Genomic DNA, 144,179 nt, shown 5'->3' with positions numbered 1-144,179 from the left:
TCGCCATTCTGCTTTTACGCTTTATTATATGTCAAACAGTCCAAGTTAAACAAATTGTAGTGGAGGAAACACAAAGGGTCAAGACAGCCAATGAAACTTTACTGAAATAAACTCAGAAATAAAACTAGTTACAGAAATATAATATAACTATGACTACTACAAGCAACATGAAATGAAACTAGAAACTTTGAAAACTAAAGCATTCCATAGGCGTTGTTTGAACAATATTGAAGGAAAGTTGGACAGCACCTGAATATTGCAATTGTTTAGGAATGGAGGAAGAAGAGGAGAGGGTGGTTGTTGTTTTTTTGTTACCCAAGAACAAGTCATATGCACAAATGTTAATTAACCAAAAATAGAAAATACTAATTTGGATAGTAAATGTTTAGATGCATGGTGAAACATTTTACTATTTAATAACTAAATGCAGTAAAATCCAGACTGGTTACAAAAATAGGCATGATTGAGTTAGCAAGATATTGCATTAGCATTTACATAGAAAACCAACATTACTTTCATATTACTTGCAATATGAATTCATGGAAAGTCACTGAATATCATAGAGCAAAAATATTATGAGTTCTTACAACCCAGAGTGATTGGTACTTGGAATATAACACATTAACTTTACTGTCTCTGAAAAGAACTCTGATTGATTTTTCAATGAAGCCATTCCAAAAGACAGTTAAGTTGAAGACAAGGAATAGAAAACATTTTTAAAATACTGTTATTTATAAACAGCTTGCAAACATTTGGGAGACAGTTATTTGTTTTTGGGTCATTAGATGTAATACAACAAGGACTTAGAAAGAAATTGGACTGTCTAAATTTAGAAAAACTATGGTAATGATTAGCACATTTGGCACCTCAAAGATCGTCCTTTTTAGTGATGCAACCCTGGAAATTCCCAATTTCATCATTAAGCAGGATTACCGGTCATTAAGTGAATACCTGCCAACTTTCAACAAGCAAAGTCAAGCAGACTGATCTATCAGTAAACGCCTGCCTCAGCCCAATGCAAATACAAAACATAATGGCTGCTGGCGTAGGTAAGCTCCCATATGTTCTATTATCCAACTATCCTTCACTATCTTCTTTCTCCCGTTTCTGACAAGGCAAGGCAAAGCAAGCCTAGCTTAACCTTTTGTGAAGCCAAAATTATTTAGCACAGCACCATTGTCAAATCTGAATCCTGATCCTCCATCAGTGGAAAAGCTGCAAGTGCCCTAGATCCAGCCACCATTGCCATCCTGAAGTCTCTGTCAACAGGCTTGCAAAGACTCAGGAATAAAGGCTCATGCCCCCAGCCTGTACACCTCAACAGCAAGAGGAAAGAGTTGTCAAAAATCAGCTGCTGTTTCAATGAAAAAGAGCACAATCCTGTACAGGATTAGTGACTGAAGAGTACAGGAGCCAAAGGGCAGAGAAGGGGGAAGATAGCCAGTGATTGTTGAAGTACATTCTGTAGTCATGCAAAGGCTGCCAAGTGCCTGATATTTCATTAAGTGACCACAGGAGCACTCCAACAGTTATTACTTCAAGGATCAAGCATTAATATCCTTTGTTCAACACTGTTGTAAAGTCAAAAATTTAACAAACAAATGATTATTAAGCAAGGGATTACAGTTATAACTTTAAGCCTACTTCTAACTGAATAAAAAGCTATTTGGTATAAGGGACATCAACAGGCAAATTATTTTCAGCTAATTAGAAGATTTTTTTTAAAGAAAAAATTTATTTTAATCTTCATCGTTCTGACCTCTAATCACAAAGCTGCATTTGAGATTAAGCCTAAAGATGCAAAATTGCTTTAAGAAATATAGATGCTGTGAATAGTAGAGTAGCAGAGCACACTATATGGAAGCTGGACCAGTGCATAGAACAATTTGATGCCTGCCAGAATCCATCTTTCACCACTATTATTCCCACTGAATACGGAAAAAATATTTTAAACCACACAAGATTTCCCCAAATATGGGAAGCCAGATGTGGAAGGCAACCATGCAAACCCAGTAAAAGACACAGCTGCTTTATGTACTTGCAAACAGGTGGTAAATGCACTCTAATATTTTACTTTTTGAATATACATGTTCACACAGTACTGCTCTCCACATGTTATAAGATTTGATTTCCCATCCTCTCTGATCACTACTATACACTCAAACATACAGGACTGAATCCCAGGAACATCTGGGGTCCCACAGGATTCCCATCTCTGGCTTTTCTCCAAAAGGATATTGGCAAAGCAACAGAAAATGTTTCCTAAATTAGGGACATAAATTATTTCCACAGTCCTATATTCTTTCTTTGAAATAAAAAGGATATTACTTCAGATATAAAATATTTTTAAAACACATATTTATTAAGATTATGTCCCAAATCTATTCAATTGTTCTTATGCTTATGTTATACTAGTTCAGAAAATGAAAATTAACAATATTTTATGTTTATATATAAAACCTTGTGTGTGTGTGTGTGTGTGTGTGTTGTATTTGTGCTGATAAATAAATAAAGGGAGACTAGTATAGATCTATTTCAAGCTGTTTAGCTCTCATCAGTAGTCGTACCCTTACGGGGAGTAGTGAGTTCCCTCCCATATTTGGGCATAACACAAACACCCCCCCCCCCACACACATATATGTATATGCATATGCATATGTATATGTATATTTCTAGCATGTATCCTAAGAAAATTTCATTCCTTGTTCTTTTAGGAGGGAGGCACTGTTAAAGTAAGTTCTTCACAGTTTATGGCAAGTTTTATAATTTGTTCTTTCACAAAAAAAAGCATTCAGAACAATATACATGCATTTTATAGAAGGTTGTGTTTGTTTATTTTCTCTCATGTAAGTCTGATCATAAAATATGATCCTGTCCTGATTATGATATTTCTGGCTTAATGGCTTGTCTTTACCATTTCTTAAGGGTCAAAAGGATGGGACACAGCCTGATCTCAAGGGGCATGCTGTTTCAAGGAAGAAAAAAAATCTTTATCCAGTGTTCATTGCTGCACTTTTGTAGGGTAGCTAAGCCATATAAGATGGACTGATTTTACCTAAGCTATCTAACTTTTACTTAAATAAAAAGAAAGTGGCAACCATATGCATATGAAGATTACTAGATTACTGGTTTTTAGAGGGATATTGTTTTAAATTTAACTTGATATTTTAAACTTTTGTATTGATTTATTTATTAGCTGTACAGTTTGGCATATTTTACCCTCCTCTTATACATGTATTTATATAGTTATTTCTATGTTTTAATCTGTTGTATTTTAATACAGACTGTACACCGCCCCGAGTCCCTTTCGGGAGAGGGGGCGGTATATAAACGCTAATAATAAATAAATAAATAAATAAATAAATAAATAAATACTGCATAAAACCTGTCAAATCAAGAATCAATCAAAAAGTCAGGCATACTTTTTGTAAACCTGGCCATAATGGTACAGCTAAGTTTTGCTACAAAAATATTGTAAGTTCAAAACAGTTTAATAATATTATTGCCTACGCATACACAGGGGAAGCAAACAACGATATTGATAATGGTAGGTTATTGTTGTTGTGGATGATGACGATGACAATGATGGAGAATCTACATTCTCACAGATATATACAGTACCTTTCATCTGAGGATATCAATATTGGACCTTGAGACAAATGAAATTATTAAAGTGATATTCATTTCTAATATTTTCCTTCAATAAAATATTTATATTGTCATGAACAATTTTGAAGGATTTTGTCATATAACTTATTTGTGAATCAAAATAAGAAAAAAAGTAAACATTATGTTCGATTCAGCTGATTTGCTAAAAATATATTAAGTACCACAGCAGCCCAAATGTTATTTTCTTTCTAAGCCACTGTTTCATATTCTTCCAATGAGCGCAAAAAAGTTGAAACCACTGTTTCATATTCTTCCAATGAGCGCAATTTTTTTTTTATTCTATGCCTGGAACTCTGCTTTATCTACTAAGTAAATGTGTTAATGACAAATTTTCTAAGAATGTCACAAATTTCAACTGCTATCCTAAAAAAATGAGAATTAATCTTAGAGGAAGATACTATCAATAGCACGTTAATCTGGCCCTCAGCTGTTAATGATTTACACTGCCATGTCCCTTGGTACAACAAGTTCAACTGAAATATTATTTTAACAGTTTCTGCTGAGTTACCTGAGAATGGAGTTGCTGAAAGGCATTGATGGGAATAACTATTTGTATTTTGGAGGAACAAAACATATTTTAATTTTTAAATCTTCTTAGTTTTTTCCTATAGTTTATAATGAATTCAAGTGAATATTAATGTTTAATTATACTAACTAGAAAGAAATTAAAGAAACTTCTGAACCCAATTGCATAAACGTTTGAAGCATTGCAAAAGTTTATGCACTTAGGTACTAGTATATAAAGGCCCTATTTGTACATGAAGAGCAACAAACAGCCACGCTGCAAACAAAGTTATAACTCAACAGCTCACAAGAAATCAGACCACATCACACGCAGGCAATCTAATCAACCACCAGACCATGACATCATCAGAAAGCATCCGAACAACACCAGTACACAAACAGTGCTTGAAACCAAGCATTGTATGACTCAGCAACTACAGCCAGCCAATCACACAACCCGAAATCAGATCAGGACTCAGAAAGGTATTTAAAGGCCAGTGCTTCCCCAGGCAAGCACAATCCAAAGTGCATTGAAGGTGTCTCTTTGAATGAGGACGAAACGTTTACAACCACATCGCCAAGCTCGAAGCTCAAACCAACAACATAATTACCAAACCGAGCTACTTAAATACATTTCAACTGTTCTGTAGGGAGAACAAGGCAGGCAGGAACTGAGGCAGGTTGAAGCTGACACAACAAGGCAAAATGTAAGGCAAACTTTGAACTGGCAAACAGCAACATTTCACAGCTGACAGCCCTTCTTATACCAGAGCTGTCAGGCGCTGAACTAATAGAATGGCTGTATTCTCCCGCCAGCTGGCTGCTCATGTCTTAGCCAATCAGGAGCCGGCAATAATAGTCAATGGAGTCATAGCCTCGAGGACTTAACATCAACTATAATATTTGTACCAAAGTTGCTGCAAATATTTCTGCATCAATGTTTAACTAGGAAACTGTATGGTAATTTGCAGACTCAGCAGCAGCTTTATCAATATAATTATACAAGTTTCAATAAAAAGTGTGATTACAGATTTCTAATAGTATTGAAGCAGCAAACATATTTCATATTATTCAATAGACAACTTCTAAACCATAAACCTAATCATGCCTCTTATTTCATGTTCAGAGATGGATGAAACTAAATAGGCAGATAGAGCACACATATTTTAAGAACATAATAAATAAAATTGATTAAGTTTTTGAATATATATGTCTCAGTAATATCCAACTGAGAATTTTAAAAGTGCTGTTTTATTGAGTTAGCATCATTATATATTTTTAATATTTAGAAACCATATTGTACAATAATGGTTTGCCAGATTGCTTTAGTGAAATTTGTATAATGGTGTTGGTTAAAGTGGTAAAAACTTTACATTAATACAATGGTTGCAGTTTAGAGTCTAGTTATGTCTCACATCTTCTCCCTTTGTTTTATACCACTAAATGTGTGTCCTGTTCCAAATACTGTAACTAAGTTCTATAATTACCTGAATTACTTACTGTATTCAAAAGAACTTAATTCTGAATATATGCAGAAAAAAATGGCATTTTCAGCCCTTGCTTTACTTAAATCCTGCTAAATGCAATACTTTCTTCTGAGAAGGTTGTGTTGTAGTCTGCCAGCGGCCTGCAGAACTTGCAGCAGAGTCGGACAGCGAGGAGGTTGGGGAGGAACAGGGGCCAGTCCTGGAATCTGGGGAAGGCTCAGATGAGGGCACTGCATCGGAGGCAGAGAGGGGGCCATCTGGGAGTTATGTGCTGCCTCTGGAGCCTCCAGAGTCGGACAGCGGTGAGGCAGAGGAACAGGCGCTCCCTGTTCCCAGTGCATAGCTGCCAGAAGGCAAGAACAGTTAAAACAGAAGAGATGACTTGGGAGTAAGGTTTGGAGGTGACTGGCCTTTCCCATAGGACATAAAGGAGGAGCAAAGGCACATGAACCTTTGCAGGAAGCAATTTGGTTCATGCTGGTCAGTTTACCTTTTGAAACTCTGTTTGGACTCTTTGCTCTGTGTGGCCTTACCAAGGTAATTACGAATTAATTTGGCAGTGTTTTCAAAGAAGATAAAGGTGGATGCTTATCAGCCTCATTCCGAAGAACTTTGACAGTCTCCTGTAGAATTCTCTTCAACTATTTGGGACTCATTACTGGCTGTGAATGAATATAATTCACAGCCATTGAAATAAAAAGAGGGTTTTTCAACCTAATCATGTGCTTTTTACTGTATCAGGAAGCCTAGGTCAGAACAGGTTGCTTAGAACGAAGTTGTAAAGTTGTCATTCTTTTAAGGAAATAATGCTGGGCTACTTATCAAGCCATTAAGCAGAGAGATTAATCTCCAATATATCATAGAACTGCAAAGGATTTCCCAGTCAAAAGTCAGCTATCTACACTGCCTGCCAATGCAAATACTCTGGTGTAAAAGGATCAGTGATGAATGGTGCATGTCTTCACTTCATATTATTGGGGCCTACACACCTGTCTCCTGTATAATCCCAAGAGTAACCCAGCAAGGCATTGAATGTTTCTACTCATGAAGGTGCAAAAGAATATTTCGTTAATCAAATCATGTTTCTAACTATAATTATATTTTTAAAAAGTAATTATGTAGTCTTCTAAAAAAATCAACATTAAAATATATTTTGGAAACAAAACATTTTAAATGCTGGTCCACCAAGGCAACCAAAAAGTACAAGTAACATTACAGAGCAGTGATTGCTCATTCATCAGATCATCACTTTAAAAAAGCTTTTGGAACTATTGAATCCAAATCCTTCTTAATAAAGGAATCCAACTATCCTGACATAAGATTACAGGAAGTCCTTGACCTACAACCATTCGTTTAGTGACCATTCAAAGTTTCAACAGCACTGGAAAAAAATGACTAATGACCATTTTTCACACCAGGAAACTGTGGTGTTGTTGCCAAGATTCCCCTCCACTCCTTCTCTAGTTGCACATTCCTCAGATATATCATAGAACTGCAAAGGAACTGCAAAGGATTTCCTACTTCCTAGCCACCTGATAATTTTTCCTGCTTTTTGTTATACCTCACCCAGTTTGTCATTAGCAAACATTACAGTAATAATGAGCTGAAGTTTGTTTAAAGCAGAATATAAGAACTGCTTCTTGTTTAATTCACACACACACACACACACACACACTGATTGAGTGTGTGTGTTGAAGATTATATTAAACTGTTTCTATCTCTTAAATTATTAGAGTGAGAGCCAGTTTCCAAAAGGTGAGAATCAAAGAGTTAAACCAGATTACTCCATTATAAAAATTAAATGTGGAAACCAATCTTTTGTTCCAAAAGACAGTGTCGTCTGTCACACTGCATGACCAAGATGAAGAAATAAAAGAATTTGAAACTTTTCTTCACTATAAAAAAAATACTGTATTTTATGCAGAGCAGTTGCTGGAATTTCTTCATGGCTTCATGATATTTGGAAGTTTATTCATGTCAGTTTCTAGCAAGCCAATCGAGAGATTCTTTATCGCCCCTTTTTATCATTTGGTAAGAATTACATGTGTAGATATTTGGTCATCAAAATAATTAAAAATCAAAGTTTAGGAAAATCATTAAAAAAAATTAGGAATTTCCCCTACGTTTCCATTTCCCCTCTCTAAATCTGAGTCAACCAAGCTATACATCAGATTAAACTTACTCTGGAATTCTTGAGAAGATACCTGCAGAAAGAGATGCTATATCGTCACTGTGAAGGAATGAAAAATGTTTTTTCTGAGCCCACTTAATTATGACCTCCAGCAAAATCAGGGTAATGAAAAAGGGAGTTGCCTAAAATGAAAGGGAACAGACATACAAAAAATAAGCATATTATGTATCCTCTGCTTTTGCTTTCCAATAATGATCTAAACTTAAACACACATATTTTGGTATTACTTCCTCTACAGCACTGGTAGGTTCCTACCGGTTCGACCAAACTGGTAGTGATATGGTGGCCTGGGTTGATGAACCGGCAGCGATCCAGCCCTGCCACGACCCCAAAACGGTTCCCGGGCTCGTCTGCTGTCATTGGCATGTTTCTGCGGATGCGCAGAACAGTTTTCAGTCAACTGCGCATGTGCAGCAACACATGGCGCACAAAATGCCACCTCAGCAAACCAGTAGTAAACCAGTTAGGAACCCACCACTGCTGTATAGCATTATCTGTATATCTTAATGAGTGTATCACTGTAGATAAACTGAACATATATAGCCATAACATGTGATTACACTAATACAATGTTTTCCAGATTGCTCCGAGGATGTTCTGCACTTGGGAAGTGCACTGCACAAGTTCACTTTTAATACATATAGTTACCACATTTAGCTACGAATCATCAGCTAAGAAACCAAATGTTCCTTTGCTGATGGAATTGAATTATTACAATGCATTCTGTGACAATACCCTTGAAAAAAATTCAAAAAGATTGAAAACATTGAATTTGGATTAATAACCATTTGCACTAATATTAATAAAAAATTAACGCATTTTGAAGTAACATGACAAAAAGGGACACTTTCTCTTATGTCAGTGCAGTGCTTTAATTATAAATGATAATCCCTCTTTGCATTATATCTAATAGAGATAACACCAGATTCCATCCAGGAGGAGAAATTGAACATATGCTGAAAGGCAGAACTGGATTTCTACATTGTTCTAAGCCCGTGATGGTGAACTATGGAATGCGTGCCAGAGGTGGCACACACAGGCCTCTGTGGGCGCGCATGCTGCCCCCAGCTGCTTTTCTGGTTTCTAGAGCATGCATGCATGCTGCCCAGCTGATCTTCGCGCATCCTTAGGATGCACCAGGCATGCACATATCACCTGCTCTTGGGTTTCTGGCACTCCAGCACACACGAAGACCAACTGGCTGGAATGCATGCACATGCAGGAAACCAGAAGACCTGGCATGTGCACATCGGCCACTTGGCTTTTGAGTTTCTGGGGCTTCAGCACGCATGTGTTTTCTGGTTTTGGCACTGGGTGTTGAAAAGGTTCGCATCACTGTTCTAAGCCATTGTTTGGCTTAGAAATAATAAATAAATACAATAGCAGAGTTGGAAGGGACCTTGGAGGTCTAGTCCAACCTCCTATACCACCTCATACAAATGGCTATCCAACATCTTCTTAAAGACTTCCAATGTTGGACATTCACAACTTCTGGAAGCAAGCTGTTCCACTGATTAATTGCTCTGTCAGGAAATTTTTCCTCAGTTCTAAGTTGCTTCTCTCCTTGATTTGTTTCCACCCATTGCTTCTTGTTCTATACTTAGGTCCTTTGGACAATAGTTTTGACTCCCTCTTCTTTGTGGCAACCCCTGAGATATTGGAACACTGCTATCATGTCTCCCCTAGTCTTTCTTTTCATTAACTGGACATATCAGTTCTGCAACCATTCTTCATATGTTTTAGTCTCCAGTCCCCTAATCATCTTTGTTGCTTTTCTCTGCACTCTTTCTAGAGTCTCCACATCTTTTCTACATCGTGGTGACAAAAACTGAATGCAGTATTCCAAGTGTGGCCTTACCAAGGCATTATAAAGTGATATTAACACTTCAGGTGATCTTGATTCTATCCCTCTGTTTATGCAGCCTAGAACTGTGTTGGCTTTTTTGGCAGCTGCTGCACACTGCTGGCTCATATTTAATGTGGCATAGGAAAACATAAAAAACAATTAAGAAACTGGACCAGGGCAAAGTTCACATCCCATCAAGTCAGCGGTACAAAAATTCACATTGTGTCCCAGATTTATTTATTTTATTTGCTTGGGATACATCTCTTTTATTCAGAAGAAACAACAGATCACTTTGTACTGCTGCCAGTAACATATCATTTGTTTCTTTTTCATATTTTAAAGGATAGCTATAGCACTTAAACTTATACAATGTTTTACAGCCCTCTCTAAGTGGTTTACAGAGTCAGCATATTGCCTCCAACAATCTGGGTCCTCATTTTACCGACCTCAGAAGGATAGAAGGCTGAGTTGACCTTGAACTTGTGAAAATCAAACTACCATATTGCTGGCAGCCAGCAGACCTCAGAATTAGCCTGCAGTACTGCATTCTAAGCACTGCACCACCATGGCTCCTGTAGAATGTAATACATCATACAGAGAATCGCTCTTCCATTTCCCCCCCAAAATATTCTTAAATTGAGCTAAGAGATAGTGACTGGGCCAAAATATACAAGTGCAACCACCTTCTCCCCATTTATTTCTGTTGTGACTCAAAAAGCTAAGCAAAAAAGTTCACTAATCTAAGAAATGTATAAAAATAAAAATAAAATATGCTCTTCCTAACTAAAGGAGTAAAAAATAAGGACGCTATGTCTACCCAGCTGTACACTCATATCGTTCAAGGCAGGTTCAGAATATAGCATACTTTGCAGTAGTTGCCATCTCTTAACAGGAAAGATGTCAGGATCTTTTCTAAATGTATTGCTCTACTGTATAGCTTCCATCAACCTAATGGCAATGGGAGCTGCACCTCAAAAGATAAGATAAATCTCCTTTCAGTTCAGCTTGCTTGCTGGTGACTTCATTAAACATCTTCATGCAGTTTTCTTAACACTAGTTAAGAAACACAGGTTTTTTTCCTCCTGGGATATTATTTTTTAAGTACAGCCATGAACCGAATTTTCTTGCGTTCTGTCATTCAAACGCAGCTTCTTTGGGAATCAGCTAAGATTCGCTAAAGATTACAACCTAACTCCAAGATTCACAAAAGGCAGCGTCTTCTTTCAAGCGATTATGCGATTTCATAAATACCTCCCTCCACTCGCGGAGGCGGGTGAGTTGGGGTGGGCGGAAAGAATCTGGAGAAAACACTTCCTAAATCTGAAAAAAAAATTAGGAGGAACTTTTCCTTCCTTGCTGAGGATTCAAAAGTGAGTTTTCAAGGTCCTGTTTTCACCCCAGACATTTGCAAACGGGCTGCGTTCTCCAGGCGCAGCGGGCTACGCAACTGTAGCAGTTTGTTGCACAGAAAGAAGGGAGGGGGACCACTTAGGAAGGTGGGATTAGGAGCTCTCACCTTGTCCACGTAATCGGGAACTTCCTCGACGCTGCGGAAGGAGCTCTCGTTGGGACCAAGAATGTAAAACATGGCGCGGAACTCCTGAAAAACAGAGACAGCTTGTTTAGGGGTAGCAGCGGTGGCTGTCATGTTTGAGGGCCTTAAACGTTTGCACCTCGGCTTCTAGAAAGTGGCGCCTCCTCTTTGAAGCGAAGCTAGAATGAGAGAGACAATCCGATGTGGATACGGAGATATTTTAGCTCTGTCAACTGGAAGAAAGTTCAATTCACAGGCTAGAAAATAATTAGTTTCGGAATGCGATTAGTTTCGCAGGCGCGGCGTGTCATCTTATGTCATAGGGAGGATTAGATTCTCGGTATGTTCCTGCACGAGGAAAGCTTTGGGCTAAGATCAAAGAGATAACGTTAAGTAAATAGCAGTTTACTATCTGGACTGAATGTTGTCGGTTTGTGCCTTAATTTAATTTTAAACTGTACAAGGGAAGTATTTTAATATTTTTGCAATTATACATTGATTTCAAAGTGTTATTTTTTAAAAATATGCTTTGCACCACTGAGCACCTATAACTAGTAATTAATTAGTTGGGGTTAGAAGGTATCTTCTGTAAATAGCACCTGGAAACACAGCTAACATAGTACTGTATGGAAATTAAGACTGTCATATAAAATGCAAGGTTTCCCAATTCTCCAACATCATCCATTTTGGAGGTTTGAGGTGGAGTCCCTCATGAAAATGACCTAGGCTAGTGCCACAGGATGTGTCGGTAGTAATTCCCTAATGTCACATCCTTCCAAAAGGATATTAGCAGGATATTAGACATCTCACTGTGTTTCAGTAAATGGCTGAAGGATTTCTCTGTACTTGTATATTTACCATATGATCAGAGTTTGGCGTTCTATTATTGTGATCTCAAATATGGAATTTGCTAAAGAAGAGAAATCACAATGAATGATTGCATGAAAGTGCAATGCTAAATGAAACATTCTCATGATTGGAATACTCCTTTAAGCTTCCTTCCATTTTCTTGTTGGATTTCTTTTATGGTTTTTTTCTTTGCTTATTGAAGTTAATGATTGGGTATATATAGATAAACTCCAAATCTTAACATCACTGTTGGGATTATGTTATAACCCACTGTTTTTATTTCCTTGAATAAAAAATTGATCTATCTGATGATATAAATGCCAAAGCTGGGTTGACTGGAAATCGTATCTATTTGTGTGGTCTTGGAAAATTAGTTATATTGTCACTTTTCCTTAAAAAAGCTCCTTTACTTACTAGTCAAACTAGGATATTGGCATTAAATTTTTTTCCCAATAAAAAGAATTCTTTATTGGCAAAGTATGATTGGACATGCAAGGAATTTGTCTTTGGTGTATATGCTCTCATGTACATAAAAAGACAATATACATATCTAATAATACCTATTTGTATGTACAACCATGATTCACTAAAAATTGTGGCTAATCATAGAAAGCAGTGTTCCATATGAATGTTAATATTTGTTAAGATTCTTTGTGTTACAATTTTTTAAAAAAGAAATGCATCTCAAAGGCTGGGATTCCGTTATTGACTAAAAGATTATTGCAGTATCCAGGGAAATTAAATTCTTAGAGGATATTAAGGAACTGATCCAATGTGATCAGCAGGCAGCTCATGTTTTTGTTTTCGCTGAAGAACTCCACCCACTCTATAACAGAAAACACCCAGAGGCTTCCTGTTTGAGTCTTCAGAACACTGCATCAACATTAAATAAGATTGGATAGGGTTAGAATGGGTTGGGCAATACCATTTGTTTTGGCAGCAATTCACTGTAAAGTGAAATTGCATCCAGATATGAGCTGGGAGTAATTTGTATGAACAAGAATTTAAGTTACATTAAATATGGGAAATAGCTTTACATAATAAGAATGTTAGATCTTTAAAAATGGACCACATTTTGGTTTAGATTTTCACTTATGTAAGCACTGTAGCAATACTGCAACTTATTCCTATGTGTTGTTCATATGATAAGATTCTGTGTATTCATTATTCCCTATGCCCTAATCTGGTGCAATACCACGATAACTGTAATTGCAAAAGAGTTCCAAGTTCATCATTACATAATCATAAAGTTGTATATGTGCGTTGCTTAAAGATTTCATAACCCAGTATCTAACTTTAATCTTCACATGATTAATACTGTATCCAACAAAATATTTTGCAGATAGCGAATGACCTATATTGCCACCTAAATAAATGATTAATCCTCATAAATAAGACCTGAAAATGTCTAAATTACCATCCCTACAGTTGGGTATGCATAGTTTTGTGGAGAAAACTTTGTGCTAATTAATGCTTTAAATAAGCATACATATTCCTTGCAACCTGTTATCACAGATATAAAATTGGTAGGATTTGTATCTGACCATCTATCTATTAAGAAGATCTGTGTTTTTATGATTGTACAAATATTAAGCAATAAAAATATCTAGTGACACTAGTCAAAAAATATCTAATAATAAAAACTAAAATTTTATAATGTAATGTAATGTTTTTTATAATGTAAAAAAGATATGTAGAACTCCAATTTCTATCAGAACAGATGTAAACATTCATGCATGATGGGAAAATTACAGGCAGAAAATATTTTTTTCATCCCCAGCAAAGAAGATTTGTACTTGCACTAATAACGAGAATTCTTCACTGATAGGGTATATCAATTAGCCATTCCAGCCGAGATTATATATTTAGCCATGAACAAGTACAATCCTTACTGCTCTTTAGAAGACCAGATCCTGAAGATGAAACTCAAATACTTTGTCTGCCTAATGAGAAGAAAGGAGAAAAGCTTAATGCTGGGAAAGATTGAAGGCAATAGAAGGAAGGAATGACAGAGAACGAGGTGGATGGATGGAGTCACCAAAGCAGTAGGCATGACCTTAAATGGACCCCAAAGGATGGTAGAGGACAGGAAGGCATGGAGGAACGTTGTCCGTGGGGTTGCAATAGGTCAGATACAACTTCGCAACTAACAACAACAATAACGAAATTTCCTTGGCTATTAAACAAATTCAGCTTCCCCATTGACTCTGCTTCTCAGAAGCCCTCTGTGAAAGTTGTAAATGGCAATCCTGTGGAACCCCCTCCCCCCCCATACAACAGTTTTTGTAAGTCACTGAAAATGAGGGGGAGCCATATTAATTAATTTAGCCATTTTAAATACATGTCAAGCATCCAAAATTTGATCATATGATCACAACTGCGCTGGAATGGTCATAGGTTTGAGGATCAGTCATAAGTAACTTCAATGTTGCTATAATTTCAAATGGTCATTAAATGAATGGCCATAAGTTGAGAAGTGCCTATATAAACATAGTTTTTACATTCTAGTTTATGGCTTAGCATAAGCCCAGTGTTAGGCACACCATAACCTAATATGGAATTAAGTATTATCACAGAGTTACTACTTTAAACAAATTAAAATTATATAAAATTATTAAATGGGAACAAGAACAGTTCTTTTATTTCATTTTTGCAATTTATCAATCTGCTTTTTTGTGCATTTAATCCTTCTGCTATATTTCTTGATTGATTTTTCATAGGACTGGTACTCCTATTTCCTCCCTATGCAATACAAAGGGCCACAGTCAGAATTTGCTTTCCAGAGCATCGGATCCTGCCGACTCAGTTCCCATATCGAACAAGGAATTGGAGGAGAAAAGTGATAAAACATAACTGCATTACCATGAGCCAATATCATCTGGAAAGTTACAATACATTCAAATTCAGATGTGTAGGTGGCTAGATTCTCTTCATATCTCACAGCTTCATAGCCTATTTGTATTTTATGCTAAGCCATAGTTTGCTTAGCCACAGTTTATAGAACAAACCACATTTGGCTACAGGCTGCAGGCACCAATATGCTTAACCTAAATAGAATAAACTTCTTTATGCTTTAGTAAGATGTATTAAACCGCAAAAGGTAGCCGGCTGCAAAAGGTGTAAGATGCTAACCACTTTGTGTCATTTCATTTCTGTGTGTTTCAAGCAAATGCCTTAACAGACATAATGTGCAGGAAAGAATAATAAGAATTTCCCAGGATGGAAGTTCGGACTGCAATTCAGTTATAAAAATGCTTTGGATTACAGCCCTTTCAAGTATGGAAAACACATAATTCTTTCCTCTGTCATTCCTTCAGTAAGTAACAGGCTTCCACACAGTGGCTGTTTCCAAATCCATTGAGAAGAATATTACAAAGTTAGAAAGGAAAAGTCATAACTTTGGAATTTACCAAATTATATTTATTGGGAGGAATCCTTCCAAGCAGCAGAGTGTTTTGACAGCAACTGTGGTCAAAATGTGGATGGATTTTTTTTTTTGTGTGTGTGTGTTTTTATTTACTAATTTGAAAAAGTCTGAATATATGGGATTTCATTCAAGGCATATTGATGACAATGGCAGACTTTAATAAATATGTAGCCTATTACTCTATTTTAAAGGATGACGTACAGAGTTGAACCATATATCATGTGATAGGTAATCCATGTTATAGAAAAAACATTTGGTTAATTGATGATTTATGCATAAGGTCTTTAGATTGATTCACATTCCTAAATAAAATAATTATATAAAAATCATGAAGTAAATTGTTATGTTCCATTTATAAAAAGGGAGCCATACAAACCCTCCTTTGTTTTAAAACACCCCTTCACATGTCCAACAGAACAACCTGGTTCACATCTTGTGGTAAATCTTGTGGTAAATCCATGCAGCACACTAAGTCAAAAAATAATTATGACTTAGCACAAAATGCATGCTGTAAGTGAATTGTGATTTAAAACAAAAGTGAGGATTGGCTTGTACTTCTATATATTGCAGTGTCTGAAGCAATTTGTAGAAAAATTGGAGAAGGAACTGAAACAAGTTTTTGATCTCAAAAATGTTCTATATCTTAAGCTGCTTTTATATTCACTGAATTAAAAATACAGATGCTCTAATGATTAAGTAGAATTACCCACTCTACTTGTCCTACAGATGGATGGAATGAAGTAATACTGTAAAATAATTGTTTGTCTGTCTGTCTGTCTGTTTGTTTATCATATTTTTAAACCTCCCATCTCCCTCAGAGATGGGGATTCTCACATTGTTTTTTCACTGCCATGAGAACAGAAAAAATTTTTTTCAGAACAAACATTTAATCAGAATGTGATTAAACTTGATTTTGAAAAAGATTTGAAGGTGCCAGAGAAAACTGTTCTGTACATACAGAATGGAAGAAAAGAATCTTCAAGATCAGCATCCACTAAAAAGGTAGGAAGAAGATTCAGTGTGGAGACTAATATAAAGATCAGGATTCTTTTATATTATTAGAGCTTAGATTTTTTTCTGAAGATGCTCTGCAGTAAATGTACTTATATAACTTACACCTTGCTTGGAAATGTGGATAGGATGATCATCTAATTGTACCTAGCAGCAGCCTCACATTGCTTTATTACTGTGTGGGGGACCACTTGAAAATCCTAGGAAATATGCTAGATTTCCAAAGAGGTTATGACAAATCACTTTTGTTTGCTTGCCAAGAAGTTCATGTGGTCATCAGACTCAAGTTCAGTTCAAGATAATTTTACATTTTTATCTACAGGCTACAAATGCTGATCATCCACCACAGGCTTTCTTTTATAATTGCCAGTGCATTTTAGTGCCTGCTGACCAGTAAGTGCTGGTATAATAACTGGGTTAAAAGCAATATTGCTTCTGGCTATAGTACACTAGAATTTGGGTGCATTTGGTGAGGGTGAAGAAACATTTGGTGAAGAAAAGCAAAACAAAACATTTTGTTCTTCTTCACCAAATGTTTGTTTACCTTCACCAAATGCACCCAAATTCCACCATATTGTAGCCAGAAGCAATATTGCTTTTAACCAGTTATAAAATGTTTTGTTCTTCTTCCTCAAGAAAAAGAAAATAGTTCAGTTGCCTTTTTTTAAAGCACTTTTGAAACCTGGGACTTGGGAATCTTCACAGACATTTAGTAAGGGAGACTTTTACAGAAAACATCTCAGGATAGCTTAGCTTCTGCAAACTACCCTTTTCTTTTAATACAAAGGAAACCAGTTTCAAATTGCCAGTTCTAAAATACAGTCTTTGCTGCCTGCTACATGGACTGAACATGTAGCAGGCAGCAAATTAGAGGCATTAAATCCTATAAATTAGAGGCAAATCTTATCTACAGATATATTCTGAACTGCAGTAAATGCAGGAGGCAGAGTTGATGCTCTGTACAACTCATAAGATTTTATACTAACTTTGAAGTCTAATAATTGAGGCCCTTTGTGGGACCATGTACCTCAGCTGTCATAAATCATTTTTCCAGGTGCTCCACAGGTATGTAAGTTGCAAAGAGCCTGTTGTCAGCTTTGAAAAGAAAGCCAAATTTCTTTTCCCTCTCTTCACTCATCAAAGGGACTTTTGCCAAAAGATGAATATGTTCAGGTGTAGAATGGCATGGTTCCTCTAAGTTTGCCCAAACCCCATTATTCGTAATAATAATCCTGCTGATTTCAGCAAGAGCTGTTTAGTATTGTAGGAAATAAATACAGTCTTTGAGATATTTTTTTTCCTACAAAGTCTTTTTTCATAAATATCAATGAAAAGTATGAGGCTATTTCTAAAATATGGTACATAAATATGATTCAACACCTTAGAACATGGGTGTCAAACTTGTGGCATCACATTGCCATCACATGATATTTTGTGGCTATTTCCCCTTTGTGGAGCTGGTGTGGCCATGGCTTAAGTATGACACATCTGGCCTGCAGGCCACCAGTTTGACATCCCTGCCTTAGAAGAAGAATAAGTGTTGGCCCTGCCATAATTCACTCAGAATAAAGGTGATATAGATGCCATAATAGGTTTTTCCAGAAATCAAATGTTTAGCTCTTACAAATGTTTTATTTCATAAATCTGTAAATATAACTAAGAATATTACAAAAAAAGATTTGCACATTTGTAGTGTATAATACACATTTATTGTGTGGTGTATTACATGTATTGCGTTTTCCACAAATAAACTCTACATCCAATATTTCATGTGAAATTACTAAACTAATTGCACCAAGTGGTCAGTATGTGTTTATATTTGGACTTTTTAATCTTAATCTTCTGAGCATCAATGATATTATATAATCTGATTGGGAGAAGGAGGTCAGGAAATGTCAGAAATAAACTGGCATGGAATTAAGGGGAAAAGCTAGGTGGCTGATTTGAGGACTCAAAAGCTGACACTTTTCTCCTTGAATCAATATTGATCTAATATCCTGGACAAGAAGAAAATGTTTGTTGGAGGTGCAGTGAAAGAAAGAGGCATAAGAAAGAGTAAAAAAAAAACAAGGCTTGATAATATATGGCTTTTAAAGGTTTTAGGGGAATAAACATTCTCACACCTTTTTTTTAAAGTGGAGAAGCACCATTAGCAAAGGCTGTAACATAGTGTTTTTTACAGACAGTTATTTGTGTATTCTGCTGAAGCAACAATTGTGTTGACCTCTTGTGGAATCAGTTTGCAAATTCTACAATGTCCTCAACCTGTAATAATTCTGTGATATTGTAGCAGGACTCCAGTAATATATTTCCTTTAAAAATAATAAGGGAAGTAAATTCTACAAACTTGTTTTGTTCCTGATAGATCTTACAGAAAACAATAGAAGCCTCTTCACAGAAAAGTATTTGGCACACTTGCAAATATCTTGCCCAATGCTCAGCTTAGTTTCCTATTATTCTTTTTCTGTTGATTGAATTCCTTAAACTGTTTACATCTGTGACCAATTTCATTTATGAATCCAAAAGCCTTAATTGCAGTGTTTTTTTAAAAAAGCCCTGACTTAATATAACAAACAGAACATAGCCTTTTGTTTTTTTCCAAAACCCTTCTATTTGTGAAGTCATTAAGAATGGAGAAATCTATGACCAAATTTCCTATATAAACACAATAATCCATTCCAATTTCTGGATTTGCCAGTTGATTTATTTTGATATTATGTTTAAAATATTATGTTTAAACGTTAATTATATGTCAATATAAATGACAACACATAAACTTCAGAATGCATAAATACTAGAGTCTACCCCACCATAAGGCTGTGACTTATACACAGGACAGACACATGCTTTCCATATTAATATTTAGGTTTTATTGTAGATTCAGTCAAAGTAGTTTTAAAATAGATTCATTTCATTTTGTTCTAACAAAAGAATACATTGTTTAGGTAATAAATAATTAGATAGGTAGATGATGATAGATAGATAGATAGATAGATAGATAGATAGATAGATAGATAGATAGATAGATAGATGATAGATGGATGGATGGATGGATGGATGGATGGACGGACGGATAGATACATATATTGATAGATGATAGATAGATAGATAGATAGATAGATAGATAGATAGATAGATAGATAGATATATGATAGATAGATAGATAGATAGATAGATAGATGATAGATAGATAGATAGATAGATGATAGATAGATAGATAGATAGATAGATAGATAGATAGATAGATGATAGATAGATAGATAGATAGATGATAGAATTCTTTATTGGCCAAGTGTGATTGGACACCCAAGGAATTTGTATTTGGTGCTTTAAGTTTAATTTGTCTTTACATGACTTGGGGAGAGTTATGATTAAAGCAGAGACTTAAAGTTGCCCAATTTGTGATTAAGATATATTGTGTTTTCAATTGCAAATATTTCCAACCCATCATAATTTTGCCGATAGAACTGATTTGTGAATGTACACTATGTAGTGGAAACAGCCATCTTAGTTTCTCAGCATTTTTCTAAGTGTTTTCCTTTCAACTGTTATACACAAAAATTAATAGAAGCAGTAGTATAGGAGTAACCAGAAGTATCAGAAACATCATACAGAGCTAAAATTTGTACTTTCCTTTTATGTGAATTGCTGCTTATGGTCTGGAAATGTTTTTTTTTAGTGCCCAATACAATTTACAAGTAATAACGTTATTTTATGCTTGTATTTATTTCATTTTAGAAGGATGCTTGTCCCATTTTAGCTAGGTAAATTATATTTTTTATAAGTAGGTCTACATTCTTTAAATTTTCTTCCTACTACTTCTTTGTCCACAACAAGAAGACTATGGGGGGGGGGGGAGGTGCTGACTGGCTGAAAGTTATCCATCTGGTTTTCATATCTAAGGTGGTACTAGAATTCCTAGTCTGGTCTCTAGCCTAGTGTTTTAACCAAGAAAGTAAAGTAGTTGTCTGTTGCCCTTTGAAATTCTTTGCCCTTTGTTCTTTTTTCTTGCATTTATCGGATAAAACAGAACAAAGAGGAAAAAACAACAATAGTAGAAAAAGAAAAGGAAGAAAAAAGTTAAAATGATACAATACAAAAATTATGTGTGTGTGTAATTTTAATGTGTGTGTTATACTAACTAGATATAATGTACAGTATGTTTCACACAGTTCCAATGTAGGATTTAATTGTGTTGAACTATAATCTGTAAATGAAAGCCACTTTAGTGTAATGATTAAGGGATCAGGCTAGAGACCAGGATTTCTGGTCTTATCTTAAGCACATGACCAACTAGATAACCTTGGACAAATCAGTTTCTCTCAGTCCTAGAAGGCAATCCGTGTCTGAAAAACCTTGCCTATAAAACAGCAAGGACTTGCCCAGACAGTCATCCACAATCAGACATAATTGTATGAAAGAAAAATAAAAGCTGTAAGTCACATGTTTATAAACTGCAAGAACATCAGATATACAATCTGCTGAGAAGATTGGGGTCATCAGTATATCTTTCCAGTATTAAAGTACTGGGGATGCTCTGTGTGTTTTAAGAACATTAGGAGCAATCCTGTAGCATACTTTTTGTATGTCAAGGAAGAGAGGGGGAAGCTTTTCAATACAGAGTAACCATTGATATTATCCAGATGTATGTAGACTATAACTAGAAAAAAAAAATAAAGTCCAGTCTTCGAAGTACAGACAATGCCAAAAGCAATTTATGACATGGCCGGATTATCTGCTTGCTGTTCAGAGTTCTTTCAGAAAGGAAAAAATTTCTCTTGGGCATCCCACCTGCATCTGTACTTTGTGGAGTTCTACATTGGAAAGCAGCATCTAATGTTAAGGGAAACATGCCCGACATCACAAATCATTGTAAGAAATTAGACTGAAATCCTATACAGCACATTTTAGTCTGAACTGAATTCTGGGATGCCTTCATGTAAGTAAACATGCTCAGGATTACGCGGCTAAAAGGCAGCAGTTGATGGCCACAGTAAAGCATGATTTACTTGCACACATTTTACTTGCTTGCTTAATCAAGTTATGTGATCTGTGGAAATGCTTATTTGAGGAAAAATATTGCATAGAAAGAATAGATTTCAGCTGGCTTTGTGTAATTTCTTTAAATCTGGCTTTATATATATGCCTTTACACTGCTTTTTATCTAGATTTTTATTTATTAATATGCTCACTGATTCATTTTTATAGCTGTTTTCTAGGGCTTTAATTTAGATTCATGGCTCATGTGCATTGTAATATTGTTTTAAATTATTGGAGGGATTTTACTGAAGGCTTGAAAGCAAAATAAAACAGAAAGGAAGGAAGAATTTAATTAATAGTTGGACTTCTTCCAAAATATCCAGTATGGATTAGGATAGAAAAATTGAAAATCTATTTATATCCTTATTATCTACTAACGTTTTGGAAGAATCAATTATGTTTGATGTACTTTGGAAACATTTCCATGATTATAAATGAAAATCAAATAATTATTGATATAGATATTTCTGTATAACTTTGAAAGCCATTGAAAGGGAGACTTCACAAATTTGAGTAACCATTGGTAAAGCTTTTCTCATAGCACTTGCCTCTTTCTATGATAATGCTTTGCACAGTCACATATACAGCACATGAGTGACATATAGAGCATTACAATGTATTGTGTGCAATACATATAACAATTTGCGTTTTCCCTAAATGAGGAATGGGTGCATGAATATTTCAGTATAAGAATTTGAGCCATCTCGGTTCAGAAGAACTCCAATTATTATATAATTATTCCACATTATCTTATAAAAAAATTAAGTCCTAGATATCTGTAAAATCATCAAGAGGGGAAAACAAATAATTTCATTTTTGAAATCTGAGACTTCCCTGAAATGTTTCAGCTAGAATATAAAAGGAATTGAACGGAAATGTATAAAAATAAATGGGAGTTTCCTTCATATTAAGAAGTTTGCATGGAGACCAAACTCAAAGTCTATTAACGTTTTTAAATGTAGTCCTTCTTCTCTACTCTGTATTACACCAAACTCCCTAATTTTATCTTCCTGTTATATTATACTTTGCTGTACTTTACTGGTACAATATGACAATTTTAGGCTATTCTAAAATAATATGATGCCTGACACATGACTGCACTGTAATGACACCTGCCCAGAGAATAATTAGTCCAGTTTTTTTTTCTTTTAATAACAGGAATTTCATACATTACAGATGGCATTTTTCATACCAGACTCCAATGATGTATGCTGGAAACAAGCCAAAGTGTCTGCAAAAACTGTGAGAAATTCAAGACAAACATTTGAATGGAAGGAGCTTAACTTCTTTCTTTTCCTCCCCTTAGCCAGCCTTGCACATTTGTTAAGCACCATGCTTATCTTGGCTTCCAAGAATCATGACATTCAGATAGTTTCTATATGATTTTAGGTTGCCTAATTGAAGCTACCTAAATTTATAAAGTTTGCTATACATTTTACATCGTAAAGTTAATTTTCAGTTGTAATGAAAGGTTTGACCATAACATTAATTGAACTTTTTCCATCCCCAAGAAAACAAGTTACAAGGAATCATTGTTTACTAAAAACAAAAAAAAGTCAGCCCAAAGTCAGGTCTCCTCACTGAATTGAAATATTAAAAAGTGTTTCATGTATCATGTACTGTAGATCAGTGGTTCCCAACCTTTCTTTGGTCATGCCCAACCTAAGCATCTCTAAAATCCTGATGTGTCTCCCCCCCCCATGACATATAATTCTTACTTTACTCAAAAAGTCATCTCTACTAACCCGAGGAAACCTAAAAGGCCATTAAGTTGGTTTGAACAAGGTTCAAATTGCCCCCATTAAAAATCAAATTGCCCCCCTGTGGGGCATGAGCCTCACGTTGGGAAACACTGATGTAGAGGGTATCATTTTTAATTTTCTTTCTTATTTTTGTTGTTATTTTTACTATGTTTCCAATTAAATAGAAGTTTTTTTTCCCTTTGTTATAGAGGACACCATTATTGCTCATCTTGTTTCCTGTCTCCTGATTGAAACATTTCAGGTCTCCTCTTCCTCTTCTTCCTTCTCCTCCTCTTTCTCTCCTTGAACACGTATACAGAAATACATTAAAAAATTCATTTTGCAATATGTACATAATTGTGCTTTTGAATTAACATGGACTCCTTCCCTGGACAAACCCCCTGAAGTTTTTGAGAACATTTTCACAAATGGCTTTCCATTGGCTTCTTCCTATGGTATATGGAGAGTGACTGCCCTAAGTTCACCCAACTGTCTTTGAGCCTAAAACAGAACCAGAACATCACTGTTTCTAGCTAATGTCTGGCCCTCTTGTCATTTAAATGTCTGAATGCCCATAGTCTTCTAAAGTGCCCAAAGCAAAAAAGAATGGAGCCTCCAAAATAGAGCCTTATGCACTGTCTGATTTATCTGAGAAAATTCTAAGGTTCTTTAAAATGGTGCTGATCATTTCTACTGGCTATATGTTTTCAGGGATACATGATGTCGTAAGAGCAAGGTTTTCTCTGCATAGTTGTACAGAGAAAACTATTGAATTTGACACTTCTATTCCTCCCCATTCAGGAGATGGAATAGCACATCTTAGAATATAGGGATCAGTGCAAGTTGGTGTGAAAGCCTGCCAAAAATGTTTTCAGACAAGGCAAAATTAGTATAAACTCATATATTCTGTTTGCGCTGATCTCAAAGTAGGCTAGAGTTAATTTTCTGAAACAGCAAGAATTACTTTAGGGAGTCTTTCATGCATGGTACAATCAAAAAGGCAATTTTGTTTGTCTGAAGTATTAACATTATTTTGACTTCTAGTTCGAATGCTTTATGAAATGAAAGGTCACATAGACATTTCCCCTTTAAATTGCATATGTGTAAGTGTTCATAAGAGTTAAAAGCAATGTCATGTACTGTTCCTGATGGGTCATATTTACTTCTTTGCCAGAATATCTATACTTCTGTGCAAGTCTTTTATGGAGACTCTTTGAAAGATAAAATGTATCTTAGCAACCACATCTTTCAATGTTTTATCAACTGGACATCTGCAGCTCTAGTTGCAAATGTTTAGAGGAATTTCCTAAAGCAGAAAAGGAAAACAAATCCACAAATAATAGCAAATAAGAAATGCTGTACTGCATTATATTGTTCAGCAGGTTTTTTACAATTACATGTTAGTAAAACTATGCAAAAATATGAATTTGTGAATTTATAAATTCATACTTTAAATAGGTATATATAGAAAATTTTAATATAACATTTCAATATAGATTTGCTGGAGTGTAGCACTAATACGAAATGCTGAGAACTGGCCTCCAGAGGGCAGATAAACCTTCTAGATCATTAAGACGAATATGTCACATACATATATTACAATTTATTGTAATAAAACATGCAAATTGAATTAAAGATCAGAGAGAGAGGGTAAAAGAAGTATAAGATTAAAGGAAATGAAAATGAAAAAATCAGTTAATTCTAATTCTTTTGTTGCAGTATAATAGAAAATACAATTATACTCTCAACTTTTTGCTATGGATTTCTGTTAGATACACACCATTTCTATAATAATGTAAGCATCAATCACCATTTTTTTTCTGTTTCAAGGATAATGTCCAGAACTGATTTCCATGTGGAGAGAAACTGGATAAATTCTTCTCTTTAATTAAAACAGCTTTATCATGACTGCCAACTCCATCATCTTTTCCATCCATTGTTCCATTTTGAAAATTAACATGTCTTTCCATTTTTGCACATGTAAAATTTTTGCCACTGTCAACATATAGAATAAAAAAGTTGCACATTTTCTTTCAGGTTTTTTGTCCAAAAGCCGAAAAAGGAAAACGTCTGGTTTCAGTTTTATATTTCTTTTAAAAATTTTATGAATTAATGAAAACAAAATTGGTCTCAATATTTTTTTGCTTTATCACTAGTACATCAGAGATTATAATAAGTACCTTTTTTACAATTATATTTAGCATATATTTGAGAAACCTTTATAAAACTGTGACAATTTCTTGGGGGTTTTGTACCAATGATACATCCTTTATAAAAGCAAGACAAATACATCTTCCTTCCATCCTTCCGAGGTCGGTAAAATGAGAACCCAGATTGTTGAGAGCAATATTCTGACTCTGTAAACAGCTTAGAGCATTAGTGCTATTGCTATCTTTTGTATAAATGTCAATCAAAATGATTTTCATGTATATTCTTATTAATGTTTTTAGAGCCATCCAAATTGAAATTTCAAAACAGAACATTCATATGGAAGCCTTGTTGATCCTTCTTCCAATGGGTATGGTTAACAGTGACAGCAAAAGCAACTCCATGGTTTTAAGAAATATTAAAAATATTTAAATAGCCAGCAAGTTAAAATTATCTTGCCTGTCCTTAATACTATTACTCCAGTACACACATATGGAATTTGGTCAGTCTTATTAATAGCTATCATGGAATAGATAATGTCCATTTATCAAAGGCAAACTGGGAAGATTCATGTTTCCTGTCTCCCTCTGTCCCCTTCCCAAAAATTGCTTCTACCAATACAACATTTTTTTCTTTTGCAATTGGGTAGACACACTTTTAAGCAAATTCTTTGATGCAAACAACTACTATTTTTTTTATTTCTTAAGGAAAAGTATGTTAGATCTAGAAGAGTTCTTTAATGGTTAATGTTAGAGGCATATGGTTTGCTTTAATTACTAAAATTAAAAATTAAAATAAAAAAGGGGGATAAGTTGTTCAACTTGGAACATTGCTGCCTAAAATTCAAACAGATTTTTATATAGAATGTTGGTGAGCTGAATAATCATTGGATATCAAACTTATTATTCAATTATAATTCTAGTTATACATCATGCTCGCAATTTAAAGAACTGGAGATTTGTTGGTTTGGGAAAACGGAAATGTGAACCTATTGAACAGTTCCCAGGGAGCTGAGGAAAAGTGCTACAAGATCAAGAATTTCATAACAGTTAGAGACATTTGATTCAAAGGGTCCCTTAAGGGTCATGTGGAAGAAAGCCTGCTCTTACTTCACTTCTAGACCATGTCTATCATTTCTGCAGCAGAGTCAGAAAACATTCTTAGAAAACATTGGTAAAATAAACATTTACACCCGGACTCTAGGAGTCATAGTCAGAAAGATTTGGAATACTGTACCTTTGCACGTTTTTACTATTATTTTATTTTTACTCTCCCATAGTATTTACTCAGAAAACATCCCAGATCTTTCCATAGATTTTCTTGAAAACTCAGAAGAATTTTTGGGGAACATATTCCTGGAATTTACTAAGATGGTGTGTTACATCTAATTGTAAATACATATATACATTCAAATTGTTTTGAATATAATCTACAGTTATATTTTAATTCTCAGTGGAACTACCTCTACATGAAAGGAATAGGGTTCTTATGCATTGGGGTTTTTTAAGGTTCTGACTTAGGGCTAGTACTCTTAAATGTCTTCATACAGTGGGGCAAAAAAGTATTTAGTCAGCCACCAATTGTGCAAGTTCTCCCACTTAAAAAGATGAGAGAGGCCTGTAATTGGCATCATAGGTAGACCTCAACTATGAGAGACAAAATGTTAAAAAAAACCCAATCACATTGGCTGATTTGGAAAGAATTTATTTGCAAATTATGGTGGAAAATAAGTATTTGGTCACCTACAGAAAAGCAAGATTTCTGGCTCTCACAGACCTGTACCTTCTTCTTTAAGAGGCTCCTCTGTCCTGCACTCATTACCTGTATCAATGGCACCTGTTTGAACTTGTTATCAGTATAAAATACACCTGTCCACAACCTCAAACAGTCCAAACTCCAAACTCCACTATGGTGAAGACTAAAGAGCTGTCGAAGGACACCAGAAACAAAATTGTAGACCTGCATCAGGCTGGGAAGACTGAATCTGCAATAGGCAAGCAGCTTGGTGTGAACACGTCAACTGTGGGAGCAATAATTAGAAAATGGAAGACATACAAGACCACTGATAATCTCCCTCGATCTGGGGCTCCACGCAAGATCTCACCCCATGGGGTCAAAATGATCACAAGAACGGTGAGCAAAAATCCCAGGACCACACGGGGGGACCTAGTGAATGACCTGCAGAGAGCTGGGACCAATGTAACAAAGGCTACCATCAGTAACACACTACGCCACCAGGGACTCAGATCCTGCAGTGCCAGACGTGTCCCCTTGCTTAAGCCAGTACATGTCCAGGCCTGTCTGAAGTTTGCTAGAGAGCATTTGGATGATCCAGAAGAGGATTGGGAGAATGTCATATGGTCAGATGAAACCAAAATAGAACTGTTTAGTAGAAACACAACTCATCGTGTTTGGAGGAGAGAGAATGCTGAGTTGCATCCAAAGAACACCATGCCTACTGTGAAGCATGGGGGTGGCAACATCATACTTTGTGGCTGTTTCTCTGCAAAGGGACCAGGACGACTGATCCCTGTACAGGACAGAATGAATGGGGCCATGTATCATGAGATTTTGAGTGCAAACCTCCTTCCATCAGCAAGAGCATTGAAGATGAAACGTGGCTGGGTCTTTCAACATGACAATGATCCCAAACATACTGCCCGGGCAACGAAGGAGTGGCTTTATAAGAAGCATTTCAAGGTCCTGGAGTGGCCTAGCCAGTCTTCAGATCTCAACCCCATAGAAAACCTTTGGAGGGAGTTGAAAGTCCATGTTGCCCAGTGACAGCCCCAAAACATCACTGCTCTAGAGGAGATCTGCATGGAGGAATGGGCCAACATACCAGCAACAGTGTGTGCCAACCTTGTGAAGACTTACAGGAAACGTTTGACCTCTGTCATTGCCAACAAAGGATATATAACAAAGTATTGAGATGAACTTTTGATATTGACCAAATACTTATTTTCCACCATAATTTGCAAATAAATTCTTTCCAAATCGCCAATGTGATTGTTTGGAGTTTTTTTTACATTTTGTCTCTCATAGTTGAGGTCTACCTATGATGCCAATTACAGGCCTCTCTCATCTTTTTACGTGGGAGAACTTGCACAATTGGTGGCTGACTAAATACTTTTTTGCCCCACTGTAAATGCTCCAAATGAGGGGATAGAAACAGAACTTATCCAATTTGCAAATGACATTAAGCTAGAAAAAATGCCCAACACTTTAGAAGATAGGCTCAGGATCGAGAAAGATCTTGACTGACTTGAAAATGGGCTCTATGCAATAAAAATGTAATTCAATGGTGAAAAAATGGTTGGGCAAACCAAACCAAAGATACAGGTATAGAATAGGTCAGCGATGGCGAACCTTTTTTGCCTTGCATGCCATGGGATGGAGTGCAGGGGGGGTCATGTGCGGGTGTGCCGCACCCATAATGCAATGTGCCACACCCTCCCAGTGCACAAGCATGCATGAGAGGTGCTTCCCTCCCCCTTTCCCATGCTTTTTTCGCTCTCCCCAGGCTTCAGAGGCTTTATAAGAGCCTGGGGAGAGTGAAAACATCCTCTCCCGTCCCCCCCCACCCGGAGGCCCTCCGGAAGCTTCAGGTACTTTCAGGAGGCTTCCCTGAAGCCTCCGGAGGACTAAAAAGGAGGGTTGGTTTAAGCCCTCTGGAGGCTTCAGGGAAGCCTCCTGAAGGTCCCTGAAGACACTCCAAAGTGACTTCCGGTTTGCTCGTAGGGTCCTTTTTAGTTCTCCGGAGGCTTTAGGGAAGACTCCTGAAGGTCCCTGAAGCCTCCGGAGAACTTAAACTGACCCTACGACCAAACCAGAAGTCCGTTCCCGTACTTCCTGTTTGCCCATAGGGCCGGTTTTTTTGCGCTCCGGAGGCTTCAGGGAAGCTCCTGAAGCTTCCGGAGAACCTCCTGGGGGGGGCTCTTTTCATCCTCCCCAGGCTCCTATAAAGCCCGGAGAGCCTGGGGAGAGTGAAAAATGGCTTTAAAAAAGGCTGAACTCAGCTGGCCAGCACACACACATGCGCTGGCCAGCTGACAGGGCAACGTCTCGCGTGCCCTGACAAATGGCTTCTCGTGCCTCCTGTGGCATGCGTGCCATAGTTTCACCATCCCGGGAATAGGAGGTACATGTAGCAGTGAGAGGGACCAAGGAGTCCTACTGAATGACTACTTTAATATGAGCCAACAATGTGCTGTAGCTGACAAAAAAGCCAATGTGGTCTTAGAATGTATCAATAGAGGAATAGTATTAAGAGCATTTGAAGTATTCGTTCCACTATATTGCCTTGATAAGACCAAACTTGGAATACAGCATCCAATTCTGGTCACAGCAGTACAAAAAACGAAGTCTCAAGATTCTAGGAACATTTCAAAAAAGAACAACAAAGATGATTGGGATACAGGAATTGAATATGTCTAGTCTAACGAAGAGAAGGAGTAGAGATGACATGATAGCAATCTTTCAATAGTTGAGAGACAGTTTATTCTCCAAATCACCAGATAGCAAGACAAGAAGTAACTGATGGACATTTATCAAAGAGTGATCCAACCTAGAACTAAGGGAAAAATGTCCTGATAGTGAGAACAATTAATCAGTGGAACGGCTTGTCTCCAGAAGTTGGGGCACTCCGTTACTGGAGGTTTATAAGAAGAGATTGGACAGCCATTTATCTGAAATGAAATAAGATGTCCTACTTAGGTACGAGTTGAACCAGAAGACCTCCGAGGACTCTTTCAATTTTGTTATTCTGTATGGTGTAATATACAATAATTTCAAGGTAGATTAAAATGAGAATAAAATTTATTGCACTCCTATTTCTATAAAGTTTGAACTCCAAAATGACTATAAATTTAAACTCTAATGAATGAAAATATATGTAACCAAAAGCAAATATTATTAAGTGACTCTGCAATTACATAGATTAATATAGCCATACAGCTAGCTAGGCTTTAATACCTATATTAAAAGGAAACAAGCAAACACTTTTGTAGATACCTCTAGGACAGTAATTCTGTCTTCAGATGGAAAATGTCCTATAAGTAAGAAGACATCCTTGAGGATAACACACTCTCTCTCTCCCTCTCTCTTTTTCTCTCTCTCTCCCTCCCCCCCTTCCTCCCCCCCACGTGTGTGTGTGTGTGTGTGTGTGTGTGTGTGTGTGTGTGTGTGTGTTTTCCAGAGATTGCCATGGAGCACATGATTTTGCCTATAAACTTAGTAGATTCCCCTGAGATGTGAAAGGCAATTAAAGGAACAACAAAGGGGAAAGTTCATCCAGATGGAAGCTTTGAGCCTTTGTATGTCTCAAATTGTACCTCCCCATCCCCTCCTTCCCCCTCTCTCTCTGTTTTAACTCTATTAGGAACATAACTTAGGAACCTTGCCAGAACTTAGGAACCCTTTTCTCTGTTTATCCTCAACAAAGCCTTTTGTTGTTGTTATTTAAGGTCACTAACAATTATATACACAAATCTTCTAAGGGGGAAAATCCATAAATAGTATATTCAGTTACAACACAGCAACTATTAAATATTGCTTCAGATCTCAAGCTGATCCCTCATTGTATGTATAGGTTGTTTGTACAGATCCAAAATATATATTGATCCAAGAGATTCAACTGGAAAAAATTCCGAAAATTCAGCACAAAGCCTTGGACTAATATTTTGTTCTTAACTTGTTCTGTTTTTCTTTGTCAAGAAAGGAAGAGAAGATAAAGTTCAAGATTAAAATCAATTATAAAAACTTTTTAAAAAAATGAAGTTTCATCATTTAACAGAATAGAATCCAAAGCATATAGATTTATAAAGCTGGCATAGGTGGCATTGTGCATTCATCTGCCTAATTAAGATCAGGAACTAGTACTAATGGAGGATTTTTGCAATTGCTTGGCCAAAATTTAAGTGCATAAAACTCATAGGGCCATGATGTTATGGCTGAAATATGTGCAATGCATTCAAATGCATAAAATTGCCATCTGATTATCACAAATAAATTTGTATAATTTAAAAATCTGATTTGTAGAGACAAAATATCAGTATATCTATGTTTTCTTCTTCCAAATACATGGGTATTTTGTAGAGGAGCCTTGTAGAAAAAGGTTTTCTCCATTCTTCACGATGGAGACACTGGACTATTGTACGTTCAGTTCTGTCATTAGAGGCATCACCTTGGAACAAGGTCACAGATTGAAGGTCACAGAGAATTCCTACTTTAATACTCAATGAAAGACAAGAAAGGTATTTCTAATAATAAAAGTGGGATAGATTATATAAATGTATTTCCCCCGTTCTTTAGAGATCAAATTTATATATCATCCTTCTTCCAGAAACTCAATTTTTCTTCCAATGTTATTCTTACTTCAACTTATCTGACAGCTGGGTTAGAATGAGGGAGCCTGTTAAAAGTCACACTGTGAGCTTTCATGACTAAAGATGGTTTTCAACTTGTCTCTTCCTGGTCTTGGTCTAAGTCCTAAATAATATACCATTCTCTTTAAATGTTATTATATTATTATAATATATTATTATGGGACAACTGGATGGAAATATAATTAAAAGTTCTACATGTTATTCATCAAAATAAACTGGGTTATTATTATATCTAATTCATTGTATGAACTCAGCAACCTGCTCAGTTCAGGGACGAGAAAGGCACCACATCTAAAATATTCAAAATTAGTATGTAGGCCAACTAGATCATGATATATATCTAAAAAAACCTCAGCTGCTTGTGGCATAATGGTCCTGCACTGCCAGTAAGTCCAGGCCATATATATATATATAAAGAAAATAGTGTAAGATAGAAGAATAAAGCATTAAAAAGGGAGAATATTTCAGTTCAAAACTGTTAAACATGGCAGCTATTACACACACTATTTGACTGATCAATCAAGAAAGCCCATTAATATGAGGCAGCTCTGTATTTTTAAAATGGCAACCCATGATTCACTGTATATCTTTAAATAAACTTGTACAGGTAGTCTTCAAATTATGACCACAGTTGAACCCAAAATTTCCATTGCTATACAAGACAGCCTGTAAGTGATTTTTTATAACTTTTCTTGCCACAGTTGTTAAGTGAATCATTGCAGTTATTAAGTTAATAACAAGGTAGTTAAGTAAATCTGGCTTCCCCATTGACTTTGCTTCTCCAAAGGTCACAAAAATTGATCACATAAGCTGGGACATTGCAACAATTATAAATAGGTGTCAGTTGCCAAGATTCTAAATTTTGATTACATGACCACGGGGATGTTGCAATAGTTATAAGTGTGAAACAGGATCATAAATCATTTTTTTCAGTGCTATTATAATTTTGGACTGCAGTTAAATGAATGGTTGTATGTCAAGGATTAATTGTACAAATGTTGCATAACTATTAAGTAGAATTATGTAGGGCTACCACATCTGAACTGCTAAAATCTATACAACTAGATGGCAGCAAATGTTTATCTCTTTATTGCATTTAGTAATTCAGATTTTTTGCAGGACAGTTCTGGACACTGTATGTTTGGGAGTTCATTTTTGTCATTCAGCAAAAGGATGGCCTCAAATTTGAAAGTGAGTAAAAAACACCTACACGATAAGCTGTTATATATAATATACAGCAATACAGCAAAAGAACAGAAAAGTGACATGAATAAGTCACACTGAAATTAATTACTTTTAATTTCAGTATTGGTTATTGTTTGAACTTTCTTTCAGTGTTCAGGTAATTGCCAAATGGCAATAAACCTTAAGTTTAAACTTGCTTTGACTTTGTGAAAAGTTTTATATCAAAGTTTTATATATATTTCATTTTTATACTGTTTTCATCTTCCACATTAACATTTCCACACATAGGACAAGTTCCCCTATAAAAAATGTATTTCTGCGCCCCATTTCTCTGCAGCTTCCCTTAAAAGCAAACTCTTTGCTTTTAGAAATAAATATTGCTTCTTTCCTCATACTTGTCTGGATCTCATTTTTATTTCTTTTTGTGCAACCCTATAGCTAAGTTGGAACCCCAGATTATTCTGCTGATAATATGGTATCCCAGATGGAAACTCAAAACTAACTTAGCTAATGGACCTAGTCTAGGTAAGTTCACATAGCTAGCAGCAGATTGTTTTTGTCTGTTGATACTACTCCCACATTCTGCCCACTTGGCACTGGCAGTAAAGGGTTTTGAATTTTGAATGGGACAGCTGCTTGAAAAGAAGAATTTCATAAGTACCTCCAATTTTTAGTTTTTGAATTAATGAATTGTGTGTGCGTTTGCGTGAGTTTTTCCCTTCTTTCTTTCCCTTATACTTCGAATTTATGCAAGTGGTAGGATTTAAATAATTTAACAACCAAACTGTTCAGAAAGTGTGCATGTGTATGTGTGTGGGTGTGGGTGTGGGTGTAGATAGATAGGTATGTAGGCAGGCAGGCAGGCAGATAGATATTATATAGATATATTATATAGCTATAGATATGGAGGTCCTCATACTTCTTAATAAAAAGCCTTCCCGAATAAGGCGTTCCACTCACAAAGTGATAGGTGGGAAGGAGTTTCCTGTACTGCTTCAAATATCATTCCTTCCAAGAGAAAAACTTGAAAACTGACTGACAGCTAAAGAAAGGGGGGCTAGTTTTCTCACTTAGGAGATCTTCTCGAGTGTATGTGTACACCCCAAACCGATAGGGACACATGTCAGGTAGGGAAAAGGAAACATGTCTCATATGTTTCCCTAACTTCTCCAGTAGGAAGGTTGCTGGATTTCTGGGTTTAGGCAGGAATAAAAAAAGGGGGAAAGCACAGAATTTATTTTTTAAAATGGAGCAATATATATGATGAGATTAATAATTTAATCTAATTTGGCAAAACAGAGGTACTTTCAATTGTATTTTTTTTAAAAACAGACCTTGAACTATTTTCTGGAAAAGTTGTTATTGAGCATACTAATGTCCCAAAGGGGCTTTTTCAGGAGGCAACTGAACTTTCTTGTTTTTTCTTTGAAGACGTTTTGCTTCTCATCCAAGAAGCTTCTTCAGGTCTGAAAGGATAATGAGAAATGGAAGGATTTATATTCCTTGCAGACAGCTGGTCATTTGCATCCTGAAATGAAGTATTTTAGAGCTAAAGAAGCCTCTTGGATGAGAAGTGAAACGTCTTCAAAGAAAAATCAAGTCCAGTTGCCTCCTGAAAAAGCACAGTAAATTGAAAATGGGACTATTTTACTGTTATTGTGTATGCATACATGTTCTCATTTTATATTTTAAATTAAGAAAATAAGAGAATAGTAACATGAGTGGAATATATATAAGCATGGCTGCCATGTTTACAGCTTTGATTTTCATAAACGTATATGCTTTTCTTGTAAGAAAGTTAATGATTTGTAACTATATGTAGAAGGGGAGTCTGGAAAGGAATGTCATGTTTTAGAAGAGTAGTCTAGATAGATAAAGATAGATAAAGAGAAGAAGCAGGAGAAAAGCTTATACTATATATTGAAAGTAATACAAACGTTTAAGAAATGAGATTCAGAAGATCTGAAGCTAGCATGTGAGTGATTGTTGTATTTAATATGGATGTATCCTTAATAATGCACTTGGAACTACAAAGATGATACTAGTTGTTGCTAAATGATTGCTAAACCTGTTTTCCATAGTCTTAAAAGCAAGAAAAAACAGATAAACACATTTGTGATGAAAATCAGTTTGGTGTAAAGCAGTGGGGAGGGAAGAGAAGAATGATGGTTCTGTATGAATAGAGATTTATATGCAAGCGCAAGCACCCAACACTTGCGTGAGTGGAGCTTCACACACAAGTGCAAGTGTTTGCTGTTTGCACAAGCACTCACACACTTGTGTGGCCCAATTCCAAATAGGAGAGGGCCCATTAGTGGGCCACAGGCCAGTGTTTGGGCACCCCAAGTCTAAAACACAAAGCTAGAAAATAGAAGAATGTGAGTCCAAGTCTTACCTCATCCATGAAAGTCAGCTTGATGATTTGGGGCAAGTCATTTTCTCTCAGCCATAGGAAAAAGGCACATTTTTGCTTTCCCAACTGTTGTTGCCTAATCTGCATACTGTTATGCATGTTACCTAAACATTTGCCTAAACATAGGCATGCATGTTGCCTAAAATGCCTAAAATGTCTAATGTGCTGTGCTATCTCCAAGACAAATTTGCATTCCATCCTCTATCAGTAAACCCATCAACTATCTTATCCAGGAACATTTCAGCATTGTTGACTCCATGTGGGACAGTCAGAAAAATATCTAAAGGTGTGTGACTTTTTAAAAAATCTTTTACCTGTGTTTTACCTTTAAAAAATCCTAAATGGGTCACGAGAGCAATTTATTCTGTTTTGTCTTTGTCCCTTAACATGGCATCTGGCAAGGATGAAAATGGAGGAGGGAAAGCAGTATTTGATTAAACAATAGTCTATCTGAAACATGAAAAAAAATGCTTCCCATGCTTGCCTTAGACACCTTTATACTTCAAATAAAAGACAGATTCAAGTCTTGCCTTAAAGACTTCAATATAGCAGAATGCAAATAGTCCTATCATAGTATGGGTGGCAACAGAACTAAGGCCCAAGACAGGAGGCTTTTCATATTCTGAGGTTGAAAAAAGCCCAAATTAGTTATAGCACTGATCATTTTTAAAGTATTCTTTTGCTAATCTATGGCCTTTGACCATGGAAATGGAAGCCACATTGAAATTAATCCACCTTGAACCTCAATTTGTTGAGGCTCATCCAATCTACCTAGCAAGGGAACCTTTCCCCAAGAGAAAAGATTTGCAAACCCCATATGTGGTAAGAAGATTGTGCTTTCCTGCTGGTGGACATAATTGAAAACTACAATAATAGATCTGAAAAATGCCCAATATCATAACAGACGTGGCTCTACTGTGTTATAGATGTATGGTGAGTGTTAATGGGATCCCGACTCTCACAATAATGCTATGTAACAATTGTAACAATCAGTAGACTCTAATAGGAAAAACTGCAGTTACTTCAGGAAAAGTTCTCTAAGCTACTGAAAATTAAACAGCATTGGATTTGGTTAGCTTTCACCAACCAAACTGCCTGCTGATGTCTTACTGCGCCTCTTACTGCTGATCACCACAGATGCCAAGACCAACCTACCAGATTGTCATCATTGAAGAGCAATTGAGTTGATTGGGTTTATGCTGGGACTCATGGAAAAGGGAGATATAGAGGGACAAAACTGGATATTCATTTGTAGGCTTGTAATTATTGGCATGCTCTTATATGCTATTATTATTGATGTATCATGTATAAACAATGCATATGGGCAAAACAAGACTATAAATGAATCCCCCCTGAAATGAAACTCCAGGAAAAACTTTCAAGAAAACTGGATGTAACAGAGTGTGATATTTGGTTTTTTATTCACCCTTTCAAATTATTTCCCTCCCAAAATAATTTATCAGTCCACAGAACATAGGATTGCAGAGCTGTTGCTTTTCCCCCCTAACAATGTTAACTAATGGACCACTCTACCTAAACAAGGGGGAAATTGTGAGTAGTTTTATATCAAAATATATTTTATTTTTTATACTGTTTCCATCTTTCTTTAAAACCTTAACAGAATCCACAATGGACTTAGAATCAGCATCTGCACTCATTGACAGTCAAGATGAAACTAAGTTAATGAAGTAAAAATAGCAAAAGGGAGGGGGAGGAATCTTTTACTCAAACTTCCACAAACCTTAAATATAAATTACCTAGTCCTAAGCCACATATCAAAGGATAAGGTCTGTAAATACAAAGAGAGTTAATTAAATTAGGTCTCCCAGCAGAACTGCATGTTTACAAACATCAGAGACAAACTTACATACAGACACAGACACACGTCACCCTAAAATCAGCATGTTGATATTTCCACACCAAGGACAAGCTCCCATATTAAAATTGGGTTGCTGTACCCCATTTCTCTACAGCTGTACCTAAAAGCAAACTCGTTGCTTTTAGGAATAAATGTTTCTTCTTCAGAACTGTCTGGATCTCATTTTTATTTAATCTTGAGTAACCCCAGCTCAAGTTGAAACCTCAAATTATTCTTCTGACAAGTTCTATGATATGGGATATTACATTATTATTAGTGTTAAATTACATGTAAAATTTATTTATCAAAATTTATTTTCTTTAAAATAAATCCTTTAAAACATTTCTTTAAAAATATTGGGTGGCTTATGTCTTTTTGAGTATTTGTGATCATAATATATGATTGTTTAATTTACACCATGTTTTAAAGTTGCCATTTCCCTCCTTCCATTTCCAGAAAGTAGGTGCAAGAAAAATATCCATTTCTCAGTTGTCTGAAAGCTGGTAAAATAATTTAACATAGTCCATGTTGTTCTTGGCGAAAGGCTTCCTTTGGATTGCTTTTTCCTATTAGAGGGAAGAATTTCCCCACTGTATCAAGCTTTATCCAATATGAAGTGCCCCATTTGTACAATGCAAACATAGAGAGAATATTATGGTTCTAATATTTTGAGTTGTCCATAAAACTCTAAAGAAGAACAAGTCTTATTCAAAAGGAACATTTATTAAGCATTTCCTTTACAAAGTACAATCAATGTTTTGTTTAAAATTTTGGATTGTTCCTATTTCATTGTATATACACAAAAGCTTAAAAGAGGGGAGAAAATATCCTTATTTTTTGTGTTCTATGCACAAACATATTTAATAAAACTTGATCATTACACAGAGAACTTTGCCTTATTAATTTGAATACTTAATATTAGAAAATTAATATCTGATTACTAACACAAAATAATGGAAGGTAACAACTTTCTCATTTGTAAGAAAATACTGTTCACAATTCATTTTGAAGCAGCTTTATTAGATGTACTGGTACTACTCTGAATTATATCCAGCTATAAGAATCATATGCCTATTAAATTATTGTAGTAATAAATTCCAATTATTAATCAAGATTCAGTTTCTTTTCATAATAGGCATGATTCTTCTTTAAAAAAAAGAATAATTTTTTGCTCTTAGCAAAACTTTGCTGTTAGAAAGTAAGAAGATTTGAGGAACAAGGTTTAATAATTTCCTATTAGCAGCAGTTGATAGTAAATGCAACATAAATTTTGTTTTGTCTATGGTATAAGGATTTCAACTAGCAGACTCATTTATACTACTTGTTATGTGAATGCAAATGTCTGCATGTATTCTACAACTCTGAAACACAAAATTTTAAAAAAAAGATTTTAAAAAGCCTTTTATTCTCATGGGTGACTATTGCAGTCAGCTAATATGAATGCACTGCTAAAATGAGTGAAAAGTAAAAATGCTGAAAAGTAGATATATACAAATTAAAATACAATTCTTATCCTCTTGAGACAGTGTTTCTGTTGGCACTGTGTGGAAAGCAACGTCATTGTTTGATGCAAGCTAAAGCAACAATATCTGCTCCATTGTCACTGAAAGGACAAGCGAATCTGGAATGTTGAAAAGCAAATGTATCTCCTGCTTCTACTCACAAGGCACATGGGAGGCATGGCACTTACTGAATCTAAGCACAAATAATAATAATAGTTCAAGAGTAGCAGAAATAGTAAGTCCTAAGTTACTTTCGTTTTGATTGTCAGAAAGTCAGTCACTTGCATACATCAATGTCCACATAAGCTCGCTGTGTTAAACATGGCTTTCCTGAGAACAGACCTAGGATTCCTTCCTGCCTTATCATAAGTGTGCATGCTCAGAGCTATGATCACTGTCGTGGCTGTCGTCATTTGCCAGGGAGTCCCCTGTGTGTTGGAGACTGGCAGCACCAATGCCAGAAAGCTCTGATGGGAGCAGAGTGCCTTTTTTCACGTTTACCAATTCTTTCTCTCGGGCTGCAGCTCCCTGTTGCCCTCCTTTTACCCGTTTCCATTTCATCCGTCTGTTCTGGAACCAAACTTTTACCTTTAATCAGAACATGCAAACAAACAAGAACACCATCAGTAAATGGCCACACATCTCTTATCAGGGGAAAAAGCAACGGCATGTGCTCACTCCTTATCTTTTAAATCGCTTAAAATGGGAAATAAGCAGCCTATGGCCCCTAGGGCTTGATGGGCCTATGATTAATTTCTGGGATATATTCAGAAGATCCACTCAGATCTCTGGTAAGAGCTATCAGTTGGTCCTTAAGTCCTGTTGAAAAGAGAAAAGAAACCTTTACTTGATTTTTATCTCATCTTTACTATTGTTTATAAATAATGCAAGGCAATGAACATACCTAATACTCCGTCCTCTTCCTATTTTGCCCACAACAACCTTGTGAGGTGGGTTAGACTGAAAGAGATTGACTGATCCAAAGTCACCTAGCTGGTTTTTCATCCTTAGGGAAGGACTGGAAGTCATGATTTCCTGGTTCGTAGGCCAGCACCTTAATCACTAGACCGAATTGTCAGAACTTGGTGTCAAAGCAATAAGAGGTACTTTTCTTCAACCAGGCTCAGCATGTGGTATCCTATAAAAATGCACTGGAAGAAACTATTTAGGATAAAGTCATTGTGAATAAATGCTTGTTGTATAAAGGTTCTTGTACTTATGTGTTTAAGTTTTCAAGTGGTTTTATGGTATTGCAACTATTGTATCTATTAGGAAATATTTATAAAATTGCATGCCTATTTCATGTTAGAAGCCTTGCCAAGGATATGTTGCTTAAAACCTTAGATTGGTAACAGAAAACTGAATTTAAAATAAGCCAATCTGAATACATTTTTATTTAACTATTTTTGTGGGCTTCCATTTGTATATTTTTAGTTTCCAAGTGGTTGTCTGGTGTTGCAAGCATTGTATTTATTATCAAGAATTTATAAAATACATTTGAGTCATCTGTGGATTGAAAAGTGTTCCAAGATTCTATTGGGTTTTCTGCCAAAGGGAACCAACGTGCCATTTTTAATATTAGTTTCACCACCGTTCAGTAAGTGACAGATTAGCTCACCAATGTTATAAAGTGTTGCAGCACAGACATTCATTTGCACCCCTAAAAGCAGACAGCCTTGTTATTCTTAAATATATATTATTTATACTGTGGTCCTGGAAATCCAGAATATGTCATTCTTAAGGGAGAAAGGGTTGGATATAAAATTCTGCACAGTGGAAACTTGTGGAGAGGGAAAATTGCCATATCCCTGGTTATAGCTAATTATACATGTTTTGGAGCTTTAAAAAAACAACCTCAAGGACTTTTAGAGCATGATGCATTGTATATGAGCTGAAGAACCACAATATTTCTATATTATAAAGTCATATTTTATATTCATGAAATGTATATAGATCAAGAATACATTTTGGAAATTCATTTAAATTCTATTAAAAATGATGATGTTTTTAACTTTAATTTTAAAGTTGAAACGTATAAGGCAAGCTTGTATAATTCACTTATTTATGTCAGGCTCCTATTGTAACTAGACTACCTTAAGTATCTAGAAATTGCGCATAGTTATTTCAGATTAGTAAAAACAAACTTCTCCACCATGCTGAACACATCATTTCTTCTATACAGGTTGCCAGAGCCAAAAGGAGCAGGCATGTATTTAATTGCTAGCTGTTCTGATGTGAAGAAATACTGCTACACCATCTGTCAAAAGCTTTCATAGAAACAGTGTCAAAAGATTCATAATGCTTGTTCTCTTCATGTATTTCTTTGGATAAATTATTCGTGTCACTTTTCACAATGAATTTCCTCTAGTAAAATGTTGATGTGTTGGCTAATACTACCTGCATTAACTATAATGCTTGGGATGATTATGTTGATGTAAAATCAGTGAATTGAGTAAACTGTGGGTTGATTATTGGTATTTTATCAAATCCTTTTTTGATAGTTTATGCATACATCCACAAATGAACAAAAATGTTTGGAGAAGTGGGGGAGACATCCATGTGTCATTGTCTATCTATCTCTACATGCTGCATTTATCTGATAGGAAAACATAATTTCCTCCTCCACATACACTGTGAATTAGAAGGAGGAGATGATATGGGATAGGTTGAAATGGGGTGGGGTGAGACTGGATGGGACAGGGCAGGGCAGGGCAGAACAGCATAGGTGATAGATAAGATAGGGGATAAGATATAGGGCATTATAGGAAATGATAAGATATAGGATATGTTAGGAGATAGCAGAAGAGAAGATGGGAGGGGAGGGGGAGAGAAGAGAACAAGAAAGGAGGAACAAGACAAAAGGATATAAAAGAGGGTAGGGTAAGGTAGATTAGGGTAGGATTGGATGGGATAGGATAGGGTAGGTAAGGTTGACAGATAGGAGACGATAGGAAATAGGAAATGATAAAAGATAGGCGAAGATAGGATATATAAGTTTGGATAGGATAGGATAGTTGCGCAAAACAAATATATAAAGACTACTGCTAATAAACAATAAGTTATTAATTCAATTGTTTTTGCTTCCTGGTCTGTCCATTTTTGAAGGGTGGCACTTGACAGGCATGCTCAGCCACTTATATATTGCATCAAATATACATACACATATACAGATAGTCTTCCACTTACAAACATAATTGGGACTGGAACTTCATTGCCAAATGAAGCAGTTGTTAAGTGATATGGCTCCAATTTTACAACCATTTTACTGGGATAATTAAACATATTACCATGGTCATTAAGTGAATCATATAGTTATTAAGTGAATATGGCCTCACCCATTGACTTTTCTTGTTGGTAACAGTAAATATCCCAGGATAGTACAATCAGCACAATACATAGTGGTTGCCAAATATGTGGGTTTTGATCATGTGACCATGACAGTCTTAAATGTGAGGACAGTTGGATTTCAGTTGGAATGTCAGCTCTAAATTTATAAGATGGAAAAAGTCTAAACCACTTTTTACTGCATTTATTTACTGTTTTATTTGTACTATTCTTTTGGAGTGATGATAAAGTTATATTCACAGTTGTATTCCCTTTGAATATATATAGCAATTAGAAATTAAAGGAATGCTAGTGTATTTGTGTCCAAAATGACATTATATGCATTTTATCCAAACTTCTCATGCTATAGTTTTCTTTTCTTTTCTTACCATTTTCTTGCAAGTGCAAATCTGCTTTTTTATTTGGATCAACCAAGTGTTAATTTACAGGTTGTCACAGAAATTGACCAAGCGGCTTATCGTCCAACCATCATGTCAAGGTCTCAGACAGAATGACTAGTCCAAAGTCACTCAGATGGCTTTCATGCCAAAGGCAGCATTAGAACTCAATTTCTTGGTTTCTAGCCTGGTGCCTTAATCCTAGACCAAACTGCCTGTCTTCTCACAATATAATTAATGGAACATATACAATATTTTATAAAATGAACAATGTAGCAAAAAAATATGTTTATCTCAAGAGAAATGAGCAAATCAAGATCAAAAATTTAACTATTCTACTATCACTATGATAAATGAAAATCTTATATCCTTATTCAGCACATGTAATCCTCAACTAAGAACCATTTATTTAGCAATCATTCAAATTTACAATGGCATTGAGAAAAGTAACGTATGACTTGCACTTATGAAAATCACAGCATTGCTACAGTCATAGGATCAAAAGTCAACACCTGACAACTGGCATGTGTTGATAACGGTTGCAGCATGCTGAGGTCATGTGATTATCATTTATGACCTTCTCAGTCAGCTTCCAACAAGTAGGGAAAAATGACCACATTTTACTTAACTGCAATGATTCATTTAACAACCATAAAAAATAATTTTAAAATTATGTGTGACTCAATAACCTTGCCTAGGAAATTCTGGTCCCCCTTATGATTGTAAGTTAGGTGGAATGCTAATGGAAATAAAAACTCATGATACAAAAACAGCAATCTTCCATTATGTCAAAATGTACCCCCCCCCAAAAAAAAACACCTAATCTGGAAACTCTAAAAAAATCTTATGAGGCTTTATTGAAGGAAATATAAGACATATCCCTGTAAAATCTGAATTGTATCACAAAAGAATATAAGATCAACTTGTATTTTGGCACAGTGAAGTTAGAAATAATACAAAAGGAGAGGTGCTTGGTCAAACTAAATAGCTTTCAGATGAATCAGTTGGTAAATTTCAGCCTTAATTACTAAGATAGCTGAAGAGCAGATGTGTTCAGTTTTGAAACTTTTAAGGAAGTATTGTTAATGAGAAAGGAAAAATAACATTCTGTATATCTGAGAAATTTAAATAGGTGAAGAAAACGACCCTGAAATAGAATGTAAACATGAGTAAACTAATGTCAAATATAACCATGCATGCAAAATAGCAAATACTATTAACTTTTATTTATTTATTTACTTATTAGATTTATATGCCATCCATCTTGTCTAGAGGCGACTCTTGAGTTTCTAATTGCACTATGGAGTGTTCTATGTGTCCAAGCTTATTTGTAGAGTTGGGCAAACACAGGGCAGCTAGAGATATCTTAGCTGAATTCACTCTAGCAAAGTACATACATAAAAAGAATCAAGGCAAGGACCCTCTGAGGACCCAAGGAAATGGAAGTGACAGAGGAAGTTCTGCCAAATTTGTAATAATAATCTTTTATGGCAATATTCTCTAGAGGAAGAAAAATTGGGCTGGTCAGTTCTAATCAGGCTTCAGTTTTCTTTCTGCTCATAAGAGTATATATCTCAGCCATTGTCTTTTGTAGAAGAATCACAAAAGAGAATGGAAAAACAGATAAAATTGCTTGAAATATAATAGGCCAAACTGCAAAGGTCATATGTAAAAAGAGGTGTAAATTGGCAAGTGTTGGTTAGTCTAAGGAAGTGAGTAAGCCTAAGGGAGTCTAAGTCAATCTAAGGGAAGTTAGGTTGGCTAGCACATACAAGCAACGCCTGGAGGAAAGCATAAGTTAAACCATCTGAGCTCTCTCTAAATTTAGATGTCTTTTGGCAAAATCAAGACATATTCTGTGTAAAAACAAGACAATCCTTTTCTCCCTAATGCCTTTTATTCACGTTTACTTCCATTAGACCAGGCTGTGCATAATGTCAATTAATTTCTTATTCTCTTGGCATGAGTCTCAGTACTTTCATATTTAATGAAGGGAATTTAAAGGTAAGTGCTCTAATTTAGAGAATGAATTGTCCAACCTATGTATTAGATTTCAAAGCTGACACAGCGATTAGATTCACACATGACACATAAGCATATTATGATTTATTTGCGACTCATCATCACACAAGTGTTGAGCCATTGGCTTATTCAGCAACCCTGGTTTAATAAATCCTGCTTTACTATGAAGTATATACTGAGCCAAAGGGAGACAAGTGGAAAGACCATAGCTCAATGGTTGAACATAAGCTTTGCATGCCTAAAGTTACAGGTTTGAACTTTAAGATCCCAAGTATCCATGTTGAGAAAGACTTTAAAGCCTTGTAATTGTATAAGGGACAAAAAGTGGTATAAAAATCAGTCTGGCAACTGAACCATGGCATAGGAATGCAATATCTGACAGACTGCCTATTTCCAATCACTTCTGAGATTCACCTGAGATTCTCTCAATTAAACTTGTCCTCCTATTAAGCCAAGAAATATACCTTCTCTGCAGCAGCCTCATTCCAGAGACACCTATGATATCCAGTCTCGTGGGGTTTTGGAAGATCTTTTAGGTCTTCTTCCTAATTCTGTTCACAGGCCTGGAAATAGTATCCTGTAGAATCCCTGATATGTTTTATTGATATAGTTATCTTTAGCATGAGCTGCCACATCTTGCTTCATGGGAGCCTTATCCTAATATCCTAGTAATAAACCCATGATAAAGAGAATAATAAACCCATAATAAAAATGAATACTTCTTTCATAGGTAAATGTAAAGTTAAAGGTTCCCCTCGCACATATGTGCTAGTCATTTCCGACTGTAGGGGGGTGCTTATCTCCGTTTCAAAGCCAAAGAGCCAGCACTGTCCAAAGATGTCTCCGTAGTCATGTGGCCAGCATGACTAAATGCCAAAGGTGCACAGAACATTGTTATCATTCCACCAAAGTGGTCCCTATTTTTCTACAATATATTGAAAGACGTCTGCCATTACCTCCTTCTTAGGTCTGAGAAAAAGTGATTTGCCCAAGGTCAGCTAGCTGGTTTAGATCACACAGTTTCCTAGTTTCTAGTCTGATGTCTTAACCTCTATACCAAACTGGGCTGTTAGAGTAATTGCAAAGTCCACATTTATCAAGTCAAACTAAGTAATATCCAGTATTAAGTATTAAAGTATTAAGAATTCTCTTAAAGATGGAATTGCTTTAAGAAGCCAATTCATTCAACATGCTGAAGATAATTCCCGCACTATGGAAGACTTTGTCTTCTTTGTTAGAAAATGAATTCAGGCTCACCATTCAACCAGGTCTTTTAAAATGCTATTATGTTAGGTATGTTTTAAAAGGTGGTTTAATAATTTGTTTTTTTAAAAAAATCTATTAAATTGTCGTATGGAACAGCACATAATAAATTAAATAGTGCATTATTGTGTTTTACATTCTGTAATATGTGCTAATTCCAGCTGGTAAGCAATAATGGGATAAAGTAGTGGTATTTTTACAATAATAAAAATTATTATTTTTATTATTATTTTTCTCAATCTTCTCCATTTGGAGCTCAATTAAAACACAGACACCTAAATTGATATTTAAGTCAATTATGAGGCTGTCTGGCATTCTCTTAGCGGACATATTTTCATAGGTTTCAACTCATTCTGATCTATTACTACTACCTTTTCATAGATTATTTCTTAAAACTTCTAACAATTATTGTAAAATTATATTGACATCATAAAGCATCTAGATCAGGGGAGGGTTGTCCGCAACCCGTGCACAACGCACGGATGCTGTTCAATGTACATTGTTCTTTGCCCATGCGCACTAAAAACCAAAATGGTGGCGGCCCAGCAGTGGCAAGGGAACCAGTTCAGGGACGTGGCAGGCCTGGGTCACTGCTGGTTCTGCGACCAAGGCCTGACTTTCAATACTAGTTCGGCTGAACCGGACCAAACCGGGAGCAAACCACCTCTAATCTAGATCTCATAAAATTGAAATAGTTCAGCTTTACCTCTTAAAATATTCTTTGACTGCAGTCTTCTTGGTAAGCTTTTGGAAGTAGTATACTGCTTCCTGCTTTCTAGGCCTGAAAGAAAGAGAGTGACAGGCCTAGCTGTTTTGGGGCCTTATTATGGGATTAAAACTCATCGTCTCCCAGTTTTAATCTGGTGCTTTAACTACTATACCAAATTGGCTGTCACATGCTAATTATTGGTTTTAAACTGAATTTATAATTAGTGACTTGAGCTAGTCATTTAAAATATAGGCTTTCAAATATTTTGTAAGTCTGCAATACTGCATATAATTATTTAACACTATTAAGTCTTATCATGTCAGTAGGATCTACTTTCAAGTAGATGTTAGGTAGTTAGACTGCCAAATTCTTACATCTTACTTATTAGGGAACAAATTACATAAATCTCCTTTGGAAATAAATAGGTTTGAACTCCATTTATCACTTGTACTAAATATAACATCCTGGATGTTTCATATACTATTTCCTCCAGAGATCAAATTTAGAGAGATGAAATCTGAACTTCCACTGGATTTCATGATGAGTCAATAATGGAATGGATATATGATACTGTAACGTGTCAGAAATAGGAAGCATGTATGAATTCTCAGAATTCATACATGCTTTAATGAATTCTCTTAAATTCCTACAGATCCTGAATACTTGAAAATCAGAATCAATACTATATAAACAAGAATGATTGAAGTCTTTAAAAAATGCATTTCTTTTCTTTATTTTTAGAAAAATAAATGTGTAAGTTCATTTTGCTTTTGAAATATTTTGATCCCTTTAATTAGTCAAACTTTATTCTGCACAAATCAATGTCAATTGCTGTATATTCCATATTCAAATAGTTATCGACTTACAACCAAAATTGAGCCCATAATTTCTGTTGCTGAGTGACTTAAGTGTTGTGTCCCATTTTATGACCTCTCTTGCCACAGTTGTGAAGTGAATTATTGCAGTTATTAAGTTAGTAAAATGGTTGTTAAATGAATCTGGCTTCCACATTGACTGGCATGTCATAAGGTAAAAAAAAGGTGACCACATTGCAGTTATTATCAATATGAATCAGTTGCCAAGCATCTGAATTGTGATCATGTGACCAACAGTTGTAAATGAAAAATGGCCATGAGTCATTTTTTTCAGTGCCATTATAACTTTAAATGGTCTCTTGTAAGCCAAGGACTATCTGAATTTTAGTGGAACTAAAACATGAATCATGTAGTTGGTGCAATATAAAAAGTATATCAAATTCTGGCCACCACATTAAACAACATTTTGCCAGACTATATATTAGTTAAATACAATTTAACTTGTGTTTCTAAAGTCAGTTACATTTTAAAGCAATTCGCAAAATAATTAAAATCATATTAAAATGATTAGATTACACTTTTACCATTAACAAAGGTAAAAATTATATCTTAAAACTAACAAGAAGTACAGACTACATGGTTTTAGGTTTTGGGATTTCATGCTAAGGTTTTTTTAATTGTGCACCCGATGAAAAGTTCTGGAGAAACTAAATGTTTACCCACCTTTTCTGCCATTTTTATTGGTCCTAGTAATGCCAACTATGGATTTTTCATAGCTTTATGGATCAAGACAGTTATATACCTGTATATTTACATTTATAGTTGGAAAATATTTTAAGTTATAGTCAACTTTATGAGGATGGACTTTTGCTTATGAACCTTTTTTACTTTTCTCTTCTTTTTATTTATTCCATTTGTCCCAAATCTAGTCCAAAAGATTTCCTAAGTCAATTTGATTATATGCAGCATGAGGAAGGAAGAATTAAAATCCAGTGTGTTCTAGATGATCTTTTGCTAAGATTAGTATAAATTTTAGTTTGTATTTGTAATCTGTTCACAATATTTCCAGACATTGTTCCCTCTGGAACAATGTTTTTTATTTTAAAACAAGAGCCTTATTTTTTTACAGAACAGCATTGACTTTTGATTTAATATTATTTTGGATTCTGACAATGTAATTTAGAACCCTAAATGAAATTACACATTTGTGCTACTACTTGGGAATAACCACAATTGACAATGGCAGAAATCTAATTTTGAACAAACCAGGTTATTAGCATAAGTTTTTCTAAATGCAATTATTTTTATACAAATTGCTTGTGAATCTGACAAAGAACCAAACCTGATACCACAATTCTATGGAAATATATTTATTTAGTGGGATTTTGTTCCTAAAGAGTGAAATCAACCTGCAATTAATTTTTCACAGTTCTTTATTTGAGTATATTTTAATGTCCTCAATATACAATCCATGTGGAAGTGTAAAGGGTTATGTCTGAAGAACTACAATGTTTCTAGAGGTACCAGATTTCACAAATAAAAGATAAAAAAACTATTCACAATTTTCATTATTTTCTTTTTAAACTTGATTCTGAATCCTCCTAGCAGCACTTTAAAAACATCCTACACAAGAAAAGTCCATTTAGCATCCAATCTTTTGAAAAGAAAGCATCTTAATATTTGTGGATTTATAAAGTTATCAGTTTGGGAAGAAGAGATGCTATTGTTATTCATTACAGTATTTTCTGAAGATTTACAATTTTATTGCAGCTTCAGCCTAACTAAAACTGAAGAAAAAGAATACAGTAGATTATTCCCAGCAGGAAATAGCTCCTACTTAAAAATAAGTTCTCTGTGAAGTAATCAATAATTAATTAGGGAAAATCATTACATGGATTAATGCCTTTTGTCATCTTTTTTAAAAAATCAGTCAGAATATTCTGAGTTAAACAAATGAAGAACAAAACTGGGAATAAGATCTCCAGCAATTGTTTTAAAAAAGACAGAAAGGTATGGTACTCCTAGTTAAAATCTAATGAAATAGTAAACTATTTTCATTTTGAATTGCTACTATTATTATACAAAGGATTAAGTCATACATGTTTTTAATATTTATATTAAATAAAGTATAAATGGACAAAGCAATAATAAGTATGCATCTTTAAAAAAAATGTACGACTATTTATTAATATTTACGACTAATATATATGATCATATAAAACTAGTATCATCATGGTAGTGTCACATGATGTATCGGGATTTTTTTCCCCTTCGCTAAACCAGGCATGGGCATGGCCAGTGCATGACACATCTGGCCTACGGGCCACAAGTTTGACAGCCCTGATATGAAATGATAAAATATTTATGATTATAAATATAAAAATAATAGTTGCACTATTATTTTTATATTTCATATTTATAATCATACATATTTTATTATTTTATATCATGGCTGTCAAACAGATGTGTGGTTTTATATTTTCTTATCATGTATGCCTTATTTTATTGTGCGTGTTCTATTTTATTTTATGTTGTAAGTTTTATGTAGTGAGTATGATGTAGTCTGGATTATTGATCTATAATAAAGAATTTTAATTTGAAAAGCAATCATTAAGATCAAATACTATTGAAATGGAACTGAATTGTATATAAGGAATATAAAACTCCATTAAAGTTTTAAACCATTAAAGATTATATAAAATCACAAGCAAATAATCAAAGCACCAAAAAGTAAGTCTTATCAAATGTCCATATCTATTATATCAGGGGAGAAAAGGTCACTTTTAACCACCTTTGGGAATGTAAGAACATCAGAATATCTTGGGACAAGGTGTTCTATGTGGCAAGTGCTGAAATACATAAAGAAAGCTTCCTTGATCCCACAAGATGATAATGTATAAGAGAATTTAAGGGAGAAGTGATCTAGAGTGTATCTGCCCCATACATCCCTGCGACCCGTCCACTCACACAGAGAGGAACTACTCCGGGTGCCGTCCTCCAGAGAGTGCCAGAGGGCAGCGCCCAGAAGTAGGGCCTTCTCTATAGTGGGCCCCACCCTTTGGAATGACCTCCCCCCAGACATCAGAACTACAACCGACCTTCGCTCCTTCCGTATGAAGCTGAAAACCTACCTGTTTCGACTAGCTGACCTGGCATAACTCTACAACCTCCCCAGCCCAGGGCATTTTTAATTGTAATTTTAGTTTTTAAGGGTCAATTTCACTGGGGTTCTAACTTTTTAAGTATTGTAACTTATTTATTTATTCTTACCTCCTCTATACGCTATATAATACCTTTGTACGTCGCCCCGAGTCCCTGTGGGGAGAGGGGGCGACTAATAAGTTCAAGTAATAAATAAATAAATAAATAAATCTAGTCTGTGAACATGGTACAATAGGTATAAACCTGTAACCCTTAGAGATAGACAATCCCATAGGTTTCAAATAAACTATTAGGAACATTTTTAATACAGCCAATACACAATAATATAATTATTCTTCATTATAGAGTTTTTCCAATTCTTAATGTTTCATCCAGATATATTACACATACTTTTAAAGTTCGTTGATTTAATGAAATCCTATTTTACAACTTTTCCAATCCAGAAAATCTGTTCTAATATACTTAGAATCTCATGTGTTTAATCTGGAAAGGTTACTTATAGATTCTTAATGCTGAAGAATTCTGGAATAGTCTATCCTTTGCTCATTCTTGATTAAAATATATTCTAACAAGCTTTTTTCATTCCAATTTATATTGTTATTTCCCTTAGACAGGTATATAAGGGGTCCTCTTACAACCATGTGTTTAATGGCCATTCAAGTTACAACAGCACTAAAAAAAGTAACTTTTGACAGTTTTTCATATTTATGACCATTGCAGCATCCCCATGGTCATGTGATCAAAATTCAAATACTTGCAATTGATTAATATTGATGACAGTTGTCATAAAAGTGTCCCAGGGTCACTTTTTTTGCAAGCTTCTGATAAGTAAAGTCAATGGGGAAGCCAGATTCACTTAACAACCATGTTACTAACTTAATAATTGTAGTGATTTATTTAACAAATGGGCAATAGTGGTCATAAAATGGGGCAAAATTCAATTAACAACTATCATACTTAGCAACAGAAATTTTGCACTCAATTACGGTTGTAATTGGACTACCTGTAGCATGGACTATAGGCTTTTGAAATTTGGAGAGGACTCATGGTTCCTCATGGACTCATGGTTTATATAATCATTTTTAAAATTATTTTCTGATTCATCATGCCCAAATATTAGATTGCTTCTATGCAGTCTAATATAAACATCATGCAAGGGTTATCAATGTATCTCATTTACTTGCAAATGTCTCAAAAGAAGTCTAAGAAACAGAAAGTCTCACATGACTCTAACTTCTCTCTTCAACCAGGACAATCAACATATTTCTACTGGTTGTCATATGATGGGATTTCATAGGTATGCTTAAAATTTCAGATGGCCTGTTCCGAAATTTGCAATTCTCTAAACTCCCATTTATCAGAAGCTATGTTGAGGATGTTATTCACTTAACTTTATCCCTTTAGAGGATTGGCCACCATCTCATCTTATCTTTTTTTTTCTAGGCAGCTGGCACATTTCCAAAGAAAACTTTGGGCTGCAGGCATCAATTTGTTTTGCTTTATTTTATTTTTCTAAGAACAATTATGGCTATATCAGACTCCCCCAAGGCAAGTACAACTTTTCAGAGAGTCTGTATGGCTGGGACACAATCTTTATTCTAATTGAAGAATCATAGATATTATGATAGTAATAAGCCATTTAGGCTGACTATGAGTTTCTTCTATTTGGATTCAAACCCAACAGCTTCTCTTCCCATGGTTCTCTCTGTGACATGTTAACCTGGTCTTTATTTTTCCATACAGTTTTGAATGCCAATTGTTTATTTACATTATTTGCATTTCTGATCTGTGAAAAAATAAATAATAATGAACCTTGACAAAATAGGTCCCATGTGTAGACTTTCAAATAAAAACAATTGGAGACCAGTGCTTTCTTTTGCAAAGTATACCAGCTTGCTATAGCAAAGTTAAATGGCTTCCAAAAGAGGTGCCTGAAGATGGATCAGTGTCAGCAGGTATGTACATATAATTTTATCCCATTATTCCCATTATTTAATGCAACAAAAACAAATAATTCTGTGAATGCAGAGTTGTGAAGCTATTTAAAGCTTGTTTACATTTGATGTTATAAAGCAAAAGTTTCATTGCATATTTATCATATTTAACTGACATAAATTTTCTAACCAAAAGAAAAATGTCCAAAATTCTTTTTTCACAAGTCCTATCCTTCTGCATTCTTCAGATATTTGGTCCCAAAATTTCTAGAATAGCACACCAGAATTCAAAATTCTGGAAAATAGTTCCTATGCATACGGAAGATGCCCAAACAAAGACGGATGGAAATCTTTTTGCTTTGTCCTTAGAAAAGGCAGGAAATGAATATAGTAACTTTTGAATACAATTTATTCAAAACCCCACAAATTTTACAACAGATAGTCCTCACCTTGTAACAGTTCATTTAGTGAACATTGCAACGGCACTGAAAAATGTGGCTTATGAGAAGTTTTTCATACTTATGACCATTGCAGCATTTCCATGGCCACATGATCAAAATTCACATGCTTGACAACTCTCTTAGGGTCATGAGACCAACTTTTGTGACCTTAAACAAAGTCAACGGGGAGGCCAGATTCATTTAACAATGTCTCAACTGCAGCTATTCACTTAACAATTGTGGCAAGAAATGTCATATAATGGGGCCAACTCACTTAACAAGAGAAATTTGGGGCTCCATTGTGGCCGTAAGTCGAGGACTACCTGTATTGATCAATAATTGCAGCTAATTTGATACAACAGCTTCCACTCCCCCAAAAGATAAAGGAAAAATAATTTCTATATAACTTTCCCATCTGAGGATTCTATAGGTATACATCCAATAAAAAATTACTATATATATATACTTTGCATCTTAAAAATCTCCTTCCACCTCTAGGAGAATTCTATAATTATACAGCAAAAAGTGTGTGAGACAAAAATATCTCGGCAAAATAGCCGTTTATTGACTTTTTTCTTCTCACTCACTCCCTTCCCTGAGAGCTTGTAAAGTTCTGATATATCTCAAATTATGCTGGTGGTGTTGCAGTAGCATAATAAATTATTTATTGTGTAATTGCCTTGGTAAGGCCACACTTGGAATACTGCATTCAGTTTTGGTCACCACAATGTAGAAAAGATGTGGAGACTCTAGAAAGAGTGCAGAGAAGAGCAACAAAGATGATTAGGGGACTGGAGACTAAAACATATGAAGAACGGTTGCAGGAACTGGGTATGTCCAGTTTAGTAGAAAGAAGGACTAGGGGAGACATGATATCAGTGTTCCAATATCTCAGGGTTGCCACAAAGAAGAGGGAGTCAAACTATTCTCCAAGCTTCTGAGGGTAGAACAAGAAGCAATGGGTGGAAACTAATCAAGGAGAGAAGCAACTTAGAAGTGAGGAGAAATTTCCTGACAGTTAGAATAGTTAATCAGTGGAACAGCTTGCCTCTAGAAGTTGTGAATGCCCCAACACTGGAAGTCTTTAAGAAGATGTTGGACAGCCATTTGTCTGAAATGGTATAGGATTTGATTACAAAAAATTGAATAATTGCTTTGGGGACACCGCAATCATTTCTGCTGCTTCATTTGTTACTTCATTTCTTCTCTCTTCCTCCCCCCCTCTCTATCTCTCTATCTCTATCTGTCTGTCTCTTTGTCTCTGTATCTGTTTCTGTATCTCTGTCTCTCTCCCTGTCTCTGTCTCTTCCTGTCTCTCTCTCTGTATCTCTCTCTCTTTCTCTTTCCGTCTGTGTGTGTGTGTGTGTGTGTGTGTGCGTGCGTGTGTGCATGCATGTGAGTGTGTGTTTGTGACCATAACTTTCCTATTAAAAGCTTGAGCGCAGGGTAATTATAATCTGTCTTTGACATAATGATTGTTACAGCACCCACATATTCATGGGACCAAATTCAGGTCCTTTGGAGCCCATCCACACAAATGATTCAGTTTAACTCCTTCCGCATACCTATTTCCATTTGTGCTCCTTTGACTGCCCTACACACTGTTACCCCAGCCAATCTCACTCCAACTCCTGCCATTCTTAACTGCCCCAGCTGACTTTTGTCATTTTCTTCCTCCCATTGCTGATGTGGCAAGCCTGGCCTGCCACTTCATGAATTAGCCTGAGGTCTTCCTGAGGCATTGGGAAGGCTGCACGTGGCCTCGGGAAGGTCTTGTATTGCTATCAGTTGCCTCACAAAAGGCCAATCGAGACCTGATGTCAGCAGCAGGAGGAAGCAAATGGCAAAAGTGGAGTAGCAAAAGAAACTGGGGCAGAAAGGTTCATGACAGTGGGTAGAGAGCAGGACAGTGAGGGGACAGTGCAGAGCAACAGGACAATCAGGGCAGCAGCACGCAGGATGGCCAATAGGGAATAGATTTGGATGAGACATAGGCAGGTGAGGGGAAGTAGAGGCAAGCAGAGGTGGGGCAGAAGAAGTGTGAGATCCTGGCGTAACTACCATCACTAAGCAGTATATTCATATAATGTTTTACCTGAGTGCATTTCTTAGTAATGGATATTCTGTTCCCAATTAAGGTTGTTAAGCAAGGACTACCTGTATTAATTGTATCTTTCAGTGTCCTTTCTATTATTGTTCTCTTGATCTAATAAGATTTTGGATTAAAGTCAATTTGTTCATTAACTGTTGTATCTGATGTAATGGGCTATGATCAATTAACTTATGTTTAATAATACATACGTTGTTCTTTATGCTGCATACATTTTTTTTCCTCTAAGATCCCTTGGTGCTTTTTCTTTTTTACTGTAGAGAATTAATGTGATTTGTTTCTGTTTTAGACATTACCTTCTTTTTTATTGTTAATATAAATAAATGGGTTTCCTTTAAAATCACCTTTTGAATTGCTTCAATATCATCTGAGATCATAGATTTAGATAATAGATTTATATTTGACAGTATGAATCCCAGATCAATGGTTTCATAGTCATTTCATGGCTGATTTGTGATTTGAATAAGCCACCAGCAGGTGGCCAACCTTGGCTAATTTTGAAGAAACTAAGTAAGGTCTGTTAGTATTAAATTTTAGCCTGGATAGGACAAACTTATAAAATGTGGGGGCTGTGGATGAGAGTGGGACAGAATATAAAAATAAAGATTATAGAAGACAATGGCAAAACTCTTCAGTACTGTAATCAAGAAAGGTATATAAATACATCTATAATCACTAAGAGTCTAGCTTAATTCAAGGCATTCCATCTAAGCACAGAAATCCCAAATGCAATTTTAATTGTTGGAAAAACTTGAAGTGAAATTTTGGGCCATTTAGCTCAGTACTGTCTATATTGATAAATATCAGCTCCATAGGATCTCATATATGGGTCTTTCAGGAACTGATTTTCGAAACATTCACATGCTCAGGAATAAGAACTTCTGAAACTGTTAGAGGAAGTATTATGCTATTGTTCTGGAGCTTAGTTTTAGTTAATGACATTGCATGAAAAGTGTGCTCTCTGTTACTGAAATAAAATTCATTCCTAACAGAGAATGAATAGCTTAGTAAGGTAATGGTTCCCCTGCACATGCGTGCTAGTCATTTCCGACTCTAGGGGGCAGTGCTCATCTCTGTTTCTAAGCCGAAGAGCCAGCACTGTCCAAAGACTTCTCCGTGGTCATTTGGCCAGCATGACTAAATGCTACCTTCCCACCAAAGTGGTCCCTATTTTTCTACTTGCATTTTTTACATGCTTTCAAACTGCTAGGTTGGCAGAAGCTGGGACAAGTAACAGGAGCTCATCCCGTTACATTGCACTAGGCATTCAAACCACTGAACTGCTGACCTTTTGATCAACAAGCTCAGCATCTAAGCCACTGAGCCAATGCATCCCTATGAATAGCTTAATTGAGTACAAAAAAGAAAAAAAAATCAGATATTTAATACCTGGTATGAGATTATCTGTGTTTCTGTTTATTTATATTATTTTTGTTTATACTGTATCTGGTTATTTAAACTATAGTAGCATCATAGCAATAAGTCATTAATTAAAACAAAGCCACAGAACATAGCATAATCCTTCCTCCGATTTTGTCTGTCTCAGAAGATCTTATTCCTGAGCATGTGAAAGTCAGTTTCATGTATGAACAAAGGTGTATATACTTAGCAAGCATCTGGCTCAGTTTTTATTAGCAACATCAACATCAATTCTGCCCATAATTATTTTAAATGCCAGAATTAAGTGAAGTGTATGGATGAATGGAGATTACAATAGAGATATTTGATAAAAGAAATAAAAGGAATCATGCTGCCACTAAGAGAAAGCAGGCAGGGTGAATAAATGGACAGTGTCTCCATCAGGCAAAAACTAAGATAATTAATTCACCATGCTGTTATAGCGTGCAAATTCTAGAAATATCTTTTTTAAATGGTAATTATTGTTATCCAATACGGATATACATTATACAAATGTTGCATTATAATTGTATTTTATTTTGCACATTCTTATGTCTATTTCTAACTTGGTTTGATCTAACATGAGGTGACTTACAATCCCGCTTGGAACACCATTAGTTTGTTCTCTATCCATACCTGTCTTTCAGTGAGATCCAGGTTCACAGCTATTTCGTATCTCCGCAGCCTGGTGAGGTAGTTATGATGGGCAAATTCTGCTTCTAACTCTCTGATTTGCTCTTTGGTGAAAGCTGTTCTTTCTTTTCTTGGTTTGCTATTGACCTCAGATTTGTAATTTCCCTCTTGAGAATCTGAAATAAAGACAAAATCAGGTCTGGAGTCAGAAAAATTCTACAATTTATTGGCAAGGAAATATTACAGGTGAAAATATTATTATTGATTAAAACAATATTGTTATTGATTATAAAAATAAATTTAATAAACATGCTTCTAATTTAAAGTTATTTACATTGACTGGATTATTATATAATACCAACTCTACCAATGCATTACGGACGTCAATACTAAATATCACTTTAGTTATTCTTTCGCTGTTTTGGTATTTTATATTGTTTTATTTATTGGTTTGATTATAAATGTGAGTTACCCAGAGTTGCTTAAATAAATACCTTGAAATGAATCTACAACACATTCCATGTCAAAATATTAAGGAGACAATCATATGTAAATTATAAGGTCATTTGGCCACATTGTGCTTTTAATCACCAACAACCTTGAGCAACAGAGGGTGAACTGGAATTTTTCTCAGCAATTCATGGGATTGTCAAAGTAAGAGTATATCAATCCTAGGTTGGATAATTGGTGCATGCCAATTAAAATCAGTAGTGATTAATGATTTCAATACCCCCTTATTAAATCTAGGTTGAATTCATTTGTTCAGTACAAAATGTTTTCTATGCAGTAATAAGAACTTCTATAGTCAACCCGGGCAAAGACACAAATTACTAATATATGAACCTAATGATACCTTTGTAATTTATACCAAACTGCCATCCCTTAATTATAATTGTTTATGTCATCAGTTTCAAAAGGGAATATAGTCAAAAATTTTATAATGCTTTTATGGAAAATTCATTTAAGAAAAAAACATTTTAAATGCTTTTAATAATTAAAGTATAATATTATTAGGTTTTTTCCCCCTCCAGTCCTCCAGGAGTGCACTTGTTATTTTTTATCTATTATATTAACTTGCTGTGAAAGTTCTAATTTCATAGTATAATAGTAATTACAGTCTATACTAAACAAATATTTATTCTGAATCAATTATTACATGAAATTGTATCATATATCAATTTAAGAGTGTTTTGACTATTTCTGTTCTTTGATATTTTTTGCTTTTTTTTTACTTGATTGATACTGCTTTTATGAAAAAGATAAGAACAGAACCCTTGGTCTTTACAGCATATTGTTAATTTATGGAAGTTATATCAAATTAGGAAGTCATCCCATACAACATGCTCTTAAATCAAACTATGATTTAGTTATCATATTTTTTTTCTTCTCTACCACCAAATTTAAAAGCTATTTGTTTCTAATCTTGGCTATGTTATCTGCTGTAAATCCAAAATTAGCTAGTGTTCCACAAGAGAATCACTGGTAAACTTTTGGCTTCTTCAACCATCTTAAAAATGTCACAGATAAATTCACACTTCGGCTGATGATTTAAATAGAAACTGCTTCAGCTTCCAAAAAGACAGTCTCATAAGTAGAATCTTTATGTCACTGAAGGATACATCGGCATTCTGCAGATTATCTTGTTCGGCCACAAAATGTTTAACGACCACAACTTCTTTTAAGCTGTAAAAGACTTGGATCCATATTAAATAACATTCTTTAGAGAAACAATGAAATAATAATAGGTTTAAGGATATTTTTATGATAATCTAATGATCATTGGTAGTAGCCATTGAGGAAATATTTTATGGAAAATCCACAGGTCCATTTATTTATTTAAAAACATACATTTAAAAAATAATCGTGTACTTACCTGTAACCGTAGTTTTAAAGAGTTATCTGAATTCACACCATGACTTATGTACCTATATAAAGCCCATTAGGAATCTTGTATAATCTCATTCCCTATATGCACCATGTTACTAGGTTCTTGCCCTAGCCTTTCAATTTGATAACACAGAGTTCCAAAAGACCAGATCACCTGAGATCAAGTGGAATAGGAAGGAGAGTATATGAATTTTCATAGGACTATTCCAAGAACTGCAGTAAAAGTGATTAACCAGTATTTCTTCAATGTGAGCTAAACCTCAAGGTCAAGAAAATATGCTAATATTTTGAAGGTCTTCTGAATGCAAATTAAGCACTTGGAAATATTGCAAATAAGAAAAAAATGTTGCAATTTATTGTTTAATAAATGTGTACCAATGTTTATAAGTATGCATTGAATGATATTTACCTACACAAAATTACATAAGTCATTGCCAAACAAATTAGATAAGACATTTGCCTCTGAAGTATTCTCATGTATGAAATAAGACCATGTCAAAAATCTTGATGCCTGGGAAAGGAAGAAATGTATCCTTAAAAGCAACTCTAAGCAATTTTGAAAAAGAGTTGAATGAAAGAAAGTAAGGAAGAAAAACTAAATAATTTTAATAGAAGAGAAAACGCATGTGCTAACTTTAAAAGATCAACAACAAATCAACCATTTCAGTGGGACCCCTGCCTGTTTGTGGGTCAAGCAAGAAGGATGGGAGTTGAATGCTTGCCAATCAATGTTTTAACTTCTAACTTCTGACTGTGGTTCTATATAGATGCAGATCTCTTGTGTGTGAATCATATAAACTCCAATAAATAATAAAGTAATCCATTAAATGTATAAAAAATAAACTTTAGAATACAGAATAGACAGTATCTGGACCCTCACATAATGAAAGCAAGACAAGCATCCCAAAGAAATCTTCCTTTCCCTATATTATTAGCAATATATGGAATTAGGAGAGGATATAATATTTGGGTTTTGTTGGCTTTAAAAAAAGATGTAAGAGTGAATGTGATCAAAGTTGGTAACCAACCAACCAATCAAACTTTATTACAGTCACAGACCAGCAAATAAAAGCATTGAAACAATAATAATACTAAAAAATAAAAATAAAAGACAGAATAATTGATTGATTTTTTTAAAAAAGTTGATAAAATTAGGGGTCTTATATAATTAATGACAGCAGAAAAGATTTCTTTAGTAATTACTTGTTTAAGGTTTTATTGAATCTTTCAGCTCAGAGGCAGTTTATCTTTCAGAAAAAAAGTTGCTGATAGATAGTAAGAATAGACTAATGCCATTATGATCTGTTTCTGACCTTCTCAGAGAAATTATTTTGGGATGTCGGAATCATGAAACTTAAGCTTTTGTCTTGTATCATAAAAATCTGGCCTATTTTTCTAGCCTGAATAACTTTTATCAGCTACCTTGGCTATACATACATACATACATACATACATACATACATACATACATACATACATACATACATAACCAACATGTGGGTTAGGCATGCCTGTAAAGGAACAAAATGACAGGCACAACTGTGGATCAAAGACCCACTCTTCAAACATACAGCAGCATCACAAATAGAAACGGGAAGGATTTCAATCTGCAACTGGGTCCACCATTTTCAACCTCCTTAGTTATGGAAGTTTCTGATGCGATTATTTCTTCATACTTACAATAGCTTGCCAGACAAAGCAAGTGCCAACTTGGTGACATTTTACACTTGTTTTATACTTTTATACTTATTCATAAAGTAAAGACCAGTAGCAAGCAATGGTGAAAGTTTCACCTTTTAAACTTCAGCCAGTAATAAGCCAGTGAATAATTATTGTCCATTGAATAATATGAGTCATAGCAAAAAAAAAAGAGGGGGGATTATTTGCATTGTAAACTAAATGATTAGGTATGAATGCAGAATAGATCACATTATGAGAACCTATTTGCCTTTACTAGCAAAGTAGCAATGTTTCATTGGCAGTTTCATTGTGTATCACCGAATATTCATAGACTTGAAGGCTTGGCAAAAAAATTATGTCCTGACTGTTAATCTTAGTGTTTTCATCTCTGCATGATTGTTTGTTTTATTCTCAGTAATTTGTTTTATGTCATTAATTGAAATCTTTATAAATATATTGAAATATATTTTCATACATAATTAATCATAATTAAAAATAGTGATAAAGAGTATACAAGATTACTTACTATTTAATCAGGATGAACAGTTAATAATGATAAAATAAAATAGCTAAGGGTACATTTTTAAAAAACTATCTACATATAGCCATACAACAGAAAGGAATTCATGCTGAAATTTTTATCGTTTTCTCATAATTTGTACCAAAGAAATAAATGGAAAAGATATTGTCATTAGAAAATAATGATACTTTTAAAAAAGAAAACCATATGATGGTCCAACTGATGTGATCCTTTTTTCATTCCAGTTTACTCCAGATATATTGAACTATAACTTCTGCTTACTTTAAACAATTTATAGAGATGGGTCTTCTATTAGAAAAATCTCATACAAACTGGAAAATTAAAGTAACAAAAAGTGATCTGCCAGAACTTTAAACCTGACTTACAATTAAAGTGGAAAACCTTTGGCTGATTTGTATAGCTGATCTGTAATATTACTATGAAATCCTTACCAAAAATATTGCTTATAATGGAATGGAATGGATACCAAAAGGGACAAAGAAGTGAGAATCTTAATAACTATATTAAACAGAATAAACACTATGCTCTTTTGCTAAATCTTTCTTTCAGATAAAAAAAATTCAGGATTGTTCTTATCCATTCTTCATTTATAAGGGAAGCTAAATTCTTGATTTGTGCCTATTCTTCTCTATTATCCTTAGTTCTCTTTTAAATTCTAGACATACTTTCAGCAGACACTTGTTGTTTCCCTTTGTATTAGTTAATAGTATGGCCCTGAATATTATTACAAAAATTATGAATTTATCAGATCCAGTTTAGTTGGAACAGTTGAAAAAAAATGTGGCTAGACCAAAAAAATTACCAATTCTTCTCATTTTCAGTAAATCTTTTTTAGAACTATCATCTGGTCATTATTTCAGCTGCTGCTTAGTGAATGACATGAAATTATTGAACCTCCCTGAAATACAGATTGTCTTTTACAATTTCAGGAGTTCATCTGTTTAAATAACAAAACACTATTTGTGTGATGTAATGTATGCTACTAATCTAATCATTATACCTTCAGGAACTACCTAAGCTATTCCTAAGAATTCACTCTGGTATAATCACTTATTGTAATGTAATTCATAGATGCCAGTGGAGCAATACATCTGAGAAACTAAGAGTAAAAATACTCTTGAGATTATAAATTCTGGAGGAATTTAACATGATACTTAATTTTAGGACCCTATTTTTGTTTCCTTTGTCTTTTATTTGGTCTTTTATTTTGTACCATGTTCATTTTCAGTTAAAGCCAAATTAATTGGGATAATTCTTCCATGTGTTCCTCTACTTATTGTTTTGCTTTTCGAAACAGGTCAATGTTATTTTGCTGTAATTTGCCCTTTCAATCCTTAGGCATTTCTAGGCAACAGGTATTGAAAGATTTCATTCGTTTTTGAGTTCAGAATTTATACTGAGTATCACCTGAATGTTTTTTTTTCTTTGGTGGAAAATGGCTGAAAAAAACCTGGAAGACATTTCTGGAAAGATTCATGTCAGCTTCCCATATGTTTTGCAGCTGTTGCAATTGAAGCAAAACCCTTCAGTTTTCCTGTTCTACCTCCATCATACGCCAAATGGTAGGTTTAGCAGCGGCAGTAGAAGAGGAAAAATCTGGAAGGACCACGTAACTTGCTCCTTCTCCCCATATAACACTTTAAGTATTAACATATGGCATATAACACCTGAGGTTAAAGGAAGACATTATCTAAAGGATATATTGTACTCCTGCCCTTGTTCCAATTTGCATATATTTTTATAAAATGTAAATAAATTGTCAGAGTGATTGTTCAGTTGGTAGCCTTTGTTCTACCAAACTTTTGTTCTCTGTGATTAACTCAATAAGACAACAAATATCAGGAAACATACCAGCTTGCTTCCAAGAATTGTTTCCTCTTTAGGCTCTGGAATGCTCAGGGGGGATCTAAAATTTAACTGCTATGGCAAGAGAAGAGATTGCTAAAGGAGAGAAGGCTCCTTTTAGTATGGGATTGAACCTTTCAATACCTAGGCAAATATTCAACTGTTCTCTTTTTTGTGTATGACAAATAGACAAAGAAAGAAACTGCAAGGCACATGGTTATAATTATGTTATCTGAGAGAATTAAACCAAGGAATTAGATTCAGATTAGTTTTAGAGTCTGTCTGTCTGTCTGTTTGTTTCTCTCTCTCTCTCTCTCTCTCTCTCTCTCTCACACACACACACACACACACACAGTCTGTCGTTGACAATACTGAAATCACAACTTTAACTGAATATTTATTCTACGTACTTCAACATTTCTTATATTTCAATGCAGCAATATTCATTTATATCACATCTTTATTATTGTTATAAATATAAAAAATAAAGATATATTTGCTGGTCTGAATTATTTGTAACTCAGACCAGAAAATATATCCAACACGCCTTCCTTTCCCTTCCTTTCCCTTCCTTCCCCTACAACAACAACTCTAGTTGGGTTGACATAGCATCAACAGCCAAAAGTCACCTAGCTAACTTTCACAGCTAAGATGGGAGGGTATCCCACTTTCTAGTCTAGAGCCTTAACCACTAGGCCAAACTGAGCTAGTGATGTCATATATTATTCTAGCATTCACTACTTGAAATTTATCTGCTATGACTTTATACAGGTTGTCCTCGAGTTACGAATGTAATGAAGCCTGCCCATTCCATTCATAACCTGAAGATTCATGGTAGTAAATCTTGTACCTTGAACAAGATCACTTGCTTCTTTCACCCACACGTCCCCTAATCAAATGCAAGGCTAGATAAGTGCACATGAGGTATTTCAAGGTGGGGAAGGCCATGGGGCGGTACTGATGGAACAGGCCACCTACTAAGACCATCAAAGGCCTCCCCAACCCACTTAAATACCTCATTTCCCAATGCCCAAATTTCTTTTCCCTCCAGCCTGGATTGCTTGCCTTGTGAAGATCTACCAAGCAATCTTCAGCCTCTTCCTTTTGGCGTCCATGGGAATCCCCTGTCCCATTGCAGGCTGAAATGGAGCCTCTGGGGCTGGACCTGGCTCTCCAAAATTCCATTGGCCCTCCGCAGGCATTCCCCTGCCTATTGCAGGCTGAAATGACATTTCCAGGGGCAGGCCGCTAGAGGCTCCATTTCAGCCTGCATCAGGCCAGGGAAGGCCTGTGGAGGATCAAATGGAGCCTCAGAGGGCCAAACGGGGCTTTGGAGGGGTGGATCCGCCCCATTTACATAGGCAAGGTGCTGGGTAGCCAGGAACATGCAAGACAAATGTTGCAGAGCCTCTGTGGTTGTTCGCAAGGGTGAACAACTGCTGTGGTGCTACAAGATTAATAGTTTCGGGCCTTGTTCGGAAATGCTAAGGGAATTGACTGTGTAACTTTGAATATTTGCTAAGGGAACGCTCCTAACCTGAGGATTACCTGTATATTCCACACATTACTAAGTAATATCTAACATATTCTTCACTCCCATAAGTGTTATATATAGTTCCAGACTGAATTGTTAGTTTCTTGCTGTTCTCTGAGCTTGATTGTTTTCTTGAAGATTATCAGACCAAGTACATCATCAATTTTCTTCACAATATATATAATATAGTATTGTGATAAGCACCCCTACATACACAGGAAAGTGTTAATTGTAGCAGTTCTTGAATATGACCACACTTGCACTCAAAATTTCTGTTGCTAAGTGAAATATTTTAACTTTTTTTTTAAAATAAAAAGTATTTTATTAAAAACAATTAAAACATTGAACATAGTGTAAACCGTTCTGGCAAAATCTATGCCATACATGCTAAGATGTCAAGTTACACATTGTATCCACCCTGTTTTTTAACATTTGATCCAAATCGTATTTACAAATAAAAAAGTATCCTATTTCCAGCTGTGTTGGTTTGTGTTTATCTTATACATTCTCGCATTTATCATTTCATACATAATTCTAGTCTCCATTCTATGTATCTTAGCCTTACCCTATTTTCCCTTTTATGTTCCAACTATTAATAAAATTTATCCCAGATCTTATATTCTGATTCATCTTTATTCTTCAATTCCCATGTCAATTTATCATTTCAGCGCAGATCAATATTTTCCTAATTATTTCCCCTTCTAGTAGGGTTTCCCTGTTTTTCTAATTTTGGGCAAAGACCATTCTTGCTGCCATGATAATGTGCATTGTTAAAAAGATTATCCCCTTGTTGTATTTCGTGTTTGTAATTCCCAAGAAAAATAGTTTCGGTGTTAATTCTATTTCCTCTTCGGTTATCTCTATCAACCACTTTTGGATATTCTGTCAATATACTTTTGTTTTTTGGTATGACCACCACATATACTAGTACATTTCTGGTTCATGATCACATCTCCAGCAATTTGGCGATGAATTTCTAAACATTATGGCAATTCTTGTGGGCTGAAGGTGCCACCTTCATAAATAAAGTTATAAAATATTTTATATAGGTTTTCCTTATATGGTATTGACAATGTTATTTTCCTGTTCCTTTCCCATAGTTCTTGCCATCTGTCCAAATGTATATTATAAACACAGTTTATCGCCCATGCAGCCATTGTCTGCTTGACCCGCTCTTCTTCCATCTTGTACTCCAATAAGAATTTGTAAATCTTCTTTATTTATTTATCTTTTGTCTCCAAAAGAATCTTTTCTATTGCCATCAACTCCCCACTAATGCCGCACTCTCTCATACCTTTTGAGTAGTGTGATTGGATTTGGAGGTACGACCATCATTCCAAATCTACCCCGTTCTTTCAAATCTTGTCTCGTTCTTAATCTCCCTTCTTTATCTAATATATATCTTTATATTTTATATTTATATTTTAACATTTGTTAAGTGAATTTTGCCCTTTATGACTTTTCTTGGCACGATTCTTAAGTGAATTATTGCATTTGTTAAATTAGAAACATGGTTGTACATCAGTGGTTCTCAACCTTCCCAATGCCGCGACCCTTTAACACAGTTCCTCATGTTGTGGTGACCCCCAACCATAACATTGGTGTCTCTGTTTCTAAGACCATTGAAAATATGTGTTTTCTGATGGTCTTAGGCGACCCCTGTGAAAAGGTCGTTCGACCTCCAAAGGGGTCCCAACCCACAGGTTGAGAACTGTTGTATATGAATCTGGGTTCCTCATTGACTTTGCTTGTGATAAGTTTGCAAAAGCTGATCAGATGACCCTAAGACACTGCAGCCATCATAAATATGAATCAGTTGCCAAGCATCTAAATTTTGATCATGACCATGGAGATGCTGCAACAGTTATAAGTATGAAAAATGGTCATATATCACTTTTTTCAATGCTGGTGTAATTTTGAACAGTCATTAAATGAACTGTTATAAGTTGAGGACTACGTGTACCTTGTTAAAATGGATACAATGGAAGTCCCACGGTGGTTTTGGAAGATTGCCTTAAACTAATTTGTGAACTGTTGCTGATACCTTTCTGATCTTTCCTTAATTTTTTTGTCACCTAGAATAATAAATATCTCCTAATTTCTTTTGGACATTGTACATAAATAAAGTACATATTTGTCTAAATAGAAATAATGTAACTATTTAAAAGGATCAATTGGTCCAGAAGAGAAGGAGAAAGACAAGAAGAGAAATAAAGATTAAAAACAGAACTGAAACAAATTAAAAGTTTACAAGATTATTTAATAATTTTATAAATTATTAATTTTATAAATTTAATAATTTATATTACTTATTGTGCCATTTGCTGCACAGAGAAACTCATATAATGGAATATATCCTACATCTTTTTCTTCCATTCAATTAAGTTAATGATTTTTATTTCAAGAGTAATGAAACTAGCTTTAAAATTATTATTCATTGATCACTTACACTCCAACATTTGAACATTTGTGTAATTCAAACATAAAAATGTTAAGAAATATATATGTTAACCGCATATTATTTTCTATAAAAGAACTACTTTTTGTGTAGAAAAATAATATATTTGTTTTAATGTTGCATCAAATAAGACATCTTGTAAAACTGAACAGAAAAAGCAAAGAATTTTACTGTTTGTGTCTCTATTATCATATTAAGTTTTGTTTTTCAGAACATGTATATTGTTTTCAGTGAAGGTGAATAATTATTTTGGTTTCTATAACTACAATTTGTGCTGATTTTTGAGTGTGACATAACTGTGGATTACCAATTATACTGAAGTACAGAGGAAATTTGTGCTCATTGTAAGCAACATTTATTTTACTTTTGTAAAAGCATTTAAATAAGCATTTACAGCCTTATCTATGAACAAATTCTCACTGATGATCATTCTGCACACACAAAAATGCTCTGAATCAATTTTTATGTTAATTTGTTTGCCCTTAGAAAAGCAGACAGGTTATGGGGGAAAATGAGAGCAAATTTTTATATACAGAATAGCTCTAACTCTGCCCCCTTCAGGTAAGCCTGGAAAAAAAATCTGAATTATTTATGATCCATTACATGACAAAAGCTCAAGAATTTGCAAGTTTCAAAAATAATAATAATCCAAAATGTCTAGCAATTTCAAATTTTGGTTATCACGTTAGTGAACAACATTGATTTCATTTTTTTACGGTTCCTTTTCTTACAGGGACGGGAAGGTCTATCAGAGATGTTGCATAGATATATCTTGGCCTATATATACACACACAAACAATTTGCAAGAGGCAATGAAATATTAAGCAATTTATTAAATATTTAGGACATATATAATAAAAAGCTAAGTACAGATTTCTTTCCTCTTGCTCATTTTTAAGGAAAATTTATGATGAAGAAGATACTAAAAATGTTAAGATAGACATCAGCTTACTTAGATTACAAACTATTGTGAACAGACGTTGAGATACTTTGCATCTCTTACTACATAGTGCTTTTCTTACATTCTCTTGGTTCCAGTATTTTTCACTAAGTAGCATAACAACAAAAGAATTATATAAACAATAGGAAATATTATTGTTTATTAAATGTATTTGTCATCAGTACTAAAGCAAATACTAAAAGGTTTCACTGAAACTACATAATACTGAACAATTAGGTACAATCTATAGTTTACTGGTGAAATATGATTCATAAGCCAATGCAATGCACTATTGTATAATTAAATGGAAAATCTGAGTATAGTAATGGAGAAGTAAAGTGGGATTTCAATGGAAAAATATTTTCTTCAAATATCATACTCTGAGAAAACAGATGTAAGATATTTTACCACCATACATCATTCCATTTTAGTTCCTAAAATAAGTGATTCATTTTCTGAAAAATGCTGGAAATATGTGTATGATGTGAAGTCTCATGCATACCCCAAAGGAGTTGTACTTCAGATGAGATCACATTGCTTTCATCATTTGATCAAATTAGCAAGATCTTGTGATTACAACTTGTTAGCATTCAAAGTTAAAAAAAACAATTGTCACAAGATTATCATTGTTTCTTTTTCCTTATTTTTTACATATAGCGTCTACCTATCATTTCCTCCCCTTTCTCCAACACTCAGTTGTTATTTTTCTTAAATTCTATTTTCCATTCCCATCTGACACTTTTTGAATAGAAAATGACCCATATACTATCTATTTGCATAGTACCCAAGCAACAAAAACTGCCTTATCACATACCTTTGTTAAAAGAAAACACAATATAATTCAAAGTTGAATGGTGCCATGAACTGATTGGAACACATGTAGTGCATTGACAATAAAGGTTTGATTTGATTGGAATAAATTTGTTCACTCTTCTTTTGGCTCAGTTTTAACCATATTTTAAGTTTCCTATACTTAGCAATTAAACTGAAACACTGATAAAGACTGGTTGAATATTTTCAGAGTTTTTTATTGCTTTGCTGAAAGAAAACCTCATATATTTGGAAAGTCAACTGTAAAGGCAGCTTGCACAAAGGACAATCAATGGCAGTTAGTATTAGCAATTCACCAGTACTTAATATCAGCCTTGTATAGTAACAAGTATAGGACTAAGTGTGATATGGCCCAATTCTCAGAAATACTAAATATTCAACAAGGGAGCCATAACATGTACATTGTTGTATCATTTTTCCCTGTTGAACAAAAGACACTTGAGTTTCCTGATGCTATTTGCTTTGCAAATTCCATTGAGTCTGCAAGAATTATAACGTACACAGGTAGCTCAAGCAAATCATATAGCAATACTAACTCATAGACATGCTTAATCAATAATACCTGTAATATAAGACATTACATACATTGAGTGAATATGGTTCAGAAAGATTTTAAGATTCCTCGTTATTGGAAGCATCAGCAATGAATATTCCCCAACTTGTCTGCTTTCTTTTCAATAAATAATACAGTATTCTTTTTAAATTTTCTAATTGGAAAAAATTAAAAAGTGTCATAAATTAATTTCATGTATTCCAACTTTAAAAAAATTAAATGAATACCCTTGAATAAAATGGTGACCATTCCTGATACCCATCAATATTAAATGTGCATATACTGACAAAGAAATCATATTTAAATAATATATTGTTGATATTTTTCACCAGAGAAATTGTCTACAATGCATAAAAACACTTAGAATTTTTGCTGGAAATGTGAAATACATGAAGGAAAACTTTATCATGCTTGATGGACATATAGATTTTAAAAAATGGATACAAATACATAAATTAATTCAGAAGATTTTAAAGGTTAATGTACAATTGAAACCAGAGACTTTACTTCTGGGACTAATGGAAATGTAACTAGAAAAATATCAAGGAACTTTGTTTTTATGAATGACAACTGCAGAGAGATTACTATATTCAAAAGTGGAAAGGTTCAACAATACCCACAACGGATATATAGTTGGCAAATTCACTTCTGATTAGAGAAATAACAGTGTATTTATGGCTAACTAAAACCCCTTATAGACTTTTTGTATGAAATGGTAAAAAATGCAGTTAAGATTTGTGGTTAGAAGTTAAAATCTTGTACTAGAAGTCCTGTAATACTAGATAAAATACATTAGCTCACATCAGCATGAGATGTGGTATCATCAGTATATTCCCTACATACTGATCAGAGTGAGTTCCTACAGGTTTGGACTAGTTCACCCGATTAGGTAGTAACTCAACCTGCCACGCTCCCGAACAGGTTCTATCAGTGGCAGCACCATGTTGATTTTTAGTACTGCGCATGCGCATAACAATCTTCATATGCAGAAATGTGATTATTTTTTCCTTTTCTAATATTGTGTGCATGTGCAGACCTTTTTAGGTACAAATGCGCACTGGCACGGAAAAAAAAATTGTGCGCCGAACAAGCAGTAAGGCCTGCAGCAACCCGCCCGATATTGATGCAATGTTATCCTTTCCCAATGGTTAGACAATGTGAAGTTCTAGATGGAGAAGAGGCTTCAGCTCAACCCAAATGAGACTGGATGCTTGTAGGTTTTAAGACCCTCTCAGCTACAGGATTTTCCATCTTCAACTCTGCGAGTGCACTTTTCCAGTCAGAATTAGTGTCCAGTTAAAAAGTACTCCTGCTTTCTTCCTGCTTTAAGAGGAAGTGTAGCTGTGGCCAAGGGGATGTTTGCATAGTAATTGCACATATTTTTAGATAGCTTATTGATGATGACTTAATATCTGAAAAAGCAATGATTTTCAAAGAAATGTATACAACTATTAAACTTATCCAATTATGTTACAAGCTTTTTTCCTGGATGTCCGTACTACAGTGTGTAGTGTGGATGACAATCCCTAAAAAAGTGTTCTTTTTAGTCCTTTAAATCAAACATGAAGATAAGTGCAGGCTATTATTTCAGGCAAAAGTAAACTGCTATGCATACATTTCACTTTGAAAATTTATTACTTTTATAATACATTCACTGAATGTATGTGTATATCAATTAATCCTATGGCGATTTCTTATTCCTTTTTCCTTTTTTGTCTGTTCTACTACCGTTTAATTCTAAAGTTTGTTTACAGTTCTGCTTGGATTTTTAATATTACAGCTATGAAGCTGCATTTTTCCAGATGATATTAGTGGCTTGTTTTCCACTATTAGAAAGTTTTACATAAGACTTAGAGCACTCAAGAATAATTAAAATATATAGCAACCTTTTCTGTAGAAATAAACATAGCTGTCCAGTTAATCATTTCTCTATTATTTACTAAAAAAATATTAAAGCAAACCAAACCTTAGTGTTCCACGTTTTCAAATGACATTACAGATTGCCACATATCTGATAAAAATAAATATTAACCTACTCAAAACTGCAGGAAAAAAACCCTCAAAAATTAAAAGGAAAGAAACAAGTTGAAAGCCAGCAGAAAAAAGAAACTACAAGAAAAAAGAAATTTTGTGCCTGAAATTTTACAAGCTACCTAAAAAGCCCATTTGTAACCAGCAGTTAAACTTCACAATAATAGGTGTACATGCTGGATAAAATATGTGTATGATTCTTTTAACAATAAATCAACTGCCAGCTTGGATAACCACATTCTAAGAAGCTGTTTTAAAAAATGGTTCAATATCGTTGGAAAGTCTATTATTTCCCAAGAGTAAAGAGTTAAAATTAGGAAGTATATTTCTTTTAAGAATCATAGTTTAATAAAAGTTTTGGGATTAGGAAGAAAATCTACTATTAGGTGAATAGACCAAATTGAAAATCCTGGCAGACAGTATTGCAGAATAAACAATATTGTAAGAATTCATCTCAATAGGAAATACTTCTTCAGCTAATAAACTGGGGGGGGGGGGGGGGAGTTGAAGAAACAGAAAAAAATGATCAAGAACATTGAGCTAATTGTTTCCCCAAAGTTAATTTAAGACCTTATTCTAGATAAACTTATCACAGATCCAACTTATAAATTTGTGTAATATGTTTATTTTATTTACTTATCAAATTGATAAAGCCATCCAGCTCATGAAAGGTGATTCTGAATGACACACAAATAGATAATCCCCAAAACTACCAAAAAAGCAAGTATGTGTAAAAGACACAATAATATCCTTTAAAAATCTAACATATCAATAAATGCAACCATAAATGGAATATCAATAAGTGAAAGGAGAATCAAAATGTCTCCTTCAACAATAGTGTTCTCAAGACAAGTCGATGGGAGCTCAGGCTTTGTAACATATATAATACAAGAGACTGCACAAGAAAAATATAGTTTAAGATCTAAACATTAAGGGTCTTAACATTTCACTTTGCATTGAATGAAACAAATACGTGCCCTGATATACATATATCTAGAATTTTTGTCCTCTGTTTCTGGCTGAAACACTGCTGGTGATACGATTGTGCATGTGGTGCCTTCAGAAGGTATACTTATGGCCTCTGTAATGGACAAGTCATTTTACATCCGAAGATCCTGACCACTGGTACAATAGCACTACTGTTCTAACTAAACCCTTCAACCAGCTTTTGCCCGTATTTCCTCTAAAATTGGGGAGGGGTTACTTGCTGGAACCTAAGAGAAGTGTGTTTTCCTTGGCATAAATCTACTTACATCAATGAAACAATTTCCTTACGGAAGAAAATATTTAACAAACTGAACCGAAGCTGTATTTTAGTTCAAGACATCAGAGTTATGTGTGTATTTACTTTGCTGTCTTCTGGCTTTCAAACTAGCAAAATTTCAAATAATACAACTCACCATAAACAACTGTCCCATCCAATATTTTTATATGTATAAGTAACTATATACTGCATGTATAAAAAATATAGATAACCAGACTAAATAAGGGCAAAAGCATTAAGTAAATCACACTAAGACAGAAAGAAAAATTATTTGTTTTTCCTACCAGACAAATACTTTGTCTTAACTAAGATATGCATATAAACATTCATACTTTTCATTTAACTAGCAACTGCCATTTTTCAAAAACAAACAAACCTAAAGCTGTATCAGGTGTGCAAAACAATCCAGAAATATAAAATTTACTTTCAAATATTTTTTAAATTCTAAAATATAGTCCCAATGCAAGCTTTAATTTCATTTACATTTCTAATCTAACATATCTTTCTATGTTGCAAGATCATATCATATGCTGGCTTAATTCAGAGTAATTCTTTTACAATAGCCATCTGTTAATATCTTTATAGAGAAATAAATTATACGGAAAAGAAAAATTATATTTTAACTTATTTTCAATCCAATTATGTTATGCCCAAGCCGTTTATCATTTCAACTGAATTGTGATTCAGTTGAAATCTTTTAAGTGTTACAAACAGTAATCACCAGTAATTGGTCAGTTCTTACCTTCTAATTTTTAAATGAAGAAATTCTTCAAAAATTGCTAAATCAGGAATTTGTTATCAATTGAGAAAGGTAAATCTATCTGAATAAACTTTGAATAGTTAGTCTCTTGTTATCTTTTTTTTAACCACCATTTTTCAAAGTAAAGTACATGAAAAAAATACTGTCTTGTGTAGCATGATTTTTGTTAATCCAAAACTGCTTACTACACATGAAGCTTTAGAATCCTAATCCATAAATATATATACAGTGTATGAGTTTAATGTGTATGTATATTTGTAAATTTCTGCCAGAAACTATTCTCACAAAAAAGCATGGTCAGAGCAAAAATAATCAATATAGGTTAAAGTTAATCTATATATTAAAATTAATTGCCTATAAATAATCTCATTTATAAATAAATTAATCTCCATTTGAATATATCAAATGTTATATCTTGCTCACAGGCAAACTATTGTCACAGACGAACAGGGTGAAGATGGGGAAAAAGGAAGGGCAGGGATAAAAGAAAGAGAGAAGGCAGATTCTACATCCCTCAAGAGATGATGGTCCCTAGAAACACCTCTTTTTTTTGAGCAGTGATGTCTGCAGCCATCCTACCCATCATTATATTTTCAACGTTTCTTTCTTTTGAAAAGTATTTGCTAGTCAGAGAATGTAAAATTATGTTCCCAAATTCACAGGGGTGGAACCTATTAGGTAGACTTTAAAAAAAATTAACTTACTTATTTTATAGGAAGAAAAAGAATTTAAATTCAGTGGCATTTCTCTCTCTCAAGGATTCTCTGGTTAAAAATAATAATAATTAATAAAGGCTGCTACAAGTCAGACAGAACCTCCTAAAGCATTAGCCTATTTCATTTTGCCTCTATTCAGCCCAACTTTAGGAATATTATTTTAAAAATTCAGGCGTAGAGACCTTAATGAGCCATTTCTTTGTTTCATTGATATTTTTTATTCTGCCTGTATTAATTTCATAAATAACTCAAGGTGGCAAACATTCTTAATATATTTTATGCTCCTAATTTCATCACACACACAAAAAAACCACTATAAGGTGGAGTGGGCTGAAAGAAATGACTAGCCCAAAACCTCTCTTGAAACTGTAACAATGCATTCTTGAACATAAAGAGAACATTAATTAACAGTTGCTTTTTAAAAGAGCAAAATCTCTGGTTGGAAAAAAGCTGGAAGAAGGAAGAAATTGATTCCAAACAAATTTAAAGAAGTCTAACAAATTTGGTTAATTGCTTGCCGTATTTTGGTCTCTTAACTAGTTCCCATATTTTTCTCCAGTATTAGGGAAGAGTAGAGTTTTTGCATACGTAGGTCCTGCACTATATTTTTGTGTACTTTCTGTCATTAGCTGCAATCAGTTCAAGGGTTACATGGTCCACAAAAAAAAGAATTTTAAAGACTGCATCCTGAAACAAGAAAGAATTTTCAGACCCAAACATGGATTCTGAACCAGCATTCACGGCACTGCAATGAAGTTTTCTTTTCTTTTTTCTATTAAGAACTGATTTGTAAGAATATAATACAAATAATTTGTATTGATTTATAAATAAAGGCATTTATATGCTTAATTCAAAAAGGATAAGAAGTTTTTTTTAGAAATGATAAAAAAAGATTTGCAACTCTAAGGGGCTTTTTTATAACAAAGGCACAGTGACCTCGTCATTCAGACAAGAAGAAACATTGGAAATGTTGCTAAGTCATTTTTTCCTAGTCTTAACAGGAAGTACTAGCTAGTTGGATCAAAATTTCCCGGAATTATATGCATGCTGATGCAATAGGGATGCTTTGGATTTTAGTTTTTATAAAGTAAAAACAACTTTTCCTGATCTCATATTTGTCAGCTGACAGACACTGGAAAGAAAAAGAATAAACAAGAGTAAGAATGAAAAGAATGGCTTCTTGATGTGGAGCGCCTGATGCAAAACACAACACTTGAAACATTTAAAGTTCTATGGTAACTCTAGATTATTTGCCAGACATGGCATGCAAGACATCTAATTTTTCTAAGTTACTGCATGCCATGCCTCTGGATATATGCCCAGGATATGTAATTAAGATTTAGTGTAGGTTGGCTTCATTTTAAGCACACATCTGGAAATAAAGCCACAGATGCTGAAAAGGTTCCTGCTGATAAAAAGAACAACAGAGGTCTTCCTGGCAACACCACCATGTCTGAGGTCTGCTTGGATTTTCCCCCCGTAGTTTTTCATTCAGTTCATCTTTCAGTTTCTACATACACATAGTGCTGGAACTAAGCCAGGGTTTTATAACTTAAACTAGGATCATTTGAAGTTATTACACCAACAACAGCTTATTTCTAAAATATATTGATTGCCCTATAATAAATTGGTCTTAAAGAGAAACAAGATGATACACTGGAACATAGAGACAAATCAGTACAAGAAGAAATAGGGGAGTTACTGTCAGACCTACTCTACTTGTCAGTGCCTCCTTAAACAATCTGCATCATTTCTTAAATACACAGGATAACTGCACAGTGCTGAAAAAAATATATGTTCAACACTGTAGTTGCATTGTATTTCCACCTCCTTAATACTTCCTTAAATCAAATACACATTTTCTTATACACTTATACACAACCATTGTGACTTTTTTTGAAAAATATTCAACCTACAGGAAACAACGTACTGCTTACCACCACCTTCATATCAATATCTGCACTTCTTTAAATCTTCCCGTCTATTTTGCCATCTGTATTATAATTCTACAGTACCAAATCCATACATTCATCAATTTGTACTATTTTTATACAATAATGTGTATTTGGTAATTATTCACTCTTTTAGCCTGTCAATCACAACTACACTGATATTTAATGCATTAAGTTTTAGATCCATACTCTTATTGTATCACATAATCTATCCATTTATCATTGCAAAACATTCATTGTCAACCAACAACACTGAATTGCTGCTTGAGAAAAGCACACATATCTTTTCATATTTATGCAATTCACCAGTAACACTACATTAATTCCTTACAGTTATTCATAATTATACAGATTCTGTGGTGTAGTATTGCAGACTAACTCTGCAGACTGTCAGCAGTTTAATCCTGACTGGCTCAAGGTTGACTCAGCCTTCCATCTTTCCAAGGTCAGTAAAGTGAGAACCCAGATTGTTGGGAGCAATGTGCTGACTCTGTAAAACACTTAGAATGGGCTGTAAAGCACTGTGAAGCATTATATAATGTATGTAAGTGCTATTGCTATATTAAATAACTAGGGAAAATGACACATCCTTGCTTTACTCACTTCTTAATACTGCTTCAACATTTCTGTAAAATTATCATCATCTTTTGAATCATCATCATTGATATAAAATAAATTAAAGAAACTTCATAAAATAATCCATTTTAACAGGGGTGAGGGGCAAATTAAGACCAAAAAATAAATAAATCAAAAGCAAAATAAAATTTAACATTTCCACAAATAGTTATTTAAATTTGAAACATAGAATAAATGTGTTGCACCTAAGTGGAAATAAAATCAATGTGAACAAGTTAACTTTATAAAAATTAAAACCAACCAATTACAGGGGAAATTATCTTAAGAAATGTCCTCCAAGTGCTTGTTTCAAATATTTTTTCATTATTTATATATGTGTTGTTCAAAAATTATGATCCATAGGTAATCTAATTATGATACAATTATTTTATGCACTCTCATTTTTCTCCACGGAGAAAATGACATCGGAAGGAAAGTGTTACAGTAGCACAAAGGATAAAATGTGCAAAGGACTCAGTTATACCAGCTACAACCAAAAAATCAATTCCCAAAGGTTTGCATGCATGTAATCAGCTGGAATTCTCTTATGCAATGTTTATTATGCTTTTTAAAAGTAACTTTGTGAGTGAAATAGATGATCCACTGAATTTAAAGTTACAGTATGACAAATCCAAAAAAACCATAAAGCAAAAGCAATATAAAATCCATATAATTAATGGATTGCGATTGACAGCAAAATTGATAAAAGTAAAATAAAGCAAATACATCTTAAACATCCATTTTAAAAAGAAAATGTAGATTGTCCCTTAAAATGAAGTTTGTGTGAATGCCAAATGCCGTCCTTTATTTAAAAATAATATTTTAATGTTCTTAGCATTATTCTGATTAGTACAGATAATTCAAGTGTAACATCTATAAAAATATTTCCTTCCACACCAAATATCATACTTTCATTCTTAAATTATTAGTTTTGGAAATATAGTAGAAGAAGGCTATTAATTTTTCTAGGAATCCATTACTACTTTCACTAGGATACTGGGTAAGAAAACAAAAAAAGGTTTGGTTAAACAATTCGAGATTTTTTCAGTTGTCCTACCCAAAATTATAGAAGTGTTTGCTAGGAAACTGTAAACAGAAAATGAACACATTTGGGCTTATTCAAAACTAAAACTGACTGTTCCATTATTGCGGTTAAGTGGCCAATTCTCCTGCAGTCCATAAAGTAGAATGCTAAGTGTTTAAATAGGCTATAATTTTTTTCTTCCTTCCTGCAAAAGATGATTTAGTTTTTACATAAATAAATCTGCCAAGAACACGCTTCAAAACTTCTAAAAGATCTTTTTTATACTTCCTGAGAGGTACACCTGTCCTTGTTTAGATTTCTTTGCTTCCGTTTCTACATTTATTTTCAAACCAGTTTAAAGAGGTATGAAAATATTAATCTAAATGATGATTCATATTTGCAAATGCCCATAGCAAGATTACCAATGTTTCATAGAAATAAAAATAAATGTAAAAGAACAAAGAAACTTAAAATAGATACACTAACATCCTGAGCAAATGCCAAAGAAATGAAATCATATGCCTAAACCATTTAGCAATGTTATGCACTAAGCATTTTCAGACTTCTCTTCCTAATAACTTCAGCAGAAATATTATTCCAATTAAATGCTTTTTAAATATCAAATGCATTAAATTGTGATAAAGAAACACAATAGCCTTTAATTATATAAATATTTTAAACTGCCATTCACCTAAAAGATGCATTATTTAATTATATTCTTAAATAGGAAATTCATATGAATTTATTCCTACTAATAACATCACTATTATATGTAATTAAAGAGAACCATGAATCATGTTCAACAAATAAAATCTTTCTCTAACTGAATTTAAAAATAAACAAAAAAATATCTTCCTATCATTATAGGTGTTATGTATCTTCTTCAATCTCTATTCTTCTACGAGAGTCCAGGAAGAAATTTGACAGTTTGGTACAAGCTGTTCCTAAATACATCCAGATCCAGATATGGATGTGTGCATGTGTGTCTATTTGTCTGTGTGTGCGCATGCGCATGCGTATATGGGCACATTAGAAAAAGAAATATTTTGTTTTGTAACTGTGGTATTTGGGATTGCTACCATAATTATTTTGTGTTCTACAAGTAGTCTTTGACTTAGAACAGTTCATTTTGTTACTGCTCAAAGTTATGATGGCACTGCAAAAAAGTTTCTTACACTTATGACTATTGTAGCATCCCTCTGATCGCATGATCAAAATTCAGACGCTTGGCAACATATTTATGATAGTTGCAGCATCCCAGGGTCTTGTGACTAACTTTTGAGACCTTCTGAAAAGCAAAGTCAGTGGGAAAGCCTGATTCATTTAACAATTATGTTATTAACTTAACAACTGCAATGATTTATTTATTAACTGTAGCAAGAAAAGTCATAAAATTGGACAAAATTCACTTAAAAAATGTATCACTTAGCAACAAAAATTTTGCACTCAATAGTGATCAAAGTTTAGGACTACCTGTAGTTTGACAGGTAGGGAATTGTGTTTCAGTTTGTACAATTTGGTAGACTAAAGGACCTATCATGACCCAAAGTTCTAAACATGAAAAATAAATGAAACATTAGAAATCTTCAGATCTGTGTTTAAGAAATAATAGAAAAACAAATTCCTTTTAAAATGCAAGGACATTAATATAATAGGAAAATTATATAAAGTAATAGCAGATTTCTTTTCAGTGCGATGACACCCATTATATGCCATACAAATCTCAACTGCTTCGACTAAAAGTCTACATAAAAATAAATATAAATCCCATGGAGGTTGACAAAACTTACAAACACATATATAAGACATCATTAGCCTTTTAATCTGTTCATTTAATTCTAATCACCCAAGCTTATACTGTATTGCTAAAGATTAACTTCTTATTTCAGCAGTAATATGTGCAGGATATTTTACAAAGTCATGTTTTGACATCTTAAACGTATTACAGAGTATTAGAAGGGCATCTATTAAAATAAGGATATATTCTAGGTTGTTGTTGGTCACCTACTTGTAACAGGATATATATTGTACTGAAGAACTACATTTCATGTGTTGTGGTAAAAAAGACAAGCAGTTTTCAATTTTCCCTGCTGTTTACATTACAAATCTGTGCAATAACATATATCAAAAGAAAAAAAAAACTCCAATTACTATTTTAATTTTGCAAAAAAAATGAAAGTTTCACCACACTGAGCTAAACCAGTAATATTTTGTATTCATTTTAGTTATCAATTATTACCAGATCAATAAAGTAATTAAAAAAGTTATGTACTCTCTAGATTTATAAAACATATTACGGTATACAAACTTTCTTCACAATACTCAAAATTCTGTACCAAGAAGAGAATTGTAATCTTAATAAGTTGATTAAATGCATTTTATATGCTTTTTTGAGTCCTATTTCACTCACCAAAGGAATACATCCTCTAAGTAGGGGAATAAAGAATTACAACACATTTTCAAAGAATGTTCATATTCGACCATTCAATTTTCCTAATAGTTTTCGGTATGTCATCAAGCACCTCTTAAAACAGGCCTGTAGACGGGAAGAGAGCAGACTAATAGTTTAAAAATAATTGTGGCCCACAAAGAAATAACTGGCTCGTCAATCAGCTATTTGGCAGCTAGAGCACAGCAGTAGCGATGGAGCTATCAGTGAAGGCTGGAGATATTTGGAGGGGGGGATGCTTGCAAGTGGACTTTTCAGGGTGGAAGTAGCAGCAAAAATCTAGGCTGTTGTGCCAGATTCTTTATTGTGGCAACAACATTTGGTGGCAATGGATTATTTTTCAAAAAAAAAAGTAGGGGACAAGGCTTCCTTAGTAGGCCACGTGCTGTTAATAGGCCACATGTTATAAATGCCTGACCTGAACACTTTTAATTCTAGCTAAAGGCTAGCTAAAAGTTTTCTTTTAGGAATGCAATCTAACTTAATCTAACTTTCTTTTAGAAATGCAATCTAACTCAAATCTAAGTTTTCTTTTAGGAATGCAATCTAACTCAAATAAAATTGGTTAATCCCTATTTTGACTTTTGTTCCACAATTACGTGCCTTTTAGTGACAAGAAAACATAATCAATGTTTACTTTTCTCAAGATTCATATAGGCATACAAAAACGTATTTAATTTTCATATATGTAGCAGCACTGAGAAATAAAGCTTCAGAGCAAATAACCCATATGTAAAATTTTCATGGTGATACAACTAATGAAAATTAAGGAAAGGGAAACATTGAGCTTCATAAAATAACTTTTCAAGGAAGGAATTAAACTGTTCCACATTTTATATAACACAGGGTGTGCATTACAAATACACATGATGATGATGATGATGATGATGATGATGATGATAATAATAATACAGAGATTAACAGTCCATTGTTTCAAAATAGCTGTTTGAGCTTTTTTAGTTATTTATTTTTAAAAGGGCAATTCCCTTATTAGATGTGACTAGCTACTTGCATTTTCTTTTTTTTATCGCTTTCTAATTTTAAATTTTATCTATTTATATCAGATTTATTTTTATTTTATCCATTTTGAAAATTAATGTCTTTTACTAGTCAACTTTGCTTTCACCATCCCAGTTGCACTGAGGTTTTTTCAGTTCCTTTTGTGTGGAAATCCACCACTGTCCAACAGGTGTGAGCATAGGAGGATTCCTTCAGCTGCACCTCATTTCCACTTTCTGACTATTTTATCTCAATAGCTGAACCAAAGTGGCTTCCGGGTTTCCTGGAAGCCTTCTGCTTCAAAGAGACAAATAGTGATTTGTTTATTTCAAAGGAAATTCAGGCCAGTCAGCGATGACAGATTTATTAGTTATGTGAACATCTCTCTCTCACACACCCAGTCATGCTGGATGGGCTAGATTCTAAGCAGAAATTCATAATAAAAGATGAGGGTTTGCATTACTAAAATCCAATCATTCTCGTTCAGAATTTTCAGAATTTTCCACCAACATAATACTATGAATGCTGAAAATAAGCCTTTAACTTATCCTTTTATAATTGGGTCTATTTCACATATCACTGAATATTATATTAAGTTATCATGATTTAGCTAAAAACTGACAACAAGCAACCCTCTGATCATTTTAGGAATTAAAATGCTCCAGGTAATTTGAAAATTCACAGCTATAAAGAACATGCTTAGTTTATAGTCTATTAAAATGTTACTGATAATTACTATTGCTTACAGAATTGTAAAGGAGGTTGTTACAAAGGGGCAATCTATTAATCATGATATGAAAATCCATTGATATGTTGAACATTGTGGCTGATCAGACTTAGACTACAAAAGTAAAAAAAGATCAGACCCAGCTGTTCTTAAACATAAAATAAAGGTATATTATAATAACAGCACAAGTCCTTTTTAGTGAAGAAAAACTGAGTTTTATATCACTAGCATAGCCTGCCAGTAAGCAGAAAGCATAGTGACTATTCTAATAGCTGTATCACTGGAAAAAAGGAATCCTAGTAGCATCAGCAAGTTTGGCTAACTGCTGATTTTCCATTATATATGAAAGATTTGATTGCAGCAAGCAGTGAAATCCAATCAGGAAATAATCTTTGATCCAGATTAATTTTGATTTAAAATCCAATGTCTCAGCCAAACATCTGTAAAACTGGTCACTTGGAAAATATATGTTACTTTCATCAGAATAAAAAAAATAGTCTTGCCTCATATCTACAGCCAGAATTAATTGAATAATATCAGTATCTTACATAGATAGAAATCCATTAACATTCAAATGTATTTCTGCCTGATCTTTTCTTGTTCCTCCAATTCAACATTTATTCCTGGTAACTGCCTGTCCCTGCAGTTTTCCAGGCTATGTTTCCAGAAGTGGTTTGCCATTGCCTTCTTTCTGGGGCCAAGAGAATGAACCACCCAAGGCTGCTTAGGTGAGTGTGTTGAAAGCAGAAATAGAACTCAGATTTTCCTACTCTTTGTGATTCATTAAAGACTGATCAGGTAACTAACAATAAGAATGAACAATCTAAGGGTCTTGAACAGCAGGGTTGCAATCCCTCCCTTTCAAATTGAAACATTAACTAGTTTGGTGGTGGTGTTTTTTTAAGCAAAAAACCTCTGCAGGTGATCAGACTATTTTCAAAACATTTATTAAACCTTACTTTAGTAGGACAGGCCAAATAACAGAAAAATATACAAGTACAGATATACTGGTCAGATACAAACAATCAGATCCACATAAGAAGATTTCAATAAGCTATTTTATTGTTAAAGCCTTTATATGAGAATCTTCTCAGAGTGGCGATTTGCAGTGAGGTAAGTCTAGATAAGATTTAATGGTTTTCAACCATTTCAGAATTCATCCTCTTATGCACAAGTAGTGTTTCCAGACTAATTCCCCATTTTTTAAGTCTCCCCTGATTCTCTCATTCTTTCTCTAACATCAACTAAGGTTGTGATCTTGATTTTTATTTGAATTTTGTTAGCAGCATTTTTTTTTGATTCAGCTACCTTCTGCTTTTCTATTTGGAGACTAAATTTGAGAAGTAGTTTATTGTTCAGTTCAATAAACAATCTTGGTCATTTACTGTAAATTTAACAATGAAATTTAAAATCTTAGGAACCCTGCACTATTGTGACTGTAGATGACCACAATAGCAGCTAGAAACTATCAAATGTGCTGAATTAGTTTATGAACCAGGCTAAAAGTATCTGACATAAATATTGAATCTAAATGGTATTGTTTCAGCTTGTCTGATTTCTTAAAGATAAGACAAAATATTGGCCAAAGCTGCTGCTTGTAATTTTGGCAGAGACCTTTTCCATTCATTAGAATATAAATATTTAAGTAATTACTTAAATTCTAGTCTCATTTATTTTTTTAAATATAGTTTTCTCAATAATTTAATGTAAAGTGAATACAAACAATATCACAAAAACAATATTTCAATGGTGTGGTCTTTTAGATATTGCTAAACATTTATTTATTCTTTCCTGCCTAATATCCAAAGTAAAATTTAATACATACATAGATGCAGTTACATAGATGCAGTCTTCCAAAATAAGTATTTCAGAGGTGCACAGACTGATATAAACAGCCTACCTTTGTCTCACTTGGCAAATGATGGGATAAGAAAATAGGAGTCTGGACAGACTGAAAACAGACTGCAACTGGGAGGCCACTGCAAGTCTACTAAGGAACAGCAGCAAATAAGAAACAGTGAAATCTGTGGAGATGGGTTTTTGAGAAATACATGTGTTCGTCAAAAAGGGAAATGTATGAAGCAAATAATATAATTGCTTAAAAATAAAGTTAAGATGGTAGATAAGATTGTAATTAGTAGTAATCAGTAAATATGTATGGTTTGAATATTTGAGTAATATTTAAGGGTTTTTCCTTTACTTGGTACTTCTCATATGCACAAGAGTCCTGCAGACTCTTAAACATCTGTGAAATCTTTTTTATTATCTTTGGATAATATCATGATTTACTATCCTAGGCTGACATTCATAAGATTATTATTTTATTTCACAAAAGTGCCTTGAAATTTGGCTTTTATAACTAAGATTAATTTAGCATTCATAAAAATTAAGTGATTTATACATGGCTAGAGGCAGGTTAGCTTGGACAAAAAGCTGTAAAAATATCTCCAAAAGAATTGTGCATATGCAACTCAATCATGACACCTATTTTTCCCTTCATTTCATTCCTAAAACAGAAGTATTTGGAACTGAGTCTTTATTTTTTGCCAAATTGTATAGTGCATTTCTGAAATGGGAGCAGGCCGAAGACGCCTAGGATTAGTAGTAGACCAGCCAATGTTTAATTTATATGCTCATTTCAGCTAGACCTAAATGCCATGGAAGTCTCCATTGCTTACATCCAATTGATTTGGAGTTTACAGTCCAACATTCTAAGGAATACATGAAAGTAAGGCATTTCAAACAAGGCAAATAAAAAAGCCAGGATTTCATGGAGCACAACAAAGCTGCATAGCTCTTTATTGCTTTTCGTCATCTTTTTAAATGGAATAAATGCAAACAAATAATGAAGAAGTAGTAGTAAGAATTATGGGTCAAGAACCTCACAAAAAGAATTTCATGGGATAGAGGAGTGAGGAAAATAATCTTTGATTCTGACAACCTTCTTAAAAGTATAGTGAAACTTGGAAGGTTTTTAATTTCTTTCATTGGAAAACAAAGATTTTTTTTCATCTTATTTTTAAAAGTAATCAGAAAAGCTCTTCTGTCGCTATTATAAATACCTTTAATTGATATTTTCTAAATAATAAGATAGCACTTTCAGCAGTTATTAATTTGAAGCCTGTTTAATTAACAGGATTACATCAGCAACATGATCTTTGATTGGATCTCCGTGGTCTTATCTCTAGTCTTGGGCCTGACATATAGCCCAATAGTGGATTAAAAAATTTTTTACTACTGGTTCTGTGGACGTGGCTTGGTGGGCATGGCAGGGGAATGATACTGTAAAATCTCCATTCCTCCCCATTTGAGGGGAGGGTTACTGCAAAATCCCCATTCCCTCCCGATCAGCTGGGACTTGGGAGGCAGAGAATAGATGAGGAAGGGGCCAGTCAGAGGTAGTATTTACCAGTTCTCCAAACTATTCAAAATTTCCACTACCAGTTCTCCAGAACTGGTCAGAACCTGCTGAAAACAACCTCTGATTTAGCCACACAAGAACATATTAAGACATAATAGAGTAACAGCTGAAATGAGAACCAGGGATTCCAGGCTACAGATGGTGTTTAGCTGCTTGGCTTCAAAACCACCAAAATGTATACCATATCCATTATTTCAGGAAGGCAGGAGCAGAAGCCCTACATTTAAGCTTGAAGACTATAAAGGCCATTTACATCTTCTGACTGCTAGTATCAATCACCTGTTGTATGTGTGAGTGAGTATTGGTGTAGAATATATAGCTTCATTCTTAGTCTAAAATTAAATTTCTAATCAAGTCAAGTTGTGATCTTTCTGCCAAGTATGGCCAAGGTATTAAGTTAAATTGCACACGGTTGGGAGATCCATAATTTGCTGCCAAATCATGTTTGGTAAAGAAGAAAGTAACATCATTTGCAGTGTGGCACTTGTAAATTCTGAATGCCATGGAACTGAATGAAATTCAGAAACAAGTTGATAATCAATACTGACAAAATCAGAAGACGGAGAGGGGAGGAGAGGGGAAGGGAGAGGAGAAGAGAGAATGGAAGAGGAGACTGTAAATATGTCTTGCTTAGAATCCAGAAAGATGTATATTGCTTCTTTTAAAAGAATCTATTCCAGCTATATAATTGAAAAACTACAATTGGCCTTGACTTTTTCAACCTTAAATTAAATTAAGAAATTTCCCTTAAGACAAGTCTTTTGAAATATATTTATAATAAATTTATATTTTTTCCACTGGGATTTAATCATTACAATAAAAAGCTACAACTTGTTTTATTGCCTTATAATTTTTATGAGTGGGAGAAGCTGATTATAAACTGAAGCAATAAATACTAAAACACACCTGTTCCAACCCATGATAATTAAGATAAATTCCAGTGATTCTTAAAATAAAACTTTCCATTCTAAAGCTAAATTACTGGGAGGAAGCTAACTGCTAATTGATACTAACTTTTTTCTCCAATAAGTGCAATACGTTAAATAATTAAGATTTCCCCCCCCCCCTTTGCATTAAGCTTGAAATTAGCTACCTGCAGAAGGGACCCACTTTTATCTATTCTGATATTTTAAAGTAAATGTGAAATCATCTTTTATCATCATCATCAGTTATGATTCAAACATATTATAGTATAAACCCCTCTCCTTCTCCCCCCCTCACACCTCCATAAGCAGGAATTCTGTTCAGGCAACAGCCAGCACTACATGGAAAACTGCATTTTAATTTGGAGAGACTGCAGAAGCAGCTTGTATTTGGTACTGTGTCTACTATTTAGACAAATGGAATGAAAAATATTAGGTCTTGTCTTGCCACTATTAACCAGGAACCAAATGCTCAACTTAAATGACCAAAACATTTCCTATGGAAATTTTTCCCTGTTTCAATAGAGGAGCATTTCCCATGTCCTAACAAAAGTTCAAAAGCAATTCACCATGCGGCATGGAAAGTTGCTTTTTAAGAAATAGGAACCCCAAGTCCCAATAGACATCAGGCATGTTGATAATGAAACCTAGTATCGTTAACAAATTAACTCTCTCCAGTAGAAAATCACAAAGAATTCTATTTGCTTGTTTACACTTAGCAGCATGCTGAAAGGTTTAAGAACTTTGATGAATCAGTTACAGTGTTCATTTTGAAAAGATATACAGGTCATTTTTCTTACTGAAATGTTTTGGAGAGTAATTAGAAGTTACTAAAAGCAATGAATTCATATTGTTAACACACATTTATCAAATCATTTTCTCCAACATGTATGTCATTGAACGTACATGTTTTTTTCAAAGGCATTTCTTGGAAACTACACTAAATATTTTCAAAATAATCCATCAAACTTTACTTCTGGACAATCTCTATCCATAGGACTACTATATCAGGCTACTTCAATATAGAAAACTGTACATCAATTGTACTTACATAGAATTGCAAAATTATAACCATTTATATAAAACATTAAAGCACATAAACTTTGTACTTGATGTTTAAATATGGGATAGCAACATATATTACTATAGAACTCAGAATTTTAGAAAAGTTTTATTTTCTTATTTTTTGAAAAAAAATTAAAACATATATCTAAAAATGTATCCAGTTCTTTTTAATGTTGTGATCTATGGACAGATCGTTAAATATTTTAACAAGTAATCCAAAATAAAAGTTAAAATATTTTTACCTTTAAATGATCATTTTATTAAACTAATGTAATTGCTCCCTGAACTTAATTGGCCTTGTAAAGTTTTATTTAAATTTTTTAATTAAAAATTTAAATTTGGGGCTGTAGGATCAGAGCACCTTAATTGGCTGTGGGACCTTAATACAAACTATAGCATCACATGAAAGGAAGATGAGAACGTATTATCATCCCAAGGAAATAATTAAGATAGGCATATATTACATAATATTTTGGAATTCCAATAACAGAGTAATGGTAGAAGAATAAAGAAGTGAAAATATATATCATCTCTCTCCCTCTCTCTCTCTCTCTTATAATCTAATTTTCTATTTCTTAACCATATATCTTCCTTTAGAGTTGTCAGCTTTACAAGATTTAAATTCATTTGTGATATTTAAGATTTTATTATAAATATTACACAATATTTCCAGGAATAAAAAAGGTGAAATTATAGACAATATGTGTCATTTAAAATGATCATTTTGCTTATGTTGCATTAACTTAGGAAAAAATGGGTATATTTTATCAGCAAATACAAGCAATGGTCTGTTGCTTTTGATTACTATATTATCTACTATGACATCATACTGTTCTTTACTGGGTTTCTGTTATATTTTATTATATGCTGGGAAATACTTATTGTCCATGAAACATCGGTATAAGACAGACTAAAAATTATATTTGTTCAGATTTCTTTGAGTGTCTTTCAGATGCAGAGGCATAATTAGGGGTTGCTGGCAACTAAAGTAACAGTCTTGGACGTCCACTTTCATTATCAGTCATCACAGGAATAAACAGCATCAGAAGCAGCTCAAGGTACCCTGTTTCCCTGAAAATAAGACCTCCCCAGATAATAAGCCCAATCGGGCTTTTGAGTGCGTGCGCTAAAATAAGCCCTCCCCCGAAAATAAGCCCTCCCTGAAAAAAAATTGCAAGACAGCAGCAGCCACGAGTTGACCACGCTCGCTGCCTCCTGCACCTCAAAAATAATATGACCTCCCCGAAAATAAGGTCAAGCGCTTATTTCGGGAGCCAAAAGAAAATAAGACCCTGTCTTATTTTCGGGGAAACACGGTATCAGATCTGAGCTACCAAAATCTCAAGTAGATAAAAGCAAAGAGAATTGTCTATTTCCCTTTGGAATCTGCATCCTTGGTACAGGTAGTCCTCAACTTACAATCACAATTGAGCCCTAAATTTAGGTTGCTAAATAAGAAATTTGTTAAGTGAGTTTTGGCTCATTTTACGATTTTTCTTGCCACATTTGTGAAATGAATCATTGCAGTTGCTAAGTTAGTAACATGGTTGTTAAGTGAATATGGCTTCCCCATTGACTTTACTTCTCAGGTCGCAAAAGGGGATCACATGACCCAGGGAAACTGCAACCATCATAAATATGAACCAAAGCATCTGAAAGTGAATCACATGACCACAGGGAGGTTGCAACAGTCATGAGTGAGAAAAACGGTCTTAAGTAACTTTTTTCAGTCCATTGTAACTTCGAACAGTCATTAAACTAACTGTTGAAAGTAGAGGACTATCTGTATATACTGAGGCTCACTGTCATTACTTACCTGAAGCCTCTTTCCATTTTCGCGCTACCCACAAATCACAATGTCACCCTGTACAACAGCCTAGATTTCTGTATGGGATCATGTTGGCCCTAAAGGAGAACAAATAAGATGTTTTTTAAGATCAGGGTCGCTACGCCTAAGACTAACAATGAAGTTTCCAGGCCTGCCTTGTTACCTAGGTTTCTATATAGCATCTATGCCAATGTTTTAGCAAAGCACAAACACATTGCTATTTAGATTGTACATATTCCACAAATAATTTAGCCCCAGAGATTATTGTACTGCAGAAATAACTAAAGAATATTTTCTCTATTGTTTCCTCTCAACAGCTGTAATTCAATACTTAAGTGTCTTGTGAAACTCTTTCTTGATTTTTTAATGTTATAAGCGTTTTTTTAATTAACACACTCTTTCTTATGTATCTCTTATGGCTTTACATCTTTTATTTTAAATATATTTATGTAAATATAAGAAATGATAAGATACAAATATGGTAAGCATTATAAAGCTCCATAAAATATTCAGATATGTAAATAAATATAATATATTTATGATAATATATACAGAAACATTTGGCATATGAAAATATATGATTATCTTAAATCTGATATTTTCAATTTATAGTTACATATAATGAAAATACTTTTCTAAAGTATATAGTAGTGTATTTTACACTTTATAAGAAAGATGAAAGAGATATATACCTTTGAATGCCAATTGATATTATAACCTTATATTGGAAAGTTAGTCACACTGAATTTTTTCTTTGTAAAACATGAGCATAAAATTATAATTAAGACTAGCTCCCAATCAAAGTTTTATAGAATTGTGTTCTAATATTTTTAATATAACATACAGTGATATAATGTAATTAACTTTCAATTATCTAGGTATCTAAGCTTAATAAATATTAAAGGAGATTAATATTTCTGTTTAATATTTATGAAGATTTCCTTTTAATTATTACACAGCACTTTTTTTACATACTGCATTATGTAGCATTAACCTTAGAAGTCAACCAACCAGTATGCCTCTAGAATATAATAATCACTTTTATTTGATTGATAGATGATTATAATTCAAATAAATGCCTATTTATGTCTCTTTCAAATCTTTAGCCTGCCACTTTATTTTGTCAATTACAAGTCAACAATTATACTAAAATTTAAAAATTCATTATAATTCTAGTTTTCTTCATCTAATTAACACAGAAAATAGTTGAAACCATTCTAAATTGATCATATATGTACCATTCAAAAAGCCATCTTTTTTAAAAAAAATAGAATTGTTAGTGAAAGATTCAGCTTCCTTCTTATTTTTACTCATAGGTAGAAATCCTTCAGATTTCTGTCTAAACTCAGCGTTATACCACACTATTGCATGTGTGTGAAAATGTGTGTATATATATATATACAAATCTATTTCTTACCTTTAGCAGTGTTATAATGCAACGTCCCTCATCCAGGACTGCCTGAAGAGTTCTTACCCATTTAACCATTTTTATAGAAAAGTATATTTTGTAACATAGTTTTTAAATGCAATTCAAATCAGCTTTTCAGTTTCCTAAACTACAAGACAGAGTACAAGAAGTTTCAAAATGCGTAGGACTCAAAATATTTTGCATTAAACTGTCAATGAAGTACATTTCTATATAACAGCCCTAACAATTCAAATATAACTATGGATAGTTTTGCACTTTTAAATTTCAAAGTAGACCATGACTTCTACATGATCAAAACTTGGAATTCTTTTCTAAATAAATATATATATTGTAAAATATACACACACGTGTGTGGATACACACATAAGTATTCAACACACATAAACACATATACACACATATATAAAAGCAAATTTAAACATGTATTTAATAGTACAAATATAAATCAAAAGTATCCAACTAAGGACGACAAAACAAATATGGTGAAATTAGTGTGCCAATATGCTAACTTACCTTAAGTTACATGAAATAATTGTAATTAGAGCAGGAACATACAAACACTCATATTTATACATATACACTTTCATTTGATTATTTTTATGTACTTTTTGAGGCCTAGGCATCTATACCTACAACTTCATTTGAAAAGTAGAATGATTTGCATTTTTATGCAATCTGTCTTCATTCTATAAGCCTAACCAAGATAAAACTACAGCAGAAATTCTATTTCAATTCTACCAGTGTCCCAGAAATACTTTAGATATTAAGTCCTAAAAAGAAACTGGAATTTATTCCTTGACTGGGGAATGATACTTTTTGTGAGCATGAATACAGCCCTATCCTTTTCCTTAGGTAGAATCTATAGAAAAGATATAGTTGACTTTAGGATAAACCTGAATATTGGATGTCCCCTGCATTCTTTAGAAAGGCTATGATTTCATGGATTCGGCAACCTCTTAGAACAGGAGTTCAAGGATTCTAACTCCAAGGTATCCTAATCCAAGTCCTTAACACTTGTGAATATATCTATCATGGGGCATCGAGCGGCAAGTATAGTCTTTTAATTAGTGTAGTGATAGGCCAGTGGCTAAGTTCTCACATGCTAAAACTGGGGTCTTGTCACTACCACGCGAGGTATCAAGCGCTCATGCGCCGAAGGCTTCCAGAACAAATCCAATGCCGACTTAAGTTGTTTCAGAGCTGACCGATCCGCCCATCCCGGATTTTATTTTATTTTTCTTCTTCATCATCATCATCATCATCATCATCTGTGTGTGTGTGTTTCTCACACTCACACACAACACACACAACACACACACACACACACGAACGACTTTCCCGGACTGATGAAACGCAAGGGAGATGGCTTTACCTGAGCTGTCGCTTTTCCGCTTGCCCATTCTTTTCTCGGTCTCCACCGGGGACAGCGCTTGCCTGCCGTAATCTCCTGGAGCGCACGCTGCTCCTGTCGGGGTGCCTGTTCCCAAACTTGATGAATTCGAGCACAGTCCTGGGGGACTACTAGCTAGCTCCGGGGGTCCTGCCGAGTCGGGTTGAAGGCACAGGCTGTGTCTGGATGAGGCGGACTGGGGCGGTGGAGGCGGTGGCGGGGAAGCCATCTGCGGGATGTGCCAGTTGGTCTGTAAGGACTGCTGGTGCTGCTGCTGTTGTTGTTGCTGGTGATGGTGGTGGTGATGGTGGTGGTGGTGGTGGCCCCTGTGATGCTGGCTGCCGAACATTCCCTCCTCGTTGGGGTATCCCGCTATGATGCAAGAGGAGGAGGACGCGGAGAGCTCCGGGTAGGACATGTGATCGGAGCGGCCGTGCAGGGCAAGCGCAGACTGTGAGAATGGGTGCAAGCCCTGGCCAGGGGAATGGTGGGGACTGCGCAGGCAGCCGAAAAGCGTGTGATCCATGGCATGCGGCAGGGCTCCGAGCGGCCACCCCACTGCCAGCGAACGCCCGCCGGAGGATAAGGAGCGACCCGGTCCTCCCCTCTCCTCCCAGCCACCTCTAAGGCCGGTGGCTGCGCGCCGCGACGCTCGGGTGTAATCCAGATCTCCTGCTCTTGGCTACCAATCCCGACGGTGGCTTCAGTCGGATGTTTCAAGAAGCTGCCGCTGGGGCTCGCAGGCGGCGGAACAGAGGTGGTCCGCGCTAATGCTCGGAGGGGGAAGCGCCTCGCCGAAGTTATAAATACAGGAGTGTGTAACGTGAGCCGGGGGCTGGCTTAGCGGCGTGGCGCTGACCACATACGAACGCCAGCCCAACAGCCACCCCAACAACGACCTGAAGCTGCCCTCATCCCCGACCCCACTTCAGCCTCGCTCTTGCTTGCCAGGAATCGGGCCAGTCCCAAGAAGCAGGCACTTTCAGGACCTTAATAAGCTCTGCGCGAGAAAACTTTAGGGGGCCCAGCCTGCCCTCATCCGTGGCCCTTTCAGCGCCGAGCTCCGCCCAACACGCCCCTCATAAAGTGCGGGGCATAAAGGCTCAGATCTTGCCTTTATGTGGCGCAGAACAAAGAGGGCAGGTAAGATAAGCACACCTGTCCCATCTGGAATTTCCTTCTACTTCTTTATTACCTCGTTTGGTCTAGGGGTGGATATACAAGAAATAAGGATATTCCAGCAAGTGCAACTAGGAAAGTCTGGAAGGACAACATTTAGCTACCATGTACTTTAAGACGTTTTGTGATGCATAGTAAAGTTTTTTTTTCTGAGCAGCATGAAGGAAAGGATTTGGCTTATTCCAGATGTGAGAAGGAAAGGTGACTGTTTTTGCTTATATTTCTTGGTGTAACCCAAGTCTTCTTACTAGACCTTCTACAGATCACTTTCTTGTCATTTCTCTTTTATCCACCAATTAAGTAGTGCAGTGATATGAAATAGGGGCATTGGAGCCAAGGTTCTGATTGTGCCACCCAGAAAAAAGAAGAATGTATAAGTGAAAGGACCAAGTGATTCTACAACTGCCTGCTATTTCTCTGGCCAACTTTGAATGATCTGGAGAGTGAAAATGAATCGATATTGCCCAGGACTAGTTGCTCCTATACATGGTTCAATGTCTTTCTACTTTCCACTTTTAGTCACTTTAAAAGTATCATACCTTGTAGGAGTCTTCTAACAGTACCAGCTCAAGCATTACTGTGCCTCAGCATGATTCTGGTTGCTGAACATTCAAAAACAATCTATCATTTGGGAATATCCAAATCAGAAATATCTCCTATTCAATTTATTTTTCACCTTGCCAAGGCTTTTGTGATCCAGTTGGTCAAGTATATTTCTCTATCTGTACAATACAGTTCCTGGAAGTTCTGGCCAGAACACTGAGCATTACATTCATGTTGATTATGGACTTATATCATCTTCACACAGAAAGTAACAATGCTGAGAATGAAGTAAAATCTCAATTCATTTCCAACCAATCTTCAAGCCAAAGTGGAAGTCAAATTAACAGCATCCATTTATTTCAGCCTGTTTATTCACAGAGGAAAAGTTTAGATGATTGCAGCTTTCAATCATCAATGACTACATTTGAAAAGCAACTTTCATAGTAATGTATTAACATGCTCATCCATAGTTTTAAACATATCGTTTGTGATGCAAAAGAGGTCCCAGGTGTGTCACTTTGTTAGAAGGTTGCCATTTGATCATTAGGTGGCAAGCTTTTTCTGAATTGGATGATTTTGAAAACAGTACTGTTGAAGTCAAATTAAAAGCATCCCATAAAGTAGAATCTCTTTTAAGATTCAACTTTATGGGATGAAAATGAAGGAGCTTTTAAAAGTCCATGGATTTGTTTAAAGTTCTGAATAACAGTTTCCTGCCCTTGTTTCCAATGTTAGAGATTCTTAACACATCACATTGGCTAATTTATTTTCTAAACTGTTCAGATTTAACAGGTATATTTCATGATATGCCTGGAACAGAGGCAGCAGTTTCTCACATAATGTATCATATTACCATTATGATTTATGTCTTCATTAGCAAATAGATATTTCCTTGCATCATTTTCTCTCTTTTTCTTGGTCACAGCTATTTTCCATGGAATTACCCAAGCATTATAGAGTAAGCATCAATGAATATTGTATCTTAATAAAACTACAAAGGTTTTTGGGTTGCTATCTAGAATTGTGTCACTTAAAACTTATAAAAGGCTTGACATTACAAAATGATGCTAAGGAAAATTTATTTTGTCATGGTTTACAATATAAGAATAATAATACTTGCATTTATATTAGTACTGATTGCGAACATTGTATTAATTATGAATATAGAGGTTTTCATAATATCAGAGAGTCCTCAGGTTTTCTCATTATAATGTCCAAACAGTAATTCTCAGGGTGTGCCACAAATATGGAATTATTTTAAATCTGCTTCAGTGTCAAACAGAAACACTCATTTTCCTTCAAAATGTCAAGCTGTATAGATTTCAAAGGAATTCATTATATAAATTGCTACTTCCTATAAATGATTTAATTAGGAAAAAGGTAATCTATTTACACTGCATTTGATTCTGTGGATACAAATGCAATGAATGAACCAATAAATGAATTCTTATAAAGTGTCATTTTACACTAGAAGAAAAATCATTCGGGCTAACATATTTATAGTAGAGAAAAATAGTACAGAATGTTTTCCCCCAAAAGTTATCCAACCCAATTAAAGCATACAAATCGGGTTGGATAATACCCCATTATTTGATTGACTGATTTATATCCTCCCTTTTTTTAATATTCCTGGCTCCATTCCTTGCCCCCTTAAAAAGTTCTATAAAATGGTTGGGCTGAACAAAATAAGAACTGGTCTACAGTTTTGCAGCAAGCATCTGAATTTGGACAAGCTCTGGTCCATTGGCCCAATAGAGACCTGAAGCCTGTAGGGTGAAGTCATGGACATTTGGTGGATCATGAGTCCAACAGTTTACGGCCAATTCATTATTTTCATTACATTCTCCAGACAGATTACTTTGTGAACTCTGTGGATACATTTGTGGCATCTGCTTTTGTATCAGGTGCAGAATGGCATAAAATTTATGATATAAAATAAATGATCTTCCTATGAAATCATCCCTGGACTTGTGAAGTTCTGTTCATAGAGCCTTCAGGATGAAAGTGTATAGGCAAGTGCTTCTCAATGTTGGCAAATAAAAGAGGTGTGAATTTCAGCTATCAACATGCTGGTTGGGAAATTCTGAGAGTTGATGTCCACACCTTTTTAAGTTGCCACGATTGAGAAACCCTGGTATAAGCTAAGCAATTGTTAAGGATGTCTGGACCCACACATACCATGGACACCATACCCTTTTTCATTCAAAACATCAGGTGTAAATAATTCAATTATTACTGAGCCCAGTCTGTTCATTTGTGTTCATTTGTGGAATCTATCTTTCTATAGATTTGGGTGCCGTATCATTAAGCAGAAAGGAAGTTCAGCTTTTGAGCCTTTATTATGCTAGACCTTATTATGAAGGGCAAGCTGTGGATAGGGTGAAATTAAACCAATGAAGCATAAGTACAAAAGGGAGCAAGGAGGGGGGTTTCCAGAAAGGTACATCTTTGAGGCAAAGACCCAGGGACTTTAGGATATGCGAGGCGCTCTGAGAAGCGCCGGAGCCGAAGTGCATCAACCGCGCTAGAACCGTTTCCCGCCAGATCAGTTTGATTCACTTTCAGCAGAGCCGGGAGTGTCCCAGGGGCAGGATTGGACTCCTCCCGTTTTGTCACGCCTAACAGAAATTGAAAACTCGGGCCCACCGGCGGTTTCGAAATTACTGCAAATCCCCCGAAAATACCCATGTAACAAACTGCCCTTGACAAATCGGGTGAAGCCGATGCTGCGCCCCCACGCTGGACTCTCTCTTAAGACGGATTCGAAAGCAATATTCAGGAAAACTAATTGTCTCCTGTCTCTCTCTGTTTCCATTTACCCACAAAACACTCGTTGCAAGAACACGTGCCTCATTGAAAAATCCCGCTTGTCCCGGGGAGGGGGGGAAGCGCAAGGCACCCTAAAACCCTCGATTCCTGACCTTTCAAAACAACGTTCTCCGCCTTTGTATAAGCGACACCGTCCCATTTGGCGAAAAGTTTATTTCATCTCCCTTCGTGACCGCGTTTGCATTGTCCCAGCTGTCTGGAAAAATTCGAGTGCGCTTCGAAAGAGCGTTAGTTCACATTAGTTCAACAAAGTAACTTGATAATGAAGGATCGTTTAAAGACATCGGGGTTATTTTTGCTCCCTTCACGCACTTCCAAAAGTCTCGTTTTGATTCTTTGTTGTTTCAGATATTTAGTCCCAATCCATGAGATTTCCAATGCTTTGCATAAAAACACGCACCCGCGCGTCGGTTTCATCTACCATTGGCGGCGGAGGTGTGTGTATGTGAATTGCAAGAGGCAGTGGCTTAAACGGAAATTGAGTCTGATTCTGTGGGAAATTAGTTTTGCAGACTTTCGTTGAAAAAAAAGTTTTGTTTAACAGATGCTTTTCAGGTCGCCCCGCTGCACTGCGGATCGTCTGGGGCTGGTAAGAGTTTTCTGCACTTTTGGATCCTATTTCTTACCATGTTTATAATCGTCTGAAATCATTGTGATAATTCTTTCTAGTATTTCTTTCTGAAAAAGTTGTTGATGCCTACAGAGTCTGAGAAAAACCCCGGAGTTGCAGTACTAGTTTTCTGTCCCTTTCTTTTTCCAAAATAATATAACAACCCTGACTGAATTTTCTATGCCTTATGTTTTATCATTTCAGTTGGCAGTTCCAGTATACCGGGATGAAATGAAATGCAGCCTTCTCTATTGCTGATCTTTCTGAGGAAAATCCTTCCTTCCTTCCCTCTCTTCTTCTCTTCTCATATCTATTAATATGTAGCAGCTTTAAAGTTGCCTGTCCTGTACTGCTGTGGTATGCTGGTAAAGCTGTATTTGGCTGCAATTGTACAAACAGTTAAACTTCCACCAAAGTGAGGCTTATTTTTGAACTGATGTGAGTAAAGATGCACTGGCAATTGAGGCAATTCCCCTCCCCCTCTGCCATTTATGGTAAAATACAAAATCTTACCACAATTACTTTAACTTTAATTAAGATGGTTTGGAGAAATAACTGGACACCTCAAAAGCAAATATCACTCTAGTGCTTCAGGTGAATTTTAAATTGGATTGGCTTTAATCTCAGATAGGTGGAATGCGCCCATGATTTGGGCTAAATTCTCTTCCCTTATTTTCCATGGTTAATGTGCCTTGAAATTTCTTCCCAACCTGTCCTTGTCAATCACTCATCATTGATGTGGGAGAAGGAGCTTTGAAAGGTGTGTGGGGGGGGGGGGATAGAAAAAGCAATAAAGTTGACCATTCAGTTTGAGCTATAAAATGCTTCATGCCACTAAGTGAAGGGGTTACTTAAAATAGTTAATGTTCCAGATCAAAGACAAATGAAATATGGCACTTTAGCACTATAAATGGAAAGGATACTGTCATAGTTAAAAGGAATTATGCATAAGAAAAAGAGATAAAAATGGGACTGAACTAAGCTTTTAATACTTGTGTAACGGACAGTGAGAGATACACAATAGTAAAAGAAAATATTGAAAACAACAGTTTTTAAATGTGTTGTGTGCATCTTGTTTAGGTCTTTCATAAGCGTATCAGTCATAAGGAATGCTCTATGTTTTAAGGAGGGTCTAATTTATTTTCATTTGATAGGATTATTTATTATGGTGAATCCATTAAAAAATGTACAACTACAAAAGGTTATTCTCAAGATATTTTTGTTAAAACAAAATAATATATAAGAAAATAATTTCCATATATCAATATATACATCTACATTTACATACTTACACACATACCTATCATATTGTTTTTATAGTTTGTCCAGTTATGTAGGACAAATTACTAAATGTATAAAATATAGAATATTGTTAAATGTCAGTGTTAATCAGAGCAAAATACTTTGTTTCTGAAATGCAATTTATTATTTATAAAAAATTGAGTGATGTTTATGAAAGAATAGACAAAACAAGTGAGTGTATATGTATGTATGTATGTATACACACACATGTATATATACATGTATGTGTGTGCATATATATATGTGTATATGTGTGTGTGGGTGTACATACACACACACGTGTGTGAAATTTATACAGTGGTCTTTATTGATTTAAAATTACTAATACAAAATAATATAAACAAGAAAATAAGAAAGTGCAAAGTGGGAAAAGGAGGAATTGGGTGAGAAAAGGAAAAATTAAACTAAATTAAATTAAATGGCCATTTACCCCTTCAACAGGACAAATATAAACTTTTTCAATAGCTTACTCAAAATTCTGTTTATCTCATGTCTCACCTTTTATTTATTTATTTTATTTATTGGCAACTAATAATACCTCATCTTTTAATCTTAATCAGCAGATGTCCATTAAAAGCTAGAGAAATATACATGACACACCCACACACATATATACACATAGAAAGACAAGCACATATGAGAATGTTCGGGAATGCCAATCAAAATTACACTATTTTTTGTTATGCCTTTGTATTAAATGTCTTCAATTCTATATTATTTTAATCCATAAATTAAGATATTCATATATGGCCAAATTCCTAGTAATCACATATTACTGATATTATACATATCAGGATTTGTATAATAGCTTTACTTAGTAATAGTGGACTTTTATAGGATTCACTGGATGGATTCCTTTTTTAAAAAAATCTTCACATACAATTGACAAGGATATTTCAGAAATAACAGGTACAATCATAACTTACTTTCTCTTTGAACATACTGTTCATACAATTTGTTAATTGTATAAATTACCCACTTAATTTTGTATTCTTCAAGTTTATTTTAATCTAAAGACATGATCTTGCCAGATGCCTCTGCATCTTATAACTATAGATTTATTAAGGGTATGATTTATAAAGACTTTTAGAACACACATTATTTTAAAAAATAAGTATTATAAATAAAAATGTGTGAAGAAGCATGTGCAAGTTTATTTCATTGTTTGCTGTTTTAGGACCAACACTTCTGATGCCTCTGTAATCTTATCCACTTGATTTGGATAAGTACAGAGGAATGAGTCTTCTAATGTTCACTAGTTCCATCTGCATTTCCAGGTACAACTACTTATAATATTCAAAAGATACTCTGAAAAATGGAATGACTATAATGCACCATAAGAAGTAGGAATTAAAAGAGAAAAAGGCCAGATGGAATTGATACCCATCCAGAATCAGCAAAAGCAATAGCCTTATATGCTGTATGTGTATTATAAACTACTCAGAGGGGGGGGGCAAATTCACATCTGGATTCAGAATAATTTTTAGCTTTTAAAGATGGAAGATTGTTCAATAAGTTGCTAAGGAGCCTACAATTTTAGTTCTCTTGATACCAAGAAGACATTTCTAATATGAATTTGAATTCTTTTACTTTGTAAAATGTTTTCTTACTATGAATACATTTGTTTTATTGTTTATTTTTGTACAATAAAGCCACCTTATGTTAAATATCTCCTGGATTTGCACTTTTTAAAACATCATGGGTCATTTTTGCAATTAGTAAATCAGCTATTTAATAGTGAACATGCTGCATCTCTGTATTTTCTTATAATGGAGTTCATTGGACTCAATATAATTTTTTTTCTGAATAGGCACATATAGGATTGCTGTTTCATTTTGCTATTCCATGTAGCTGTTTAGAATTTATGAAACTGCACCTTATTAAAATAAAAACTGAAAATTATAATTTGAAGAGCATAACTGACTGTTTAATGCAATGTATATTTGCATTAAACTCAGTGATGTTTTAATTGTAATAAGGCAAAAAAGTAATAAGGCAAAAAAAAAAGTTCATATTGTGGGCTTTGCTCCCAAATACGTACAGTCAGGATCTTTCAGATATTTGTATTCCTGTTTAAATATCTCATTTATTATATTATAAGCAATGTTTGCTAGAAGGTGTACTATACTGTACTCATCACATTCAACTTTTTATCTACAGATAAATTAATAATTTGATATCTTTTCCATACAGCTGTTGTTAAATATCTACAGATATTTCAATGCACTCATAAAGTTTGAAGAGAATAAGCTTTTAATCCTAGCTAACTTTCATAATCTATGTAGCCCTAAATAAGCAAAGGCATGGTTTTGCGCAGTGGCAGTATCATAGCCAATGAGGTTTATCCGAGGCGTGATTATTGCTAATTGAAAACTTTTCCCAATGGTATATGAGAGCAATTGCTATTATTGCTTCATGATGCCAAACTGTTTTGTTTACCAAATCTCAGTATAGGCCCGTGATAACGAACCTATGGCACATGTCCCACATGTGCATGTGGGCACGCAACCCATTGCCCAGCAAGTGCACCTCCCACCGGCCAGCTGATTTTTGCGTTTACCCTGCAGGTGGGAGATGCACGCACATACCTTTCTCCTCACTTTCTGCAGCCCCTGCCTTCCCAGATCTCCAGAGATTTCCCAGCCAGCACTGTTTTGAGTTGTGAGACCCCCCTCCCACTCAGCACTGTTTTGAGAAGGGAGGTTTCTCAAAACAGTGCTGAGAGGAGGAAAAGTCTCCCTTTCCTCGCTGTCAGTGCTATTTTGCGAAGGGAGAATTTTTCTCCTCTCAGAAGCTTCTCTTCTCAAAAGAGTGCTGAGAATGGGAAATCCTCCCTTCTCAAAACACCACTGGGAGGCGGGGAAAGGGAGGCTTTTCCCCCTCTCAGCACTGTTTTGGGATGGGAGGCTTTCCCTCCCCCCACAGCGCTGTTTTGGTATGGAAGGCCAAAAGCGGGAGGGATGTGCATGCATCTTTGAGGCGATCATGTGGGGGGTTCATGTGCACCTGCGCATGGGGTGAGGGGAGCATGGAGGGTGTCACACACAGATGTGCAGAGGGTTGGCCATGTGGGTATTATATTATGGCTGTGGGCATGTGCACATGTGTGCTTTTGGCACCACCCCCCCCAATAAAAAGGTTAGCCATCATTGGCATAGGCATACTCTCTGACCATATTCTATGAAGAAAATCTCAGCATTTGGAGACTGCTGTTTTATAAGAGCCTGTTATTTGGTATACATATACAGTGTAGGTATAGTGGTGAAAATTTGGAAGAATATGAAATATAATTATGCTTTTATTTCCCTGAAATATTTGCAAATAATGTTAATTCTATTAATGACTTGCACAGTGCCATTTATCAGCAATACTTGCCTAAGATATTATTTTGTGTAAGGCTTAGTTTTTATCCTTTATACCACAGATATAACTCTCTTACAAATCTAGTACTGTAGAATGAACAGAATTGGAATAATATCACACCAGGTACTCTGGTGCTTCCTCCTCTCTTGTTCATGAGGTCTGTCCAAGTATTGAAAATATGACTATCCTTGTTCATTAGTGGGTCTTTTTCATTCTGTTTATGGAATATAGACTTCAGCTATAAGGGTGGTTTTAGAAGGTGTGTAATGTTGTTCAAAGTTGGTTGACTAAAGCAACCTATATACTCTTTAAATAAGTAAGATTTTTTTGTTTAAAAAATATACTATGTATGCTTGGTGATTTAAATAGGAAATTTATAATCATAATGTATATCTTCGGCATGGTAGAATAGAATTTGACCTTTGAAGGTGAACATTACATTTATGATTTATCTCTATAAAATATATGAATATTTGTAATACACAAATCACAAAAATGTAGTAGTAGATTTTTCCTAATATGTAATCTAAAATGTGATTGACGTATAGACATCTTAATATTGATAATGGTTAAGTCAAATATATTTTAGTTTTGAATTAACTTTAAAAACATGAAGTATTTATTTCTTAAAAGGAATTGTATTTTATATCTTCACACAAAGTTACCTTTACATAATATTCTATAATACTTAATAACATTTGTTCTGTCAGTTTAAATCAGGTTAGAAAACTTTTCAGCTTTTTTTTTTTTTAAGATAGCAATCGAGGTACATTTCTATATATTTTCGGGGGATGTTTACAGAGGGCATTGGAAAATTTGTGGGGTAAGGTGTTAATCCTAAAAATATGTGTATCCTTTTTTTATTGTTGAAAACAAGTTGGTTGTTATGTCTCTGATTCTTGGTGGTTTATTGATTAAATGGAGTGATGTAACTTCTACTGACTGTGGAAGTTACTCTTAAAAGGAATTCTTAAGCTATATATACATACAATATTTCCAAAAATATTGGAATATGTTTTTTAACTTTAAAAATTATATATAATGTATCTAGTGATACCAAATTTCATATTACAATGGGATTCTTTTAAAATAAATTATTATGTAATGGAGTATAAATCTATTTTAATAAAATGTTTTTTGTTCATAATTTTTGTTGAATGTTGTTTTTAATTTGGGGAGTACTACACTGGGGTACACATTTCCTATTATTTGTAAACAAAGTGAAGATTCAAGCATTTTCCATTATAACAGAATGATTGAATTATACCATTTAACCTTTTGTCTGCATTGTTAGCATTTGGTGATTTAAGGAACTAAAATATTTGTATGTCACAAATACTCCCTTTTGTTAGATAGTGCCATTTGCTACCAGTTTGTTTTAGGGCTTGATACACACTGTTTTGCTTGATTAAGACTAGCTCAGCTACATGTTAATTCCATTTTCAAATAGAGAATTGAAAGTTCTTTCGCTTGTTTTATTTTAGTTGCTCATATGGAAGCATTTCACTATCTAAGATATGTGGTACAGAAATTCACAGATGTTCAATCACAACTGCAATTAAAATATCAGAACTAACACCCAAGAGCAGTGCCATTTGGCAGTACTTCCAAGCATTTCATTTCATGTTTTGGCTTCAAGGTTTTTCTCTTCTGCTACATGTCTATAAAATTACAATCAAGACAGATTCTCATTGTGCAGACAAGAAGAGATAATGCTTGGATAATAAAGTCACTTATTCCATCTGCAATAAGCTGAATAGAACTGGACTTTTGGACATTATTTAAAATAAAATTTCAATTAATTTAAAAGGAATATGTTCTATTTAAACTGTTAAGAATGCAAGGTTGTAGTTTTATTTCATATGCAAGGTTTGTTAAACCTGTGTGTTCAAAATTAAATATTGACTTTATTCTGATACAAAATTGCTAACTCCTTCCCCCCCCCCAAAAAAAAAACACCTGGGGTTTTGTTCTGCAGCAGAACAAAGCTGTGTATGGAGCCTGTGAAGAAGTGAAATGAAACAGTCACTTCTATCAGTCAGCACCAGAAACTAACTGACTGTTTGCACTGACATCACTATAAACCAAAACAAAAAACTCCAGATTCTCTGAAAATTCTCTGGAGTAGAGATATGAGTTCTTATATGAGTTTCATAATATAAACAACTTTGTCTTGTAGGCCATACAAAAGGGGAGAAAATGGGAAAAGGAAAGTCGCCTATGCTTTAAGATCAGATTAACACAGCGCCTTATATTATCTTTATATTATATTGTCACTCACTATAGTTTCTGTTTTCCTTTTCAAGGACCAAATCCATAAGACACACACCCCCATCCTCATACAATATCCAGAATTGTCTCTGCCTTTCTTCAACACAATCACAGAGAAAAGAAATAAGGTGCCAAAGAAAGAGTGATGGAATCTTCTGTCCCTCATATGCTTCTCAACTATCCAGGCAATTTTTGATTCAGAATGGCTTTCTTTGAAAAGAAGAAGCAGTTTTTCAATATTTGAGGGGTTGCCACAAAGAAGAGGAGTTCAACCTTTTTTCCAAAGCAGTGGTGGGATTCAAATAATTTAATAACTGGTTCTCTGTCCTAATGAGTGGCTGGGTAGGCATGGCTTGGTGATCATGTGACTGGGTGACCAATGTCACTCATGCTGAGAGGTGCTTCATCTCTCCTGACCTGTCATGACCTTGGGATGCTGCAACAGTCATAAGTATGAAAAATGGTAATAAGTGCCTTTTTCAGTGCCATTGTAACTTCACTAAGTGTTGTAAGTCAAGGATTACCTGTATAAAAATACAAAAAGCTTTTTTGCTTGAAAAAAGCTTCTCTAAATATCAATCATTAGATTAGAAATGGGAGAATACACATTGAAGATCAATGACAGCCACAGCCATCATGGAAACCTAAACCATTCTGTCTAAATACCTTCCTTTTCATCAGCAATACATTCAATCCAGAGTTACAAATCAGGCAGGGTGCCAGAGCACATTGAGGAATTAAAATAGTTAAAATGCAATGATAACTATCAGCAACCAATTCTTACTCATAAAGTGAAACCCTTTAGCAGAGAGTTCACACTTGGGTTACAAAATGCTGAACTAAAGATACAAATTAATGAAGTATATAGGGGACCAAGGTTCAAGTTTCTGTCCTCCCAAGCTTGTCAGGATCACAATAAAATTAGTACATGCCACAGATATCTAAATAAACTTCAAGCCTGGTGCCATGTTACTAAGCCTTATTATTATGAGAGAAAACTAAAATGAATTGGTGGGAAGATCCACACAGACCCTATTTTTTTAAATCTTACTTTCAGTGAGCAATCATGTGCCTTGGCCACTCTGAAGCAATGCAAGAGACTTTCTTGATTTCCAGAAAGTCCAGTTGCCTCTTGAAAAAGCACCTTTGGGACAACCATGACCTGGATTACTGAAAAATCCCCATAGACAAGAGACTCCTGTGCTCGGTGAACTGACAAAGCACCCTTTCCCACCCAGGAGAAGCAATCACTAGATCTATTTGCACCACTTAAAGATACTAATTGGTCTCACTCACCTCACAAAATATCCTAAGGAAATCATCCAGATTTAAGGAAAGATCACATGCCCCCAGAAAGTCAGTAAAAAAAAAATCAGAGTGCCAAGCGTGCATCCTGCCTCTTGGAAGTATATCCCAAAAGGACAGTACCAGGAGCCAGTAAAACAACCCCTCCCCTTTAAGACCCTAATTAAAGTACCAGCCAGGGGGGGGGGAAATTTCCAGAGAAGCAGCTCAGGCTACATTAAGTCTGGGCGTACTATCAAGAACCATTAGCTGTTACAATGTAACAAGGCTTAACCTCAGAGGCAGTTTCTGAAACACTTAAACAGGGCAATAAAGATAAGGATTGGGCTAGAAACAACACAGAGGCACACCAGAATGTCTCCTTCTTGCCTTCCTGACAGGATTAATTTTGTAAGGTGGGAAAAACAAAAGGATGTTTCTTCCAACAGCTGGTTTGCCAAACTATTCAGAAAGTTAGGTAACAATTCTCCTTAACTGGTGCGAATCAGCTGAATCCCACCACTGACCAGAAGGCAAGAAAAAGAAGCAACAAATGGAAACTGAGAAGCAACCTAGGAGAAATTTCCTGACAGAGAGAACAATCTATCAGTCGAACAACTTGCCTTCAGAAGTGTAGGTGCTATAAGACTGGAGGCTTTTAAGAAGGAACTGGATGAGCAGTAGGGATTGAACTAGAAGCTCTCCAATGTCCCTTCCAACTTGGAAAAAAAGGAGGAGGAGGAGGAGGAAAAAGAAGAAGAAGAAGAAGAAGAAGAAGAAGAAGAAGAAGAAGAAGAAGAAGAAGAAGAAGAAGAAGAAGAAGAAGCCCTGTTAATGACGAAAAAATGCAATGCTAAAGAAATAATCACCTGTAAGAACAAGGAAAACAGAGTCGCAGAGATAGGCTCCTTTTCTGATCACTTATGATAGATATTAAAGTGCTATTCCCAAATTGCATTGCTTGGGCTCTCATTTATTTGCACTGGGAAGTATTTGAAAGCATGTGAATGTTTTCAGAATGCAGGCAAGAAAGCTTGTTTCCATTAATTGCTTGCTATAAGGAATTGGAGAATGAAAGACTGGAAGCAGTCTAAAATGGAGGGAGTGATGGTTGCTTGGTTGCCTTTTGTAGCCAAGGCATGCTAATGGCTGACCTAATTTTAACAATGTCTATAATAGGGAAATAGACCTTTTTCAGGAATGATCAGATAAGCTAATTCTACTTGTAAAATTACCTTAACAGAATCTTGCAAGTATAAAAATACAATGCACATACCATCCTCATCTCCAAGAAAATAGGAACAGCCTTTTCTGCACCTCTTGCTCAATTCACAATCCAACTGCATTCTGCTGTCTCTTATCTGACTATTCCCTAGGCAGTGTCCCTTCACCCTGTTTTCAAGAACTTTTAAGGTCACACCTACCATTACAGTGTGTGTGTGTGTTTTGGTGTTGGTGTTGGTGGTAGTGGTGGCTTGTCTTGTCTAACAAATTGTTCTATTTCAGCATTATTCTTGAACATTGAATAAGGAAATTGGAAGAAAATAGCATCTGAAATACATTCTTTGGAATATTGTAATGGAAAGTAATTCTGCTAGGGTTCTGAAATTAAATTTGTGAAATTAAATTTATTTTAAAATGAAGACTATATATTTTTGATTAAATTTATTTTAAAATGAAGACTATATATTTTTGATTAGTGCAGTAAATCAAGTATCAAAATTCCATCAATGACTAGACTTCAATATAATTTTTAGACATGTAAATTTGGAGAGATGAGGAAAATAATATACCAATCCATCCTTGTACTCTTGTACTGCTTTTAAAGAGAAAGCAAATGACCTTAAATATTTTCAAATGTCTGCTTTGGGGCCTGCTGAAACAAATCCCCAGATGGATTTTGAATGAAGACTCATTTTGGCAATGTTACTTGGAATTTTTTTTCCTTTTGATTTTAATAGAAGTTGGAATAGATTCAAAATATTTTTACAAAAACAGTAAAATAGTTCCTTAACTAGAATATCATTTAATATTTCTTGACAAACAATCAAATTCATGAAAAAAATATTTTAAAGGCTTTGCCTAAAATTTTACAATCTAAATATAAATAAATGTATATAATAACAAATTAATAACATGACCACATTTGCCTCTTGAGATATTATTTATCTCAAGCACATTTACAAGAACTAAAAGAAAGACTCTTTGGAACTGCCAGAAGGAATGTGTTATAATTACTATTAATTTTTGTTAGAAATGTTTCACCCAATATTTTATGAAAGTTAGGAAAAGAATAGATTATTGTTCAGTCAGATCAAATAATTTATTTCAACAAATGGTATTTAAAAATAGCATTTCAGATATGTGTCTTTCAGCCATAACATCAGGGACAGTATTCATTCCTACATTACCTTTCACATAATTCTGTATAAATCTGTTGATTATGTGACATCAGATCAGGGTTAATTCTTAGGGACCACAAAGATATATTTATTCCATGACAATCTATACCGAAGGTCTTTCAGGTCTTATAATAGCACCATCCATTACCATTCTCAGTCTATCTACCTTAATGCTAGTTGCCCTGTCTTTCATGCTACATTTCTTAACATTAGACCAGGGGTGTCCAAACTTGGGAACTTTAAGACTTGTGGACTTCAACTCCCAGAATTCCCCAGCCAGCATGGCTGGCTGGGGAATTCTGGGAGTTGAAGTCCACAAGTCTTAAAGTTCCCAAGTTTGGACACCCCTGCATTAGACCTTCTCTAAATTTCTAGTCTTGGCATAAAATCTCCAAAACAGGATAATTTTATCCTGCCTCTTGTAGTTCTTGTGAGAACTCTGGATTTTATTTGTTAATGATTCATTTGTTTTTTGGGGTTATTTCCATATTTCTCAGGAGTCTTTCCCAATGTCAAAGTTCAAAAACATCAATGCCCTTCCTAGCCTGGTTCTTCTTCCATGGAGGCTATCATAGGAGATAGCTGCTAGTCTATGGCATATTTTGACTGCTTGTTTGTTTACTGTTCAATAAATCTATACAGATACAAATTTCATATACACACATGCACGGACATATGCGCGCGCACACACACACACACGAAAGCACACATCCTTATACAGTTCAAGCATTATGCAATCTTTCTAAATATATAATCAGCCTTTTTAGTCATATATCATTCTGTAGCTGTGGTAACTAGATTCTTTGTTCAAAATATACCTTGACTTGAGGATGAGAATATTTGGGTCTAAAAATAGGAGATACATTTCACTGCTGATATGTCAGAAATGGCATCGATCCAGAGAAGTGGGCAAAATGTTTGTAGTTAGCCAAACATTTCCAACTAGATCTCATTAAATACAATAAACACAGTTTGTTTGTTTTACAGCATACTAAAAATAGTTTTTTTTCTACTGATATTTGCAACACTTCATTCCCAAGAAACCAAAACAAAACCATATTGCATCTGACGTAGGAATATGCTTTCAGGCATTTATTGTATATAACTGAGAAACGGCTCCTAGCAACTAATCTTGAGCATCCATAAATTCCAATGTAGCATTACTTCCGTGGCTATATGCATGTACCACAATACACAAGGGTGTTAGCTGGATCTCTCTCATCCGGAATGGGGGGGATTGGAATTGAAAATGCTTCCAACCTCTTTTTTGTACCACATGTATTGAAAACCTATCCTTCTTAGAAGAAACTGAGCCTTCTCAGATCCACTTTGCCTATCCTAAAGTACTTTACTTCCATCACTCAGTCCAGCATAATGTTTGCATTTCAGTGACGTTAGTAACAGAATAGACTCATAGAAAGATAGAAATGTCAGTCATAAGACTATTATACCAGGCAATATATTGTGGGGAATATATTGCTCTTAGGTCATGGGTGGGAAGGGAAGGAAGGAAAAGGTAAAGCTCTCAAAGCATCCTGATGCCCTGATGGTTACTTAACTTGTTAATGTTCCATATTCAACAACTTGATAAATAGATTCAGCCTAATTGTGCTGAAGGCTTGCTTGAATTGCACTGAAATATTTTAAAGTTTATCCAGCTTTCCAAAAGTTCTAAAAAAAAAATTCCATACAATAAAGAAATGCCCCAACATCTGCCAAGGATCAGTAGAAAACAGAGATATGCTTTAAAACAACTTAATACTTTATCTGATTCGAGATTACAAAATTGTTTGCATATAGCATTATGCAACCTTGTAGCTTCTTCTGCTTAACAGCTCAATCCAGTAGACTCTTTCTTTAAAAATGAACAGGATCTAACTTGACCATATCAGACATGAACTAAACAACTCTAGATTGCCACTAAGTATGGTAGCAAAGAGGTGTATTTTGTGTACCTCTCTGCTGCCATCTAATGATAACCCAAGTATTTGCTGCCTGATTATGTTAGTAAAACGAAGTGAAGGTTTTCTTGGTCTGTACTATAAAATGCTGCTCTTTAATGGAGCTGTCAACTAGAAGTGATATTCTGTAGTGCATTAGTAGTGGATATTAGCCTTATCAAAATTCCTCATCACTTCAAATTCTGTGACACAGTATTTCACAAAACAGGGCAAAAGAAGAGCTTTTCTGTGATGATCTTTATCTCAGCTGTAGAAATCACTCAGCATTCCATTTGCATTTTTCTGGCGGTATATATAATTTTGATAATATTGACTTAAAAGACATTCTTGAAATGACATGGTGTTTCAGGCAGTTTTGTTCTTCAAGGGGGAGACTGTTTCCAGTAGGACTGAATACTGTGATTTCTTATTAGATTGATTATCTTCTGTCTCCCAGAAGCTCAAGACAGAACCTATGGTTTTCCTTTCTGCAGCAACACTATAAGTCAGGTTGGGCTTAGAGAGAATGACTGACAAAATATTAGTGGCTGAGCATATACTAGAAGCTCACTGGGTTTTCAGTATGATTACTTCAAAGTACTCGTTCCAAAGGCAAAATGCCAAGTTAACCAAATTTAACAACACATGTTAACCAAATTTTCTAGATGAATTATGAGAAAGTAGAAACTTTGCATCCATTCATATTATGCAATCATACATGGCAGTGGTGGGATTCAATTTTTTTTTACTACTGGTTCTATGGGCATGGCTTGGTGGGTGTGGCAGGGGAAGGATACTGCAAAATCGCCATTCCTCCCAATCAGCTGTGACTCAAGAGGCAGAGAATAGATGGGGGCAGGGCCAGTCAGAGGTGGTATTTACCGGTTCTCCAAACTACTCAAAATTTCCGTTACCAGTTCTCCAGAATTTGTCAGAATCTGCTGAATACCACCTCTGATACATGGTGATGCCATACTTTCTGAGTGTCGTTAAGCAGTAGCAAATTACTGATCTATCTTGGATGCGTTGATTTGCCTTGATGTGAGTAGCTTCAGTCTGCAAGAGGAATTTCATTTGGGTCAAACATCTTAGCTTTTTGGTTTTCTCTACAATAATTTTGAAGTCTTGGTATGGATAATGTGCAGTAGGCAGGACAGTAAATTTTACAAATAGGTCATTTCCCAGCTTGCTGCTTCCTATTCTCTTATTCTTTCTCCCTAAGGAGAAAGAAACAAAATCTTTTTCATAGACCATCAGGAAGGGAAGCTAAAAGGTCAAGAATCAAAGGGGGGGGGGGAGTTTTTTCACCAAGTGAGTGAGAATAAAGGAGATGAGAAAAAAATCTTATTTAAATCCCTCTTTGTGCTTCTTCGCAGTTTGGTCTCATGTTATTTTATTCCATAGCTGTGGAGAGGAGGACATCATTTTCTATTAATAATAGTCATTAATATGGACATGAACAGAAAATTAGGAGAGAGAAATCTCTCCACAATCCCTTAAACATAAATAAGAGCTCCCTTTGCAGCCAAGGAGATTTTTGAGGGTAAACTTTTGTTGAAGAAAACCAATATTTAAAGGGCTCTTCCCATTCATTCCATCTTACAATTTTTAGGCTCCATGCTGAAGGGAAATCAAGCAGCAAGATAATGCTTGTTACTCTTACTTAAAAGCTTTCATTGCATGTTGTGAGTAAAGCAATCCATCAACAGGATTGTTCTATTGATAATTAAATTCCAAGGACTTCTCTCTTTCCTTCCCCGCATGTCCATTTTTTGTAAATATCTCATTTTAATTTTATTTTTGGTGTGAATTCTGCAGCATTGCCATTCACAGCATATGCTGTACATTGAGGAAGCAGAACGTAAATGGAATAGAGGAAGCTCTGGCCTGGTTGTTCCACCTGGACGAATAAAATTTTATTCTAAATTAATTTGCAACCTTTAGTCTTAGATTGAATCTGCAGATATCCTTAGTTTTATCATGTGCTTTTAAGTTGTACAGATATTTTTCAACTTACGATCATTTGTTTAGCGACTGAAATTATAATGGCACTTTAAAAAGGGACTTATTACCATTTTTCACAGTTAAAATCATTGCCGCATCCCCATTGCCATGTGACCAAAATTTGGATTCTTGGCAACTGGATCCATGGATTCATGATAGTTGCAGTGTCCAGATGTCATGTGATCATAGTTTGCAACATTCTGTCAACAAAGTTAATGGGAAAGCCAGATTCACTCAACTACTGTGTAAGTAACCCTGTTACTAATTCAACTTGTAGTCATTCACTTAACAACTATGGCAAGAAAGTTCGTAAAATGGGGCAAAATTCACTTAGCAACTGTCTTGCTTAGAAATGGAAACTTTGGGCACAAATGTGATTGTAAATCAAGGACTACCTGTAAAGGAACAGGAAACAAATAATTTCCCCTCAACTTGTAATTTCAAAGGTTTCTGAGAAGATCCTCCCTGGTTCAAGCATATATGTTTAAGTTAAGCATATTTGAGCTTTGCTAGAAAATGGTATTTGAAGGTGCTGAAAACCAGTTTGGTGCAGAGGTTAAAGGCACTAAACTAGAAACCAGAAGAACATAAAAGTAGCTGAATGACTTGGGCCAATCACTATCTCTCACCCCTAGTTATCAGGCAGTGGCAAATCACTTCGAAACATTTTTGCAAAGAAAACACCAGAGACTAGTCTAGGCAGTTGCCAAAGTCAAAACTGAGTGGAAGGTGTACACATGCACAAATGCACACACATACACAATATTTAATCCAATAACAGCTACTATCAAATCAAAACCGAGAGTTTTAAAACAAAATAAATTATGAAAGAAAAATATGGTTTGAATCTATAGAAACATGGATAAAATTCTTACTTACCCATCTAGTTGGTTTTAGATAAACCATTATCTCATTGCTTAATTTCTCATACTAGATTTCTGTGTGGCCTAACTGTCTGTTTTGAGGAAAGGAAGATGGGATGTTAATATAGCAGATACTGTAATATAAGAAAATATTTTTGTAGGTATATACTTCTCTACACAATCATTTTCAATATTTTTTTTATTATGCCTCTTGGAAAACAATAAAAAGCTTGGAATGTTTCCAAGTTTCTAAGTTTTTTAAAAAATAAGGATCTATTATCTTTTCTGATTTTAATTATCTTAACTTTTAACTTTCTTTATTCCTTGTTTTTCCACCCTAAAAATCACTTTCAGTAGAAGAAAAATGTATTTGCTGGAAAAGAATATTAGAGCTGTAATATATTTCATCAAAATAATATTTGCAGGACTGCCAATCCCTTTCTTGATTTATTCGATAAGAAGTGAGATTTACAGACCTAGGCACTTTGTTTTTACTCTGATATCTCAGAATAAAATGAACAGCTTATTTTTGCCTGGTTACTAAAATCTTAATGACTTTATATTTTAGGCATGGTCCCTGAGTAATGCATTCATATTTATTTCCATTTTTTCTTTTATTAGTGATTTGTAAATGCAGTTGACTTTTTATTCTAGAACAGAGTAGCTTCATATTTTTTATGATATGTTAAATTTCTCCCCTTTTTAATTTCACAAGGTAATAGCCTATCATAGGTTCTCGACACTTCCAATTTTCTATGTCTGGATTATACACACTGTTTGTGCTTGAAAACAAGCAAGTTGGTTATAATTGTAATAGCCATTCCATAAAAAAATAAGATGATATATCTATTGCCCATCATTTTGAGCAGCAAATACAGTGGATAAGACTTGTTTTAATTGATAGGTGGCTCAGTGGCTAAGACGCTGAGCTTGTCAATCAGAAAGGTTGGCAGTTTGGTGGTTCGAATCCCTAGTGCTGCGTAACGGAGTGAGCTCCCGTTAATTGTCCCAACTTCTGCCAAACTAGCAGTTCGAAAGCATGTAAAAATGCAGGTAGAAAAATAGGGTCCATAGGTAATAGTGTTCCATGCGCCTTTGGTGTTTAGTCATGCCGGCCACAAGACCATGGAGACGTCTTCAGACAGGGCTGGCTCTTTGGCTTTGAAACAGAGATGAGGATTGCTCCCTCAGGGATGACTAGCACTTGTGTGTGAGGGGAATCTTTACCTTTATACCTTAACAATCTGTTATTACCACATTTAGACTCAACTTCATATTTCAAGGTTTTTATGTTTGTCTAACAAATGAAATGAGAAACTCCCAGCTATTAATTTTTCATTGACTTGAAATGTAAGTCAAATCAGAGATTTCCTCTTCCAACCCTTTCCTATTTATTTATTACTCAAATGTCTTTCCTCTTACTGCCATGTTACACTTTAAAAATCCTGACAGCCTCACAACTCTGTTTCCTCCTATCAACTCCACTTACCACACATTGGCTCAACTACAATATTATTCTATTGCTATGCTAATGAGAAAAGAAAGAATGAAGGCTTCTGTTTTTATTTTCTTCACTGCCAGACACTAGAAAATGTAGCTTACTGATTTGGTAACTGCTCTTGTGGTATGTTTTCCCCAATGCTACATGTGGTTTTATAAATTGGCACCCTACTATTTGGCTTACTAAGGACACTGAAAGAATATATATAGAATATATCTGTTATTTCCTGTGGTTTGGAGGTATCATTAGCCAATATGACAGGATGAAGAAACAGTGGAATGGACAAAAAAAAACCCCACCAGATAACCAATATTTGGATTGCCTCAAGCATAAGTCAAATAATGTCCATTTAAGACAAAGTTTGCTTTTCCAAAGCAATTTAGTAACAATTTCATATTCTTTATCTGTTTTGGTTTAAGAATTGCTAAAAAGATCTTTTCTGGATTCTTCACAAATTCATATGTAGACAAAAACTGAGCAATGATTTAAATAATCAAATATATCATTTTTGCATAGACCTAAACAAAGCAGACTAAAAGCAAACATTGCAATCTGTAGATATCTTATATAAGACAAGGTCCTTGTGGTGTAAATTTCATGAGATCTTTTCAAGAGCTTCTATAATTATGTCTTAATTTAATCATAAGATGCCCAAGGACTGCTTTAAACTTTGAGATAAGTCAGACTGTGCAAAACCTGTTCTTCCAATCCATTTTTTCAAAGATCACATTGGCTGCTATTTTTAATGTAAGCTTGAGAAGACCCATAAAGATGGATTAATCATATCTGTTTGAAGCCCTGCTATTTCCTTTAAATGGACTAGTTCATCTCCTATACACAACATTTGAGTAATCTTTTCTGTTCAATAATTTAATAATAATTACAAAATTAGTGGACCAGAGGAATGCCGTCAATATAGTTTACTTGGACTTCAGTAAGGCTTTTGATAAGGTAGACCATAACCTACTACTAGATAAAGTAGAAGAATGTGGGTTAGACAGCATCACCACCAGATGGATTGGTAACTGGCTGACCAACCGCACTCAACGTGTAGTTCTGAATGGAACTGCATCTACATGGAGGGAAGTATGCAGTGGAGTACCCCAAGGCTCTGTTTTAGGCCCAGTACTCTTCAACATCTTCATCAATGATTTGGATGAGGGAATAAATGGGGAACTCATCAAATTTGCAGATGATACCAAGCTGGCAGGAATAGCCAACACTCCAGAAGATAGGCTTAAGATACAGAAGGATCTTGACAAACTTGAACATTGGGCACTATCTAATAAAATGAAATTCAATGGTGAAAAGAGTAAGGTTCTACATTTAGGCAACAAAAACGGAATGCACAGGTACAGTATAGGTGATACCTTACTCAGTAGTAGTAACTGTGAAAGGGATCTTGGAGTCCTAGTGGACAACCATTTAAATATGAGCCAGCAGTGTGCAGCAGCTGCCAAAAAAGCCAACACAGTTCTAGGCTGCATCAACAGAGGGATAGAATCAAGATCACGTGAAGTGTTAATACCACTTTATAATGCCTTGGTAAGGCCACACTTGGAATACTGCATTCAGTTCTGGTCGCCACGATGTAAAAAAGATGTGGAGACTCTAGAAAGAGTGCAGAGAAGAGCAACAAAGATGATTAGGGGACTGGAGACTAAAACATATGAAGAACGGTTGCAGGAACTGGGTATGTTTAGCTTAAGAGAAAGAAGGACTAGGGGAGACATGATAGCATTATTCCAATATCTCAGAGGTTGCCACAAAGAAGAGGGAGTCAAACTATTCTCCAAAGCACCTGAGGGTAGAACAAGAAGCAATGGGTGGAAACTAATCAAGGAGAGAAGCAACTTAGAACTGAGGAGAAATTTCCTGACAGTGAGAACAATTAATCAGTGGAACAGCTTGCCTCCAGAAGTTGTGAATGCCCCAACACTGGAAGTCTTTAAGAAGATGTTGGATAGCTATTTGTCTGAAACGGTATAGGGTTTCCTGCCTAGGCAGGGGGTTGGACTAGAAGACCTCCAAGGTCCCTTCCAACTCTACTATTGTATTGTATTGAAATTTTGATTTTGGGAAAAACTCTTAACAGTTTGTTTGTTTGTTTAATTTATTATGGTCACATAGATGGTCTATTACTCAAGTGGTGCAGTGGTGTAGAAATGGAGCTCTCACCTCACAATAAGAAGGCTGTGCACTCTGGGCATGATGAGAATATATCTGCTGAATAAAGCTCCGCATTGGCAACAGAAAGGACATCTGGGCTAGTAAACACTAAGTTCCATTCAGTTGCCATACTCCGCCACAAGGGATTATGGGGTCGTTAGATGATGATGATGATGATGATGATGATGATGATGATGATGATGATAGACAGTCTATTACTCGATGTAGATTTCAGATAGTGTTGCTGTATATCAGCTATAAATAACTGAACATGGTTTTGTGTTTATGTGTTCTGGTATAATCAAAATTATAACTATTTTGAAAAAATATCATCAAAGATGTTTTACATGCACAGATCTAATATTGGTTCAGTCCTTTTTTTTGGGGGGGGGGGGGTAATCCATTGTACCTTTAACCCAAAGTAAAAGAGCTTGAAACATTGTTCTTTTTTTTTAAAAAAACTAGGAAACAATACATACATTAATTATTGCAAAAATAGATCTCTGGCAGCCTTTCTGATTAAGTAATACCCAGAAGATAGTTCTGTGCATTCCATTCACCAGAAGTTACTCATATAGTAAGATGAAGGCCTGAAAAAATCAAAAGGTTTTTATAACACACCAAGGGAGTTATAAGAACTTTGCAAGGCAATATGCTAGGATAGATGTTATTCTATTCATTTATATTAATCTATATGCACATAGTTACATGAAAAATAATTTTGATATATTTAATCTTACAGAGTATTATAACTAAAGTAACACAGCCTGCGGAGAGCCAGTTCACAAATAGCATATAGATAAGCAAAATTCAAATATTATGTCATAATTCTTCATATAAAATATTGACCTGAAATCCTTGTCCAACAATTTAATTATTGAAAATCATGGCTTTCAGGGATTCTCTGCACATTTAAATGATGAAACTAACCAATAAAATTCTTTCAGAAAAAAAAAACATTTTAGTGCCTTTCACTAATGATCATAGCATGTTAAGAGATAATTCTTTTTCCTTCCAGATAATTCAGGTTTTCAAATCATTAGTTTCTTTACACATACAAATAAACAGGTAATACCAATTTTAAGATTATATTGGAAACTTTCTGTTTTAGTTCTGCTTTTATAGTTTTTAATGTTTTTTAAAAATAATTATTATATAATGATTTTAGATAATTACTGCTTTGTATTTGTACTGCTTTACTGGATTGCTTACTGCTCAGACTCCTTTTCCATGAGATGGGTAACCATATAAAATAGATGATAGATAGATAGATAGATAGATAGATAGATAGATAGATAGATAGATAGATAGATAGATAGATATTAGGAATTAATTTTAAACAATAATTGTTTGTATTAAAGGAAACACTACATAATAAATAATATGAATGAATTTCACAGCTGGTGTAAAAATACTTACAAGCTTTCAGTTATTTTTCTTTTAGAAAATGTCCATTTTTAAAAAATAATGGTTTCTTTCTAACATCAAAATACCAGTGCATGCATGTAATTGTTTTTTTTATTACAGAAAATCACTTTGTTTTCACTTGCTTTAATTTACAACTTATTTGTCAGACTTCTTTGAATACTGCTCAGAATATGACTATGAAATAGATTCATTTTAAAAAAATAATTTTTTAAGATATGAATATTGGTGTAGGGATTAGGAGCACTGTCATAAAATATTTTCATATAATAACTGTATCATCCAATTTAGGAAATAAGTTACTAAAGAACTGTTGGGTTACCATCTACTAAAGGGTCACTCATTTAAGATCAGTGACAATCACTTTAACCAAAAGTTAAAGAGTAAACATATTTCTGCTCATGCATCACCAAATAGTGACCAATTTCAACTACATTGTTAGCAGGTGGTAGAGTAGAATCTATTTAACCTTCTAGAATGGAGAAGAATGTCTATAAGATCTGGCTTCACATTATAACAGCAATATGCATGTGTTATGGGATGAACATTAAAAGTGTGCATTCTTCAAAAGTGACTTTGCTTGTGGCAAGTTGGCAAGGAGCACTGGAAATTATGATCAGATCACTGCAGCAGTGTTGCAGTATTGCAGGGTAATTCAGCTGCACTGTAGCAACTACAACTTTGCCAATATAACTAGTCTAAGATCTTTGAAAATTCAATCTTATGGAAATAATGGATCCCAGATTTTGGACACATTCCTTAAGTTTGCCTGTTTGAGATGCCTTAATTCAAAAATTGTTCCCACATGATACATCACTTCACTAAATTGAAGTAATTGAAGTTACAAATAGGCAAATAGACAGGAGAATTATATACATATACATACATACATACATACATACATACATACATACATACATACACACACATAGTATTATTTGTGTTATTTATTTTTAAACTCTTGCATTTTTATTATATTAACTTTAATGGAAGTTTAATAGAAACTCTTTTGATGAACATTTTTAAAAAATCATGTATCTGCTATAGAAGTGTATTGGAATAATTCTGCTAATCTTTAAAGAGTCAGAAGTCTCTTAGTTCCTATAGTATGTAAAACTACTGGTCTATTAACAGCATCAGACATTTGAAACATTTCTTTGGTATCTCTGGATAGAGTGGATTATTTTCTTACAACCTAGAAACTGTCCTAATAGGATTTTAAAAATATATAATAGAGAGGTCAAAATATACAGTCCATTATTAGAAAAAGAAACCTTTGATTCCTAATTATTATAGGGTGAACTTGGATAAGAGGTGGAATCTGTGCCTCACCAGTGATTTATTTTCCAGAACGGTCTGCATAGCCATGCTAAAAACATAATACATACATATGATACAATAAACTTCTACACTGATTCATTGATATCTTTGCTGTGCACATTTATTCCAGATTTTTCCCCATCTTCCATTTATGTATTTCTTTTCCATAAAGGAAATATCAAATTTTCTGTCATGTAAGATAGTGTTTAGATAGAAACTAACTCTTATAGGTTCATTTTGTAGGGTCAGCATCTCATGAACTAAAACAATAGCTTAAAGAGAAATTGACAGCAACATTTCCTTATGGAAGGCTGTTATCACTGATGAAGTACCATCCCTATCAACAAAGTCAACATCAAATCTCATAGACTTAGCGTTTTGGAATTCTTTGATCTAATTTGAAACTACAAGTTCAATTCCCAGGCAGCATGGAAATATCAAAGTGTAGAATGGTATACCACAGCATTTATTCTGCATATGCAGAGTAAGAAGGAAGGAAATTAGTATTACAGAACCAAAGGAACACTGATATAGCTGCTAAATACTCATTTTTCAAAATATTTTTTAGAATATAAGAATTTTTCTAATCCAACCTGTATTAAATATCACTTTATTCTTGGTCTCCTTGTTATTGTTCAATTTTCTATCTATGCTATAATTGCTGTCAATTTAGCCTACCAAAACAAATTCAGGAGTCTTCGTAAGAAACATGTTCTTTATATTCTGACTACCAGATCTGGGCTGCAAAAATTTAAACAACCACAAGATGGCAGCAAGGGGACTTCTATACATATCCTTGGGATTTAAAGTATCTGCATTCCTAACTCTTGAAAGGCCTTTAACTTCTTCTGGCTGTGGTGTGGTATTCCTGCCCCATGGCCTATGTACATCCCACAATTTGTTTCTGAACACATAATCCTGCAGAAGATACATGATTACAATTTAGGATCTGCTATTTATTTACTTCCTTTACTTTTTTTCAAAGCACATGAGTCTCTGCCTACAATACTTTCTGGTCTGTTAGCAAGACCAAGGGGCATAAATAAATGCTGTTTCCTGGTTTGAAAGAAGGTTGGACAGGCTTTAAATATTGTTATCTTTGCAGTTTTGATCTGTATGCCATTACTATCACTACTGCTATTGTAGTTTAAAGTATGCAGCGGTTCAGTGGCTAAGACGCTGAGTTTGTCGATCAGAAAGGTCAGCAGCTCGGCGGTTCGAATCCCTAGAGCTGCATAATGAAGTGAGCTCCTGTTACTTGTCCCAGCTTTTGCCAACCTAGCAGTTAGAAAGTATGTAAAAAATGCAAGTAGAAAAAATAGGAACCATCTTTGGTGGGAAGATAACAGTATTTGGTACACCTTTGGCATTTAGTCATACTGGCCACATGACCACGGAGACATCTTTGGACATTGCTGGCTCTTCAGCTTTGAACACCGGCCCTTAGAGTTGGGAACAACTAGCACATATGTGCAAGGGGAACCTTTCCCTTTCCTTATTATAGTTGGTCCTACTGTCAGCCAGATGTTTAGATTGGATTTGACATTTTTCTTCACCTATATCATTCTTCCCGAGGATCTAGGATAGACAGATGTTATTTAATAATATTGTGGGTATTGTGTCAGGATGTAAGTGGTTCAAAAGCTGATTCAGATAACCTCCTCTTATTAGACTTGATTAAATCAATGGAAGAGAATATTTGTAACTCAGAGTGGAAATGAAGGATCCTTGTGCTTTCTAAGCTTGGTTGTTTTCTTGAAGACATTTCATTACCCAAATTAGGTAACATCATCAGTGTTAATAGGGAATGGGGAGCTTTCTCTAGTGACTTGTTCTCTCAGTCTTGGTGGGAGTTGTCTTGGTGTATCTTTGGTTAGAATGTTAGCTTGATTTCAGTCCCTTGATTGAGTTATTGTTTGTTTCTTGATTGTTGGTCTATGGATTTCAGCTGGGAACCTATATGACTATCTTGGAGCAAGCCCAAGTCCATAACTGCAAGAGAATTCCTGGAAGCCTCTGGCAAATCAGCTATCAATAGACACATAGATATAAACAATATCTATATTCTATGCAAAAGAGTTGTTTCTTTTTGTCCAAATGATTATTACAACCTAATCAAGTAGTTTTAACTTCAGATATTTGGGTCCTAGCTAAAGATTTAAGAATTATGATGTTGTTACCATAAAATGTATGGTATTAAAAAATTAGCATTCTTCACTTCAATATGTATGAGTTTAAATATTCGGCCTTGTTTTTATTGCATGAATCTTTTTTTTATTGCATGAATATTTCTAATTAACAGTATAGAATTACATTCTTTATTGGCCGAGTGTGATTGGACACGTAAAGAATTTGTCTCTGGTGAATAGGTTTTCATATAGACAACAAAGTTATAAGTCATAGATCATAACTCATCAAATATAATTATAAATCATAAGATACAACAATTGATAAATTATAATATACCACTATGAGAAGGTAATAGGAAAGATGAGAAGTGAGAAAGATGAGAAGATAAGAAGGATGAAAAGATGACAAGGATAATGGCAATACAGCCTAGGCATAAGATGTTTAGCAGAGTGATGACAGGGGGAAAGAAACTATCTAGTTGTTTTGGCATGTAATGCTCTATAGCAGCATCTTGAGGGCAAAAGCTGAAACAGTTTATGTCTGGATGTGAGAGGTCTGTAGATATTTTCTCAGCCCTCTTTTTGGTTCATGCAATATACAAGTCTTTCTGGAAGGCAGGCTGTTTGCAATTGTTTTTTTCTGCAGCCCTAACTATCCATTGAAGTATGTACCTGTCCTGTTTGGTTGCTGTGCCAAACAGAAAGTTACAGAGGTACAAATGACAGACTCAGTAATTCCTCTATAAAACTGTATTAGCAGATCATTGAACAATCTGAGCTTTCTGAAATGACGCAAGAAGAACGTTCTTTGTTAGTGATAGCATCATCATCATCATCATCATCATCATCATCATCATCATCATCCAGACTTCTAACCCATTTTTCCTAGACCCACAAGGTGATGTGCATAATATCCCTTGTCCATTTTGTTTCAACAACATTATAAGGTAGGTTGGAACAAGAAAGATTGACTGGCCCAAAATTACTTGATGAGCTTCAATAGATGACAGTGAATATGAACATACTCAAGTGTAATCCAACATTTGGGAGGTTTTTACTGGAGTAGAGATATAACATCACCATTGGTATCTTGATTAGAGAAGTGAGCTACAGTTCCCACATGCCTTTTAAAAAAATATGATTGTGTTAATAATCATTGAAATAATCTTAAATGTAAGAAATGAGGAAACCTATTGTCAAATAATCCTGGAAATGTTCTAATTCCCCAAGTATCTTATTTCATAATGATGCCACTGGTTTTCCATCCATTCCTTTATTTCTGTTCCTTTTTCTTTCTATAGTTTGCTTTTCACAATAGAACAGATTTATCTGAAATTTACAGTGCAGTCATAATTCCAGTGCAATCATGTTGAGGAATGATTTACTTGATTAACTATAGCTTTTATTCCAAAAGGCTGGGTGCCAAATCATTACAGTATTTCTGCTGTTCTGCTGTTAAAATATATGATCTAGCATTACAATGCTGTACAGAGATTCAAATAGCCAGAGAAAAGAACTATGGCAAGTCAAAACCTAATAACTAATTTATGCTGTCCTTTTTTCATCCCTACCCTGATATTCAACAAAATCCATCTGCCGTGGTAATGGCAGCTTCATGAGACCTTGATCCTCTCTCATATAATAAAATGCATACATTTATTCTTTGCAGTGGTTTTTTTTTTTTAAAAAAAATTATTATTGTCACATTATATTTCCTGCACTACAGTTAATGTTTTAGTTTGTGTCTAAGATTTCCTGACTACTTTTGTTTAATGTATTGTGTAATGATTGTATAATAATTGTATAATGATAATAATATGCATATAATATATGTGATACTAAAAATGTCTGGCTAGGTGGTAGCCAAACTAATCTTAACAAATATCAGAAAGCTTGGCAGATCAGTCTTTGGTTAGTTGTTAGATATTAGAAAAACCCAAGGCTATAGACTACATTGAGAAGAAAAAAATCTCCCAAAGCAGTAATGGGATTCACTTACCTTTCCAACCGGTTTATAAATGTGAGTACTGTGCAGTGCACCAACTTCTGCGCGTACACAGTGCTCACACTTTGCATTGATGTGGGTGGGCAGAGCTTCCCACAGCTGCCGCTACTAGTTCGCCCGAACCAGAGAGAACCGGCTGAACACCATCTCTGCCCCCAAGGTAGCAGTAAGTCAATTCCATGTTGTGGTGAAAAAATGACATTAATATGTCCATAAAAACAACAGAACTAAAGCTCAATGAGACTGAAGGGAGATTTTCTCATCTCTAATATGCATCACTGTTTATTTCAATGTAAATCCTACTTTTACAGCAATATTTATTATTCCATTTTTTTCAAAAATGAAAATACGCCTTTGGAGAATATACGGCAGACCCCAGGATCAGTGTTTTAGGATTGAATTGTTTGAAATAGTCATGTCCCCTTTGGAACAAATATTCAAATGCAGGAGGGTGGGAAATGTAAATTTAGATACAATAATCTTATAAACCATCCAGGAATATAATCCTCCAGAATGCCTCATTTGTATTATTTGCATATCTAAACCCTTGTGTAAAATTAGTTTGCCTGTTATTTGGCTAATTTAAAACACTGTTCTTTTGTAATGTTAGCTTTCAAAAAACAGAGACAGGATTTTTTTTTCACACAAGAAAATTCACACATGTCATTCCCCTGCCTCATAGATAGATAGATGATAAAAAGATAGACAGACAGACAGACAGATAAAGATAGGTAGGTAGGTAGGTAGGTAGGTAGGTAGGTAGGTAGATAAATAAATAAATAGATATATAGGCTGGCAGGCAGGCTGGCATGTATGCAGAGGCAATTAAAAACATCTCATTGCCTCCCAAAGTCACCATGCAGGCAGATGAAAGCCACAGGTACAGTGAGTGAATAGATGTAAATCCACAACATTTAAACAGGTTTATATTTTTTGTACAAAATTTGTAGATTACAGACAAGTGCCAAACTCTTTGTGACTTTAAATATATCAGTGATTGGGATTATAATCTGTAGGAGCATTTGGAAAGATTTAATAACAGGAATATGTAACAGGAAGGGTTAAAGACTCTTCCCCCACAGTCTTAATTCACAAAACTCCTTTTTTTTATTTAAACAAAGGAGGACAATCTAAACCACAGTATTCAAACAATATTATGGAATTCTATGAATGTTGACTCAATGTAGCTTCACAAACAATAGCAAAAAAGGAATTTTTCTTTCTTCCATAACTAATATGATTTATTTGCTTATTAGTTTACACTTATGTCTAATTTTTCTCTATTTTTCAAACAAAGGACAAGAATTTAAAGCATAGAATTAAAAAGATTGTTGTATTGTATGAATGATATTGTATGAAATAATGAATCACTGTTGTTTAAAATAAAACCCCAACAAACCAAAAAGGATATGTGATTTTAATAGATGATTTCTCTTTTGCCCAGTAAAATATAATGTATTTCTTTATATTTACATGCATTTCTTATTTATAGGAAGTAGTTTAGAAAACTACTAAAAGTAGTTTTTTTAAAAAAGTAAAAAAAGGAGCCATTATTAATCTAACTCAAAAGGCCTTTCTGAAAACGTTTATTTATTTATATTCTACATATCTTAATGAGCATACATAGGAGTTCCCTAGTTCTTACTCCTGATCCTGTAATCAATTTGAGCTGAGAAAATGATTGGCATAAAATCTTTTAGTGAAATTTCTGGTGCAATAGACTTTTTAACCTGGATATTTGCAGTCCTACTTCAAACCCATTAAAACTACACATCAGATGTGTTGAGTGCGATTGAGGTCCTTATATAGTTTCCAAAGAGAAAATTTCATTGAATAGACTGATATAAAATTATGCATGCATATTTTTCACAATATCTTGGCTTCTAGGTTTTGACAGCAGAGTGGAAGAAAAAGAAATAGAGAAAATCACAAAACACTAAAACCTGCAAATAGAAGTAGAATGATTGTGGCTAAGGAAAGCAAAGATAATACCAATAATGATAGATTCCTTTATGCAAATCCCAAAACTCTGGGACACTGTTTGGAGACTTTTAGCATTGACTAAAATACCATCAATCAACTGAAAAAGGCAGCTTTGTTTTGAATAACTTACATTATGTGATAATACGTTCAATAACAATATCTGATTTATCCCAAGTGCTTGGGAAGGATTTAATAGGTGAATAAAAATGCCAAATCCAGTGTAAATATCTGGCTGACTTATGCAACAATCAATAATAGTAATAATAGTAATAATAGTAATAATAGTAATAATAGTAATAATAGTAATAATAGTAATAATAGTAATAATAGTAATAATAGTAATAATAGTAATAATAGTAATAATAGTAATAATAGTAATAATAGTAATAATAGTAATAATAGTAATAATAGTAATAATAAAAATTGAAAATTCTAAATTTACCTGACTTGAACATTCTGACTCTACAAAAAATCACCCTACTTAGAACAACTTATATCCTCCGATGTTACGTTAACAGTTCCTAGGTCCTTGGTTAGGACTCGAGCTATTGAGCTACCAACGAGCTCCAAAGGCTATGAATCTCACCAAAGATTAAAATCAAAGACCACATACTCAGCTGCTGTAAAAAAATCGTGCAGACTGACTATAAAATGCGGCACAATTCAGTGGCACAAATTATCCACTAGAATTTGTGCAAAAATTATAATATTAAAACAGCAACAAACTGGTGGGAACATACGCCTGAAAAAGTCGTCGAGGGTCAGATGGTCAAGATCTTGTGGGATTTTCGCATACAAACGGATAAAATACTGGCGCATAATACACCAGACATCACACTGGTTGAGAAAAATAAGGTTACAATCATAGACATCGCAATACCAGGTGATAGCAGGGTCGCCGAGAAGGAATATGAAAAAATCGCGAAATACCAGGACTTAAAAATCGAAATTCAACAATTATGGCACAAACCAGCAGTGGTAATTCGAGTGGTAATCGGCACACTGGGTGCTATTCCAAAAGCACTGGAATTACATTTAAAACAGTTAAAAATTGACAAAATCACCATCAGTCAAATGCAAAAGGCCGCACTGCTTGGATCCGCACACATATTACGAAAATACGTTATGACATCCTAGGCCCCTGGGTGGATCCGCACTGCTTGGATCCGCACACATATCCGCACACATATTACAAAAATACATTATGACGTCCTAGGCCCCTGGGTGGGGCTCGACTAGTAATTAATGCCAAATCCGGCGAAACAACTGGCCACTGTGATACAATTCTGTTGATGCAATAATAATAATAAACAATAATAATAGTCATAATAATAATAATAACAACAACAACAACAATAATAATAAAGCGAAAAATCTGGACTAGGGAAGAAAACATTTCTATTATGGATGCTTACTATCAGTCTGAACCAGAAAAATGTGGATTTCAAAAACGAATGTATCAGATTTGGAAGGTGAACCACATGGACTGTGATATCAGTGAACAAAGGCTAATGGACCAACGATGTATAATTCTGAGCCACAAATTTTTCACTACAGCAGAATTAACAGGAATCGAAGAGAAAGCAACTAATGGCCTGAGTATACCAACAAAGAAGAATTATTTGCAAACTGAGGAAGAAAGGGAGGAAGAGGCTGATGAAATGGATGAAGATAAAGAACAAGGAAGCACTGAAGAGCAAGCACCAACAGATAGTGCTCAATTAGCTGAGAAAATAAAGCATCAAATGGAAGATGCTGAAAGAACACGTTTGCCAAAGCTGAATCAAGTGAACTGGAAAGAATTGAGAAATGTACTAAAAAATGTCAATGAGACTGTTCAAACCATTCAAACCACTATATTAGCTGAAACAAACCATGCAACAGCCTTCATAACCACCAAAGAATTGGGTTTGAAAATACAAAGGAACTAAAGATGCAAGAAGGGAAAGCCTAAGTGGAAAATTCAGTTGGAATTGAAGATCAAAAAATTTCATGGAGACTTGAGCAACTTGAAGAACTTAAGGCAAGGTCAGCTAAAGAACAAGCAGGTTAAAAGCAGCCTGGAAACAAGATACGATTTGGAGAATAAGGAGATTGCGGTAGTAATTGAAGAGCTGAAGCAAAGTGTTATTGCCATTGCTGAAAAGATTAAATGGTATGAAAATCGAGTAACTCAGTTCAAGAAAAACTCACAGTTCAGAGCAAATCAGCACCAGTTTTATAAGAGTTTAGAAAGTGGAGATGGAGATAGAGTAACAACAAATGAAAAGCCTGATAAAGAGAAAGATCTGAAATTCTGGAATAATTTGTGGAAAAACAACAAGAAGCACAACCGAAATGCAACTTGGATCAAGTAGGTTGAGGATTCTATTAAAGTGCATAAAATGGAAGATGCGAAAATAACAAAAGAAATGGTGCAAAGGCAGTCAAGAAAAGTGAAGAATTGGAGTGCACCTGGACCAGATGAGCTACATGGTTTCCGGCTAAAGGCACTTACAAATATGCATGAAAGATTGGCAGCCCAAATGAACCAGATCTTAAAAACACCTGACAATGATGAATGGATGACAACTGGAAGGACATTTTTGATCCAAAAAGATAAAGAAAAAGGAAAGGACCTGAAACTAGAGGCCAATCACCTGTTTGCCAAGAACATACAAGCTCCTTACTGGTATCATTGCAAACCAAATTTACGGATACTTGGAAAGAAATGACTTGCTTCCTGTAAGTAAGTAAGTAAATAAACTTTTATTTATAAACCGCGCCCTTTCCTAAACAGGACTCGGGGCAGTGTACAGAAATATTAAAAACCATATAGATACAAAATATAAATGTGCATAAATATATAAACATATAAACATATAAACATAAACGGAGGAGGTAGAATGTGCTGTACTAAATTTAAATTAAAATACAAATATAATTAAAATTTCCCTTAAAAATTACACAGTAAGATGTTTGCCAGGAGGTTAAAGATGGGACTATACATCAGTCAAGCCAGCTAATTGGAACAGGTGGGTCTTAAGCTTCTGTCGAAGGAACGGAGGTCGTTAGTAGTTCTAATATCGGGGGGGAGGTCATTCCAGAGGGTTGGGCTCATCACAGAGAAGGCTCTACTCCTAGGCGCCGCCCGCTGGCACTGCTTGGCGGATGGCACCTGGAGGAGTCCCTCCCTGTGAGAGCGGATTGGTTGTGAGGATGTGTGAGGTAAGATGCGATCCCGCAGGTAACTAGGTCCCATGCCATGGAGCGCTTTGAAGATAGTAACCAACACCTTGAAACACACCCGAAAAACCACAGGCAGCCAGTGCAGCTCGCGCAGGAGTGGTGTTATATGGGAGTATCTTGTCCGTCCCATGATGGCCTGCGCGGCCGCATTCTGAACTAGCTGTAGTCTTTGGGTGCATCTCAAGGGGAGCCCCATGTAGAGAGCATTGCAGTAGTCCAGGCGAGACGTCACCAGCGCATGAGTGACTGTGCGTAAGGCGTCCCGATCCAATAGGGGGCGCAATTGGCGCACCAGGCGAACCTGGTGGAACGCCCCCCTCGCCACGGCTGCCACATGGTCATCCATCGACAGCCGGGCATCAAGGAGGATGCCCAAATTGCGCGCCCGTTCCACAGGGGGCAGTTGTTCGCCCCCTATGGCCAGCGATGGCATCCACTGGTTGAACCGGGGCACCAGTAGCCACAGCCACTCAGTCTTGGAGGGGTTGAGTCTGAGTCTGTTGTCCCCCATCCAGACCCAGACGGCTTCCAAACACCGGGACATCATTTCGACGGCCTCGTTGGGATGGTTTGGGGTGGAAATGTACAGCTGGGTGTCATCAGCGTACAGATGGTATCCAACCCCAAAACCACGGATGATCTCACCCAGCGGCTTCATGTATGTGTTGAACAGGAGGAGCTTCTCTGTGATGGGCCCAACCCTCTGGAATGACCTCCCCCCCGATATCAGAACCACCACCGACTTCCGCTCCTTCCGACAAAAACTGAAGACTCACCTGTTCTGTTTAGCCGGCCTGGCCCATTCATAGTCTTATTCTACCTCCTGGCAGATATTTTAATTGGGTATTTTTAGGGTTATTTAAATATTGTTTTTAGCTGCTTTATGTACAGTTTCTTATTGCCTCCTCTTTTAGGTACTGAGTATGTAATTATGTTTGTACTTTCTATTTATTTATGTGTTTTATCTGACTGTACACCGCCCCGAGTCCCTTTGGGGAGAGGGGGCGGTATAAAAGTCCAAATAAAAGTAAAGTAAAAGTAAAGAGAGGACCGACCCCTGTGGCACCCCACAAGTGAGTGGCCTCAGGGTCGACCTCTGCTCCCCTGCCAACAAACACTGCATCCGGTCGGAGAGGTAGGAGCAGAACCACCGCAAAATGGTGCCCCCCCACTCCCACCTCCTCCAGCCGGCGCAATAAGATACCATGGTCGATGGTATCAAAAGCCGCTGATAAATCTAATAGGACCAGGATAGAGGAGCAACCCCTATCTCTGGCCCTCTAGAGATCATCTACCAACGCGACCAAGGCCGTCTCCGTGCTGTGACCGGGTCGGAAGCCGGACTGGCGCGGGTCTAGATAGACAGTTTCCTCCAGGCGACGTGGGAACTGTTGTGCCACCACACTCTCTACAACCTTCGCTAAAAAGGGAAGGTTGGAGACGGGACGATAATTGGCTAGCTCCACCGGATCCAGGGAAGGCCTCTTGAGCAGGGGCCTCACCACCGCCTCTTTCAAGGCGGCCGGCAATGACCCCTCCTCAGGAGCCAGCCTCGTGTAACCTCCCAGGATGCCAGTACAAGCCAGGAGGGACACGGGTCCAATAAACATGTGGTGGCTCGCAGTCGCCCACGCAACCTGTCCAAATCCTCGGGGGCAACAGAGTCAAACTCCTCCCAGCGTGGTGTCTCAGGACTTGCTTCCGACGTCTCCCCTGGTCTGCTGAAGGGGGCCCACCCACTCCGGATCTGAGCGATTTTGTTCTGCAGATATTCCCCAAACTCCTCTGCTCTACCCTGCAAAGGGGCTTCCCGCGGCCTCTGAGATAAGAGGGAGCGAGTCACCCGAAACAGGGCGGCAGGGCGGTTATCTGCGGATGCAACGAGAGCGGCACAGTATCTACGTTTGGCCGCTCTCAGTGCTCTTACCTGTGTTCGGTCAGATTCGGAGCGTGAGGACATCCACCTGCTTTCTAGGCGTCTCTTGTGGCGCTTTATCACCCTCAGCTCCTCAGTGAACCAAGGAGCCAGGGTGGTTCGTTGCCGCAGGAGAGGCCGCAAAGGCGCTACCTGGTCCAAGGCCCCAGCAGCCGCCCTATTCCAAGCGGCCACTAGGTCCTCCGTCCGGGAGCGGGTCAGGGCTACAGGAAGTGGCCCAAGCTCCGTCTGGAACCTATCCGGTTCCATCAGTTGCCTAGAACAGAAAGGATGCTGCAAAAATTCAAGAGGAACAAAGGACCAACTGCTGATTGACAAGCTAATCCTAAAGAATTCAAAGAAAAGATGAACCAAGCTGTTCATGGCTTGGATAGACTATAACAGTGATGGCGAACCTATGGCATGCGTGCCACAGGTGGCACACGGAGCCATTTGTCAGGGCACGCGAGGTGACTTCCGGTTTCCTCAGAGGGTCGTTTTAAGCGCTCCAAATGCGTCAGGGAAGCCTCTGGACAGTCCCTGAAGCCTTCGGAGCGCTCAAAACGATCCTCCGAGCAAACCAGAAGTCACTTCCGGTTTGCTCGGAGGGTCGTTTTAAGCATTTCGAAGGCTTTAGGGAAGTCTCCGGAAGGTCCCTGAAGCCTCCGGAGTGCCTCCAGGAGGGCGTGGGAGGCTCTTTTCACCCTCCCCACGCTCCTGTAAAGCCTCTGGAGCCTGGGGAGGGCAAAAAAAGCATGTAAAAATGGGGGGTCGCGTCTGTTGTGCGCGCATGCGCAGTGGGGGGTCGTGCATTGCATTATGGGTGCGGCACGCCCTCACACGACCCCCCTGCGCTCCCCCCACTTGTGGCATGCGAGCCAAAAAAGGTTCGCCATCACTGGACTATAAGAAAGCAGTTAATTCAGTTCCCCACAGCTGGATCAAGAAATGCCTGAAAATCTTTGGCATTAGCAGCAACATACAAAAATTCATGGAAAAACGAAGCTTATGGCTAATGGAGAAGAACTGGGTGAAGTTGAAATTAAACGAGGCATTTTCCATGGTGATTCCCTTTCACCCCTACTTTTTATACTCTCAATGCTACCACTGACAACCATTTTGAAGAAGGTGAACTGTGGATACAAACTTGCAAAGAAAGGACTGAAAATTTCACACTTGGTGTACATGGATGATTTGAAGCTGTTTGGTAAAACAAAAGCTGAACTGAATGTATTAATTGAAAGCACAAAAGAATTTAGCCAAGACATTGGTATGCAGTTTGGAATTGACAAATTTGCAACAATGGCAACCAAAGTAGGCAAGGTCCTAGAAGATGATGGAATACAACTTGAGAATGAAGAAATGATAAAGGCAGTAAAACCAGAAGAAGGCTACAAGTACTTGGGGATTTTAGAGGCCTCTGACTTGATACATAATAAAGTGAAGGAATTAACCTGAGCCAAGTACATTCGACGAATTCGCAAGATATTAAAGTCCAAACTGAGTGGAGGAAACATCATAAAAGCCATAAATACCTGGGCTATACCTGTAATTCGATACTCTGCAGGAATAATTGACTGGACCCAGTTGGAGTTGGACAATTTGGACAGAAAAACAAGGAAGCTTATGACAATGAATCATGCTTTGCATCCTAAAAGTGATGTGGAATGATTGTATCTACTAAGAGCAGAGGGTGGTTGAGGACTCCTACAAGTAAAGCAGACTGTGGAAGAAGAAAGACACAGCTTGAATGATTACATCCAGAAAGTGAAGAACCAATGATTAAGGAAGTAAATAAAGGAGACCTTTTGAAGACAACTAAGTTAAAAGCTGAAAATAAGAAAGAAGTAATTGAGAAGCGAGTTGAAAATTGGAAAAGCAAAGCTATGCATGGCTAATACTTGAAAAGTATTGAAGGCAAAGCTGACCAAAAACTAACTTGGAGCTGTTTAAGATCAGGAGTACTGAAAAAAGAAACAGAAGGCTTTATTTTGGCAGCTCAAGGACAAGCCTTAGCCACAAACTGCATGAAGGCAAAAATTCAACATGTTACTACCAACAGCAAATGTTGCCTCTGTAATGAGAAAGATGAGACAGTTGACCACTTGATCAGTGGGTGCAGCAAAATTTCACAAACTGACTACCTACAACGTCATGACCGCGTTTCTAAGATTATTCACTGGAAATTGTGCCAAAAGTTTGGATTTGAGTACAGCAAAAACCACTGGGACCATCAGGTTGAGAAGGTTTTAGAGAATGAGAAAGGCAAGATCTTGTGGGACTTTAGAATCCAGACTGACAGGCACTTGGCCTACAACACACCCGACATAACAATAATTGAAAAGAAAAAAACTATGGTTCATTGACATTGCAATACCTGGTAATGCACAAATTCAAGATAAATAGCAAGAAAAAAAATCACAAAATACCGGGATTTGCAAATTGAGGTTGAGCGACTGTGGAAAAAGAAATCATGTGTTGTCCTAATTGTAATTGGAGTCCTTCCTGCTGCTGACGGCGACGGGCAGGCTCTGCTCGCCCCGCGCTTTCCCGGTGGGCCCCTCACTCCTTGGGGGGCACAGGACGCCCCGTACAGGCTCCTGCCGGAGGGGTGGCACCGCAGGGGATCCTCCGAGTTGGCGGCGGCCGGGGGGGGGCCCGCATCGCCCAAGGCACTGGGGAGCATGATGGGGAGAAGCTGCAGCGTCTTCGCTGCGAGGCAGCGGGAAGAATAAACACTCAGAAGGACGCGGCTGCGGTGCGGTCAGGCGGAATCCACTCTCCATTCCCTTTGTATATGCGGAAGAAATTGCCAGCTATTTAAAATCTCCTTTCGGCTTGGCTTTGAGAAGCGCAGCTGGAGGGAGGGGGATTTCCCCCCCCCTCGGACAGGCGGCTGTTAACTATTGTTGCTCTCGGCCCTTGGGGGAGGAGGCAGGGAGAGAGCCAATTAATGATGCCACGCTCTTAGCAAAGGTGAATTTCGGATTTAAACTGATAATGGAATGATGATCTGGAAACTTTGGAAACTTTGAAACTTCTGTTATGCCTCCTAAGCCCAAAGCTGGCAGGGCAAGATGGCACACTTCCGTTGTCTTCATAAACAGTGAAAACTGACTCCACCTATAAAACTTCAGGCATCCGGTCTTTGTCTCCGTGCTACTCAGATAAATCTCTTGTTGTTTGTGACTTTTTTGGACTCCCTGGACTGAAAAACTTTACTCTATTGCCAGTGTGATTAGAAAAATCCTCTTCTGCCTGGACCTTTTGTCTCCTGAACTCTCTTGGCAGTTCTACCTTTCTGACTGATCATTCTCTGTACTGACTGAACTCTATAATGTCACGTAAAAAACCACCTCCGGGGAAGCCTGGCTTTGCTGCCTCTGCCCCGACATCTACAACATCCAGTCCAAGTACACAACCAACGATAACATCTCTGATGCAACCCAAAACCACTGAGACTGAATTCCAACAAATGTTTCAACAAATTTTACAGGGACAAGAGGAGATTAAAAGACAATTAAAAGAGATGAAAGAAGAAATCAAAGAGAACCAGGACCAGATCAACAAAAACTCACAGAGACTGGATCTTTTGGAGGGTGGGACGGCTGAGATGAGGGAGGGGATGGAAGGGGTGCAGAAGGGGAACAAAGAACTTTACACCCAACAGATGAAAATAGAATTTGAGAGAGTGTCCTTTTACCTTAGATTTCAAAATGTGGTGGAGAAAGATTATGAAGATATAAGGGACATTATGACAAGTATTTTGGCTGAATATATTCAGAAAGAGAAACAACAGATGGAGTGGGAACTAGATTCGGTTTATAGAGTGAACTCAGCCTATGCTAGAACACACAACATACCTGTTTATGCCTTCATAAATTTCTCAGAAATTTCTCAGAAAAACCACAAGAGATGAAATTCTGAGTGCACAAAGGGGACAAGCTTTGAAATACCAAGATAGGGAAATAACCATCCTGAAACAGATCCCCAAGAAAGTGAGGGAGAAAAGAAAAAGCTATTCGCAATTAGCGAAGAAACTATACCAGAAGGGGGTGTGGTTCAGATGGTTGATGCCTGAAGGTATGCTAATATTCTGGGAGGACACAAGAGTTAGAATTAATACGCCCATAGAGGCGCAGGCCTTTATGGAAAAAAATTAAGTACTCCTAGATAAATCAGATGATCCTACAACAGACATGCAGGACACGGGAGGGGCCAGAGCTCTGCTGGCGGAGGGAGAAGGAGCAATACCAAGAAAACTCAGATCACAAAAATGAGTAAGAAAATCCACTTGATATAAATTGATCGAAATTATTAACTGAATTTACATGCTGACTATATATTGTTATTTAGTATTGAATTTTTTTGTAATTGTATTCTATGAGTATGGAGGGAGGGGATCCCTGCCGCACATTGCAACTGCCAAAATTTGTAACCTTTCCTTTACCCTTTTCCTATATTATTTCTTAAAAAATCAATAAAACTTTGTTTTAAATAATAATAATAATAATAATAATAATAATAATAATAATAATAATAACAACAACAACAACAACTGTGATCTAAATGCTGATTTTAACATCAAAAATATCCCTGGCATTTATTCTAATAGTATTATATCTTACATCAACAGTACAGATAAGTACTGACTCAGTAGGTGGCCTTTTTGCTTAATTTGTGCAGCATCTGTATTTTCCTTGGAGTTCTACCCAAAACTTGACATGGTCCAGCCCTTCCTTTAATTTATGATACAAGATGAGAACCCGCAGTGATAGGAATTCTGGCACTGATTTATAAAGAAAGCTAGAATTAGTTAAGAAATATGCTTTATGTTATAGTTCAATATTTAATCTTTCTCTGTGTGGAAAACAGAGATCAAAGAGGCATTTAGGACAAAGAACCAGTTGTGAGAATCATATCTGTTTTACTGAGAAATCGTTGCAGATTTAGTGTTATGAACAAGAGTTAGTTCAAACCTGATATGGGATGCTTTTGTTACTTTTATTCCTTGTCATTGATTATGGTTCCTATATTATTCCCACTTTTCAGAAGGAATAAGTCCTAGTACACTGCAGACTACCATTATAAAGATGCAAAAATCATATAGCAGATTCTATGCTTGAATTCTATATTCTTCAAAGTTCTATAAATTTATAGAGGGAGTAAACTAATTACATTACAATGAATTGATCCTGTACAGAAATCAATGCTTCTGAACCATAGAACTATAAATTCTAGCAAGTCCAAAACACAGCAATTTGCAATGCTTCCTGGTCAGTCATGATATAGCACATTACATTACAGTTGCACGAAAATGCATTGGTTATAAATATTTTTCCAAGGTGCAATACAAGGGGCTGGTTGCTACCATTAACGTCTTCTTTGGCTCAGGATGTGATATCTAGGAGAGTATTCCTCAGTAACTTTAAGATATATGGATTTCAACTTCCACAATTCCTCAACTACTATTCTAGCAGTTGAAGTCTACACATATTAAAATTGTTGAGGTTGAGAAACACTTATGGGATACCATCTTTACCAGATCAATTTCTCTGTTCCTGAGTCACAGAGCAAGGCAGAGAAATCCCATTTACTGTCAGGAAGGCTCCAAAAAAAAGTAAGGTTCTACATTTAGGCAAGAAAAACAAAATGCACAGGTACAGAATATGGAGTACCTTGCTCAATAGCAATAACCATGAGAGGGATCTTGTAGTGAACAACCATTTAAATATGAGCCAGCAGTCTGCAGCAGCTGCAAAAGAAAAAAAAAGCCAACACATTCTAGGCTGCATAAACAGAGAGATAGAGTCAAGATCACATGAACGGTTAATACCACTTTATAATGCCTTGGTAAGGCCACACTTGGAAACTGCATTCAGTTTTGGTCACCACGATGTAAAAAAGATGTTGAGACTCTAGAAAGAGTGCAGAGAAGAGCAACAGAGATGATTAGTAGACTGGTGGCTGAAACATATAAAGAACGGCTGCAGGAACTGGATATGTCTAGTTTAATGAAAAGAAGGACTAGGGGTGACATGATAGCAGTGTTCCAATATCTCAGGGACTGCCATAAAGAAGAGGGAATCAAGCTATTCTCCAAAGCACCTGAGGGAAGGACAAGAAGAAAGAGATGGAAACTAATCAAGGAGAGAAGTAACTTAGAGCTAAGGAGAAATTTCCTGACACTTAGAGCAATTAATCCGTGGAACAACTTGCCTCCAGAAGTTGTGAATGCTCCAACACTGAAAGTTTTTTAATGTTGGATAACCATTTGTCTGAAGTGGTGTAGGATTTCCTGCCTAAGCAGGGGGTTGAACTAGAAAATCTCCAAGGTCTCTTCCAACTCTGTTATGCTATTCTAATTTTCCTTGAGAGCATCCTTCCTGTTGAGCATCCTGCCTTCCAAAGTGAGAATGGCACCCATGCTCAGGACGTTTTTTAGAACCTAATAAAAACTTTCTGAAAGGTTTTTGTATACTGATGGTGCATTGACAATTATATTAGCTTAAGACCAGCAGTAAATAACAAGCAAATTATTGACATCCAGAATTTAGAATAAAGATGTCCTCTTGCTTCCTCGAATCTCTATCAACATGAGATCTCTCTTCAGTATCTTGTTCATCCTTCTATTTGTTAATGTTCGGCTGATAGTCCCATTTGAGTTGTTTTTAAACAGGCTCATAAAGCTATAGCTGATTGGTTTTACTTTGTTATTTTTCATGTATTTCATTACAGTTTGTCCTCATTTTAAAATAGTTTGTTTAGTGGCTGTTCAAAGTTACAATAGCACTGAAAAATGACATGAATGTTTTTCACACCTACAACTATTGCAGTATCCCTATGTTCACGTGGTCAAAATTCAGATGCTTGGCAACGGATTCATACTTACGGCTGCAGTATCCCAGAGTCATGTGATCACCTTTTGCAATCATCGGACAAGTGAAGTAAATGGAGAAGCCTGATTCACTTAACAACCAAGTTACTAATTTAGCAACTGTAATGATTCACTTAACAACTACAGCAAGTACGGTTGTAAAATGGGGCAAACTCATAAAACAAATGTTTCACCTAGCAAAAAAAAATTGACTGATCTGTGGTTGTAAGTTGAGGACTACCTGTATGGTGTTTTATTTTTCAGGTTCTTTCCACTGTGCATTTGGCACCTGTTTAGTTAGTGGGTTTTTTGGTTAATTTATTTTATTGAAATATAAATTACAGAAATTAACAAAGAAATTAACAAAACTCTAATTTTAAAACAGCAGCAAAGTACAGAGCAGAAAGGAGATATTACAGAAGAGCAGTACAAAAATATACACTGGAGATACGGTATTTATTTTCATCTAATTTCAATTGCAGAGAAGGGGACTTTCTGGTTTTCTCAACTTCTGTGCTTTGTGTATATTTCCTTTTTTAAGGATTGTGTGCTCATGACATCCACTTGCTAGTGATATTTATATGCCACTTTAACCAAGGAGTAATGCTGAAATCTTCAACTACCCTTATTTTGAAATATTCCTATTGATTGCTAGCAAAGTGTTAATTTTGGCAGCTTCACAAACAGGACAAATTTATTTTCTAATGACCATTTCTTTGCCAAAAAAGCTCATTTTGTAAAATTTATGCCTTCCAAGATCTAGTGTAACATCTATTTTCTTGGAAGAAAACAGGTTAATAAATAATACTATGCCTGAGGTTTATTAGCCTTTTTTGTCATTCATCCCCAGTGGGAATTATAGCAAGGAACAGTTGCCCTTGTTAACCTGCACACATTTTTCACTCAACTAGATCATTGACTCTGGCTCAAGGGTCCAATTTTCTTTTTATTCATTAAACACATTGGGAAGCAAAGTTCCTAACCCTTTCCAGTCTAAATGTGGAACAATCACATCCCTTCACAATCAAATGCCAATGTGTTGGAAGCACCACGTTTCACTGCAATCTCTCAGTGACGCAGATTTTTAACAATTGAAGGATATTAAGTCAAAAAGTTGTTTTCTAATTGAAGGTGCTCGGGGGATTTTGAGAACACAGTGGAAGTTGGTACATGTGCCTTTCCAATTATCTTTGCTGAAATCAGGGGAAAGGGCATCATAAATCTCAGGCAGCAGCTTCCAGAAGCTAAGCTTGGGAATTAAAGCCTGTTAGGATAACACATCTGATGACCACAAGCATTACTACTGCAGGCAGCCAACAAGAATGTAGCATTTCAATGGGTGGTGTTTACATTGCAATCTCAGTTTAGAAAGAAAAATAGCTTCCGTGCAAAAAGTCAATGGCTCGGATCCAAAGGTCCCCTTTTCTTCCATTGACCCAAGAGGAAAGGGATTCCTCAATTTTGCCAATTTCCTGCAGCTCCCCTCCCTTCAATGCTATTCCATAAAGGTTATTCAACACATAGGAAAGTTACACAGTCCTCAAGGTTCTGGAATATATGGGTAAATAAATATTAGAGGCATAGAACTGACCTGTAAGTTAGCCGGCATTTTTTTCCACATTAAAATGTGATCACATTTTGGAGCCCTATCTCCAGTTTGGACCTTGTAAGGACCTGACTCAGAAGGAGGAAATACATATGGACGACCCTACAATGAGTCAAAAGGATATACCCCTCTTTGAATAAGCCAGCAAACTCAAAGGTTGCAAACCTGTAATTGGGGAAGTTTTGCAGTAATTTGCAGTCAAGGATGATTTCTTATGTAAATTTGGAAGTATACTTCCCTTGCATATTTCCCCTTCGAATAGCAACGTTACTGAAGTATCATGGGAAGAAAGTTTCAAAAAGGAATGATGACCACAATACCATAATTACAGCCCTGTCTTTAAAAAAAAAACTATATATGCATTGCACATGTAACACATATGAACAAGAGTACTAGGAATTTGATTACATGATCATAACTACTAACGTGACATTTTTTACCTGTCTCTGCAGATATCTCTAAATGCTATTATTTGCGTAAGCTGGCCATCTCAGAGAAATATTGTATGAATTATTGCAGCAGCTGCAGCAGCAAACTGATGTCAGTAAACGACATCAGGTCAATGCCCATACTTTTACTTCACTGTTCTAATAGTGGAACTAACCCTCTATGGCTCTTACATTTTCATTTTCTGGAAGACTGATTTGGAATTGATTTGATTTTTGACCATCCCTGCAGTATGGCATGTCATTTCGCCACGTGCTTTGGATAATACATGACTATTTTCAGAGTGTTCTTTCCTTTGAAAAATAACTGGAATATGAGATTCTTATTACTTTCAGCAGCTATGGCCTTTTGATATTACCTGCTAGGTAAAGGGCATGATCAATATGACAAGATCTGATAAACTCATTGAAGTACACAAAGTGTGTAATTGTTTGGAAACATTATTGACTGCATACTTGATGAAACTGTACAGGTTTTGATTCCCATTGAAGAAGTCAATGACAGGTTTAATACACAGAAGAGTACTTACCTTTTCCTCTGTTCTGTCACAGGTTTGTCCAAAATATAAGTCTAGGGTCCCCACAGTAGCTACTTTTTTGCAGCCTGCCAACAATAACCTCCTCCAGAAGGCAATGAAAAACAGAGGAAGGAGATCACAAGCTGAAAAGCAGAACTCCAGAGCAAAATGTCATTTGTGTGTTCCATGTAGGCCCTAACACCTCATCATTTCAGATTATATCACTCAATATTTCTTGGTGCCTCTTCTATCCAATGTCAATAATCTGATACAGTTCCTAGCCAACAACAGTTTTCATTGTTTCAGTTTCATGTTTGCAATCCAAACTCCAGAGAACATTATTTAATACCGCCATCCGAGAGACTACATTTCTGTAATTTATCTTTTTCCTCACCGTAAATCAATAATGACATTTGTGCATATGAGGATGGCACTAAAATGTTCATCCTTGAAGTTACTGTGCTTTAGAGCTTGCCAAAAAAAAAAAAAAAGTCCGCATTTTAAAAAAGAACAAGATTGTTCAGTTTAAAGGAAAAATGTCTTAAGAAAAGAAGAAAAAAAAACTTGAGAAATTCTCATGCATCTGGTGCAGGGCTAATGTACCCACAGTGAGTGTGAGATGTGTGTTAGTATCCCACCCCTTTTATAATCATCTCCAGTGGTTTCCCAGACATTATTAAATCTCAAAGGAAGAATGTGACTATAGGGGATGTAATAATACACAGCATTAGCAAGAAGGATTTTTGTATTTCTTTTCTGTCATATAAGCTACCCTTTTTGCAGCCTAATTATTAAAGGACACCTTAAATAGGACAGTTGACCAAGATATTAAATAATGGATAAAACATGTATTGGATTTCAGGAATAATTCCCTTTTAAAAGAAACAAACCACTGAGGAAACAATATTAACCTAATTATACCTCTATTCTTTATCCACCTAATGCCAAAATCAACAGATCTGCCTATCATCTATATCTATCTATCTATCTATCTATCTATCTATCTATCTATCTATCTATCTATCTATCTATCTATCTATGTATCTATCTCTGTGTGTCTCTGTCTCTCTCTCTAATATACCTATGTAAACAATTAAAATAAATTTGAAATAACAATTAAGCAATTAACATAAAATATAAATAAGAACACAGGAGATTATTTGGTAAATGCACCAAAATCTCACATACTATACAACAGTGGTCCCCAACCTTTTGGACACAAGGGACCTGTTCTGTGGAGAGAGTTTTTTTCCGCAGACCAGAAGGGGCATAGTTTTGTGTGCTGCTCACATCCTTTGGATGGGGCTTCACTTGTTTACACAACCCAGTTTCTGGCATGTTGCAGACCGGTGCCAATCCATGGACCAGGAGTTGGGGACCCCGACTGTATAATGAAACCATCTTGTAATTAAAGCTGAAATTCTACAGCCAGCCTCTGAAATGTTTCAATAGATAGATATCTGCAAGATATTTGGAAAGTAAATTTAGTGTTTCATTGAGCAAACTGGCTTAAAAAGCTGTGCTTTAATTAATTATCAAGCTTTTAAGAAGCGGCCACTGATTGTTGTTGTAGTTGTACAAGAATATGATCCTAGGTTCCTGACGCCTTAGCATTCTAATTACCACGTTGTCTTAACTTAGTTTCAAGGATATTGTAGTGTACATCTATAATTTTTCTGTTTCAAAGAAAATATGTAGAATTTGTGCCTGTTAGGAGAACAATGCAGAACAAAAGGCAATATGTCATAAATAAAACGAGTGTTTAAGCTCCCAAAAATCCAGTGTGGGTTTAAATGGCTTCAGATGGAAAGTATGATGATTACTGGAAGCAAATGTGTTAGTCCACAACCTCTTCATGACCTTCTGGTCAAAAAAAAGTGAGGAGGAGGTGATGGACCCCTTAGGCAGGAAGCTAAGAAGTACAGATCATTTTTAAAAATGCACACAAATGCAATATCTGAATGACTGTTGGAGAAGAGAAAGGAATCTCTAAAGAAAATGGATCATATTTTCCTGGCTGACCATTCTTATTAGAGGAAGTAAGGAGAATCCAGATTCATTGCCAGATTACTAGGACTTATTTAGCATGCCAGAATCACTTTCCAATTGAACTAAACAGAAAAAGAATAGAAAATACTCCCATTTCAACAACCTTTAACTGTTGATTACCATAAAGCAAAACAACGAGCTGAGATCTTCATTAGTTATTTTATAAACTGGCACCTACTGGGTGCAAGAAATTGAATTCCATTTTTTCTTTCACACAAACTAGGGTAATTGAGTTGTAAATTCAATTCCAGAAAATACCTGTGAAACACTAGATTACAAAATGTAAGAAGACGGAACAGTTTTCCCTCTTTAAACAGAAATGCCATGATATATGTATGTGAATGCATGCGTGACAAATTAAGTTTTAAAAATCAGCTCTCCATTCCAAACACCAACTGCATGGGCTTGCTTACATTAGATTTATCTTTTTCCTAAATGAGTGCTGTATATCACTTTGGAAAAACTTTTTCCTGCAGGTCAGCAGTTGCCTGTGTGATCTCTATTCTTGTATGTACATTATGATGTTGCATGTAGACCTCAAAAGGACAGAATTATTGTTGCAACAGTTCCATAGTCTTTTTATCCAATGGATGCCTCTTGTTTTAAACAAAGAAAATTAATTAGAAAAGTATCATTTTATAAGACTGCAGAACAAATAGCTGAAATAAAAGGTTTTCCTACCTTGGATCAGACATACTGCCATTTTTTTGTGCTCTGGTTTTTTTTTATATGCTTTAAAGACTAACTTTTAAAGTTGTGGTGTGATTGCCTAATGATTACGGATATATTTACTCCCTCCTGTTTTGTGGGATGAAATATCTATGTAGAAATTCATAGTTTTACTAGTACCAGAGCTGTGCAAAGTATTATAAAGAGCAAGTCAATGGCTCTTTACAAACATTAAAACAGCGTTGCTTTACAGCAGGGGTGTCAAACTCATGGGATCTGGCCTGCAGGATGCTTAGATCTGGCCTGTGGCCCCCAACCTCCATTTTTTCTGGACGTGGGTTGCAGGAGGCCACCCCAGCTGAAAATGGAGCTTGGAAGGGCCGCGTGCAGCCCTCCCAACCTCCGTTTTCACTGGCAGAGAGCTGCAGGATGCCATCCCAACCAAAAAGGGAGCTCAAGAGCCCATGTTCACTGGCAGAGCACCTGGGCCACCACAGGCAGCCCCTACTTGAGTGACATCAAGCTTGGCCACACTCACCCCCTCCTAAGTTAAAACACAATCCTGGTGCAGCCCTCAATCAAATCAAGTTTGACACCCCTGCTCTACAGTATGTGGTGTGCAGCTATTGTGCTAGAACCACCAGCAAAGTGAAAATACAACTGGAGTCAGTTTTGAAACATCCCTTGGGTGTAGTACAACACAACACACACAGAAACACACACACACAACTCTGAATTCAGAACCTGGCCATGTATGTGTAATTCGTTGGTTGCCAATTAGCTAGTGAGCCAGATTCAAGATTATATTTTCCATATATAATGTTCTAAATTATGTTTGCCTTGACTAAATGACTAAAATCGTAAATGATTAATTATTACATATATTTAGTGAGTAGCTAAGAGCATCAGAAGTTCTGTTTCGTGCACTGAGATTTGCAGAGTATCTTTCTGCAATTACTTGTGGTTTATCAAGTGTTTTTCCTGGAAAAATATGAGAAACCAAGCATTTATATTTTCACATAAACCATGTGAATTATTTATCAGCAATGATTTCATCAGGCCCTATCCTTTATGAGTTCTGAATGAATTCTTTCCATTTAGCTTTCATTATTCCTTTTCCATATCTTTTAATGGATACATTTTTGTAATTTTAAAAAATGTTTTATATTATTGCACTCTAATATTTTATCCTAAATCTATTTGACATATAAATGAGGCATAGAAATTTTAGTGGACCAATCAGGAATGGCCTTTCATATTTGAAGCAGATTCTTCTGAAATTCCTTCTCATAGATGGCAACAGCTCTACATCCTTGTTATTTTCTATATACAAATAAGAAGTCCTTCAAAAGTTGTTCTGAAAACTGAAATAAAAGATGATTCTTGACAGTTTGCAAAGATAACTCTGTTTTGTTGAAATAGGACAAATTGATGTATAATTTTGAGGTTCTTGCCATACATATTTTTACTTTCATTAGGATTAATTAAAGAATGTGGAATTTGTTGAGGACAATCTTTTAACAATAAAACAGTGATGTTCTATTTTGTCGCTGTGTGTCAACAACGGGCACACACATCTGCATCCATAATGCAATGTATGTGCCTTGTGCATGCCCCAACCCCTGTGCATACTCACGTGACTTCCCTGAGCATGCCCCACTTCCTGTGCATGCGCGTGTGATCCTTGCATGTGTGTCCCACCCCCATGCATACATGTGTGTCTCCCGCATGCACCCCACCCCCATACATATGCAGCACAGACCTGAAAACCAGTTGGCCAGCGGGACATGTGCACATATCAGTGATGGGGTGCAGGCGATACGCCCCCATATGGGCATACTGGAGCCTGCCCAGGGCACCAGATACCATTCCAGTCCTGTGCTCTGG

General features: G+C 35.5%; 2 protein-coding genes across 4 annotated transcripts in view; both read right to left on the bottom strand.

Annotated features, from left to right (window-relative positions):
• The window catches only part of AGMO (alkylglycerol monooxygenase), a 148,853-nt gene extending 137,100 nt beyond the window's left edge, over positions 1–11,753 (bottom strand). The window contains exons 1-2 of one of the 2 annotated variants that reach the window (XR_014173536.1): positions 11,214–11,753; positions 7,843–7,973 (exon numbers count right to left, since the gene is read on the bottom strand). Coding sequence is in view for 1 of the 2 variants with exons in the window: in XM_081932176.1 (XP_081788302.1) it covers positions 7,843–7,973; positions 11,214–11,345 (263 nt within the window). In the remaining variant the exon portion in view is untranslated. The remainder of the gene's footprint in view (positions 1–7,842; positions 7,974–11,213) is intronic. The other variant, XM_081932176.1, reaches the window with a different exon arrangement.
• Positions 11,754–37,980: 26,227 nt separating this feature from the next.
• MEOX2 (mesenchyme homeobox 2) lies at positions 37,981–92,719 on the bottom strand. 2 transcript variants are annotated; one of them, XM_081931917.1, is made up of 3 exons: positions 91,845–92,708; positions 57,004–57,176; positions 37,981–39,380 (listed from the first exon to the last, which is right to left on the bottom strand). In XM_081931917.1, exons 1-3 carry the CDS (start codon positions 92,386–92,388, stop codon positions 39,156–39,158), a joined length of 942 nt encoding a protein of 313 aa, XP_081788043.1. In that variant the 5' UTR covers positions 92,389–92,708; the 3' UTR covers positions 37,981–39,155. The 2 variants fall into 2 exon arrangements, with proteins under 2 accessions (XP_081788043.1, XP_081788044.1); XM_081931918.1 differs by having other exon boundaries at positions 39,239–39,943; positions 91,845–92,719.
• Between the last annotated feature and the right edge of the window lie 51,460 nt (positions 92,720–144,179).

This window comes from Natrix helvetica, assembly GCF_964273705.1.
Source record: "Natrix helvetica genome assembly, chromosome: Z".
NCBI classification, from domain to species: Eukaryota; Metazoa; Chordata; class Lepidosauria; order Squamata; family Natricidae; genus Natrix; species Natrix helvetica.
Note: the sequence above shows the minus strand (reverse complement) of the source record. Positions and strands in the feature narration are given on the sequence as shown.

Excerpts from the sequence above, each read along its gene's own strand:
- MEOX2 (XM_081931917.1), bottom strand. The coding sequence starts at position 92,388 with ATGGATCACACGCTTTTCGGCTGCCTGCGCAGTCCCCACCATTCCCCT. Across the intron at positions 57,177-91,844 it reads GCGGAAAAGCGACAGCTCAG|ATTCTCAAGAGGGAAATTAC; the intron begins GTAAAGCCATCT and ends TCTTTATTTCAG. Across the intron at positions 39,381-57,003 it reads TGGATCTCACTGAAAGACAG|GTAAAAGTTTGGTTCCAGAA; the intron begins GTATGGATAGAG and ends TTCTGATTAAAG.